A 144,179-nucleotide genomic window follows, 5' to 3' on the forward strand; every position below is an offset into this window, starting at 1 on the left:
GCAGCATTTTTTTTTTCTTTTTTCACTGCTTGGCAAACGCGATACTGCCAATTCGTCATGACCCATGCTCGCACAGTGGAATGCACAATCACGACACCCGTATGGAGAACAAGCTGTGCCTACAGCAGAAAGTTCTGGAATGAGAAGACAGGAGACCCAAACATGCTTTGGTTCAAAGAGGAGAACACCACACAGACACAGACACAGACACACACACACACAGTCATGGAATGTAATGCACGGAAATCTGTTGGTCCCATTGCAGGAAGTTGAATCATTTTGAATGACTGGAGAAGAACATCGCTCCATACACAGAAGAAGAAATAAAAATAGGAAGAATAACTATTTGCATGTGGGATTTCACTTTTATGCTGGGAGCTTTAGGCCGATTAATCCACCGATTCACCCCTCCTGACATTCAGAGAAGAAATGCAATTATCTGAACTGCTAACAGACGTCTGTGGATCAGACTTGTTCCAGTGCATCCCACAGATAATTGAACAGTTTGGGATTTTGCGAATTTGGAGGCCAGGTCAACACGTTGTCGTAAAGCGTTTTTGTGTGTTTGCCTGTGTCAGGCTGCATCCTGCCGGGGATGGCTGCTGCCATCAAGGAGCGTTTTTTCTTTATGGCAGGAAGGCTGGCAATAGAAAGGCAGGGATATATATGCACTCACACACACAAGGGCTGATGGAATAACGAGAGGCAGGTGAGAGCAACGAGGGGAGCAGCATGGAGACAAAAGATACAAGACAAGACAGCTGAGGGGGAATCAGAGAGGCAGTCACAGACAGACGGGAAGTAAAACTTAAATCCAACAAAATAAAGCAGGAAACGGCAGAAAAGCCAAACAAGGTTACACGAAACATTCAAAATTCAGGTGCAACTACACTATGAAGGTAAATGAAAGTTTGCTCTTAACCTTTGTTTTAATGGCAATCAGCTGTGGCCTCTGACAAAGGAGGGAGGTCCGTGTGGTTGTATTGTGGACAAGTATGTGTACGTGTGGAAGAACAAGCACAATTTGCCCGGTGTGACACGTTAAAAATACGCTTGCAGTCATCATGTAGATTATTCAATCAAAGTGGAATTTGGGCCAGAAAGATCAAACTAGCAAGAGATGAGTGGAGAGACAGCTCCCTATCTGTGGGCAGACTGCTCTGTCTGTAGTGACCTCTAGATGACAAGAAGCGCCAAACACGCTGACGCTGGATTTTTCTGGTAGATTTGCTTCCGTCAAATATATTTCATGTAGCGGAGGCTCACCGCTGCGGCTGCTGCATGCTGCGCTACAGAGATAAAAGCTATGCCTCTATCTGCCGTACAACCTGACTCGTCCGTAAGCTGTTATGACGTTACATCGGTGAGTTTAGAACGCCCCTGCTGTGTGCACATTCTTGACTCGAGATCCAGATTGACTTGACTTCACATTAGCTAATCTGAAGCTTCAGAGGGGTCCCAGTCTTAAAGACGTGATATAAAACTCAATATGGAGTGAAGTGAAACTCTTGTATCTGGTTATAATGGTAAGCTTTCACATAAAATGTGCCGTTTCCTGCGTTGAACTCACGCATTAAGACTTGAAATAAGCTGCGCTGCACTGTACTGCATTGAGGTGAACTGAGATGAACCGGAGTGAACTCAACAGGGGAGAACATAAAATCACAGGAGCCTGGGTTCTCCGCGGTGCATTGAGTCTTGAGCCAAAGTCGGCTGACAGTTCCATCGTTTGAAAAACAGCAGGAGGAGGGCTCCTTTAAAATGTTCCTCTGTAGGGGCTCTTTTCATTTTGCGTCCAGCACTTCTGCCTCTGAAGAATGTCTCCCGCGCTCCCCATAACCATAAATACAATAGTTGAGTTGGCTGCTCGCTTGGTTCAGCTGAGGTCATCCTCCCGGCAATGCTTTCACGGAGAGCAACTCTTGTCGACAGCAGAAGCTTCTGGACGAAGAGGAGCATTGTCTCGTTTAAAGAGGAGATCGCCACGCACACACGGACGCGTACGGTCAAGGAAAGTAATGCATGGTCGAGTGGAAAATGATTAGTAAATGCTTGTTGTGTAGCTAGCAAAGTGCTCTCTCTTTCTCAATCGATGGATCGATTCGACCTTGTCTCCACGATAAAGACTTGCTACAACTAATTATCATCCGTCTTTACAGTCTATGTTGGGTACCCTGGAAATTCACAGGCCATGAAGCATGTGTGGTCACTATAGCAACCAGCAATTATGAGCTGACATAATTAGGAAACACACAAAAACGCGCACACACACACACACACACACACAAAAAAAGAAATCATGACATTTGCCGTTTTTTGTTTTTTTGTATATGATTCAGGATTAAGGTTAGAAATCAGGGAATCTACTGTCCTGTTCTTCATGTTTTTTTTTTCTGGCTGCATCTGGGGAAGTGTCATTGCTATGGGGTGGGGGTGCCTGGTCTGGTGTAGGTGGGTGTAACATCCACATGAATGAATGCCAAGTCCAAAGGTTTCCCAGCAGAACACTGAATTCTCACAAGATGGTCAATGTTACTTACGTCTCCTGTCAGTGGTTTTAATGTTGTGGCTGATCAGGTCAGAAATCAGGGAATCCACAAATCATATGGCCTTCCCAATGTGTGGAGAAGCCATGCATGCAATTTTTATAAACCCATGACAGCATGAAAGATATTTGGAATCACATATGGTCTTACATAATAGATGTAGGTGTACATGGGCGCAGAGAAAAATGTCTTTGGGCAACTCTGTAGAGATTGTCTGCCCAAGTCTATCCAAGAGGATAAGTTCTTCTTCTTCTTTTCCTTTTGGCTTTTCCATTCAGGGATCACCACAGCGGATCATCTGCTTCCATTTCACCCTACCTTCTTTATCCTCTTCTCTCACACCAGCTACCTTCATGTCCTCCTTCACTACATCCATAAACCTTCTCTTTGGTCTTCCTCTAGACCTCCTGCCTGGCAGCTCAAACCTCAGCATCCTTCAACCAATATATTCACTATCCCTCTTCTGAACATGTCCAAACCATCTCAGCCTGGCCTCTCTGACTCTATCTTAGCCGTCCCTCTAATGTACTCAATCCTGAACCTCAACATCTTCAACTCTCCTTCCTCCAGCTCTTCCTCTTGTCTTGTCCTCAAAGCCACTATCTCTAAACCAGACAACATCACAGGTCTCGCCACTGTCCTGTAAACCTTCCCTTTCATTCTTCTTCATTCTTCAATGACAAAATACAGAACTGAACATTTGTAAGGAAGACTACACTGAAAGTGATATCCTGGGACTGAACCTTCAAGTTTTACTAATGACAAGTTGGGAAAACAAAATCTTCATGTGTTTCTCTTGGGGTATATTTGGTATGTCCTGAAAATGAAGCATTTCTCAGCATCTTTTTTTTTGTTGTTTTTATCTTATATTGACTACACACGGTTGGAAAAGTTACAGACTGAACATTAAATGACATACTGTATAATTGCCTGTACACTGCCACCATCTAACAAACCACACTGTTTTGATGTTCCCTTTAACGTGGCCAGTTTTTGCCGGTGGCACCTCGAAAGATGACCAGAAAGACAAACATTCATCTTCTTTTTTCACTCATTATTGCAACATGCCCTCAGCTCAGGGGGCACACAACAACCACAACTCAAGCCGTCTTTCTTAAAGGGGCTGCACTATATTTCTCGAAGTGCAGCACAACAATTTTTCTTCTTAAAAGCATTATCCATCTTTGTTTTCTGATTCTAACATGACTTACCAAAATAAAATTAACTGGTCATTCTGAAATTCTGAAATAATCAGAAAACATAACATAATAGTGTCAAGGCGCTACAGATATGTCGAAAACAGAAGTAAAATATAGTAAATCTGAAGGTATGAAGCAAGGGTTGTTGAGGTTCATTGTGTAAGAACAACCTGGAATAATTTAAGTATCTAAACTCAATTAGTCTGTTTCATTCCTCCGTGACTTCTTTTAACATGTGGCATAATCAGAGTGAATATTTTTTGAGGTCACAACAGCCCAATTAAATGAGTTGTCACGCTTCAGCGACTTACAGCAGAGTACTCTTTAAAGTCCCACATGCGTAACCATTTCACTTATGTTTAATTATCAAACAGTGTTAAAAGGTAACCTTAATGTCTGCGCCCTCAAAAGTTTCACAACTCTTCATGATTTTGTATGAAAGTGTTAAAGTTGCTTAGATTTAGGGAACAAGAAATTAAAACGAGAGCAAGGGAAGAACTTTGATGAAGTTTAAACACCATGAATCTCTCAAGAACAAGCCAAACTTAGTGTGTGCAGTAATATGAAATCAAAACAGAACTCAAATCTAGCCCCTGCTCCAGAACGATCACCCTAATCTTTCAAACAAAACAAAAGTAGCCCAAAAGCTCAATTCTAAATAGGCAACTAACAAGAGTTTTTACTAACTAACATCGAGGTAAGCTGTTGTTCCATTTCTACACACATCTGCTTCGAAGACAGTCTTCCGATTGGTAGAATAGATGAGATTAAGGCGGATCAGGGAGGAGTAGCAGGAGTTCACTTGTATAGCAAGCTGGATGAGGAACACTGCAGCTTACCACATTAAGGTCAAGAGGACGCCCTTTCCTGCCAATACCTAGAGTCTGTGGGGACATTGGCCTTTTCTATGTTGTGATCTGTTGGACCAAGCCCTGAGGGTGTATGACACCAAAAGACTCAGGCCAGGGGTAGGAGCCTGACAGTCTGCGTGCAGTGATGTAGAGGAGGACATCGTCAAAGCTCAAGTCATCCATAACGTCTCCCACTCGGACACAGTATTCTATTTAGCCAGAGGAGCGCAGTCAACCATAGATGAAGGTCCTACCTACCTTCCTGTGGTCATACACAGTTCCTCTATTTTCTTTAAATTGAATTTTACAACACTTTGAGTTCTGATTCAGTAAGGTTCACAGCGCCATCATTAAAGCACAAATAGGAAAATATCTTGAATTCCTGTGTGGTAATAAAGCAGCAGCTGCCATAGGTTGACTGACTACTCGGCCAATACATGGGTTTACCTCTGTGTTTCCATACTCCCACCTAATCAAAACTGCAAAGTAAGGAGTAAAAACTGTCTGACAACTGAAAGTGATGTTATTGAACCTGTTCTAAAACTGCAGCTCTGCTAAATTGGATGGAGATAAAATCAAGCACAACTTGTGCTTCATCCATTTAAATTGTGGTAGTACTGGGTAGCCCCCGCTTGAAATGTTCAGCCTGGTGCAGGGTTACAGAGACATTGCAAGGTGAAAAGCGGTTAAAGTGCATTGCCACAAAATGCAACTAGAGGCTGGCTCCCCACAAAGATTTATATTCAAAAAGCATCAGCTTCTGACTAGAAATTCCCACTCGAGCAGCAATTACAGACAATCATTTCTATGCTGAATTAATGCCTTCTCTAAGTGTTCTGGTTGTCACTTTAGAAATGACTATAGCTTATAGAAGTCCTTGGTGTCTGTCAGTGATTGGCATCTTTCTTTTTTTTTTTTTTTCATCCCATAAGTTAAAAGCACATTTTAAACACTTTTCGGTGTTCGAGATAATGGAATTACGCTAGCAAGACCCTCACAGGGTGCTTTGGTGTGAGGCAGCATGAACAGAAACTATGTCACATTTTATATACGTGCATTTATCTTAAATATTTACAAAATCCAAAGCTATACATAGCACCATTGTCATTTTTGTGCTGAAATTATTCTAAGTGATTCATAGCCTTTAGTCTACTCTGAATGCACTATTAATCAATTAGTCCATTTAGTTGAATAATCCTCCAGTGCTTTTGACACCATCCAACCTGAGGGACAAGCTGGTGCACAAAGGAGTGGACCACCACCTCACATCGTGGATATTGGACTACCTGACCAGTAGACGACAGTATGTGAGGACACAGGACTATGTGTCTGATGTGGTTGTCTGCAGCACAGGGGTCCCTCAGGGAACTGTACTGGCCCCCTTCCTCTTCTCTCTCTACACTGACTGTAGACACCTCTCAACCAGCCGTAATCTGTAGAAATGCACAGGCAAAATTAATGTTCACAACCTGCACAAACCAATCTGAAAAGCAGAAGATAATAAATAATTATAGACATATAACTTCCACTAATTACTAAATGTAATGGAAAGATCCATAACTATTAACTTGGATAAGGTGGTGTATGGAATCATCTGCAGGTTAGCATCAACGAAACAAAGGAGCTAATGGTGGACTTGAGAATTAGAGAATTAGCCATGTGGTGTCTAAGCTGCTCTTTTACTAATTGCATAAAGGATCTCCATTCAGACAAACTTGCTGAATGTAATTATCCTTTAATAACGTGATACACAGATTTTACTTGTCCAGGCTGGGTATTTTCAAAACTTGTAACATAAGGCCTGCATTACATTATTAGTGGGTAGTATTTCGTAAGATGTGGCCAATTACCAGGATGGGAGTCATATAAAGGACACTGTGTTGATGCATTATGGGAAGTTTCTGCTTGACCCTTAGTAAATCCAGCATATAATTTAGTTTTATCTGTTGTTTTGCACATCTGCAAACATTGTGAGAGTCTAAACAGCAAAAAGTAGGAGTATTTCCCTCAAAGTCAACCATTTCCCAGTCTGTATGGCAATAGTTGCATACAGTGTGCAGCTGCTTGCCTAAATTAGGAGTCAGCTCCATTTTTATCTGTCATCAATGGTTAAAAAAGCGAGGTCCCATTATTTTTTATTTCAGCCCACAGTCAACTCACTGTCTTTAACTGTGTCATTGATGCAACATGAGGCAACTGTCATGCAATATGTAGAAAACTCTCTACCAAAAACCAAATCTTTGAGCTTGTTTGGGATGTCACTGCAAGACATAGCGGTGACAAGAAGGTGACAGCGGTGTGGCGACACACACACACACACGAGAGAGCCCGGCCGCCCGCCGTGGGTTTCAGCTGACGTAAGTCAATTGTGCTGTGAAGAGAGAAGTCAACAAGAGCGAAAATGAAATGCTGGAGATTATTGTCCTCGCCCTATCTAATGTTTAAGTTCCTGCAAATTCCTGTGGCAATCTGATCCCAACGTCTGACTGTTTGTTCTTAAAGTTTCTTCACTGCACACCTGATGTGAATCCATTGCCTCTTTCCTCTCCCTGTCCCATAGAACCAGATGAATTGCTCACACTCTCACACAGACACACAGCAGAAGGCAAACCTCATCTTGCAGAAAACGGCCTGACAACATGCAGAGGTGCTTGTTTAGCTCTTCCCCGTACAAACCTGTGTAACCTCTCTCAAGGTCCGCTGTAGTCTATCAGATCTACTGTACATGCCTGTACACGGAAGAAAAAAAAAAAAACGTCTCCATGCTGCCCTCCTCTTCTTCTGTGGCGCCGCTTTCTATGTTTACTCCACATGCGGTATATATATATCTCATATTTACAGTTTACAGTGACCTTTGAACTTTCTTTCCAGTGCTTTTCAATTTCCAATTACAGAAAACGGAGGATATAAGCACTGCCACATTTAGGATTCTGGAAGCTGTTCAATAACTTAATGCAGAGATTATTAATATTGATTGGTAAACTGTTTATCACTTTACTAATTATCAAGGTGGTGATCGTTTCATTTTCTGCAGAGACAGGTTAATCACATTTTCAATGCTTGGCCTTTCAACACTGTCTAAATCACTATCTTTTTAAAAGTAAAACTCAAAGAAAAAAAAATCATCAGGGAACAAGAGAGGTGTTTTTTGAACGTTTGACATTATCTGAAATTTGAATCAGTTCACGAAGCAAAAAGGATTCCGGGTGGAAGAATCCCGTACCATGAATAATTGTAATTGTGCGCAATAAAGAACCTCCTCCTGGATACAACTGTCTATCGATGTCCACAACACACGGATTAGTGTGCCAAGCAGGGTCATCATTCAGTTTGGATTTATAAAGTCTGGAGCCTTGTGCGCGGCTCCTGTGAATTGTTCTTTAAGTTACATAAAATAATGGACCACGTCGAGGTTTATTTTTCCAAAATTGGCAGGGGGAAATCTTTTCTGTGTTTCTCTCTGTCTTCCTCCTCCACCTGGGAAGTCTGGCGGTGCCTGCTGATTGGAAGACTAGGCCCCAGATTTGCCAGTTGCGACCCAGGGCCTACATGAAAAGGGCAACTGAATCTCAAGAGGCCAATTTAAAGTACAGGAGGTCACATCTGAGTAATCATTTGGAGGTGATCTGGGACGCACCTGACGGCATTCCTTGAACGTCCTGGGTCACATTAAAGAGCGTCTACAGGGGGGGTTCAGAGGTAGGCAGAGTTTTGTCTCGTTCATTCAGACAAAAATACATGACCACTATTCAGTTCATGAATAAAATATTCTGTCTTCATAACTAATTAAATAATAAATAAATCTAAACAAGAGCATACAAATTAAATTACTGATGAATATGGCTACCTCGTGTGTGATTCTGTCATTAAAAATACAGATCGGCATTCGGTTGCATGAAGCCTAAGTTAAATGACTTATTTACCTTTATTGCTGAATATTTTTCTGCCGCTGTTTCAAACAGCACTACAGTAAAATGATGCGCCTATGGAATTTTTCTAGCTCATAATCACAGCTGTAATCTGAGCTCTGTGCAGGTGGTCAAATACTGTAGCTAATGCCAGGGTGGAGATCAGTAAATAAATAATAAGTGCTTTCAATGAGTGAGATGCTTCTGATACAGAACAGTATAACATCCTACCATTCCGCAAATTATGCTGTTGTTCCATTGCAGAGTACAAAGCCGAAATTGGATCTCTAGTGCTGGACACTCATGGTGACGCATTTTAAAAGCCGCAGGTTTTTAAGACTGGCCACTTGCATTTGGATCGCGCAAGACAGATGTTAACACAAAGGTCTGAGTGGGGCCTTAGACTGTCACAGCTCTAAAGGTGAAGAAAGAAGCACACAGAAAACCGACCAATGGAAGATCATAGATAAACTATACTGAATTGGGTGGTAGGCAAAAGCGGAAAAACGTGTCAGTGAAACTTTCACTGCAGCCGTGAACTTTAATTAGGAGTGCTGTCATCTTTGTCAGCAAGGACAGTAGGGTGTTAGAGAGGAATTGTAAGCGAACATATGAAGAAGACGATGGGGGGTCACCCATCTGTGGAAAGACATCGTGACTGATGGACACTCAGATGTATATAATGTTGTAATACTGGTGCAGACATTAAAATCATAGTGCTCTATGCAGATTTCATTTATTCATTCATATTTGAAATTCTCATTAAAGCTTCTAATTGATTGAGCTTGACTTCCACTACTGATTTTATTTCCCTCACATAGGTGGGGAGATTTTACATGTGCCAGAACTTGAAGGGGACTTTAATCCCCTCCCAGACACATTTACCCACTGATCTTAGACTTAGACAGAATTTATTCATCCACAAGGTAAACTGCTTGGTCACGGTAGCTCAGGCATTGAAAAAGAGTCTTCTTTGAGATTCATTAGTAAAAAAAAAAAAAAGGTGAAGATAATAAAAATAAAATTATTAAATATAAAATATAAGTAAAATATGTACAAAATTTTCTTATGAACATATGTACAAGAAATAGAGACAGAAGTAAATCTATATTATATGCTGAGTTCTGTTTTCCTTATTCAGCGCCATGCCTGCGTATTAAGAAGTGTGTTCTCTTTGTTGTTGTATTGCTCATCACAAAGACGAGATTCAGATCAGTGTAAATTTGACTTTTCATTAAGTTTGTTAGATGTTAATAATAGACATCAGAAAGCAACGCCAGGACAAGGCTCATCAAACGGGCTGGTTTTCTCTTTTAAGACGTGTCTATAGCTTATTAGGTGTTAATTGCCACAACTGAGGTCAACTACCAACAACTACTGAGGTTCTTTGAGCTACATGAATCATCAGTAGTTTCGTGTTTATCTTCAGCCTCTTATTTTTGAGTGTAAGGATGCTAACGTTTGCTAACTAGCACTAAACTCAGTGCAGTCGAGTTCTGATTGGAGTGTTATTCATTTTGCAAGCTTTGGTCACAAGTTAAAGAACTGAAAATGAGTGAAACTCTGACCACCTCCAAATGTGGTCAGATATAGGATCTCTCAGACGCATCTCAATGCGTCCTGGTGGCGTTCACACCTCTTTTTTACGTGATCACGTCGCCCAGATTGGATCTTAATGCAAGGTCTGAACAGGCCTGATGATAGCACAAGATGAAAGCACAGACGATCACCAACATTACAATTGATCCACTTGTTAAACTCATACTCCCCAGTATGAGTTACTGAATATCCATCCAACCAGAAAGTCTGGAAGCTGTTGATAAATTTGAGCCACAGTGGATTGAATGGTCATACCACTAGAGTAGCCCAGATAAAAAAAGCAAAAAACACAGAGGATATTACTTAATTTTATATGTGAGAAAAAGATAAGACATATCTATTGATCCTCGTAGGGGAAATGAAAAAAAAAAAAAAGATAAGGAAGGAATTTTCATAAAACTATACATCAAAAGCTGTGTATAAGATAAAATTTAAAAGGCCCGATAGAAAAACATATATGGAGTAATGCATTTCTGTTACGGCCTCCTCGCTGCCTAGTTCCAACCCTATCGCAGAGCCAGTCTTCCTCGCCTTCCTCTTCCTTGCCCAGTTTTCTTACACCACAAGGTCGAATGGCGAATGCATAGCACACCACAGAAGATGACACTGGGCACTCTGGTAAAACGGATTATGCTGCACGTATCTTCAGACATGTTCACGTGACAGTCCTGCAAGCCCTCCACAGCTGCCTCAGCGTCCCATGCCATATAAGCTCTCTTCTTCCTCTTCAGCAGGGCTTTGACATCTCTGTTTATCCTGGGCTTGTTGTTGGGGAAGTAGTGGATCTTCCTTGTGGGTGCAACACTTTCCTCACAGAGCCTAATGCAGTCTCTCCCCCACAGTAAGTGTGTCATATACTGTATGTGGGTCTCCTGAAACGGTACAAAACACCTGCTGTCACTTAAAGTAACTGTATATCCATCCAGTGTCCATGTTAGTGGCTGGTGCTGTAATGCTTGCCTAGAACAAGTTTAACCTGCATCTAAACTGTTATGATAGCAGCCTGTATTCATGTAACCCAGCACTACCGAAAGATATGTAACATACTGGAGATGTTTACGTCAATTCTGCATCCTACTTGTGGTGTTACCATAACAGGTTATTTGCGTTAGACAGCTCACTTCTTGGGTACATGTGCACCAGATGTAGGCCTATAACATTTTTTTCTCTGGGCTATGTTGTGTTGCATGCTCATTTCATTTTAAACTGTAGTAACCAGAATATAAGACAGCTCGCAGTTTATATATATATATATTTTAAATTTTTCATGTTAGTCAGAGGAGCAGATATCTCGTATTGTGTACTAAATTTGTCAAAACCCAAGAAGCCGCAATGCTTGTAGATGCGAATGCTCAATTCTGTCTGGTTTTGTTTTGTTTTTTTAGTTAACACATATACAGATTATAACTTGTTTACTTCATTAAATCATTTTGAACTTAATAAATTACTGGCATAATGAAGTCCTTACAGCGCGGAGCTTCTTTGTCTGTTACGGCCTAAACAACTTCACCAAGCATAGCAAGCCTGCCTGGTAAACCTGTGAAGTGTAAGGCGCTAATTGGTTTCACTCTGACAGTACAGTAAGCGGTATTACTGTTAAAGACACTAAATGGAATCGCCATGACGACCACTAATTGGTATCCGTGTGACAGACACTTGAGGGAAAGAAGAAATCACCTGGTCTCATTCGGCACCGAACAGTCTGAGACAGTTGCTAAGAAACAGCTCCCTGGCTTGTGTGTGTGTGTGCGTACATGAGTGTGCTTGCAAGACAGATAAAAAAAAAAAAAGGAGAGAGAGAATGGGGCTTAAGTATATACAGTTTGTGTGTGTACATATATATAAGGCAAGGACCTCAGTGTTGCTGAAACAAGACGTTCATGGAAACAAGATGAAAACAGGGAACTGATGGAATGCTACTATACAATACAAGTAACCCTAGTGCACTGGATTATATGCAGAGGATGTGGCACCTATGGAAACTTCCAACACCCCAACATCTATATTAGGGTTAGGGTTAGGGTTAACGAGATCATAAGTAAGCCGGACACCTGGAACCTCTGATGCCAATCACAGTGCCACCCTCAGAAAGTCTACTAGAAGACGTGAAGAGGCTGATACTGAGATGTACAAGCTGATATACACTAACAGTGGTCCTTTGTGACGCTCGGCTATAAGATGAAGACCAACCACAAGGACCAGTATCTTCCACGGAGAAAGAGGTTGGAGGCCAAGATCAACAAGGCAACAAGGAAAGAAGTTAACCAGCTACCGGAACTGCAGAAAAGTGTGACAAGAAAGTAGAGCAGGTCGGTTTCCGAATCACCGGGTTAATGATTCGAATCTTCGTACCAAATCAGGAATTACAAGTCTCCATTAACTCGAATCCAATGAGTTGTTTGGCAGGCTGCTGCTAAGTACGCAAGGCGAGTTAGCAGACTCATCGGAAACACTGCGGACTCTTTACTAATCCAGGTCCATAAAATGAACCAAGTTTACCACCACTACGAGAAAGGGTATACCTAAAAAGTACAACACGCTGTCCATACTCAAGGTCTTTCAGACTGCCAAGCTAAGACTCATAGCCCCATTGGACAAGCAGACACAGTTTTATATCATTGTGTGATACAGGGGATGCTAGTATGGAGGAAACATATGTTTACATCCTCCCCTTTAGTGTAATGCAAATCCTTTTCATTCATTCATTCATCTTCTGAACCCGCGTATTCCTGTTAAGGGTTGCAGGGTCTGCTGGAGCCTATATAATGCAAATCCAATCAGCAGATTTTGTGTTTAACTTTACAGATGAATAAATCAGACTCAATGTTCAGTAACAGTGTGCCATAATGAGTGTGCATGATGGAGAGACCAATAGAGACAACATGGCTATTTAACAAAAGTAAAAGTGTCTCAGACACTCATTCGGCCATTACTCTCCTGCAGGCTCTTAAGGAGCTTTCACACTTAGTCAGACTCCTGAAATCAAAATACCTGCTAAGGCTGGCTGTAATGTCACGGTGCAGCCATAAAGGGAAAGGTTTGTTTTGTGAGAGATGCCGAGCTGGAGGATTACAGAATATGCCTCACTGCACCATGGCCAGGACGGAGGTCTACCTGCAACCATGAAGGCTGAAAATAATAATAAAAAAAAGTACTGGAGAGAAAATGCTTCCAAGTCTCGAGCAGTAGTTTCTATCTATTTTTAGAGGTTCGTTTAATCCGTCCTCTTCCTTCATACTCTGAATCCCTGATAGGCTGTGGGCAGACAAGATGCCTTATCTCCCATGGTTGCATCAATAAAAACAATAATGAAGCCTTATTGCATACCAGATCAGATTAAATTGGAGTGCTTCAACAATGCAATATGCTTGTAGGAATGTATGTATTATTTAACATTTACATTCTGATCTATACAATTGAGAAGAAGCATGGAGATGGGGGCTGGGTGGGCAGGGGGGGTTGGACAGCAGTGTTTCTAATGTTTCATTACTATTTTACTTCAAACAATTAATAACAAGCCATTATTATCGTGAAATTAAGAAAGGCCATTTTGTTAACACCATATTCAGCCACACAAGCTAAGTTCCTGCAAGATGAACAGTTAAATGCACTGGTGGATCTGTTGCCACAGCAACGGTTTGATCTAGCCCTAGGCCAGGAACCAATAAGATTTAATATTTTTTGGCAATAAATAAATAAATCCAATGCAGTCTATGTGAGTTTGCTGCAAATTTGTCTTGACCAATAGCAAGCCTTCTTACTGGCATCTTACTGACATTTCAGAGGACAGAGGTGGAGGCTACAGCACAGGCTGCTAACAAGATCGCCAACACCTGTTATTCCTGATGAATTAACCACTTACAATTTCCCTGTAGATGTTTTCTTTTAGAAACTTGTCACATGATACGCGCATGACAAAGCAGGAAAGGACACAGTGATAAGATCATAGACTCAAAATAACCATGGACAACGGAACTGCTCCTCAAAAGTGAAGCCAAAGCAAGTAGAGCTCCCCCTGGTGGCTGGCTGCAGTATAGGTCATAAGCTCCACCCCCTCCATGTTAGTGGATGGGACTTTTCAAGGATGGTTTCTCTCATTTTAGGTAGTTAGGTAATATATAATGCTGATGTATGTTCAAGTGTCCATATTACTGACAAGTTTTGTTTTAGTTAGTTATTTGACGATAAAAGAAACTATCCTCAGTTTGACCAGTGGGAGGAAATGTGGACGTGTTGTGCATATTTATATACAGTCTATGGAGAAGATCCAATCAGGAAGAAAAACTATGTGTCATTGTTTCCAAAGGTCTCTCTGTGGTGAGACTGCTTGGTACAATGAAAAATGTATAGAAGTGAATGTCGCCAGAGGGCATAGTGTCCATAAATTACTCTCAAATCAGATTAATGAATGAGAAGAGATGTTGACATTGTAATAATGAGGCTGGAGCCTTGTTTTGGATGTGGTGATTCGGTGAATGAATTCTACTTTACCTAAATTGGTTGGGTCCCATACTTTTTGTCCACCTTTTGGTTCAGTAAGAAGTATGCATCTTTATTAGGAGAAATGTTTCTGTGAGAAATTAAGACTGTAGCATGTTTAACTTTGTGGAACAACTCAGTTCCAGTGTGGAGCTATAGCTAAACGATGGTAAAGTAGAAGTTAGAACATCTTGGACCATCTCCTAAGTGCTGCATAGCTTCCATGGTCGCTCTGTTTGGCCTTGCATTTGCGGAACTCATCTGACAGAAAATTTATTTTATTTTTTTCCCAGATGTAAATAAAAAAACAAAAATGGAATAAAGAGAAAAAAGAGAAGCCTGGGGTTGAAGGGGTTAACACGCAGTAGTGTGGTCTGTTAAGATGTCTCTACGGTTAATTTATAAACCACTGAAGGACATCCCGGCACACACAAAGGCAACATCACATGGTCTAAATCACTTTAGTAGCCTTAAACATCATACACATTATATTTGAAAATGGGGCCTTGATCCATTTATGGAGTTTAAATGAAGCGCTTAGTGATTTGCAGCAAACATCAGAGGTTGTTCTAACTTCCGCCGCGGTACTAACGCGTGATAGATGTCCGACATGGGACTTGCACAGGTTCAAACTCGCGCCGTAACTCACAAATCCCAAGGTGCACACACTGTTCTCCTGAGCATGTCCTCTGCATTGTAAATAACAACAGACACCAGTGTGGAGAAAAAAGGAAGGGGATTGCCAGAGGCGGATATTCATCCAAACAGCTGGTTAAAAGCATCTGGCTAATAGCAGTCATACATCAGCTGGAGTTATGTATAGACTGTGTGACTTTAGCTGTCGAACGGATCTTTATAAATAATATCTCCATCCTATGTTATATAAACTATAATGACTTTCTCTGGAAGTCACACCATTATACCTGTCTAAGTATAACCAGGTGACTTTGGTAGTAAATGAACTTAGCACAAGTAGAAGCTTTACACTGAATGCTGGTGGATATGCATGCTATTATAAGATTTTGCACTCATCCTTTATTTTGTGTGCTTCCTTTAGTCTAGCGTGAGTCCATATGAATCCAGAGATTTGAACAGAAGGCTGAGAGATCCTCTTTAATTTCTCTTGGGGTTTCAGGCCGGGTTTTTGTAAAGCGTCTCAAGACAATTTATATTGTTACTGACGCTATATAAATAAATTAAATGCTGCACATTCATGGTTTTTGCATTCATTTTAAAAGGGTGGCATCGTTTTTTTCTAATTATTATTGAAAATGTTTTACACCAATATTAGAACATTTTGCATAACAACAGACTGGAAACTAATGATGTGTCATGCGTAAAAGAGCCGGCTCTAAGAGCCGATGCTTAGTAGTGAATCAGAAGAGCCGATCCCATCGATTGAGAGAGGGCTCCTCACTATATATTTTTTTCCTTTTACTCATTCATCTCTGCTCGTGTGCGGATGGGGGAAAGAACTTCATTTTGATGGGCACGCCATGTGAGGACTTAGGGTCATACCATTATGTGAAAGCAGAGGGGGACATATGCTGTGGTTGACTGAGTAAGCAGGGCAGATACTCACGGAGAAGAAATTGCATCAGTCTGTCAAAGCTGAGGCATCTGATTTTGTGTTTAGTTTTGTGACCAGCTGTCTTAGTTGTCATTGGTATTTTGTTTTTGAATAAAGAAACATCCTTTTTACACACAGTTATCGGTCTCTGTGTCGCTTTCCTTTTACCCGGAAACAATTTTCTTTTGTTTTCCTCCCTTCATCCCCTGGCTACATACTCGGGAGGTAACACTGCACAAAATGAGATAATTATTAGGCTTCTCATAAAAAACACTGAATGCAAAGGGGCTTATCAACGCACAAACCATATGTATTTGCTGTGTTGGTCTAAAATATTGGGCTATAAACAATACTAAATAAAGAATCGTTCAGGAGCTGAAAGAGCCGGCTCTTCTTGGGGGCCCATGGCAAAAGAGTCGGCTCTCAGAAAAAAGCAGAACTTCCCATCGTTACTGGAAAAATGAAAACCAGCATAATGTATATTGAAACAGCCACAACTACACAGGCAACAGCAGAGAGAGAGAGAGAGAGAGAGAGAGAGAGAGAGAGAGAGAGAGAGAGAGAGAGAGAGAAAATGGCCCATGACCAGTGTATTATAAAACACAGAGAAGGGAGCTGGAGAGCTGTTTCGTACACGACACAAGTGGCCACGCAGAGCAAATTCAGCCCATGATGGCCCAGTTATATGAGAGATGCAAACACTTTACAGAGACATTAACACGTCATTTAGATTTCATTTCATGGATGATGTGGACGGTGTGTATCGATGTGACTAAGTAGTAGGTTTTATGACCAAAACTACACGCATCGTTAAGTGATTTTAGAAGTCAACACACAATTGTGAGGAAAGCAAAATGGTTCTCTGGAAAACTCCAAACTAAAAACAGAAATCTGGGATAGTATGCACTTGAAAAAGTACGGCTTAAAAATAGAAAAATGGGTCAAACCAATATTAAACGAGCAAGTGCAGCTAAACATTCCCATTTCACTGCTGTACATGAACGTCCTTTTAATGTTGTGAAGTATTCCTTGATATCTGTTTGCTGCTTATTCAAATCTTTTCATAAATTGTTTTGTAAATCTATTTATTTCTTTAGAAGCAAGTGTCCTGATACTATATTTGTGTCACCGATTCAAACAGCAGTGCTGCCGTTTTTCTTCCAGTGATTTCCTTTGCTTGTTAGCCATTCCATCAAGTGATACAAAGGAAAACACTATTTTCTCGACTTTGATGCAGTGAGGTTTCGTGAAAGCCGGATTCATGACTTTCAGCCTCACAGGGGAGAGGTTAAAGGTCAAGAGAGCAGCCTTTTTCTGGGAAAGCAAACAGAGAGGCAAACAAAACCAAAGGGGCAAAGGTAGGAAAACAAACAGAATAAATAAAAAATCATGGCTGGAAAGCTCAGGGCAGCACAGGAAACTTGGAAAAGGCGTAAATGCTGGCTGTGGACGATAGTGTACATACATGGGCCAATGGTACGGGTGAAAAAGACTGACACCTAATGGACAGGTGAGGAATAGCAGGATGAGGAATGGAGTGAAATGTGTCATTTCTGTGTAATTCTAATGTGCTGTTGGTAATTTCAGTGCTGTCAAAACCAGGCAATCAAAGACTGACTGGACTCTACAAGATTTTTGAGACATTAGTAAGGAGACATTACTAACGGGAGACATTAGCAGTTGATACGTTACTGTCCTGTAGAGCCTGAGGTGGTGCAAATCAGTACAACCATCCCTGTATAATAAGCTGGTGATCCTTTGTGTGCTATTAAAACTACTACAACCCACAAATAAAAGGATTCTACGAGACCTTCTGAAGGTGCTCCAGGGAAACTGGCTCCAGGAGAAGTTAGCTGTAGATCTTAGAAGTTTCCATTTGGAGCAGATGCAGATCAGACTTGTTAAAGCACATCCCCATCACCCGATAGAGCAGTCAACTAGGTTCGCTGTTTCAGAGATGCTGCAACATGTTCTGACCATCTGACCATGATGATTCGGGCCTCATCAAAGTTGCTGAAGTCTTTCCAGCTGATTGTTTCTCCTGCCATCTGTTCACCTGACATCTAATATTACCCAGAACCTTACATGCAGTGTAGTTGCAAGATATTCGAGGTCATTCATTAATATTTTTTGGTGTGATAGTACTTCATATACGTTCCCACCATCTCTCATATTCATCAAACTCATTTGCTCCTGTCAGGATTCTAGAGGAACGCAGCCCCTGAGAGGTCCTTGTTGCCCTTGAGTGATTACTTGTGCATTTTAAACGGTTTTAGGATTCCACCACTCATTTGTAGTGGCCTTGTATGGTCAAGTTTCCTCTTACGTGATCTGCAAATATCCTATAAGCCTGACAGCTGCTTCTTGTGGGGCCCTAGCAGAAGCGATGCCTCCCCCTCTGTCCACTGAGGTCTGTTGCGGTGTGTTCTCTTATTGGCCTATTAGCTGCAGAGTCACTATAAAAACAGGAAGGTGTTTGCTGAGCTCTTTCCTGACTCTAAGTGCATGCAGCCCTTATTCCAGGTTACCTGACCTCTGTAGGTGCTGCAGGCATGAGACATTTCTGATGATTCCTGTGCCGTCGGAGGAAAAATGGGCATGTTTTTGGACATGCCTGTGATAGTGATAGTTAGTGATAGTTTATCTTAAGTAGGCTGGCAAGACGAGCAAGACAGTCTGGTAGGAATGGTACGAGGACACATCAATAAAGATCGCCGTTCTTTCTCCTCGTTTGCAGGCCTTGGTTCAACATTTTGAAACCAGATGAATTATACAAAAGTGCTTCAAAGTCATTTGTTAGAATCACTCCTGAGGCCAATCTGCCGCAGTATCTCCAAACTCTTCTGCCATCTCATCCATTGTGAAACCTGTCTGGATAATCTCATCAACCCGGGACAAAATACGGATGAAGTAAAACTGAATTCCTCATTTCAGATGCCCCAGTGGTTCTCTAACTGGCAGTGCTAAAGTATTATAACATTCTCAGGGTGAGAAAGGCAGTAAATGGCTGGATAACTGAATAATTTTCTTCATTTTATGCGATTCCTGCAAAAAGAAAGCACCAACAACTATGGGTGAGAGATGTTTGTTTTGTTTTGGGGTTTGTTCTCTTCATTACCGGCAAATACCCCTTTCTAAATCCTCTTTTTGGTCCATTTGTTTGTCACAATACGAGAAGAAAAACCTTTTTCATTCTTCCAAGAGGATGGATGAGTTAGAAGGTGGAAAAGTCCGATCCTTAATGAATTCACCTGGCGCTGTGGAGAAACCTGTAATCCTTGGTTTAGTATTCCGACAATGGCAAAGTGAGGACCTTGCAGACAAAGCTATTAGAGCTAAATAGTGTGTAGTGCATTCACACTTTGACTATCACCCTGGAATCTTTTTTTCAGGGGAATCAAAGGGGACGTAAAGGTTCCATACGTCTCAGAGAGACTTGGTTGTAAGATGAGTTTCTGTTTTCTTTGGTCTCTCCTGCCTGTGCCACACTTTGTTGTTCCACAATCACTTTTTAAAAAACATGTTCTTTTAGCCTATATGTAGACTTCTCTGAACTAGTTGTACAAATCGACATAATGGTGCATTCTTCTGGACGTGGTCTACTCAAGGAAAAATCACTTGATTCCTTACACTAGACAATACCAGGAAGTAACAGAAACTGACACAATATTTAAATGTTATGTGTTATGTGTGTGATTCTGAAGTATTTTCAGCTTTCTTTTGTTTTTTGCAGTGTGTTTGTCATTTGTCTCCATTAGCAAGTTACTTTAAGAGATGTCAATAGAGTGAAACTGCAGTAAGTGGTTATTAGGAAACAAGTTGTCAATAACGGACGGCACAGTGTTGTAGTGGTTAGCAAGGTTCTGGGTTCGAACCTTCGAAGTGGGAGGGGGGAGGGGTGCATGTTCAGTCCAAAGACGAGCTTGTAAGGTTAATTTGTGAATCTCGTTTGGCTACAGGTGAGCATGTGTGAAAGATTGTTAGCCCTGTGATAGGCAAACTATCCAGGGTGTACCCTGCTGCTTGCCCAATGACCAGTGGGTTAGGATCTTGGCATGAAAAAGTAATTTGGAAAATTCACCAAAATTATACCAAACCAGTCTAACTTTTGTTCACCCACCCAACCAGCAAAATAAAATTTAAAAAACTGCCCAGTTTGGTGTGAAACCACCGGATCTGACAACACAGATCAGGGCTTTGTGCCAGAACTGCAGGGCAGTTGAAGCATTAAAACTGAATAAGCCGCAACCAGTGGGCCAGTGCCAGTATTTGGACTGGGTATTGTTGCCTACTCCATTTGGGCAAAGTCTTTTCTTTAGTTCTTGTGAATAAACTCTAGAGTGTTTTCTTTACTTTCTCACTAAGTTCATTTTAATTATTCCTACTTCATCACATGCAAGACTTTAAAAGGAAACGTAACAATGCTAATCAAAAGTCATGTGTATAAATGGATCATTTTAGATCTTTTTTTTGCTTTGAATTTATTTGTAGATGCTTTCAGTAGATTATCTTTGTTTGATTGTTAGAAGTATTTATTCAGTGGCAACCTGTTGACCAGTGTGTGTGTTCACAAGCAGCAGGACTGCTATCTCTCATTTTAATTTGAAAGAATGGCTTGCTTGATCTACTTCAGTTTCAGTTTCAGGTAGAAAAGTTTTTCCTACTTTTCCCTTTTTTCTTGTCATACATTTTTACACATATAACATAAGGGAACAAAGCATAGAGGGAGAATGTAAATAAAGAGCTAGGCAAACCCCTGATTAAATGCATAACAAGACCTATGAAAAAAATAGAACAGAGACGCTATCAGTCGCCTTGTCCTCTGTCCCCCTGTGCTGAGTATTTTAAAGTCAGCAATGTTATTTATTCTATTGACATTTGCATTTTTCCACTGAGGTATTATTGAGTTTGTACAATGACTTATTATAGTTTTATGCACGGAGCAATCACTCATACAAATGTGAAAAATGACTTCAGGACACAGTGCTGATTTCTTGCTAGCATCTGGTACAAACTGATCTGAAAATATATATTTTTTCGTAAGATGGGTTGGAGAATTCTGCAAAACAAACTAAACATTTGACCTTATGATAGATGAGAAGTCATGAAACGTTCAACTTGAGGGGAGCACGCATTATGTACCAAGCTGAATTGTACTTTCAGCGACAGTAATCCTTCAGTTCAAATCTATAAGTTAACCTTGAAGTGATATTAGAGGAAAAGAGTCTTTTCTATGTATTGGTTCTCAAAGCACTTTACAGTCACAATTATACGTCCGCCAACTCGTTTAAACAAAGCACACACATTCAGGCTGTCAGGGATCAACAAATTATCAGAGTAATTAGGACTTATCCTATGGGCACCATGAATATTTATTCAGAATCAACCAATCCAATAGTTGTGAGTCTAGACCAGAGTAGTTTTTATTCATTTTGGTGTTCATGTCTGCTGTAAATTGTTTTTTTCACTTGATTTGTCTAATTATTTAATTAACAAATTCAATTTTACTTGGATCATCACAATATGTTTTTGAGTATTATTGCGTAGAAAAGAACTGAACTCAAGTGTCGGGACAAACAAGCTACATCATTTTGCCCACGACAAGGGTTTATGTGGAGGCACAGCTTGTCAATTCTCAAAGCAGACAACTGTTGTGCAAGGGGCGCTCCAACTGACACAACTCTGCACCCTCAATCCTGTTACATGTCATGTGCATGACTCTTTAATAAGTATGATGATGTCCTCCAATTTAAAATGAAGAGACCAAAGAAGAGCGATGACTGTTACCTGATCTAAACTTTATGGAACATTTATGTGAGCACTTAAAGATCCTGATGTTGTAGAAGCTCTTGGGAACATTGGCAAATGATGCTGTGACATCATTGGGTATCAAGTTCTGCTCATGGTGTCACATTTGGACCCTGCTTTAGACCATAGACTGCAAAAAAACTAGACGCCATGACAGCTCCAGCTGCAAGTAGAGCTCCCCCTAGTGGCTGGCTGCAGTATAGGTCATAAGCTCCACCTCCTCCATGTTAGTGGATGGGACTTGGGCCAAACTACAACACTAAAGAACTGATTCTGATTCTAATTCTGCACTTTGAGTTAAATTAAAAATGATTTATGTTCAAGAGTCTTACTTATTTGACACTATAAAAACAGGATGTGACATCATGATCATTGACAGTTGCCATTGACAGCCGCTCGTCCCGTTATTTTATTATCATTTAACATTTATTTTAATTTAGTGAATACTGCACTCTGCTCCACCTATGCTAAAGAGTCTAGCTGAAATGTGGGTAGCTTATTGACAATGCAGCTTCACTCCCGAACAGTACTATGCAGACTCCATATACCTGGGACATTAGTGTCAGTGTGGCCAGCGGGAGGAAGTGGAGAAGCATTGTCCATTTTTTTTCACAAAAATCTATGGTGATTTACTGATATTGTATTTGAAGGTAAACATGACCGAGATGTCCACTAATATCCGTACAGAGAGCTTTGATTTAGACAGCGTCGATGCCATTTGATGAACTGCGCCATAAGGTACCATGTTTCTGTTGTCATTGCCGTATAATTCAAACAATTTCAGGATTAGTTTCAACCGTGCTTGTTCAAGATCACCATCACATGTGCAGTTTGCTGCTGGCACAGTTTTTTTGTCGTCTTTTACGTCCAAGCATCCTGTTATACATCATATGCTGCTCATTAGCAATATTGTTCTTTTCTTCAGGGATCTTTGCAGTATATAATCTTATCTGTTAGCTGAGCGTATGCACGTAACGGGTGAGAACAAGAACCCAATTATTATCGTTTCTGACTCACGCCTGCTCTTCGCCACCCTCTCACAGTAAATACATTTACAGTTGTACTTTCTCCTTCACCGCCTGCGTGTATTTGGCTCCAATCCACATTCCATATATGGGTGTTGACTGTCAAGCATAAAACGATAGCATTACTCTATCGCTCCCTCTATTGTAGAGCGAGCTCCCACTCGTTTCTGTTTAACACTTTCCCAGCGTATGACTTATTGTTCTCCGTCTTCTGTCATCCTCCAGCTTCCTTTCTAACTAATAAAGCCGTCCGGCGCTTTCTGCCTGTCCTCATCTCTTTATCAGGGAGGTCATGTTGAAGATGAGGTGGGTTCTGAGCAAATTTGAGCTGTGAATACACAGAGCAGAGACAACAGAGGCAGTGTTCAACAGGAGGATCAGCAATTTTCTCCCAAATTTGCGGTGTGATGGTTTTTCAGGGGAATCCTTAACAATACCGAAATACATAACAAACAGGAATGAAGTAAATGTTTTTTCTGACACCATAATTTTACTGCCACTTGTGAACCCTGGATGAAGCTAAGCTGCAGCTGAAGGAATGAGAAAAGACAGGATGAAATAGGGGTGTAACAGTACACAAAATACTTCAGAATGTAAACTGGTGACATAGTGACATCAGGAAACTTCGTCTCCACTGTCCTGCTTAAAGATGGACGACGGAACAGCTCTTCCGAAGTGAAGCCAAAGCAAGTAGAGCTCCCCCTGGTGTCTGGCTGCAGTATAGACCATAAGCTCCACCCCCTCCATGTTAGTGAATGGGACTGCGGCCACACTGAAACACTAAAATACACGTCAAATAATTTTTTTTCAAGGATGGTTTCTGTCATTTTAGGTAGTTAACATAATGCTGATGCAAAGTGTCCATTTTTCTGATTTAGTTATTTGACGCTATAGAAACAGGATGTGACATCATGACGACTACAAGTTGCCATGTCAACCGCTCCGTGAAGAGGTCCTGTAGGACCATTACAGTAGGAATAAATAAATAAATAAATAAATACAGTGTATAATCCAACATTTCTTTGCAACTGATGGAGGCAGAGCCGAGCGCAGACTTAATTAAACGAAAATGCAAGTGAGCCTGGAGGAAATGTGGGTGGGTCACTGATAACACGGCTCCATTCTCTGTCCATACTACGCTCCCTTATCCCCAGGAAAATAGCGTCAGTTTGACCAATGTGAGGGAGTGGGAACGCATTGTCCATATTTATATACAGTCTGCGGTTAACTCCATTATGCTCTTTTGTTTGTTTTAATTATGTGATCTTGATGGCAATGCACCCCCCTTCACACCATCTGAATGTGATAAACAATGTCTATTTAAATGTTCTTAATGTACTTTAAGAATATAAATGACCAGTCTGAAGACTGTTGTTTGCTAGCACAGGCATGCTAATTGCTAGGAATGCTGATCCCTAGAATGCTACTCAGATACTGTCATTAAAACAATAGTGCGTCCCTGATGCTGACCTGCACACACATACACATACACTGCCATTGTAATACAAATACAATGAATAAATTCAAACGCCCATCAAGAGAGTCATACTTAATTTAAATCAACTACTAAAGCCAGCAGTGCAGTTTTAGCTTCAGAATCGCACAAATGAACGCTGCCTTTCTCTCTTCTAAGACATGGATGCTTGGATGTATTAAGCAGACCCAAATACATATTGAATCTGAACACTCAATAATAATAATGTACTCAACTCTAGACGTTCCCGATTGCTCATTCTGAGAATGGCCTCTTGTGAACATCCCTTTACTGCAAACGCTTTGATCAATCATTCCCTTTTTTGTTCTTTTTCTTGGACGAAGCCCAACTTGAATGAATGTTGCACTGTTTCTCATCTCGACTACACCGGCTACACTGCAGAGACAGTTCATTATGACCAATCCGATTATCTTAAATCCCAATGTACAGTGTGTCTCTCTCAAAATGGGTACACCAAATGTTTTATAAACTGAGTGCCGGGATGGTTCAGTGGGCATCTACTCATATTCCTGTACAGGCGTCTTGCAGGGCTTTTACAATTCATGGATTTTTATAATAACTGAATTACCCATTTGAATAGGATAAATACGGCATGCATAATTAAGGGCATGTCCATTTTGTTTGACTGGTGGCTGTAGGTAGGTCATCTATAAAATCCATGATTTGTTCCATTTGAAGAGTCTTTCATCATGTTACAGTGTTCATAAGAAGGTTTTTTTTCTCTGCTCTTGCCATGGGTGTCGCTGATTTTACATTACACAAGCCATTAAGCTAAGAGAACAAACGAAGCACCGCATAGAAATCACTGTGATTGAGAAGTCCTAATGAGGGGACAAGGTACAGAGAGAATCCAGAAAGAGTGACAAAGGACAGAAGGCAGAACAGTGGGAGGAGGGGGTAGGGCTAATGAGAGGCTGTAGATACCCAGAATGTCACCGACACAGCAAGACTAGAGCTGTGATAAGTGTATTTGTGTGTGAGCGGGAAAATGAGAGGAGAGGAAGAAGCAGCGAGAGGATACAAAGCTAATGAGGGTTTGCCCATTGTCACACAACTGGTGGTGTGGAATCACACTACTGCCATGTGTGACAACTTGATGAGTGCACAAGTGTGTGTGTGTGTGAGTGAGAGAGTTGTTAGCCAGTCATTAGCTGCTCACCAGTTTCGCCATTAGTACAAAGGCAACAAACAGAGGAAGAGCGACAGGTCTGGAGGAAACGAAAAAAGTCAAACACGGCATGATTGACTGTCAAACAAAATGAGAATTCACTGTAGCTTGAGGTGTACATTTTTTCAGATGTCCCAAAAAATAATGGTAGTTGCTCCAGCTCAAGGGAATTGCTCAGCAACTTGTTGCTATGGTAACTGGGGACTCAGCATGGAGGCAGTATGACTCCTGATGTCTGTGTTTTACATTAAATATGTAGCCTTGGCCCGGAACAATCACTGGAAAGTTTTATTCAGCACTCACGGCCGAGATTTCACGGCAATCAGCCTGTTCCACACATTTTCACCTAGAACTTTCCTGCGTGCAGCCGCAGCCCGTAGCCGCAGGTCTTTGGGAACTACAGCTTTAAGCAAGCGTGCAAGCAGGTGATCCTGTTTAAAAATACACCCTTTCATCAAGCTGAATCCCAAAGTGGAAGTGCAGCTGAGAGGAAAATTTCCTCCCACTAACTAAGCAACAATAGATTTATACTGATATAAAGTCACCTGAGGGTTTTGTTTTTGACAAACTAAATGTCGGCTGAGGGAGTTCTAATGCATGAACCAGAAAAGAAAGAAAACCAAACAAGGGAGCCCAACCATTTTATTATTCATTATATATTGTTACATCCTTCTTAGCAGTAGTTGCAGTAGTTTACTATTGGAACCCTGGAAGACGGTAATTTTCAGTGGGCTGCAAATGTGGAGATTTAAAAGATAATGATGAGTATGTATTCTGACCATCTAGTTCAACCACTGGCTTCAAATTGTCAGTTAATACAATAAAACAAAGTGGCGATGTGTTGCAGGTTTTGAAAGCAGAGATTAATTGTAAAGAAATTCCCGGGAAAATCTGAAACTCCACATGCCAAGCCGACAATTGCAAATATTTGGCGTCGTATGGCTTCATAAAACCTATCTGTATATTAATGCAGTAAGTTGAAGTCGCGTTTCTGTCCACTCTGACGCATGCAAGTTGCAAAGGTTACTCATTATTAGCTCGGACCTAGCCTCTGCTTTCTAGGATGAAAACAGCTACTCGACCGCAAGCGTGAGCTAAATCGAAACGACGAGCTGAAGGACACTAAAATCACATCCCCAGAAACAGAACTATTTTTACTATATAATATTGTTAGTTATATTATATATTCATTATTATATATTATAGCAGAAGAAAGGCAACTGGACTTGCATAATGTTTTGGCCACTCATCATTTTGGATACCACTTATTTGATGTAAAGTTCTACATATTAAGAGTGTCCTACATTTTCCCCAACAGTTTGAAGTTTGAAATAATTCAGAATTATGTGCACCTCATCGAACACAAACAATGGTCAAAGTTTGTTTGAAAATCGGAATTAACCCTAACCCTAACCCTTCTTCAGTCCTCTTCATTTTGAAATTAATGCACTCTTGAACAGTTAGGCGGTGCGGTTTGCGCTACCAGTTGCCAGGGTCGTGTCAACGGGATTTGCGTTATAAAATATCAAAGCAAGAGCAGATGCATCCAGCTTCTGACTCTATCAGCGAGGAGGATCCGTTTGATGCGTTGCGTGTGTTGCTTTGATGCATGTGATTCATCCTATGTGCATATCCAACAACATTATCTGAGTGAGAAAGTCACCGTATCTGAGGTTGTTACCACACTGGGTTGTGCTTTCCTGTGCAAATGGAAATGCATTAAGAATTGGAAAGGATAAAAAAAATAACTTTATTTTTACTAATAACTGCGTAATAATACATTTTATTATAAAATAATGGGATCAAAATGACTTTGATGGCATGTTGACTTGTAACTGGGAGACTAGTGCCTCTTTGATTTAGACCGATCCTGACATGAGTGAGTGAAATGTCCACTTTGACGATGAAGATGTGGAACCAGACACGCAATTAACGGCTGTCTACCCCGATCTTTATCCTACTGGTTACGTCTGACTTTGAAGTGCTAAATTAATTGGGATTAACTGAGATATAGCTGGCTATGCATATGGATCCGTGATCGGGTTTTTCTGGAAGAAAACCGAGACACATCTTGCCTTATACCAAGTGAAAAGCCAAGACCTGTGTTGGAAGGATTCATAAATGAGATGTAATGTTAAGGATTAGCAGCATCAGAACAGCAGAGAGAACCTGTGATTAAGTTATTACCAAGCACAGAAACGGCACCTGTCCGATAACAGGTGGTACCAGATTTTTCCTCTTTGCATAAGGTTGTATTCCAATTACGCTACCTTGGCACTGAGGATCTATAGCGTGTGTGTCAGGAAAATGTTTTTGACTCATGGCAATCCAACAATCTGTTCAACCTGAGGAATGATTTTGTTCTAGTCTCAGTTTGTGTCTCTGGGATATTAGTCGACCCTGGATGGAAAATATTCTGACGGTTGAGCAATGCAAAAAGATTTCGTGTTTGAAGCAGTCTGCAAGGAGTTGAAATGTGATGCAATAATGCACTTAAGAATTCACTGACTGTCCTGGGTATACAGTAAAGCCAGTGAGACATTCCTTCCTTTTCTTTGTGCCATTCATTGGGTTAGTATGTAAAAGCCAATATGGCAAATTTTTTTGAATACAGGAAATAATCCAAGGTTTCAGAAAAAAGTAAGTTTCACCCTTTAGTGAAATTCGTTCATTCATTCAAGTGGCTATGTGGCACCTTTATAATCAATAGCCAAAGGCAACCATTAGATAATGGGTAGACCTTGGCCGAAAAGGGATGCATGTGGTCGGCAGCAATAATCAGGCAGGCTGTGGCATTCAAGCCATTAGAGCATGGCATTCATTGCTTCATTGATTCATTGATGAATGTGTTTAGATCAAATTCTGAGCCAACCATCTGCATTCAGCTGCAGCAAACTGAGATTCGCCATACCGGACAACATTTGTACAATCTCCTGCTGTGCAGTTTTGGTGAGCCTGTCCTAATAGGTCTAATGCTGCATTCAAGCCACCATGGACTGTACATTCAGAGAAGCTCTTCTGTAGCTCACTTTTGTAATTAATGGTTAGAGTTCCTGTTAGCTTGAACCAGTCTGAAAAACAGCCAAATGAAACCTCAAGATTACAATCGTGTACGTGTAATCTTATGTACTGCGTTTCTGCATGTGACCACTTAGCATATATGACAGTCATAAACTAGGCTTGCAGTTCCATGGCCTATACCTTCTATTTGACTTCTATGAGTACAAGTATGCTAAAAAGGTACTGGCAACCCACTTTTCTCAATCACTGAGTACCTTAAAACCATTTGAAACAATGGTTCTTTATAAACACTGCATGCAACTTGCTGGCATGTCTGATATGCACATGACTAAAAACTATAAAACACTGTGGGAGAACAAAGATACCTTCTGGAAAACGCAGGAGACAACGTTAACAAATCCCTTCAATAAGAAGTCTCTGCACGGTTCATGCTCGGCTTAGAAGACATGTTCTTTTTGGAGATGTCAAAATGTAAAAAGAAAGAGTCAAGGTGGTATTTTGAGAATTTCGCTTCATCAAATATCTACTCAGAAGTGCAAGTTGGGATTCAGGTTAGCCACGGTGTGAATGTGACATGGTTTTTAAAGAACAGAGTACACTAATATCACAATGAGTTCCACAGCTTGTGATTTTGCAAATAAAACCTAGAATAAGTCTGAAATTATACACTATGTTTGCATAATGGAGTAATTAGAAGTAAGTCAAACAGTAACTGTGTGTGTGTCCAATATTTTCTTTGTCTTTGTTCCATAGGGAGCCATTTTTGTCATGAATGGACATTTCACTGAGTGACAAACACACCATGAACATACACACTGTAGTTTCTGACTCTAGCTCTATATACAGAATCCAGCAGCCGCAAATAGTAGAGGGATATACTGTATTAAATAAGTCACATACAAATTACCTTGTTTGAGTAATGGTACAAAAAGCAAAAAAAAAAAAAAAAAAAACCTGAGAACTACATATTTGTAACTCAGGGTCAGGGCCGGTCGGCAAATGTTTGTGAGACACAGTCAGACAATGTTGGATGTTGGTCTTTTCAGGGATTTTGTTGAGAAAATATAGAACCTGTACAAAGTTTTGAGGTTTTTAGGGATCACCTAACTCGTCCTCTTCCTGATACCTCGCGCTAACCAATAAAAAGCTTTCTATGGAAGGAGGAAGGAAAAGAAAACATATTGCAAACGACAACTACAAGAAAGTTAATTGTGCACACTCCAATGGCACGGGGCACAAATTCCTTGTATTCATGCCAAACCCTGGAAACGTACTTTCTGAATATCTTCACCCTGGAACGCAGAAAGAAAGCTATGTTTTAAAAATATAAAACTGACAAAAGCACTTTATTTGTCCCTGATGAGCAATTAAAAGGCTGTTACGGAGATGCTACGGAGAGGAAAACTGTCTAGAGCATCGAGGGGTCAGAGCTGCGAGGGGTCAGAGTCCAGGAACTGGACTGCTGTGGGGACAAAATTGGGCTCTCCTCCTTTGTGTCCCGCAACCTGGACAACACTCAAACACAGAGCGTAAGGGATCTCGGAGGAGGATCCTGTGAGCAATTTGGATTGTTTGCTGATCACAAAGAGCAGACAGCGCCAAAGAGCAGATGTATACAGTATAATACTGTATATCCTTTACGTGTGGACAGTGAAACTATTACATCCCTAGAAGTAACCATATAAACACGTACGCCAAACAGTAGTCAGCAAAGGACCAAAAATCAAACGTTTGAAGCAGAGAAGGAGAAAAAAAATTCAATCAGTCAGTAATCAAACCACAATCATATTGTCGGAGTGATCACATCTTGAATTTAAATGACTTCAATCGTTCAGGAAGGCACAGTGCAGTGAGCCTCATCGTACAGCAACAAGCAGCTGGGCTGGCGATGCTTAAATCTGCAAGTCTGTCGAGATAAAATTGGATGTCATTCCGTTATTGTCGTGCAGCCAGCGAGCAGAAGCAGAGCTCCACGGCCTCACTCACTACCTCCTCAAAGCTTCCAACTCCATGAGCTGAATTAGAACAAGTTGCTATGCAAATATCTTTTTTTTTTTTTTTGTAATGAGTTCTAATAACAAAGATCCTTCTGCTTTGTGACAGAGGTAAGCAGTGGGAGAAAGGGGAAGAGAGTCCCAGGAACACAGCAGGTGAGAGAGACATGTGAGAATGTTTTTATCTTTCCATTCCTTCTGATGGAATCCAATTTTCTTGGTTTAATTAATTAAAACTCAAAGGATGAAAGCCTGGGATGCGCGTTGAATATGCAAGCACATCGTGATTATGAACTGCTTACGATTCCTGCACTCTTGCCCAATCTCTTCCTTAAACACACTACACACACACACACACACTTCCTCATTATCTTACAAAGGACTTTTAAGTGTTGAGGGTATAAAACGGCATTTGACTTCCCAAGCCCAGTATCCCTAAAATGTTTACATTTGCCAAATCTTCAGTGCACCAACGGAGCCAACGCTTTCAGTGCCAATGCCAGTGTAAAGTCTAGTACACATTATAATTTGTGAAGCAGCACTAAGCTGAGAGTCTATGTTGGACCAGTCGCAGTACAGCTGGTTACTCTGTCGCATCTGGCCGCCATTTACAGCCAAAACTCAGTGTGACTGCTTTATTTATAGTCACCTGTAGCTGTATTTTTTCAGAGAGTGAAGTTCATCAGCATCAATGGTATTGAGAAGTAGGTATGCCTCCAGTGGCACATGTGGACTCTGAATGGTATGTATATACAGTATTTACATGTTGATCCCATGTTGTGGAGCCAAAACAGAGCCAACCCACAAATGATCTACACTATCTTTGTTGTCACTGTCCAAAACAGTTGTGACTCATCAGAGAATGGACATGGGCCACATGAGGGTGTCCTGTGGTGTCTGGCAACAGGATGTTGTTAGTGGTGGGTCTTTGATGGGAGGGGCCTCTGTGGATCATCCCACAGATACTTGATCAGTTTGTGATCTAGTGAATTTGAAGATACATGGGCGGCAAACAAGAACAATAACATAAAGGCAGCACTTAAGGGTGTCATATGCATTTCTAGACAATGAGTGTGGATGAATATTCACTATTTATATGAATATCTACTTAATTAATTCCTTAAAATCTTTGTAAACCCAGGCTTTTCGACTGTGTAAATGGATACCATGTACTGCCTTGTCTTGTCATACATGGTGACACCGGAAAATGAGGCTGTTGAAGTTTAGTTCTGAAGTTAGGCTAGGACAAAAGCTGTAATCTTTTAACGACAAACGTTACTCCCATCGACTACATGTTTTTGCAGGTGCTGCCAAGATTTGTCGGACAGTTTTAATATGCGATTTAGACTTTTTTTGTTTTCAAAAGATCAGCACATCCCTAATGAGTACGACTAAAGAGGACAGAGATGGACCTTGGAATCTGACCGACTCTTAATTTGCAAAGTAGCAAACATTTACTTGGCATAACATTATGACCACTGGCAAGAAAAGTAAATAACAGAGGGACGTTGGGGCGGCACGAGGGGACGAGAACGAGGAGGAGGCCGAGAATGAGCCAAGGCAGCTGGTGTGCCGGCAGTGGGTGTGCCAGCCGCAAAGAAGAAGAGACCACGGAGCATTACAATATGAAGTACTCGCAGCGGCAGAGCATAGGGCTCTGCCTGGCGGGTAAGTTTCTCCCTATGGGCCGTAGTAACGCTCTGTTGTGTGGTTGTGCGGCGGCACAGTAACTCGCTGTTGTGTGGACACCCGTACTGGCCTTGTGTTTTTATTTTCCAGGTGACTCCCAGGAAGCCCTCTGCAAGGGGCAGAAGAGGCGCCTGCAGCACCTGGAGCGGCGGCAGGCCTCCGTCACCCCCCTCTGAGCCGCCTCGTACCCGGACTGGCTACCATAATGGACCTTTATCCTCTTTTATGGATAAAAGGACTGTTTTTAACGGGTGTAGTTTTTACCTTTGGTTTTAAAACCTTTTAAGGTTTTAACGCTCTGTGGTTTGTATTATTGTTATAAGTCCCTGGCAATAAATCAATCATTGTTTTAGTGCACCATCATCGATTGGTTTTCCGCCTCTCTTTCCTCTGGTCGCTGTCAGTGTGCTCTCCCCCGATTATTCACCAGTACCTGTGTTTCCCCCTTTAACAATAATAACTTTTCTATTCCATTCATTCCACTTCTCATCTTCCCCCTCCCCCCCCCCTTATTACAACTGCACTGTGTGAGTCGCAGAGGGAGCGGAAGTTTGTCAACAGTTGGAGAGATGAATTTGACTCGGGCAGGTGCTGCCAAAGATTTGTCATGCTGCTCCATTTAATCTTAAGGGTACTGCAGCATCTACCTCTAAGAGTGACCTCAGCTAGCAAGTCACCCTATAACAATATGCTTCACAGTACATGGTTCTTCTTTGGTCCCATTGCCTCTGGGTCCATCAGTTGTTATTGATGCTGTAACAATAAGCTAAGCCTTAATGTAGATGATTGTGACCTGTTCTCACTGTCGACTGTCGCATTGACCTGAAACTAGCTTATCAGCTAAGCTACTGTCATATCTAAGAGGGTGCTGAGCTGGCTTATTAGTTAAGTTTGACATAATCTAAGCAAACACTGTCATGTTTCTGGTGTTGAAAATAATCTGAGAAGTCTAGACCATTGGTTCTCAAACTGTACGCCCTGGGAACAGACCTGTGAATATTTTCTTTTCATCAGATTTATAAAGCACTGGTTTACAGGGGGGCATTCAAAGTCGGTCAATACAATGATGTCCCATAGCTGGCTTATCTAGCAATTCTAAATCTGTAGAGATATCTTTAGGCCATTCTACATACTGGCTGCAATGAGCAGATGCTGAAGGATGAATTACTGAAATATCAACATCAATCCATAATCATGCATTGGAGAAATACTTGGTAAATGAGTTTCTTTGAGTTGAGTTTTTTTTTTTTTCATTGCGTAGCTTAATTTAGGGGAAAAAAAGCATTACCATGTAAGTTTCTCCTCTTATTTTAGTAAGTATCTGTCCACTGCTAAGGAAACTGCATTTCTTCTCTTATTATCATCTTGTGGACCTCCACCCTCCACCTCCCCCAAGCCTTTTTATTACTACTGCAGTCCATTGAAGTGCAGAGTCTACAGTCTACGGATGAGTTAACGCCACTCTCTGTGCGTCTGTGTGTACAGTTAATGTTAAGAGACATGCACAGAAAGATGTGTTTGTTCATGCTTAATTTCAGTTTGGACCGCGTATCCGTAATCACACACACACAAATAATTGCCAAAATGTTGGCAGCAGGCCACACAGTAGCAGTCAAATGTACTTTATCGTACATTAGACTTCCATCGCGCTGAGATCTGTACACTGCAGCCCTGGGTCCAGATCATTTTCATACTCATCCAATTATCCAGTGAACATTAATGCCAAGTGGATGGAAGCGTTCTCATCTTCTTAAGTTAACACTCCCATCAGTCTAGAAATGCTTTACCAAGGGAAAGAACACTATCACGCCTGACTTATTTTGGCAATATATATACTGATCAGCCACAACATTAAACCCCCCCTCATAGCAATGACACTCCTTGATGGCAGTGGGGTCACACCAGAAACTGAAAACAAAGAGTTCAAATACTCTCGCAACTCACAGATATGTAGAAGTGGTACGTTTTATTGAATAAATTAATGCACAAGCGTATTATTTTGGTTCCATTTGTTTGACTGGGCTCTCTTTGTCTACTGTCAGGACTTAAATCATGTAAATCAGCGGTTCCCAACTTTTTTGGCCATGCACCCCCAATCCCTCACTCCTTATAGCCATATTAAAGGTGGCATGTTTAATCATGGTCAAATGACCAGATCACACATATAACAAAATAATCATGATCACAACACTGTATCCCACCTGACAGTTTCCTTGATTTCAGACATTTGATCATATTTGCAAAAATTAATGACATAAGAGGCCACAAGCCAGGCGCGCATATACAGTGCGCAGGAGAAGATAACTTCTCTGCCATTACATTTTTCATCTTGTGCATCCCATAGGGGTTCACACTTGGGGAATTCCTGATGTAAATCATGATAGGAATATACATCACACATGCTTAACGGAGCTCCCAGAATGCACGTAGCTCTGTAGGCACCTGCAGACATTTTCTTGACTGTTACAGGTCCCTGCATGTGAACTAAAATGTAATCACAGAATTTGACAGACAAAATGTCACCTGCACGGTGAAATAATTCATTCATTCATTTTCTGTAACCGCCTGTCCTCCAGAAGGTCGCGGGCGGCTGGAGTCTATCCCAGCTGTCATTGGGTGAGACAGGTTGCCAGTCTATCGCAGGGCTAACAGACAACCAAGAGAATCACCAATCACCAGTCTTTGGACGTGGGAGGAAGCCGGAGAACCCGGAAAAAACCCACGCAGACATGGGAGAACATGCAAACTCCACACAGAAAGCCCCCAGTTGGCCGAAGGATTCGAACCCAGCACCTTCTTGCTGAGAGGCATCAGTGCTAACTACCACACCACTGCACCACTGCACCACTGTCCAGGTGATTACGGCAGTCTGAAGAGTTAGATATTTTCAAGAACACATCTTACACGTTCGGAGATGGCAGCAGGTCTTGCCTTGTACTTTCATTCCACAACTTGGATAAAACACTGTCTTTTAGGCAGCTAACACTCGCACAGATACAACCACAAAACCATTTACTTGTTTTTCGTAAACCCAGCGTGAGCGCACTGCGCGGACTTGACCCTGGGTGCCAAAACCAGTGGCACCGCAAACACACACACACACACATTCATCGTCAGAATATATTTGTGGATCTGGCAACTTTTTGACTTGATTAACTTGTCATCGCCGGCGGTATATTAGGCTTACTCTAAAAAGAAAATTTGATTCCTGCCTGCTCAACCATGAGGTGTTATATTCAGCTCATTTTGAACAACACAGAGGGAAACTGGAGTGCAACTAGCTGCCATATCAGTGTGTGTGTGCGTGTGTGTGTGCATTCAAAAATGCAGGTTGGGAAGAGGGTAGGCAATGATGCATCCAGAATCCAAATCAACAGAACAGCAAATGTTTGCGGGCCATGGGAATGAAAGGCCACACAAGGGAACAGTGGTAGTGATGTGTGTCATGTGGTTGGTGCATGAGCTGTATTCTTAGGGCTGGATGGATGCCCCCTTTCAGAGGAGTGTGCTGCATGCTTACTACATAAATACACACAGTACACAAACAAGAAAGAGAGAAAAACAAAAGGGAAAATCTTATTGTACTGGCTTTGTATTTTCTGCATTCTTCCTGTGTGTCTCCTGTATTTGGCTTTGTTGTAATTATATCACATACACCGATCAGGCATATCATTATGACTTTCTTCCTAATATTGTGTAAGTCTCCCTTGTGCCTCCAAAACAGTTGTGACTCATCAGAGAATGGACATGGGCCTTCTGAGGGTGTCCTGTGGTGTCTGGCAACAGGATGTTGTTAAATGGGGGGCCTCTGTGGATCATCCCACTTGATCAGGCAATGTGATTTACTTCTCCTGTCAGTGGTTTTAATGTTGTGGCTGATCTGTGTATTTTAAAGAAAGTCCAGTGCAATTTGGCGCTTCATTGAAGGGGAACTACCTTATTTCTGGCATAAAATACAATCGTTTACTCACCCATATAACCTTGGTGTTATTTGGAGTCGTTCAGATATTTAGATCTGCGTATAGCCATATAGTGGGAGTGACTGGGGCACCGCAACGCAGCCTCTAAATAACGCATTATCTGCCACGAAACTCGTTCATTTCACCAATATTTTGTTACGGGGAATAGCACTAGCATATCATAACAAAATGTTGGTGAAAAGAACGAGTTTCGCGGCAGATAATGCGTTATTTAGAGGCTGCATTTCGGTGCCCCAGTCACTCCCACTATATGGATATACGCCAATCTAATTATCTGACGAACGACTCCAAATAACACCAAAGTTATATGCGTGAGTAAACGATCGTATTTTATGCCAGAAATAAGGTCCAAGTTGTAAAAAACAGTAGTTCCCCTTTAACGTATGGCACTATCCATGACACTTTCTCAGACATACAGATTTAAGAAAAAATCTGTTCAGATTTTATTTTACTTTTTTCTTTGGTATTGCTAAATGCTCATTTACCTCTGTAGTCCCTTGGCCACAAGGGCGATGTACGGGTCACAGACATCAGTTGTAGCTTGCACTTACATATGTTATACCCAACACTTTTTTGGTTGGCTCAGGTTTGTGGTGTTATACTGTAATAAACCAGCATTTGTCATAAATTGAAACGTTTTAAAAGTACCTGCAAAAAAAAAAAAAAAAAAAAAAATCCCCTTGCCCTGGACACCTTTTTGTCCAATTTATTTCTGAATTTATTTATTTATCCATTTAGAACGGTGGGACTACATGGATTCTGGTGTTGCCGTTTTTATTTGATGTGGCTACAAAGCTGATCATCCATCTCTTGTCCTGTGTTTGTTGACACAGACCCACTGAGCCCAGTTAAAACACTGGAACCGTTTCCTAACACAAAGCGTTACAAGCAAGTCAGCCGCGGAGCAGCGCAAACAAATAAACAGCAGCCAACAGTTTCAATTAATCACATCCACGCTGAGCAGATCAGAGGCACATCCACGCTGGCTCTACTCTCTCCATAGATGTTATACGTGCTATAAGAGACAGCCATTTTCTTTTGCTTAAGAAGAAAACGTTTTTCGGAGCCTCAGGTTGGTCCAGAGGGACATTATCATGTCCACTATATGCTCTGTACCGAGTTTCCTCAGACTTGAGCCTTTCACCAGCCGACATTAAACATAGATAGGCTGGACTGAATTTTCCTGAAAAAGCTCAACTCCTCCATCTCCATCAAGAGAATGAGCAGACTGATTGGAGCTGACAGACATGCCACATTAACTCAGATAAAACCCCCTCTTTAACACTTTGCTGATCATTAAAAAAACATCTCAGACGTGATGAACTACAAAAGCAGGAGACCCTGTTTAGTTCCTAACCAGGAGCAGAAATCAGAGCGGGTTGCACAGACAATTGTAACCCAGTCAGATGAATCTGCTGGATTTTGTGTCAGCAGCACAAAACATTTTCAGTTCAGGCTGCTGCAGCTGTGCGGGGATTTTTTATTTTTTTGTTTCTTGGCACACTCTGTACCTCTTCTGCTATAATCCTGGTGTGAATGCCACAGACTGAGTGTTGTCTGGCGGCTGACCTTGTCTGTACCTTTCTGGCCACGGTTTACTACTTCCAGCCTGATAATGCACCGTGTCACAAAGCAAAACATGGTCTCAAGCTGCTTCCACGAGCAGGACAGTGGACATCAGTGGCTGCATTCAGGAGAACCTGTGCATTGATGAACAGCGTGAACGTGCAGCAGACAAATGAGCACAAGTGCCGCAAGGTAATCATGTCAATGCGGAGGAGAAACTCAAATCAATGTTTCCAGCATCTTGTGAAATCAATCGCATAGAGAACTGAGGCTATTTCGAGAGCAAACATAGGCTCGACCCAGTAACGGAGAGCCACTCAACAATTTGCTTCACTTCAAGTTCAATTTTGATTTTATAGCACCAATAATAATCAAAAACCCAAGGCTCGAAACCCCCCCACACAGCAAGCACTCCGGTGATAGAGGCAAAGAAAAACACCCTTTAAACCCGAAGAAACTTTGACTTTGCAGAACCCAGCTCATATTGGAGGACATATCTGCTAGAAGCCGGCTGGATAGGAATAAAAAAAGGAGACGAGGCAGAAGAGATGTGAGGAGAGGAGGGGAATAGAGAGGGCAGAAGCAAAGCAGACACCTTGATGCTAGGCCTGTCAGTTGATGTAAATATTTAAACACATCACCCTATTTAAAATGTGCCACAAAGTATTTTAATTAACGTGGGAGTGAGCGAATACGCCTGCTTGGTGCGAGCTATTATTATTATTACTGCAACAATCCAACGTAATGACAAGTACTGTCCAGTATAAGCCCAAAGGCACTGTATGCTCAGAGAATATGCTGAGTCTATGTCCAGTGTGATCTGCCTTTGATGAGGGGCAGGGGGGGCTCTCTGGTTTGTGGCTGTTTACTAGCGGGTGGCATCCCGGTAATGATGCTAAATGCTTTGTTCCCGCTAGGAGAGCCATCTGGCTGGGCAATGGGGTTGAGCCTGCCGTTTGGACAGCCCTAATTCATTCATACATTTGAACAAATACATGCAGCATATATAAATTATACAAGCACGACTGTAAGACACTTAAACATGATGCAGGGTACATTAAAACGGCTGATCGTGGATAAAAAGCCTGGCCAGAGCAAGCAAGGTATCTCATCCTCGCCCGTACAATCCTTCCACTGCAGTCATTCCCTTCGCAGTTTACGTGGCAGCGATTCATCCGAGGATGTTGCAGCGCGATGCGCACACACTGTGAAAATTAGCCCTGTCTTTCGTATCCCGCTGTGTTTCATGCTTCAAGCCTCTATCAGCCCGCTAGGCCACCCACGACGACCTAAAAGCATGACAATGTACTGTATGTTGCACGCCCATCGAGTTGTAGCTGGACAATTAAAGATCATAAACTCAGTTACAGTCACAAGAAACAGGTCAAGGTGGACCAGGTCACACCAGACTGTGGGCAGGGGGGCATTCAGTGAGGCGCCAACCACACAAAGCTTTATGGAGCAAAGTTGCTCTGGAGCCGCTCCGTTGGGAACTGATTATGTCCTGGCAAAGATCTGCTGCAATCTAATTGTTTGGGTGGACTTTAAGAGGCGATGGAGAGAAGAGTAACGGAGAGAAAATCCAAATGCTGTGTTTCCAGACTCATATTGTGATAAGAATTTAGATTTCCAATGTCAGGCTGCTCGTTAGAGTTAGGTTGGGGAAGAAGAAGTGTTTAAGCTGTACTTCCACTTCTATTATAGTTTAAGTAATTTGGGGGTCATTGTCAGCATTCATTAATATTCCCTGCTGACAATGTACTCCACTAGTTTGTTCATTTACCTTATACCTTCGCAATACAGTAAAGTGTATATTTACTTCTGTTTCTATTTCTTGTAGATTTGTATATATGCAAATCTTGAGTTTAATTTTATTTATTTTTGTAACTATCTTATGCTATTTTTCTTTTTACTAGTGGTTTTCAAGTTTTTTTTTATTATTATTTTCATACAGTTGAGCTACTGTGATCAAGCAGCCTCCCTTGTGGATCAATAAAGTCAACGTCTAAGTAATATAAACTTTGCCAGTTTATTTAATTGCATTTGTATTAATTTATAATTTAAATATATTGGTGGATGGGGACTTGTGTATTGACTGTGGCCACTGAACGCACTGCAGTCTGTGTCAAAGGGAACTCAGCAATGAGAAATTTGTTTAGCCAAATGCAAACAAGCTGCATTTCAAATGCACGGACAATAGCAAACAATGTGTTTGTTTATAGGATGTATCTGACCTGGATATACCGGTTCACAACATCAGGTGCTGGATTATTGTCCATCCCTCCATGACATGACCTGAAAAAAAGTGTGTGTGTGTGTGTTTTCTGGTACAACTACCTTTATGAGGACCAATTGGAGTTTTTGAGCACTGTTGTGAGGACATTTTGAATAAAAAACAACGCATACATATAAGCCAATGGGTTGACCTGTTAGGTGGTCATACATCCCATACATCGTACTTCTAATATAGACAGAAAACACCTAAAAGCATAGATTGGCATATTGTGTAGGTTTCCAGCCTATCAATGGACCAATCACTTCTCATTCTTGAGGTATGCAAGTACAAGAACAAAATTTGTTTTGGCCAGATCATTTAAATGTCATGAGAAACTCAATTGCCGAACTCTGGGGAAGTCCTCACAGGGCCCAACATATGTCACATGTGCTAAGCATTGTGGGAGATTCGGGAGATGGACGTCGAGAGGCACTTTTCGATTTATTCTCAGATGTCGGCCCGTTGCTTTGACGGCCAAGTCCGTCGGATCACGCCCTTCATTCGGGATGTACCCACACACAGTGTGCCGATCTCTACCCAATAGAGATTAGGGGTCACACTGTGAATATTAACATCTGGGAGCTAACAGATTGACCGCTAGCCTTTCCGCTTTTACGCATTAACCACGCCCACTTCCAACTTCTGACCAATCACAGAATAATTGTCGGACACCACACGAGAAAAAAAATCTTCTCGGTTGATGTGTCAATAACAAATTTATCCCTTCCCTGGCAGTATGAAACAAAAAAGAGAGAAATGCCCAGTAAAGATCAATGGTAAAAACAAGCTCTAAAAACACAATAAAAACAAAAAGTGACCCTAATGAAGGCCACAAGCCTCAATGTGTTGGCCTAATAAAGTTGTTCCATACACTACAAGTGCTGCTGGAGTGTTAAACCTTGACATACAATTTCACTTTCTCCTTCATGTACCTTGGTACATTCACACTAGATATACACATTTCTCCTGGAAACATTTTGAAAAAATGTTTATCATACTGAAGAAAGGCATTGGGGAGGGAGACATCAGCTTAGAAACACACTGCAGTAAGAAAAACATGTTGCACAGATACTGGTTATTCTATGTATTATATTCTTGAGATGCTGCAAAAGCTTTGTGCTCATGCAGTTTTGCATCTCTGCATATATTTGCTATGCGCCATTCACACTCTGCTTGAGCAATGTAAACAGAGCTGAGGGATGAGTTAGAACACAAAAACACATGCATTATTACAAACTGCCTAGTGAAATGTGTACTTTGCAATCTGTCGTGTGTTGTTAGCAGTCACTTCTAATTTCTGTCAGCACAGCAGCCTTTCATTGTGATGACTTCGGTGTCTGTTGGCTTTGGAGGCAAACATTTGGTGCGCGATGTAAGTAAACAGCTAACAATAGCAGTCAATAATGCTAACTGTGACTTTCATGTGAGGCGGCAGCGGAGACAAAGGTCGCATGTTTCCACTCGGCACAGGCCTGCAGGTTCGTCCTGTTTGACCGCATACTATTCTGAGCGCACGTGAAATCAACGCTTGGAAACAAAATGCAAACTGTTCTAAATATCTGAGGCAGCAGTCAAGTCCTGAAGGCATTTTTTCCCCACCTGTTAGCATCCTCTACCATGTAACATCACAGACTAATCAGGTTGGTAAAGAAGGGTGTGCTTTGTGCAGACTATTAGCGTCAGAAGGGAGACTGAAGGGACTGGAGGGACATGATTGAGCACCCCCAAGGGACAAAGAGGGCCCAGTGAAAGACTTCTGGAATCTCCATTTTGCTACCCATTGAGAAAATAAAAGGGAGCGAGGCACGTCCACTTTTTGGGCACCCACAAAAAAACATCTATTAGGATACTAAGCTGTATCTTTGGTGTCTAAATCCATCTTTACACATAGAACGTACTCTAGTACACTAGAGCTCCGTCTGCAGTCTTCTACTTAAAGGTCCTAATCACCCTGACCTTTACAGCTGTCCATCTCTCCTGCATCCATACGCTGATTTTAAGAACCTCTGACATAGAGATGTGTCATACACGAACGAGACGATTCTTTGTAGTGAACGAGAGGAGCTAAGTCCCATCAAGGAGAGACGAGGCTTCAGCCACTCCTGAGAATCCATGCATGCATACGATTGTGTAAAAAAAGGATTGAGGGAGGGGCTCCAAAGACAGTAAGTGCAGTGGTAAAGGCCAGGCACACTCAAAGCAATGGATGAGCTGGATTTAAATGCAAGCACATCAGGAGAAAGTGGAGAAATGAGCATAAACTGGACATCCAAGTGGAGGCTTCTGGTATTTCTGAATGTCAACCTGCACTAAAGACTTGTATCCAAAGTGTCATAATGTTAAGACTTAGTCTATATTTGTCTGATTTGTTTGCTGTGGCTCAGTTGTTCATTCAGTAGCTGTATTTCTTTGAAACGAGAATGCATAAACACAAGGCTTTTATCAAAACAGCGAATGATGAAAAAAGCTTACCAACACACAAACCATTCATAATCGCTAAATTTGTATAAAACAGAAGGCTCGGAGTGATGCTAAATGAAGAGCCGTTTGGGAGCCATAAGAGCCGGCTCATCTAATGGAGCCGAGCAAAAGGAGCCAAATCGTTGAAAAGAGCCGGACTTCCCATCACTAATATAATCGGTTAAGGGTGTGTGAAACCCAAACATATCCCAGATACACACTGTGGTTGTGGATATTTTTCTTCATATTTGTAAGTGGCTTTAATGTTTCTGCTCTATATGGTAACTATGTTGATGTAATGTTCTTTTTTATTGTTATTTATTTTTTGAGTGTGGCCACATAATCTAGTTGCGCTGTTCTACCTCCGTGCTGAGGCTGGTGTCATTCAGCTGTGCCATATGTTTATCACAGCAGAGAGGGTTGGAGGTGACGGTTGATGATTGGACCGGAGACTGATGCTGGTGCTCACTTTAAACTGACATTACATTTATCCCTGCTATCCCTGTGGTAGCCGTAGGAGTCATATTTTTTCTCCTGTTTTTTTTTTGTATTTTGTTTGTTTCAGAGGTGGAGAAGTGGCCTGCATTTTCTTTTGTTGATTGTTACGCTCACTGCAATGCCTATTCTACCTTGATTGTTGAATGAACTATTCTGTTCAAGCAACAATTCTGATGTGGGGCTGGTCATCCTAGGGGAAAGTGCTTCCATTTTCAAACAAAATTGCAAGAACATATACTCCATGTGTGCATCAATTTCCAATTTTTGCTTGACATTTGATCAACAGGCAACAAAAACAACAACAAAAAATATACTTATTTGTGATGCGTCCGATGGAACTGCCAAGTTGTTAAGACCGTTATATCCCAGTTGTCTGGCCATTGCCTTTAACCTTGATCACTGAAAAAGATGTTAGTAACAGGCTGAGACGGTGATACTGCACCTTTCTGAGCTCAGCTTGTCCTGATCCTCTGTAACATGAGCAGATGGTGATAAGCGGCAGCTGCTTCTGTGGTTGTTCCTCTAACTTGAGAGAAAGCTGCATCATTTACCAGCAAGTTACATTAAACTACTCTTCACAGAAAACTTTCCACTGCTTTCCTACAATAGTTTGCTTTTGTCACTCCTACGTTTACTTCTCTTTTAATGACACTCAAATCCCTCGCCATCAAGAACAATTTCAATTCAATTCAATTCAATTTTATTTATATAGCGTCAATAACAATACAAATCGTCCCAAGACGCTTTACAAAAACCCGGCCTGAAACCCCCAGAGCAAGCCTGAAGGCGACGGTGGCAAGGAAAAACTCCCTTTTAACAGGAAGAAACCTTGAGACACACAGCAGTAAACATTCTATATAGTAATAGCACAGAATTGCATGACTAGTAGTAGATAGGAAATTAGAGGGCAAGAGCTCTGTGCCAGAGAAAAGAAAGTGGAGGATGCGAGAGAGGAGAGAGAAGAAAGAAGGAGGACATGTGTTTGGTGCATCGTCCCCCAGCAGCCTAGGCCTATAGCAGCATAACTAAGGGATGGTTTAGTCCAGCCCTAAATATAAGCTTGATCAAAAAGGAAAGCCTTAAGCCTGACCTTAAAAATAGAGAGTGTCTGCCTCCCGAACAACCAAATATTTTAAATAAATGTCCTTTTGTATAATTTTAGAAAAAAAAAAAAGTCTTTTAACAGTTTATTCATCCGTCAGTAGTAGTTGCCTTCTTGTTCTAATGATGCAACATTGGAAAATTACCCCAATTAGCTCATAATCAAAAGTGTAAACTGCTACCATAGATTTTAAGTCACTAGAATCCACATTTAACCAACATTGAAAGATTTACAAAGCAGTATACATCAACTTTAAACTCCTAAATAGACCATTATTTAAACTCACCTTTGATCTAAAATTGTGTGTTTCGGGCATCAGTCTCTGTATTTGTTTGCGCGTTCCTTTAATAATGTCGACAAAAGTGACAGAAATTGTCCCGAGTTAAATTTCTTTTTCGAACTGTCATCCCTTGAACCACCTTTCTCAGCTGTCAGTGGGTGATGTATTGCCGTCTTGAAGATCCTTAAATGCTTTGAAATGCAACCGTTAAGAGGGAACAAACACACATATAGTACGTTAGAGTATACACACACACACACACACACAACCACAGTCAGTCAGCCTGTCAGCATGTAATCAGTCTGACAATTTTGACAGGCTCACTGGAATACAAACTGGATAAATAATAATCTGCAGCCTGTTGTGACTCTGTGTGCGTTTGTGTGTGTGTTTGAGTGGGACCCTTCAATCAATGAAGCCTCAGGGATTTTGTGTGATGGTGGGATTCCTTTCTGCCTCTCCCGACGTCACTCTACATTAGGGTCCCCTCTTCCTCGCCGTCTTTCTCTCTCTCCCGCTCTGAATCCTGAATTGCATTGACGTAACGAGAACGTAGGAGCTCAGGGCCGGATGGGGGACGCGTGCCGTTCACCTGATGGGTTTAGATGTCCACGCAACAACATGACATCTCATAGAAATTTCTCATTATTTGTTGATTGTGGCCGATATCAGTCAGAGGACAGCCGTCTCATATTACAGAGAGCTGTTGCAGAGCCAACTGAATTGTTTTGGGCGTGTATTTAGCAACACAGCATGTTCTATTGAGTAGGATGGATTTCTTAAAATAGCATCAGTACAGATATGAAGCCCTGGCAGTCGAAATATCTCACATACTATCAGCAGTTACTGCTAGTATGTCTCATATCTCTTTCTGCTCACTGTGCAGTAGCAAATCATTAAAATTGACGTAATACAGAGGTCAATGCAGGACCTGAGATCACAGATCACTTACTGTATATAGCATTTTAATGGACTACTCTGTCATAATTAAATGATACTTCTCGTCTATTTCAATCTGGAACATTTCCCATTTTTGTGGCGACTATGAGTCGTACCAATTTGGCAAAGTCACAAAAAAATAGCAATTAGAGACTGCGGCAATTTGTCTGATAATGTTTTATTTAATCAAGATCTCCTGAACAAGATGTTACCGTGACCTCTTGCGAAGACTGATAGAAAACTGTAGGTTTTCGTCTTGCAGTTTGTTCTGTTGTTTGTCTCATTGGATTCGGAATATAGACTGTATATACATATGGACAACACGGCCCCAGAGCCAGAGTCTGTGCAGTACGGTCCGGGAGTGGAGGCTCGTGACCCGCCCACATTTCCTCCAGACTCACTCGCGTTTTTGTTTAATTAATACTGGGCTCTGCTCTACCTCCACCAGTTACAAAAAAATGTTGGATTATACATCCTGTTTCTATAGTGTCAAATAAGGCAACTAAAACATCAGAAACTTTAAGAGAAGAGAAATTATCCTTGTGGGGAAAAAAATAAATATTTGATGTGTATTTTAGTGTTTTAGTTTGGCCCAAGTCCCATCCACTAACATGGAGGAGGTGAAGCTTATGACCTATACTGTAGGCAGCCACCAGGGGGAGCACTACTTGCTTTGGCTTCACGTTTGAGGAGCAGTTTTGTCATCCATCTTTATTTACAGTCTATGGTCCAGAACAAGGGAAACTGATACATGGTTGCATCTGTGGCATGTTCAGATTCATAATCACTCTGACCTGAACAAATTAAGTCGGTACACCATCAAGTCATACGTAGTACATATGAACAGGGAACCAGTGATTGGACCTTTAGGAAATAACAACGAAAGCACATTACAAACGTGTTCCACTGGGAAGTTTACAATTTGGCCCTGTTTTAACTGCACAATGTCAGATTCCTCACACATAAGTACAGACAAATAACCCCTTCAGCCATGAGGCCATCACAAACAGTTGAAATGACAATGATTTTGACCAGCAGGGGGTTTGTGTGCACATGAAGCCTTGAGAAATTGACTTTATTTTTTTTTAACCACTGGATGGAGCGCTTCAAGGCTTCATGGGAATCCATCTGGCTATCAAAAATTTTTCAAAAAATGCAAACATTTTTTGCACTGTGTTTGTGGGTTATTAAGCGAAGATTGGAGGGGAAATTCCATTTGTGTCCATTTAAAATTAAGCCTACATTCCACAGGTGTAACATGAAGCTTGTTGTGGAGGACTCAAAAGCACAAATCAAGACAAAGTTTTTAAAAAAAAATCAAAAAGAAAAACACAAGGAACAGAAAAAGCACAGAGCAGTCCAGTAAAAGATAGAACATTCCTGACATGAAGTACAAAGACCAACTGGCAAAGTGGGAAGGAAACGCAGAGGCTAAATACAAGAGGAACAATGAGGCACAGGTGAGATACATCAGGGCGGGGCTAACAATCAGGAGACACAGGTAATCATGAACAGGTGCCGCAGAGCTGAACAACATTTGTAATTTTATAGAAACACATTTCTCAGCAAGTGTGCTCAATATACTTGGTAAAAAAAAAATAAAATAAAAAAAAAAGTCTTATAGTGACAAGACTGTGAATAGCAGCTGAGTGAATGTGGCTGATAAAGACACGAGATGTCCAAACTTTTCTCTGCGCAGCATGTCTGAGGGCTGTTTGACTTCAGCTCCATCATTGCACGGGAACTTTTTTATCAGACTTTAAGAAGATGCGTCTATAAAGAGTTTAAGTACATGCCTTCTATGGCCGATCAGAGGCTTGTGGAGAGAGTCTGTGGATGTGATAAAAACATAAAAGGTGGCAAATTCTGACTAGAGGCTCTTCTTTTCATGTTATGATTTTTTTTATAAAAGTTAAGACTCATAGACTTTATTCATCCACAAGGGATATTTCTTGGTCACCGTAACTCAGTTGTTCATAGAAAAACACTCTTGAAAACAACTAGTAAAAAGAAAAACAGGTGTATGATGAAAATAAAATAATAAAAATAGTGACCTATCCAGGGTGTACTCCGCCTCTCGCCCGATGACAGCTGGGATACAATCTAAAATATAAAAACACATTCTGTTTCTTAACACTTATTTTTCTACTACATAATTTCATATGTACACCCTGCTTGCTCTGGGGTACCGTCACCACTGGTTTGGAGTCACATGCGTTCATCCAGGTTCCTCAGATGACGGTTAACTTTTTATTTTCAGCAAATGCACCACTGAGGAGCTTTTAATGAAATGAATCATGCACCATCTTGTCAGCATTTCTTTCTTTCCTAAAAATCTGTACATTACAATGGTTGCCAACCAATTATAATGTAATCTCTGCCTCACTTTGATTGCCCTGTCACCACTTATCTACCCATCTCTTCGCCTCTGATGTATCTGATTCCACTCCTTTCTGTTCCACAAGGTGATATTTCATACCACCTTTTTCCACCATCTGCTACAGCTGGTAACTCTGTTTTTTTTTTTCAGCTCCATTTGGGCTAAAAGAACAGTGGGCACTATTCTGTTGTGTGCCATAAATAAACATGCCTCTGTACGCCTCCATCGCCTCCGTCTGCTCTGCGTGAACTCTCCCTCCGGTGCTGCTAAACGTTTGATTTATTTATATATTTATATATTTATAACACTGTTAAGGACCACGCTTGTTTTTGAGCCTGTTCCGCACATTTGAACATCAGCTGCTGGCTTTCCTAATTTGTTTTATAAGGCACAAATGCTAATTATCATGTGAAGGGTTGAAACATGTATAATATCTGAGCTTTATTTATCAGACTCAATCAGCTGGACCTCTAATTAAGAAGCTGCTTTGTCTATAAGAAATAATTAGCAAGGGTGAACTGTGGCTCATGCAATCAGTGTCACAAAATGTGAAAAACTATCATCTACACCCATAATCACAAAGAACAACAGGTAGGTCTGAAAAATGCCATGGCAGCAGCAGGCAGCTGCACAGAGTGTGTGCTTGTTGGCTTGCCTCTCTAGATTTGGTTCCATTCATTGAATATCAATGGTTTGGGTTGTTTTTTTTTAAATTATTATTATGTCAATCATGAATTTACTCTTTTTTGGTTTACCCAACCCGCAAACCTTAACAGGAATAAGCAGTTACAGAAGATGAATGAATGAATGAATGAATGAATGAATGGTTTACCCAAAAGCTGACATTGATAAAAAAAAAAAAAAAAAACTGTATTAATGATTAAAGGGTTAGCATTTCTTATGGTTGCAGTTGTTGATCGTTGACTGTGTGACTGACCAAGCTACTTGGCAACATATCAAGTAGATCACAAAGACTGTATAAAGATGAATGGAACAGCTCCTCAAAAGTGAAGCCAAAGCAAGTAGCGCTCCCCCTGGTGACTGGCTGCAGTATAGGTCATAAGCTCCACCCCCTCCATGTCAGTGGATGGGACTTGGGCCAAACTAAAACACTAGAATAAAAGTGAAAAACATTTTATTCAAGGATGTTAGTTAAATATAATACTCAATGTCCATTTTTCTGATACATTTAGTTAGTTCTTTGACGTTATAGAAAAAGGATGTGACACGTCATGATGATGAGCCAACCGCTCCATGAAGCAGTCCCATAGGACTGTGAGAGTACAAAAATAAATAAATAAATAAGTGCAGTGTATAATCCAACATTTCTTTGCTGGAGGTAGAGCAGAGCACAAAAACATGAGTGAGTCTGGAGGAAGTGTGGGCGGGTCTTCGATAATGTGGCTCCGCCCTCGTACCGTACCACACAGACTTTGGCTCCAAACTCACAAGATGACGCTGCCCGTATCCCCGGGAAACTAGTGTCAGTTTGGGAGGAAATGGGGTCGCGTTGTCCATATTTATATACAGACTATGATCTGTCATGATACTGCCGTAGTGTGATAATGCCACACACTTGAAAGAGTTTGAAGTAGCATAAAATGGAAATGTGTTACCAAACCTCACTCATAACTTCAGTTCACAATTACAGAAAGAATAAACTAACAAATTAAAATGTCCGTTTAAGATGAAGAAGCCAATAAGAGGTATGTAAGTGATCTAGTTCACATAGGACAAGGATGCATGGCTTGCTTTGATTGCTGAAGGTATACTCCTGAGTGGGAAGCTCATTAGTGCTTACTAGACAGTGTTCAATTTGAAAGTGTTGATCATTGTCCTGCTTTCATTCTGCCTTCAAATGAGCTGCTTTCTGAATTACACTAAATCTGTTCATTCTGAATGAGTAAGACACCACTTTAGGTTGTCACGTTGCATGTTTCTATAGCAACTCAGTGTGCTTCCTAGATGAAGACATCAAAAAGGTGTAACGAGGAACTGGTCAGAGGAGGACTCAAACACACAACTCAGGACACAGGTGGTGGATAGAAAGTCTTTACTTAAAGAAAGCAAGCAAAGACAAAGTCCAAAAAAAGTAAAAGTAACAAACTAGAATGTTTCTGACATGAAGTACAAAGACCAACCAGCAAAGTGGGAAGGGAACGCAGAGGCTAAATACAAGGAGAATAATGAGGCACAGGTGAGACACATCAGGGCGGGGCTAACAATCAGGGACAGCAACCCCACAGGGGAAGTGAAGGCATCTGAAATGACAGAAAGTTAGTAACTTACAAAATAAAACAGGAAATGCTTCCCACTCAGATACAGTTAATCATGACCAGGTACAGAGCAGGATGTGACAAAAGGCCTCCGTTTGGTTTTTAAATGATCTGATTCATGACTTCCTAACCCTAACCCTAGGACACACCTTCATTTCACCAACCTGGTGTCATCAGAAAGACAATGCTGTTGTGCACGAACCCAGGTGCTGCACTGTCATTTCGCATTGTGACAACAAACACATACAACAGTGCCATCATGGGGCCAAACATTATCCCCTTCCGTTGCTTGCATCCAGGAAAAAAATCCAAATCTACATAGTGTTCTTTAGGTTGCTTGGAGTCCCTATGGCCAGTTTACCCATCATTTTGAAAAATTGTTAAAGACACATTTGACACATTGAGGACAAATACTTTGAAGAATACCTTGGAGCTGAGAGAACTAAATGAATTGTAATGAATTGCGTTCCCACTATCAGTGCCAAGAGCTGCAACTCGCTCAGCGTTGCCAGCAAGTGCCAATCAAGCGCTCGGTGGCGTCATCAATAGGGTGGGGGTTTGGAACAGGCATCGACTATATATAAATATGTGTGAAGCAAATGCATATGATTTGTTGATGCGCCACAGAGGAGCGACATAAAAAAGTTGAAGCTTGCTGAAGTGTCGGACATCATCCTGTCACCTCATACCCCTGGCTTAAGTTCTCACTGCTAGCCTGGATGCAGCATAAGGTTGTGAAACCCAGCTACAGCATTAAATCCTCTGACAGGTGAATAACACTGATTATCCCTCGCCTGTCAAGAGGGTGGTAAATATTGGGCAGTCAAGCTCTTGAAGTCAATGTATCGGAAGCAGTAGGAAGAGTTAAGAATCTGAGCTGGAGTGGACTCTAGCCATTTTTGGTGCCCTAGGCAAAATTACGGATTAGCGCCCCCCCCCCCCCCAAAAGACGAGATACCTCTACACTGGGACTTCTTTTCCGCCTCTTCTTTTCTCCACTTTCTGAAGGGCCGCACCTGAGGGCTTGGACGGCCTTCCATGATGACAGTATCTTCTTCTTTTCCTTGTTGATGTCTGTCAGTTAGAAAGGCGGCGCTTCCTGAGATGCGCACCAGTAGCTCGCCTCATCCACCTCTTCCAAAGTGCAGGGTACAGGACAGGTTCAGGGCCTAGTCAAATTATTTCTATATTTTATTGGATTTCATTTATTGTTTCATATTTTTTTTTGCTGTTTTTTTCACTGACGGCTTGCAGCAGTGCCCCATAAGCAGGTTGCACACAAGGCGGCCTCCTATGCCAAGAGCCGGCTCTGATCCAAGCAACCACATTGTAATGGCTTCATGAAAAGGTCAGTGCATGGCAGATCCTTGGAGGGGTTCCCAGCATGTGGTGGTTAGCACCCATCAAAAGTTTTCCAATAAGGTGAAACTCTCGTCGGAGTCACGGGTGCCCAAGGATCATTGATGTGGTTGGGGAACCAAGGCCCAGTCTAAATACAATTAAGCAGCTGTGGCATGTGATGGAAAAACCACACCACAGGACACTTCAGGCGTCTTGAGAAGATTTCTGATTGGTTTATGTTTTTATTTTAGGCCCGAGTCTGTGTCTCCCCTCTATCCTCCTGACACAATATGTGCAATGCATTAACCATCCCTGTCCCTCCTGTTGCAATTAAGATAAATTATATCAATATTTTCCGTGTACCAGCCATGACCCATATTCAGGTAATGACTTTCTTCCCCTTATCTGTTTCTGGTTCCTGTCCCTGTGTTTGAATACTAAATGAAGACATTCAGCTCTTATTTAAATCTTAATTAGATTGTCTTAAGGCACTAAACCAGTTAATGGAGTTTAATTAGGTTTTGTCTTTACTTTGCCGAATAACAATATGTTAGACTTTGTTCAGTTATTTAAATCTCCTATACGGGAGGGGAGATTAAAGTCTCACTATATTTTGATAGGCCCAATTCTTTCAATATTACAAACACACACACAAACGACACACAGGCAATAACTGAATTAGCTGCACTAACGGACATAAAAGACTGCCACATTGGACGAGTTTCAGAGGTGCATTAGGGGACGTGGCACTGAATATTTGTTGACAATAATTTAATTTTCAGCTTCTTAATCTTCAATTTCTAGGAATATATTTGGTCTTTGTAATGTCTCAGAGTCTGATGCTGCAGGAGGAGGCGCACCGAGATATGAATATTACATTTTTGAAAGCTGGAGGAACTTCATTACCCAGAAAATGCACAAGCACATCTGTAAATGGTGAATGCTATTTGTTTTTTATTTATGTTTTTTTTTTTAATTAAAACACTTAACTGGAAACACTGTCCCTGCCGGTCACTGCAAGTCAATCAGGATGTGCACAGCATGCACATTTCAACACAACCACTACCACTGCACCATTGATCCCCGTCCATAACCAAATTTAACCTCAGTGGGGAAATTTAAAAGTTCTGTTCTAAGGATTTTATATGTGAGCAGCAAATCAAGTTTCATGGTATTCCTGTGTGAAATACTGTACTTTTTCCTCAATGCATCTACTGTAATGCAGCTACATTACGAAATTATTTCTAGAAACACAAAAATACCGTCTTAAAGAAAATATTATGCAATTACTGCGGCAGCACATGCATTCAGTGACAAAAATATACACGTGTCATTTTTAGCCGTTTGAGTTTAATTTTAATCAACAAAATTCATCACTTGCATTTTAGTTAATGTTATCATTATCATCCCTTGGCATAAGCATTAACATTACTCCAGCTACCTGGTTTCTACAATGACGAGTGACTGCTCATTCTGAAGATGATTCAGCCACTTGTTCAACGCGAGCCTGATTGACGTGACGAATATTAATACAATGATGTATCTGAAGTTAACATCTGACAGGACGATGTGCATGGAATCGTAGCCATTAATCCTTGAAGTGAGTCATCCATACAGACAGCAACTTGAAAGATATCTGACCGAAAGCAACGTTACATCCACATCACCTGATAATGTTTCATTATCTTACTTTTTACCTTTTTGTATCGGCTGCTGCCTGCATGATCGTAGTTCGTCTCAACTTCTCGTCTCTTATTTGCAAATCTGTGTCTTCGTAGCCTCGTAACATGAATGACAGACGTATGATATTACTTATAAGATGCTTCTTATTAATGACACAACAGATCTGCTGCTTCTGAATGAGAGATATCTTGACCAATGGATGAAACTGGAGCTGCAGTGTGTGATTGTATAAACCAGGTCACTGAATAAAATTTGTATTACAGCACTGTCCCAAATCCATATGCTTCACACGCCAGCCATTCTGACGAGCTCTCAGTTGACACGGTCAAAAAACTGTTTGCTTCCACACACACACATACACACACACACCTCATTTCCCCCACCTGCACTTCCACACTGGTGCTCCCCCGAGGTAAAACCCCAGAACTGCATCTAAATACATGAACACAGTGATTTAAATTAAAGATAAAATGCAAAAAATGCAAAATATATAATGGCTCCAACAGTTTGCATTAATTAATTTGTCCATTTTCCTGTTTTAAATATTAGTAAATGCATTGATAATCATTTTAATATAATTTCATCAGAGGTCTCACTTTGAAACTTTTTATTTAGCTTTATTTGTTGTTGGTAGTGATGTGTCGTTTGCGAACGAGTCGTCTCTAAGAGCCGATTCGTCGTAGCGAAGCAGAAAGCCGATTTCTGTCAGGGAGAGCCAAAGCTTCAGCCACTCCTGAGAATCCGTTCATGCTGGGGCGGGACTTTATTGTGATGGGCACCCCCATGAGACCAATCACGTGTAAGAACAGACAAGGAGGGGGGAGCCAGATTTAAATGCAAGCGAGCCGGAAAAAATGAGAAATGAGTGTAAACTGGACATCCAAGCGACTGCCGACCTGTCCAGGGTGTACCCCTGCCTCTCGCCCGATGACAGCTGGGATAGGCTCCAGCAGACCCCCGTGACCCTTAACGGGACTAAACGGGTATAGAAGATGAAGAATGGACATCCAAGCTGAGACTTATTTCTGAATGCCAGCCTGCGCTAAAGACTTTTATCCAAAGTGTCATAATGTTAAGAATCAGTCCGTATTTATTTGATTTGTTTGCTGAGGCTCAGTCCTTCATTTGAAGCTTTGATTAAAATGTTAAACAAAAGTAACTATTTTTTTTTTTGTAATGCAAATGCATAAAAATAAGATGCTGAATACAGCAAAAAATGCTGAAAACAGCAAATTAAAAAAAAATGCTTACCAACACACAAACCATTTATAATCGCTAAATTAGGATCAAATAGAAGGCGCCGAGTTAAGCTAAATGAAGAGCCATTTGGGAGCTCTTCTAAGGGTGCTGAGTTATGAGAGCCAAATCTTTGAAAAGAACCGGACTTCCCATCACTAGTTGTTGGCAAAATGAACACTGCAACAGCAACATGCACTTTAATCAATCACTATAACTACTATAATGTACTAGAACAGTGTGGACCTCACATGGGCATTTTTCCTGCTGAGCAATTTTCATGCAGCAACTACATTTTTGCTGCTGTTTTATCTTACTTCCACTCCTCTAAATATTGCAGTCACCGGTTTGTTTCATTCCTGCCGGTGTGAGAGCTGTCAATCAGACACTGGTGCGCACCGAGTAACCAGATCGTGACTGAAAACGAGCGTCTCTGAAGGTGGCTCTGCTCCTGGGCAAACTCCGGAGCCGTCCATTTGGGATGTGAAAGCAAAGCAGCCACAGAAGTATGGATTTAAGCGTCTATTTTAAATCCATCTGCGCAATCACTGATCAAAGCTGTTCCTTTGCTTCTCAGGCAGCGCGCAGCTGAGTTCAGTTGGTTTTTATTCACCACCCCGGTATCTGTGAGGATACAGGAGGCAGGGGGACGTCAATAAATTATTTTAATCTTCATTCAAATAGGATGCAGCACAGCCCACACATCCACCTCAATCTGCCTTAAGGTACTGTAGGTGTGTGTGTGTGTGTGTGTGTCTGGCCTAAATAAAGTCAAGCATCAAGCACAGATCCATGATGGATGGATGGATCGATAGATGGATAGATAGATATGGATAAAATATTGAGAAGATATACACTTTATCTATCAAGAATAAATCACATTGTCACAATCATTTTTATGAGAAGACAGAGTGTCTATGCAGGCTCTGCTGAACTGTCAGATGTGCAATCATGGAAGGAGACAGGTTTCTTCAACCTTAACAAGAACAAAACAGTATTATTTTATTGGACAACCCAGTCTTTTAGATAGCGTAAGAAATGCCTTAAACAGATCAGTCCAGTTGTTCATACTTTCAATTAAAGTATGGTTCACACCTCTGTGGAATATAGGCACGTAGCTAACGCCGGTGCAAGCACTTTATACTGAACCCTAACCCTAACCCAACACCACCCAAACACTAGTCGGCGCTGTGTCTCATTTTTGCCAGTCATGTTAACTTTTGTTTCTACTTCCTGCTTCACGTTCTACTATGGCAACTGAAACTTTTGCTGAAATTTCTCCTAAGACGAGTCTTACAAATGATTGTAGCATATTAGGCTCCTTAGTAAGGTGAAGGCCAACTTCCCCCGCATTATTTTGAGAGGGTTATTCATGCCTTCATTCCATCTCAAATTGTAATTCGTTGTATAATAGATTTGACCAATCGTCAATAGTCGCCTGCTGCCCGAACAAAATGCAGCAGCAAGCCTTTTGAAAATCGGCATAATCACATCAAACCTGTACTGGCTTCCCTACTACTTTAGGATCCAGTTTGTTTTTAAGAGTCTCAATGGCCGGGCACCACCTTACTTGTCCAAGCTCCTACATGGCCACACTCCAATAGCAATCGGTCTGTTGACCTCAGTGCTTTTGCTGGACTTTCCTAGATCCAGGCTCAAAAACAGTGGCAATAGAGCCTTTTCTGTGGTGGCCCCCTAAACTATGGAACAGCCTACCCTTTCATGTTAAAGCTGCCCAGACCTAGGACCATTTTAAATCATTGCTGAAGACCCATTCCTTCTCGTCAGCCTTAAGTCCAGATTGAGCAGGATATCTTGGATTTTATTGTGCAAACAGTTTATTGTACGCTTGTTTTATTTCATGATGTTTAAATGATTATTCCAGCACATATTTGTTGGTTTTATGTTAATGGCAGTCGCTAATTTATTTGTATTTGTGTCGCTTGTACAGCACTTTAGTCAACTGAGGTTGTTTTTAAATGTGCTGCAGAAATAAACTTCGACTCGACTCGACTTGACGGATGTATGCTTATCTCGTTTCTCCTGCTGCTCTCTTCTCCTCCTCTCCTCTCTCCCCTCTTTTTTCAGTTTCTTTCCAGCCACTAATCAGGATGATGGCCAAGGACATCAAGGCTGGAAGGAAACACCACATCCCCCACCTCCTTCACACAATGAACACTTAGCACCAGTCTGCAAACGATCACATCACACTCGTTCTCCATTTGGATGCCCATATCTCAACACAGTCAAAGGATGTCCAGTTAAAACCTGGGCCGAGATTAATTGAGGAGAGCAACACCGCAGCCTCAATAACACTGAGCAATGCAGAGCTGATTGTAGAAATGTCGGTCCGACTTGTGCTTTCTCTACGAGGGGGAGTGGCTTGTGTAGTTAGTTGATTACGGAGAACATTCAAGGAGGAGCTAAATTAGTCTGTGTCCTCTCCTGGACGCAGTATCCTACAGGAGTTGACAAATCTACTGAAAGAGCAGTGCTACTTCCAGCCTAAGCAGGTTAAAGTTGGCAAGAGCATTCTGCTGCAGGATGCTATTCATCTCGGACGTGTCCAATACAGATACTGCAGCGATCCAATACACATGACTATCTGCTGGCTTTAATTTTGTGCTGGAGCTACGAGAGCTGCTTTGCTAATGTCCCAACATCGAAACAGCAGAAACAGCAGCGACTGACTGTAATTACTGTTGTATTGTACAAGAATCATTTATAGATCTCAATGCAGACATACAACGATCTGGCATAACATTATGACCACTGAAAAGAGAAGTAAATAACATTGATCATCTTGTGACAATTCAGTGTTCTGCTGGGAAACTTTTGGACCTGGCCTGGCCTCCAAATTCACTAGATCCCAAACTGATCAAGTATTTGTGGGATGATCCACTGAAGCCCCTCCCCTCCACCCATAGGACCCAAAGGCCCCCACTAACAAAATCCTGTTGCCAGAAACCACAGGACACCCTCAGAAGGCCCATGTCCATTCTCTGAGTCACAACTGTTTTGGAGGCACAAGGGAGACCTGCACAATATTAGGAAGGTGGTGATAATGTTATGTCTGACTGGTGTATTTCATGCTTACTTAGCACACTAATCATTAAACACGATTTTTTGCATTTATTTAACACTGCACAGCCTGTATCACTGTTTCCCCTTTGCACATATTTCCAGATAAAGCTTTTCAGTTGAAGCCAGAATGTTTCCAAGAAAAGGCTGGTGTTTTCAGAAAAGTGAACCATTTGTAAAAATCTCTGGCATCTTAAGTAGGAAATTAAGCCGTGACGGTTGTGGATATATGAGATTCTTGTCTCTTGGGCTCCTGTGCTCACATTAAAAAAAACAGCTAGTTTAGCTAGTTTCAGATTTTAATAAGTTTTATATGCAATTTAAGCCTAATGTGGGATGTGTGCAATGCCCCTTACCCCCAGATCATTATGCTGTATTTGCTCCAGTCATGTTTCAAGTGTCATTCCCCTGCTCCACCACACTTCCTATATTTGATTTGTCCTGGCTCCAACCACAAAACCATCCTTGAGGGTCTATGTAACCGCAATGTAGACCTGTCACAGGTCAGCTAGTTTCCTAGAAACCACATACGCTGGAGATGTTTAATTGGACTGGATTATCTTGGCAGGTCTCCTCTGGGTGCAGATTGTCTGAGCTAGCTTTGTCATTTACACACTACTTTAAAATTGCCTGATCTGCGAATATCACCAAAACTAGTTCCTTATCATCAGTAGCCCTGTCTTCCACTGGAGCAACGTTCTCATCAAAACTCTCCAAGACGACATTCTTCACTAAAGCTGCGATCCAATGAATCCTTGAGTAACATGTTATGAGCTCGGAACGCAGATCTGGAGGAAAATATAACACCGTGGACTGGAAAGCCATGGAAGCCATGCCAGCATAAAAACATGCACTGTGTCAGTGCTATGTTCCGCACTACTTGTTAAAGTAAAAAAAAAAAAAAAAACTAAACAGCACAAGGGTTTGGCCTTGCCTCCAAACTCCCCAGAACCTAATCTAACCGACCGTCAGCTCCATTAAAGGCCCAAATAATCAGCTGCCAACATCCCCTTGGTCCCCTGTACCCATGCTTCAATGGGTCAGAACTAGTTTTGAAGGAACAAAGGGGGCCTGCAAAATACAAGGCAGGTGGTTTTAATATTGCACACACAACTGGTGTACATTACACAGGGGAAGGGGTACAGAGCTGCGCAACACACCATGGAGATATTGTATTTTAAAGGCTGATTCCAACACAAGTAAAGTTTTCAGCATTTTATTTGACTAGCAGCTTTTGGAAATACCATTTGGATTGGTTGGATTTGTGCTGACTCCTGAAAATGCAAGTTCTCAAAACCCCGGTGGTACTCAGTCTTTCGCATACTGATCCACCTCATATTGATTTTTTTTTCCCTCCATAATGTGCGTTTCTCAACAAGCAAGACGTGCATGCTGCCAGATATTTTTCCACACACAAAAAAAAATAAAGGATTCTCATGCAGGAAAGAGATTAACACTGCAGAAAGAAATGTCAGATTTCTTTTGATTCCTCTACACGATACTTCACTTGATCGTTACACTTCTATCTATCACCATCTCGGCTTACAAGCGGGGCCATCTTGTTTTGAGACTTAAGGCAGAGGTCACGGCAGGGAGCTGACAGGGGACAAGAGGAAAGTTGTGGTGGGGGCAGAAAAGACATAGAGTGCAGAGAGGAATTAAATGGTACAGGAGAGATGGGCAGCAGAAAGGAGGATTAAATTGGGTGCTAACTCAGGTTAATTCTATAGGCTTCTAACACTAAATCAAGCAAGAGGAGAGATGTGGAGGAAGAAAGAAGAGGGAGGAGAGGAAAGAATAAAACAGAGAGGACAGGTGGAGGACAGCAAAGAGGAGAAGTGTGGTAAAAAAAGTGCTGATTTTATACGGGACCTTTGTGAATTAATGCCATATGGGTTTAATATATTATCTGTTTATTTGACTGTGGTCTCAGTTTTCTATATAGCTATACGGCTATATAAGTGCCACTACTGTTGTCCTGGTTCGACCGGCTCCAGAAGGCGGCAATAAAAAGAAAAGAAAGCAAAAAAAAAAAAAAAAAAAAGAACAGTGTTAACTGGGTTTGTCAGACCATTATTACACCTGACCACATATCACCACATCAACACCCTGACCTTTCTGGCTTCCTTTGTAATGTTCAGCACCAGCAGCCGCTCTCTGTCAGCCTGCTTAAACACTGTTTACACTGCATTACGGGGGAGAGGCGAGGAGAGGAAGGAGTATAGGAGCGGAAAGGTTGTGATTTTTTCCAGCACTGTCAAGACAAAAGGAAGCAAACAACAAAAGTAGTTGAGTGATCACAGTGAATAGTGGGTTTCCCAACTAATCGGATCTTGGAAGCTTCAAGCAGGTCATGCTAGGTCAACCTATCTATCTATCCATGTCCTTTAAGTTGAGGAAGTGAGACCTGGACAAGAGCTTCCTTCATTCTCTCCTGCAGGAAGGAGCTCACCTCCAACCTCCTCTACTGCAGCAGATGGCTGGCAGCGGGATCCAGGTTTTCTACGAAACCCCTCCTTTGATGTTGCTTGACCTCAGCTGTGGAATTAGAGGTGTGCTGCCGGCAAAAACAGTGATTTGTGCCTTTTCATGTTCATGATCTTTCATGTTCTAAACGCTTTGTTGACTGCTTCTCACCTGAAAAAAAATGTTAATGTCTGTACTGATAAGCTGCAGGGTAGTAAAGTGAACTGGACAGCCATTGACTGATAACTACTTATCTTGTAATTCAACTCCTCCGAACAGATTACATAAATCCAAGTCAAGTCAAAGCAGACAAGGAAAAGAGGAGGCCTTTGCGCCCTCTGTGCTTCTTTCTTTGCCACCACTAACTGAGCTTCCTGTCTATCTTCCTGCTCTTCCTCCATTTCACCAAAATCAGTATTCCTCCCACAATGCTCTCTGTTGCTCACTTTATTTATTCACTCACCACACTGCTCAATTAGTAGAGTAGAAAGATGGTGAAACTGAGCAAGAAATGCTGGGTTGGGAAGATTTCACTTAATTAAAATTAAAAAGGGAAAAAGAAAAGGATTATAAGCATAGACTGTATATAAATATGGACAACGCATCCCCACTCCCTTGCATTAGCCAAACCGACTCTAGTTTCCCAGGGGATACGGGCAGCGCCATCTTGCAAATTTGTACAGTCCATGAGTGGACCTGCCCACACTTCCTCCAGACTCACTTGTGCGTTTGTTTAATTAATACTGCGCTCTGCTCCACCTCCACCAGTTACAAAGCAATGCTGGATTATACATCGTATTTCCATATTTACTTATTCCAACTCTCACGGTCCTACCACCACCGTTTCATGGAGCAGTTGGCATGGCTACTTGTAGTCATCACGATGTCACATCCTGTTTCTATAGCATCAAATAACTAACTAAATCAGAAAACTATCAGAGAAATGGCCACTTGAGTATGCATCAGTATTATGTTAACTACCTAACACGAATGAAATCATCCCTGAAATAAAATAAAATTAACATTAACTTTAGTGTTTTAGTTTGGTCCAGGTCCCATTAACTAACATGGAGGGGGTGGAGCTAATGACCTATACTGCAGCCAGCCACCAGGGGGAGCTCTACTTACTTTGGCTTCACTTTAGAGGAGCTGTTCCATCTTCATACAGGTTTTGATTAAAAGTGATGACACATTAAAGAGAATGTTCCGGGGGGGGGGGGGGGGGAGGGTTATTTTTATTTTTTTTTTACGGTTGATGTTCAGTGACAGCCCATGTTAAGTTGGAACATTTAAGAGAAGAAATAAGTCAAATGCAAATTAACTCTGTAGCTGTGATTCTCACCAAAGGATCTGAACGGGAACGACAGGTTTGCGTGTGCATCCAGCACAGCGTGTGAGCACACATTCAGCTTGTCCACTTTAGTTTGTTTACACACACATCCCTGCAGGGGTGGAAGTAAAAGAGGAAGTAAAAGAGCCAATACAACAACATATTACTCATGTCCAGCGTTTATATATAATAATATGCAATAACCTGAAATATCAACTCACTCTACAATGACCTGCGACTGATAAAAAAGGTCATAGTTCCAGTGATTCTACCCGCTATAACCGGGGATCATCAGGCCCTAGCAGAGGGTGACAGGATAAATCTAAAGGGGGTTGTGAGATGATTAATGAAAGAGTGGAATTCACACTTCGAAGGAACTGCTGACAATTCATGCACATCAAAATCTCATCTAAAGTGCGGTTTTGTACTGTATTGCATTTTGTGAGATCATCACTTTTTCCGTTATAAATTCTTAACTTGAGATTGCAGATAGTGAGTGACACTGCAAGTCAAATCTAGTGGAGGAAAAACTGCCTCAAAAATGAGCAGTATCAGAGGCAGCTGGACTTGTTAGAGTTTCCTCAAGAACTATAGGTCAAGTAAACTTATAATGTCTCGCAGTAATTATGTAAAGTACAAGTATAACATGCCGTAAAGCACTGCTCATGAATAAATCTTACTTGCTCTGCTGATGAAATGCAGTTTCAACAATACTCTAAGACGCACCTGAGCCAAAGTGTGCGTCAGAACAATTCCAAATGAAACAGTTGACCAGTGGTGAACAGTGCCAGCATCAGTGCCTTACGATAACTTTCAAAACAGCCACATGTCCAGAACATTGTGGAAAATATTAAATTTGGACATGGTCAAATTTCTAGGGACACATATTCACCTGTAAGCGCGTGTGCCAGCTCACCGGTCACAACACAAACTGCGGGAAAATGTCAGCTTTTATGGCGCTATCGGAATGCTTTCTCACATCTTAACATTTCATTTATAGTCAGCAGAACCTCTGTCGGGGCAAATCAGGCACTAACAGAAAAGTTAATGGGAGGAGCTGTCAACCTGGGGTGAGAAATACTAGCATTAGCAGCTGAACCTTAGGCCACTTTTAAAGCAGCCAAGCACAACAAAAAAAAAAAAAGAAAGAAAGAAAGAAAGTCAGAAGCTGTTAGGAAATGTGGCCGCGTTGCAAATAGATTACACATTGTATGAGTGCCCTTTTTAAACATTGCTGGTACAGTTTTCTTAAGGTTGCATTCTACATACGACTTAAAACACATAACTGTTTAATGTAAAGGGTGTTTGTGGATAGAGAGAACTGTGACGCAACTTTGCCTTACCAACCATTCTTTCTCACCAGAGGTGCTTGACAACAGTCTAGGCTGGCAGCTACTTGGGGCCCCATGCCAGTGGCGCCCCCCTTCAAGGGCTGACAAACTTTAAACTACAGCAGTTAAGGCTATAAGAGCAAAGTTTTCAATGACAGAACTCTCTTAGGGGCCTCCACCTAACACAACTCTGCACTCTCAGTCCTGTCACATGTCATGTGCATGACTTGGTTAAGCGTTACAACAACGCTCAATTAGAAAATCATAACCCAAATTTCCTCCATGGACCACATCACCCTAGTTCTTCAGCAGCTCCACTGGCTTCCAATAAAATGCTGTATTGAATGCGAGATCCTGCTACGTACCTTCAAGTCCCTTCACAACCAAGCTCCATCATATCTGTCTGAACTTCTCCAATTATACACACCGTCACGCACTCGGCCACCCAACTCAATGCACCACCTGCCTGACTGTCTACCATGGGTCTCTGAGCTTTCAGTTGCTCAGCTCCACGCCTGACATTTGAAACATAGACTCTCTGACATGTTTCAAAACCAGACTCAGAACTCATCTTTTTAAAATACCTTACTCCATTTAACCTGTTTTCCTTTTTATTCATATTATTATTATTGTTATAAGTGAAGCAGATAATGGCTAATAACACTAAATAGCTAACTTAAGACTGCCTTAACTACGGGGGAGGGACATTTAAATAAAATACCTTCCACCAGAACTGTATTTTTTTATTTATTTTTTGTCTGTACTTTCTTTCGCAAGCAGAGCAGTGTGTCCGGGTATGTTGTTTAGTGTACGTGCCGGCAGCAGGAGTAAAAACGCTGCAGCCAGTGGACTTGTTAGCTTAGCTACGATGCTAAAAAGGACGTGAATAAGATAAGTGTGCCCACAGGGCCCCAATTGACCTGTATAAAGTAATATGCATACCTTATCTATTGCTGAAGTTAACATTCAATATTAACTGCCATTTGACAATAAGGGAAATGTCGCAAATACAGTTTGTCACTTGCTTTAAAATGTGTGCTGTCCTTACAAGTCTAGCGGTACAACCAGCTACTACAACTACATGACAATGCTTTAACGCAATATTTATCACTTAAACTGCAATTTACAATTAAACAATAATTAATTTTACAGATTCAAGACAGGTAAGTTAGTCGTAAATGATAAGGCCAACTGGCTAAACAAGGTTAAAACCTGACTCGTCCGAAACCTTTTAACACCCTGTGGAGAAAAGAGCAGACTGAGATAAAAACTGTTACAAGAATACAAGAAAACCTACGGTGATGACCTATTAGAGAAAGTGTGAAAAAACAAAAAGGAGAGAAATTAGGAATAAGAGGCGAGAGGGGAAAAAAACTATTTGCTCTGTAATGGTCGGCCCCAGGGTTCGAGTTTGGGGAGAGAAACTCGTTCAGTGACACTATGGAATTCAATTTACCAGCTTGGTGATTTAAAAAACCTCTCAAGTGTGTGTGTGTGTGTGTGTGTGTGTGTGTGTGTGATGCGGGAGGAATCATGGACAAAATGCATATGCAGTGATTGTTTGACCTACACTGCAGCTCTGAGGGCCCTTAAGGTTCGTCTTCATATTACAGCACGTTTCATGCCTGTCTGCTGTTAGCTCCAATGAGCTTTTAGTGCAGTCGGCACACTCAAACTATAAAATCTATGCTCTAACGTAATTGTCTCACGACACAATTGTGGTTAGCAGTTAAATTTTATAGTTAAGGGAATTTCTTTCTTTTCTTATCAGCATCCAGCTGTGACGGGGCACAACACAACAAAATACTCCAAACAAAACAAACAGCAAGAATTTAACTCCTACCAGGCTTACTTGGTAATTATTAATTTTCTTTCTTTTCTTTATTTTAGACTCTTGTTCAAATAAGGAACAAAAACTAAATGTGTTCCTTCTTAAAACAATATCAGTGCAGTTAATTATTTATAATTTTACTGACACCTGACACTTGAATGGCAAGTACCACATTTTGCATGATGAGCTCATTGTAAGTCAGTGTGCGGCCGATGTGGTGGTAACACTGGGAAGACTACGACCAGACTTTCCTCTGGTAAAGGGCAGCGTGATGGATTAAGACAGTGATTATCATGCATTCATTGGCCTATTCATTATCATAAGTGCCCACTGTCACACACACACACACACTCACACACACATTAACAAATTACAGATCTATAATCACAATGCTTATGATTCTTCTAACATTACTTATCAGCGGGCTCATCAATGTTCATAGGACACGATTGCCAAATTACAAAGCAGCCGTCTTAACCCAAAGCAACCCTGACTGATGGAGCTCGACTGAAACAAAGAAAATTATTATTATTAAGAAATGCTTCTAAAAAAGAAAAATGAACGGCTTGTGCCATTAGACCAAACACTGTTGTAATGATGAGGGAAAATCCTAAGGGGATAAAAAGTGTTGGATTAAAGGGGAACTGCTGTTTTTTACAACCTGGACCTTATTTATAGCATAAAATACGGTCGTTTACTCACTCAAATAACTTCTGTGTCATTTGCACTCGTTTAGGAAATAAGTAGATCAACGTAAAGCCATATAGCGGGAGTGACAGGGCACCGAGATGCAGCCTCTATATAACGCCAGCGCACGCAGCCGCGACGGTCGGCTTGTTTACCTGTAATTTGCTACTGCTATGGTTCGTCCACAACCTTCGTGGGCGGCTGTGGCTCAGTAGGTAGAACGGGTTGTCCACGAACCAGAGGATTAGCGGTTCGATCCCCGGAATGTGCCACATGCCGAAGTGTCCTTGAGTAAGACACTGAACCCCCAGTTGCTCCCAGTGCGTGGCACTGGTGTGTGAATGTGTGAGTGCTTGTGTGAGCGAATGGGTAGATGTGTCTATGACTGTAAAGCGCTTTGAGTACCAACAGGTAGAAAAGCGCTATATAAAAGCAAGGCCATTTACCATTTACAACCTCAGAATCGGAAAAATATTCAGCCATGTTGCAAAAAACTAGCAGTAGTAAATCACAGGTAAACAAGCCGACCGTCGCTGGTGCCGCTCAGAGATGACATCGTCCAGGTCAGAAGACATCATCCGGAGGTCTGTAGATTGACCTACAGACCCCAGATGATGAGAATGGGTAACTCCAGACTCAATGGGGAATAGCACCAGCGTATCATAGCAAAATATTGGTGAAATGAACGAGTTTTGAGGCAGATAATGCGTTATATAGAGGCTGCGTCTCGGTGCCCCATTCACTCCCACTATATGGATATACATTGATCTAATTATCTCCTGAACAAGTGCAAATGACACAAAAGTTATCTGAGTGAGTAAACGACCATATTTTATGCTAGAAATAAGGTCCAGGTTGTAAAAAAACAGTAGTTTTCCTTTAATGTTGTTGTAATGGGCCACTAGAAAACTAGTTTGGCATGATTTAAAAGGAGTCCTTGTGAAGGAATTTTTTTATTATAGGATTGGTGTTTCCATTCCAATACGACTCAAATGATCAACTCCTTTTCTTCCCTGTAGAGACTTTCACACAGAATTGACCACAAAATGCTGCAGGACTTCCTTCTGTGGTACTAATAGGCAACACATGCCCCCAAGGCTCTCTATGTCTTTCTTGATCTCTTCTGTTTCAGTGGGCCTCTGCAAAGGTAGTCTGACTAAGCCGTGGCTTTTGTGTGCACGTGGATGCTGAAGACAAGGAGCATAGATCTGGAGGACTGGCTTATTGGTCCTCTGCTTGGTGTTGTTGTAATGCTGAGATTAATTGGTGGCGTTCTATTGAGCGGTTCAAACCGAGGGCGAGTCGTTTGGGTTTCACATTCACATGCTGCTAAAAATTCATCACGATCCTCCTCCTACCTCCCCAACGCCACCGCCACCACCTCCACCTCTCTGCCTCTGAACAGCTTTGTGTTACGGCTTATGATATCTGACGTGGAGCATTACAAGTCTTTTGTGTCCTCAGTCATACACGTCCAAACCAAACAAGACAGGAGCGCAGGGTGGCGGCATCTGCTCTCTGAGAACACGTCCACATTCGCAGCCACTGCATGCACAACAGGGACACAAAAACGAACACCAGCCCACAGTGAAGTGGAGGAAAACTCGTAGTCACTGAAATACTGGTTTAGAGACTGAGGGTCATTTTTCAAAGTTTATCAACCCGTCGGACTTCGTTCACTGTTTTTGGTGACATTTATTAGACTAACACTGGGAGAAAGAAGTGTGGTACACACTGAAAACAAAAGAAACCTTTTTCTGCCCCAAAGCATAGATGAGGATTTTCAAAAACCAGTGTCATGTTTTTCTTGTAGCTGTCACGGCGACTGATTGATTTCAAATTCCGACGCATATTCTGCTGTAGACCTTGACGACACCAGCGGTGCTGCTCGGTCTGCAGCTGTTGAGCCCAGAAAAGCAATCAAAACATTTGACTCGCTTAACACCTGCTGTAATGGGACAGTGTTACATTCAGGTTCCACTTATTCATGGCTTTAAACCTGCATGACCTTGTCAGTGCTAGTTATTTTAACTGCTAGCCTGCTGCCAAGTAGACAGTCATGTACCAATCAATACGCTGCACCCAGTCTTTAATAGGGATGCCTTGATTGGCAATCAAACATTCAGATGTTACATGCAACAATACCATTGGATTTTCTGTCAGTAAAATCCAGTGACTGAATTAAATGGACCAGCCTTTAAAAGGGTTCGTGTGCCGACACAGTTTGAAGACTATTGCTAATGTTTGTGAAGATGTGTGTTTGACATGCAATTAAAGTCTCAGTGCGGTATCAGTATGGACGGACGACATAGAAAGGAATATGTATTGTGTATGCTAATAATTTTATAGAGAATGAGTGTGTGTATGGCTGATCAATAAGATTAAATCCCACACTGATCAAAGCTATGCCTGTTTAGACTGAAATCTTCTCTTAAATTAGTTTTTACATTCAAGTAGAAAATCAGGGAGGTCCATTATATTTTGAAAAACAAGCGGGATTTTCATGCATACATGCTAGTGTTGCAAACATAATAGATGCTGCATCAGTGTAATTGGAAACTGATCAATGGGAGACCTCAGTATGTCAGCATGTTGGGGAGATGCTTGCCCGAAACTATTGTCAGCAGCACTGGAGTTCCACAGGGAACTGTCCTTTCCCCTGCCCTATTCACCCTGTCCACCTCGGACTTCAAGTGCAGCACACATTCATGTCACATGCATAAGTTCTCAGGTGACACTGTAATTGTGGAGTGTTATCAGGGATGGACAAGAGCAGGAGTACAAGAATCTGGTGAACAACTTCGTCTCATGGTGCAAAGCGAACCACCTTCTGATCAATACAGCTGAAACCAAAGAGACGGAAGAGGTTTTCTGGAGGTCCAGGCCCCACCTGGAGCCCATAACCATCAACAGGGAGTGTGTAGAGGTGGTTCAGACCTATAAGTACCTGGGCCTACAGCTGGATCACAAACAGGACTGGTCCAGTACACTCAGTAGACAAAAAAGGTCAGAGCCGTCTCCATTTCTCAGGAGGCTAAGGTCGTTTAATATCTGCCAGAAGCTGCTGGACATGTTCTACCCGACTATCGTTGCCAGTGTCCTCTTCTACGCTGTGGTGTGTTGGGGAGGCAACACTAAGAAGAAGGGAAAATTGCAGCTAGACAAACTGATATAGAAGGTGTCTGCGGTAGGGGCAGAGCTGGAGTCCCTGCCATTGATGGCAGATGCAAGGACCTTGAATAAAATCCAGACCATTATGAACAATGTCCACCACCCTCAACACAACACCATAGTCAGGCATCTATCTATTCAAGTCTGCATTAATATTGCTACAGGCAGAGGTGGGACCAAGTCAGTGATAATAAGTCATAATATTTTCCACCAAATATGCTGTTAAATGGTCAGTGTTTTAGGTGTTTTAGCCTCAATCTACCACAACACAGTAATGATAATTAGCTGTACAATCCAGTCAAAGGGAACATTTAAATGTATTTACTTTTAATTTTAATGATTTAAGAACATTTTTCTTATCATTTACAATCTCAGACTTTTCCATTGAAATGAACATCTGTCAAGTCACTATCATTTCCTATCCATGAACAGATATGTGGATTTTACTGCAGAGCACTAAATCATCAACGGCCGATAGTTTAACTGGTAAGTAATTAGTTATAATTAAGTAATCACAGGAAATGCAACATATTTGTCTGTGAGCTTGGCACTTAACAGCCATATCAATGTGAATTATTCTGTGTGAATAAGCAGTCACTGTGAGTCGTTAGATGAAGAGCTGCATGTGACCGGCTACTCGTCTCCAGGTTCTCAGAGAGGCGACCACCTCCTTTCACTGTGCCCTGCTGATCACAGACTCATGCCGTTTGCAGCACAAACTCAGATCACGTTTTCTCACAGAAAGATGGAAAAAGACCAATTACTGTGTGACGTCTATGTGAAAAGGACATTAGCTTGTTTTGCTGTTTCTAGAATTACAGCTGCAGGTCTTGTACTTGTAAGGTGATTAGTCTTTTCACTTAAATAAAGGATCAGGATAATTTATCCACTACTGACACTTTTTTAAGTGCAACCGTTTGAGTTTTGTTTTGGCGATTTGTAATTAGTTTCAACTAATTAACTTTTATTAGTTGGGCTTGATGAAGTATATGGAGCATTTTTACCTCAATCAGAGTTAAAATCCTTTTGTCAAGTTGAGTCTAAAGTCATTAGTCTTAATTTGGCTTTGACTTGGAGTCTGCATCCCTGAGGGATTAAGCTTAACGTATTGCCATATTTGTGATGTCATATGTGTGTTTATCTTGTTTTTCTGGATCTTTGCATTCAATTAAAGGGGAATTACCGTTTTTGACAACCTGGACCATATTTCTGGCATAAAATACGATTGTTTACTCACCCATATAAGTTTTGTGAAATTTGTAGTCCATCGGGAGATATTTAGATCTGCGTTTATCCATACAGTGGGAGTGACTGGGGCACCAAAACGCAGCCTCTAAATAACGCATTATCTGCCGCTAAACTCGTTCATTTCTCCAATATTTTGTTATGATACGCTAGTGTTATTCCCCGTTGAGTCCGGAGTTACCTGTTATCATCATCCGGGGTCTGTAGATTGACCTACGGAACCCGGATGATGTCTTCTGACCTGGATGATGTCATCTCTGAGCGACGGTCAGCTTGTTTACTTCTAATTTGGTACTGCTATGGTTCGTCCACAACCTCAGAATCGTAAAAATATTCAGACATGTTGCAAAAAAATAGCAGTACCAAACTACAGGTAAACAAGCCGACCGTCGCAGGGGTGCGCGCAGCTCGCAGCTCGACCTGTGGTGCTAACATTATCATTGCTGCTACTATGTGCTATTTCTCAAAGAAAAACGTGTCATGTTAGCTGTTACCCAGAACTGACAGATATGCAGTATATCAAATCTGGTATTCTGTCTACCTAAAAAAAAAGGTGTTTAATGCGTTACAAATCCACCTTAAAACAATTCTTTGACAGTTGTTAGAACATTGTGGAGATTGTTTTGTACACACATTTGGCACACATTTGGTAAATGTCTAATTACTAATATAAAAAAAATAACAAATATATTTTATATAACATACTTTTTCCATAAAATGTCCCCAAACATTAAAGCAGGCTTTTGAAAGTGATTACATTCCAGTCTTTGCCTCTCCATACACAGTAGAATTCTAATTCTTGCTGCAATCCAGGAGAAGCTGACCCCTGACCTTTCCTCTGAACCGTGTTTTTTCATAAGAAACCTGGATTTAAAGGAAATGGTTAATAGGGGCATAGCTAAGGTTAATAATGTTAGTGCACTCTGCTTGAAGTAATATTCAAAGACTAAACTTGGTTAGGCTGAATGTGATTAGATTTGAAGGGGAGAGGAGCAGAGGAAGGTAGATAGAGCAGATTCACGGACCCAGCAGGGAAACGGCATTAATATCATAGCGACCTGGAAAATATCTCAACGCATTCTTCTTCTTTTGAAATTAGACAGGGAGAAAATCCACAAAAGGGATCTTACTGTCTTAATACTTATGTGAACAGTGTGTTTTTTCTTCATATAAAATTTTTATGAATAAATCAGCCATTTGAAAGAAATGCTTTCAGCTAATTTGTAGCCACTGCACACTAACATTTGAATGTGGTGCCAGTATGTCGCTTGTATAAGCATGTGTCAGATATGATCAGATCAGATATGTCACATCAGATATGAAAGTTTTTCTACCATAGACTGTATATAAATATGAACAATACGTCCCCACTTCCTTCCAGTGGCCAAACTAGCGATATGGGCGGCGCCATCTTGCAAGTTTGGAGCCAGAATCTGCACAGTACGGTCCGAGGGTAGAGCCAACTTGAAAAAATTGTATTTGACATGCACTTTGGTGTTTTAGTTTGGTCCAAGTCCCATCCACTAACATGGAGGAGGTGGAACTATACTGCAGCCAGCCACCAGGGGGAGCTCTACTTGCTTTGGCTTCATTTTGAGGAGCAGTTCTTCCATCTTTATTTACAGTCTATGATTTCCACCTGGTAGTAAGTAAACATATGTTAATGCTAGTCCTAAATTTGGTGTTTAAAGGTGTATGGATACAAAAGTTACAGTTTCTCTGCCTTAAATAACATGACGCATTAAATATGCGGGTAGGGATTAGTTACTAATACAATTTAAATCAACATCTTTTAACACATTTAAATTTGAAGAGGTTCTATGGAGGTGCAAAGGTCAAGACCACCAGACACCACACCTTGATTTGATGACCAGGAGGGTAATGGCTAAAGAATAAATCAGAAAAAATATATATATATTTATTTTTGGGGGGTTTTACCAGATGAAATTAAACTACCTAGCTAAATTTAAGAACTGGATACCTGCTCAAAGATGGCACCACATGGAGGTTTTCTGGCCTTCTGGTTTCTGGTCTGGTGCTAGTTGTGATGTTTGTGAACAAAAATATTGTTCTTTAAAACCAGCTCTTTAAAAACGAACGTTTGGTGTTGGTGTTGAGAGAAGCATCTGCCTATCTAGAATCTATATTATAGATACACTCATATATCACACCAAGAGAATATGTATTGGTGGGATGTTTAAGTTTGAATCATTCTGATCCAAATCCCACTTTTTTCGAGGATAAAATAAGTCACCCCCAGGCTGGCATCTTAAAAATGACAAAAAAATCCCATCTCTAGTGGGTACCATTGTTTACAAGAAGTAGAAGTGAAAGAGATTTTCTAGTCATGGGAAAAAACAACCAACACAACAAAAACAAAAAAGTGAAACTTGCATTGCATCTTCCATGTTAGGTGTCAGTAAATAAAAGTAAAAACTTGTTCTTTGAATGGAACTTTAACCAAAACAGGATGAACAAAGGTGAAACCAAAGTGTGAGAGTTTTAATTTCAGCCCACCTTTTTCAATTATTCATAGCTGCTTAGCACATTAACGTTCTCCTGGCAACCTCTGAAACCTCACACCGCGATGAGCCATTAAGGGAACATCAAATATTGAGATGAAGAAAAGTATGTGATAAATATTGCAGGCGGTGGAGGAATCTGTGAAAAGGCGTCAGGTCAGGGTTTGGGAGGTAAGGAGAGAGAGAGAGAGAGAGAGAGAGAGAGAGAGAGAGACGGATGGATTTCATTTAACAATTTAATATAAGAGCCCAAGTAACATTTAATAAATGCTTTATTACACACCATAAAGTTTAAAAGATGTTTTAAGCCCTCAGTAATGAGGATTTATCAACAAATATATCTTATCATAAAGATATTTGAACTGGCATTTCAGTAGAATCTTAATACAAAGTCTGAACAGGACCTAAAATGCATTAAGATCCCAATCTGGGTGATCTGATCACGTAAAAGACAGGTGTGAACAAACCAAGGGCGCATTGAGATCGCATTTGAGAGATCTGATCTCTGACCACATTTGGAGGAGGTCTGTCCGTATTCATTTGGTAGTGTGAATGCAATGAGTCCTCAAAGCCTATACTCAACACACGACCACTATTATAAATGATCACCTGTAAAGGAAAAAGCAGTGTAAGTGATATTTGTTCACTGGTAATGAGAGTCTTTTAAAATACTCTGCCCTCGTAGCTGTTAACTAACTAAAAAATAAATAAATCTAAACAAGAAGTTACAAATGAAAGTATTGAATATGAGTGCAAGAGTGTGATTCTGTGTTAATTATTGAAGCGGTCACGCTGATGTGTGTGGTTAAGTCACATATTTCCTCAGTTACTGATGCCTTTTGTTTACCTTACGGAGATTACTGTGTGTACTTCCAGGGTTGGAGTTATAATCTGAGTTTTGTGCAGATCTAACTAACGTCAGGGCGGAGATCAGTAAACAGTAACTTAACTCAGATCGGATATTAATGCAAGGTCTGAACAGGCCCTTAGTTGTGTTAGAGAAAAAAAGGAGTGATATCCATGTCCTTAAGCCACACTTGTGTTGGCTCATCAGGCTGCAAGTAGCTGAAGCACAGCGGGAGTGTTTCTTGACTAAAATCTCGTTCGGCGTGAAACAAGCCTCACCTGGAAAACAGACGAGGGCAGGAGGTAGAAGCAGAAAAAAAAAAAAAAAAAGACAAAATGCTGCAGTTTACAGCAGCCTTCAGTCTACTTAGGAAGCTAAAGAAACACTCGCCTTCAGGAGAGTGATGACTTCACAAGTTTACGTATTAAAAAAAATGAATTGATGGCTTCACAAATATACATACTGAAATGCATTTGAATGTCTCACCGACTATGAATAGAACACATCTGGAAAGAGTAATCTCAGTGTCTGTGCTGAGAAAAAAAAAAAAATGTTATTAAAAAATGGAAATGAACTGAAGGCAGTACATGCTAGAAATATTAAGGCGTTTCTTTTTTTCCTACATCAAATTCAAATTCATAATAGCAGCTGAATCTCTTCAGCCCCAGCATGACTGTCACAAGCCTTTTGACAAGATCTGACAGAGGTCACGGCTCCAGCGCATTACAAATTATGAGCAGAAAATAGAGTTGTAGCCCGAGAAGATGCTTCAAGCTGCCACTTGTGTGCTGATAAAATGTGTAGTGTATCTACGTTATTTAACCAACAACTACAAATAAAGAGGAATGATCATATCTGAGATAGGAGCCCTGACACTTTCCGTTGAAAGTCTGTCTTCCCCCAGAGGTGGCAGACATATTCACATTCTGTACTTAAGTAAAAGTACTTGTGTAAAATACTCTGGTAAAAGTAAAAGTACTGATTCAACTCCTTTACTCAAGTAAAAGTAAGAAAGTACAGACTGTGAATTAAAAAAAAAAAGGTCTGAACAGGACCTAAATCTTTCCAGGTTAACCCTCAAAAAATGTGATAGCAGGTAAAATGTCCTCACAATGTAAGTGTTGCGCTAGAGTTTGGTCCCCACAACGTAACGAAAACATGAACACACACACACCACTTCTCACAGCAGTGAGTCATACAGACCCATAAGAAAAAAAAAAATAGAGTGATATCATGTGGGCCTCTCTGCTGGATAAGCGCTGACACTTCATTTCAGATGGCTGTTTTAGATGAACGCTGCACACACATCTGTTGTAATCCGTTGTCCTGCCGCAACAGCAGCACAGTGACTCTTCTAGCAACGAATACTGGGACCCCTCAAACCAAAAGATGATGAAACTGCCTAAAAATTAACATTAAATCTTAAAACAAGTGTGAGGACGACAGCTCAGGTAAATCTTTATTTTTTTTTTATCGTTATGCTAACATTTCAGATACTGGCTGAACATGATGCCAGGGAGGTGCAGCACAAGTAGATTTTCAAGGGCGGAGGTAATGAGCCTCCAGAAAGCTCAAGGCCAAGTTTCAGCTGCTACGGCTATGCTGCTAAGTATCATAGTTACACCTTATCCGCTTCCATCTGCATTTTTATTCTGTGCCAACTAGGTTCCATGGGGGTCGCAGAGAAAAATTAGCTCATACTGAATTTTAGTAAAACGTGGTGAAACACAAGCGCTTAATAATTCATGTACAATTTTAAGATACTTGCACTTACTTGAATATTTCCATTTTAGGCTGGGAGATATATCAAATTTATCCCATTAGAGTTGAGAGCAGCGCTTCCTCGGCTGCACTTGAAGTGAGTAATAGTTCACAGAAGACCGGTAACATAAGCTGGCACTGTTTCCTTGGAGATGCCTGCAGGTGTGTGCTTTTCCAGGCAAACACTAGCATGGATAATAAGAGCAGCAGCTGGCGATGGTGGAATAAGACACAGATATGTAAATGCTTTATATGTCTGTGAAGTTTGCATCATGCATCCGGGTCAGAGCATATCCGAAAGACAAAGCTGAAATGAAAGGGAACTAGACTTTGAGGATGTCTCGGCATTCATCAAAGTAGCATCTATTGCTCTACAGAATTGGTGTTGGAGTTTTATCTGGACTATCCGTTTGTGGTGCACACATGAAACTCACATGAGTAGGGTCTGTATAACCAGATGCACATCGGCAAATGGAAAAATGTGTTTTGTTCCTGCTGCCTTTCACCAGTGAATGCTACTCTAGCAACCCATTAATGGCCAGAGACTAGAGGCTGACTCCATTCATAACTTAAGTCTGGCATCTCTGGCTATTAATGTGAATTTCAACTGGGAGCACCACCAACTTGATGTAAATGGCTTGGGTTTTTCAAAGTCCAATGAGCTGTGAAAACATAAAATATCAGATCAGCACATGAAACTAAAGCAGCGGTGGAATTGGAGCAGCATGTCTTCAGATTTAGATGCTCATGTAGTAGGGTGATGTTTTTGAATAGGAAATACATCGCTGTAAAATCAAAATGCTTTTTGCTAAATATATCTGAAGTCAATATTTATTCCTATGCATAAACTTGCTAGTTTGAGGGAGTTTGTCAAGGTTCATAGCGGTGTCAGCCGTGTAGTTTGCCATGCGTATACTCTACATAACTCAAGCGTAATTTATAGTCCTGCACCACTTTGATGGCGTATGCGCGGTGTAGCTCCATAACCTGATGTGCACCTCCTCAGAAATGTAACAGTGCTGCAGCGATGCAGACAATAATGGCTGTGATTGGTCTAAAATGCATTTCCTTGTTCACTTGACTCGCATTCAAAGTCCTACTTTGTTCAGCCCACTCAGACACCTTCTCTATTTTCTGTTGATCCACATTTATTATCTTCACCTCCAACAGGAGCTCAGTTCCAGTTGTGAAGTAAACTCACACACAGCTGACCAGTGGCAGCCTAGTGTTTTAGTGGTGTAATTATAGAACAATACATATACACCAGTGCACAGGTATAAAGGCTTTTGAAGGCTTAACCAAGTCCCGGTGTAGGTTGCGCATAGACTGGTCACAGGAGTATAAACCAACCATAGTCCCTTCCACATGCGTCTACTGACATGACCCCCGGGTCTCCAAAGCAAAACAGATTCTTACAAGGTCACAAAACCTGTAAAGGAGGCCAAACATTGCTACAAGAATGTGGTGAAGCATGCCACAAGAGACCAGCCTACCATTGTAGGCAGCGGTGCATTCATTCAGAGCTAACCCTAACGTACAGTTTCTGATAAGAGAAGACCCTGACAGTAACTGTAGGGACGATATCCTCAATCAGCTTGGCCATGAGGAACGTCACCACTTCCATAAATCTGATGTTGTCGCCCAAGAGCTCATAAAACATGTCCCAGTGTGCATCATTCAGTGCTGTCTGTAATGCGGCCTCTGATTGGGCTGTCCGGTGTCTGGCCTCTTATGCTGGACTCCTTGTAGTGATCTTTGGTTCCAGGATTAGGAGGATGTAATCAGATTTTTTCAAAGGCCTGTAGTGAGACAGCTTCTCATTCATTCATAATAGATGACTAGAATAGGAAGGGATGACAGATAAGAGGCTGGATCAGAGGGAGGAAGGCATGAAAGAAGGAACCTGGCTCAGTTAGATCTAAAAGCAAGTGAACTTGCTTCAGTTTCTTGAATAGACCCATAAGACAGTTTCACCTCTAATCCAACTGTCCTCTTCAGAACTTCTGATTACATTTCTTACACCAGACTCTGACATAAATAGGTGGTCCAGATGTTAAATTCATCCGTCTTTATTTTTTAAATCTGTCAGTCTGAATATTCCTCTTGCTATTGCTAATAATCAGGGGATTTGCTGCAGCTGACCACTGTGTGTGTGTTTCCGTAAAGTTAAAGGACACAGAGGGTTGGGTTGCAGCGGTGGGGATTATGAAAGCTTATTACTGTTTATTATGAGGTGAAAATGAAAATTGGAATTGATTTAAGCAAACTCACATGGACACATTGCCAGAAGCCTGTGACGCAGAATAATATTGTGCTACTACAGCACAACTGCAAAAGTCACCTTTGTTAGTTGGTTTAATAAGATGCCAACAATGAGTTTGATTTATCTTTTACACGCACACATGCACACACATATACACACACACACTGCAAAAACACAGAACAAAACCCTGCAAAGTCACCTTTCACAGATGATTATGTGATATGTTTGGTAAGATGTACTTTCATAAAGACCAGAACAACCTTCAGTGCTTATCATTAAGGCTTAAATCTCAAGGTTTCCGTCTTATGAATGTAATGACAGAGTCGAAGTCGACGCCATGACTAAATTAGCTGTAGCCTACATTATTGGGCCAACCATATTTCTCTCAACCAGCCTTTCCCATGGGTAACAGCTCACACACATACACCCTGCGGTGCAACCCATTCAGGGGTCGTGCCCTGTCGTTAAGCCTTCTCTGCCCTTTCCCTCCAGCAGATGACTGATTAGCTAATTAGTTATAAGATGGATGTCTTTATTTTCATGTTTAACCCAGACCCCATGTAAAGTTTTTATGCATTCTGTGCCCATTATACAATGGTGTGAAAAGTTATTTTAAAGACATGGAAAATAATCCCAGAAGTTGAGTAAAGTTTACTGGAACAAAATCATTGCACCTATATTTAACTTGTGCTATCCAACGAAGTGTATCCATTTATTTATTTTTTTTCATCTGCTTTATTCAGAATTAGGGCTACGTAACACACATTGCATTGTTCAAATCCAATCAACAAGAACACTACAGTCTTCTGTCTGGTGACTTGCAAGTCATGTGTGGCTCTATCCCCACTCTTTTAGACAGGGACCTGATCTTGATATTCAAACAAAACTGGTTATGTATGATGTCTGGTGAGTGGCATTGTTTGCTTATAAGGACTTTGGCACGCTGAAGCCACTGCTGATTTACCTTGTACAGGCATCGTTGACATTATCCTGTCACTGATTTGGGACGTGTTGCCTTTCTAGAGTTGTGATGTTTGCAGACGAACCGAATAGTTCTGAGTAGTTCCCAGGAAGGGGGAGGACACACTTCTTTTGAAATGAGCAGCAGGTGACTCAAAAAGACATAATGAGTCAAAGAAAACGCAGCAGAATCTGGATGACAAAAAGTGTTGGCGGTAAAGTGGTGAGCAAAGCTGCCTTCTAAGCAGATGACTCTGGTTTGATTCTTGGTCAGCGTAAAGGTCTTTCACTGGATAAATAAAGTATTCCCAGCTAAGTATTCCCAGATAAAATGACTTACCCCATGCTGGCATCTTAAAAATACCAAAATGAGCCCTAACCCTTTTGAACGTCTCTTTGAAAGGAACTCTACAATTTCTTGGACGCATAAATATGACTCTTGTCAAAGTTGTTCAGGTCCTAGAAATTCCCAAGCAAACTCTTATGAAAACTGTAGTGGTTTATATCATCTGGTCTGCTGAGTGAGCAAGTCATTTCCTGCACTTTGACCAAGACTGTCAAGACTGGTCAATTTAAGAGCTAAAATGGTGTCACCTACAGGTATATTCTTCAATGCTACTGCTAAAACGCATCTTGTAACAGGGAGCACAATGGAATCCGATAGGAGACACAAACTTGGCTGGCAGGAACAGTTCTACATACAGCAAGGAAGAGTGCAGAAAGGCAAAAGTTGTATGTCCAAGAATAACGCCAAAATGAGAACTTGTTCCCGGGAAATCAGAACCATCCTCCTCCAGGAGGCTAAGAACCAATACATATCCTCCCCTATTGTGACCAGGATGATGACACAACATCAACACAACCAGATGAAAAAAAATAAGTAAATAATTAAAATCATGATATCTGTGACTTAAAAGCATAGACTGTATATAAATATGGACAATGCGTCCCCACTTCCTTGCAACTGCAGTATGCACCTGCATTGTATTAACTATATAAAATGACAGAAACCATCCCTGAAAAAAATTGTTTGATGTGTACTTTAGTGTTTTAGTTTGGCCCAAGTCCCATCCACTAACATGGAGGGGGTGGAGCTTATGACCCATACTGCAGCCAGACACCAGGGGGAGCTCTACTTGTTTTGCCTTCATTTTTGAGGAACTGTTCAGTCATCCATCTTTATACAGTTTATTGAGTTAAACAGCTGCAGCATGTATGTGGTATTTTGCTGGCCCTGTATTTCAGGAGTGTAGACACCCTGTTGGACAAAGACTTGTGTGTCCTACATTTGTGTTTATGATGATGTGCATGACTGACTATTGAGTGGTGACATTAAGGTTGAAAACAGAAAAACAAGGTAAGGAAGACCTAGTACAGAAAGTCAGCAATTGCCGGCCGTCTTAGCTGATGTCTAACTATGAATGATGAAAGATGTCTGAAATCTACCCTCTAGCCTGGATAGTGTCCTCAATCATTGATCACCCTCTCTTACTCTCAATTTTGTCTGAAGATAAAAATCCAGCTTGTCCGCAGTTCAGAGACGCTGCAGATGATTGATTGGAGAAAACACTCATTGTAATGGTCTGGGGGGTTTTCAGCAGCATACGCTCCATCAAATTTGGCAAACGTGTACAGCACTGAAGCAAAGTCACCAATGCTTTCAATTTTAATCTCTCCTCCCTTGTTCGCATTTCATTCTCTCAGCGACTCACAGTCTTCCTGTGTCTCTCTCGCCACCTCACAGTTATGATTGAGTGGTTATCTTTTTGTAACAACAACGTTGGTACAATATTGATGTCAGGCCTACTTTGAGTTACTACTTTATTATACCATCACGTCTTTCTTTGTCTGAAAGAAATCTCTTCCCATTTGTTTGACAGAAGAGCCTTTTGACAGCAATGTGGAAGGCTATGTTTTTTTAAAGACTAACCGTAAATTAATGTTTTTTTTTCCGATCTGATTCATAGAGTCTAGTAAAAATACAGAACTTGTTGCACAACCCAGACGGCAGCACACCATCACTGCTGTATTCTTTGCTGTAGACTAAGGGTTAGAAAAGCAGCTTTTCCGCAGTCAGGTCACAGACACACATTGCCTTAAGTCACTGTAAATTCTAACATGGTATTTAATCAAATAAATTTAGTGGCCCTAACTTATTTTTTTAGGAAATGTAAATAAGAAGTTGACAAAAACTAAGTTTGCAGAGGTTTTGGGAATGAACAGTAAGATCACCCTTTTAGAAAAAGTACATTTTTGGATAAAGAACTCTTTTTCAGCATTTGCTTGAATCTGTTTCACTAATAGTGATTGTATATGGTCTTTATGTAGCATGACGTGGCTTAAATACACATAATTTAGTTTATGAAACTTAATTGAAACGGGTTCTGTTTTCCTTTTATGTTGGCCTATTGAAACTTTTGTTTGCAATACGTATAGCGTATGCACCAAATACAAATAAACCACCATCTCAAATAGTTTTATATATATATATATATATATATATATATTAAAAAAAAAAAAAAAACACACACACATTACCAAGGTTTTAAACACACTCTGTAAAACCATTTTTTGACAAAGATTGTTTGAGAACAAAATAAAAAAGATCACAGAAAACTGTTCAGACAAGGTGCTGGAGTCAAGGATCAGAGACTATCAAAACATTTCCTTACTGAGTCTTACATTAAATAATAATAATAATAATAAGAAGAAGAAAATCAACCCATTCTGTGGGCACATTGATTTCACAGCCATCTGAGAAGTTCCAGACACGTTAGCCCTCGAATGCCACCAAGCCTGATGCAGTTTTGTGGCCCTGGGGAAAGGAACAGTTCTTCCTGTAAATTCAGTCCATAAAAATGGTGACTGAAAGGTTGTGCCAAATAAATAAATGCAATATAATAAAACAAGCGCTGACAAATGAACTAATTTAAAAACAACAAGCAAAAGGCCTAACTGCCATTAACTAAGAAAATACATAATCAAAAATACATGAGCGGCACCAACCGATAATCCTAGTGTATATAAACCTACAAGTGACCTACTTATGGAAGGTGTAGAGGGTAGCCGACCCCCAAACTCACCTATAGTCTGCAACATCCTACCACATATCTACTAACACACAGACAAAAGTCCACACATCTTCAAGGTCTACACAGACAGGAAAACAGACTGAGACAGAGTCCTCTGGCTGGGCTCCTTTTAATGAGGGCCCTGGGCAATGGTTACCCAGTCTGGGGTTTAATCAACCAGTTAGCAGGCACTACCAGACTTCACAGATGGAAAACAAATAGGGGAGGAGGAGAGAAGAAGAGGAACACAATTACATCGATCAGGCACAACATTATGACCACCTTCCTAGTATTGTGTAGGTCTCCCTTGTGCCACAACATTAAAACCAGTGACAAGAGAAGTGAATAACGTTGACCATCTTGTGACAGTTCATTGTTCTGCTGGGAAACTACTGGACCTGGCATTCATGCAGATGTTACTTAAACATGTTGCACCCACCTTGACCAGACCAGGCACTCCCAGTCCATAGCAATGACACTCCTTGATGGCAGCAGCCATCCCCAGCAGGACACAGGCACACACATAAAAATGGTTTAGGAACAGCACAGGACACCCTCAGAAGGCCCATGTCCATTCTCTGATGAGTCATACAGGAAGGGAGACCTACATAATATCAGTAAAATGGTCATAATGTTATGCCTGATCGGTGTATGCATACCACTGAAAAGAAGACATGACCAAAACTAATATCGGCAACAATGAAATATATGCAAATACACTCATATTCCTCCAATGTCTAGATATCTGACTAAATAAATTATCTATGACTTATAGATAGATGGACAGAAAACCCTAATGATGTCTCCAGGAAAGACATTCCATTCCCATTCCGGTATAACGAGGATCCAATCTCTGCATGTTAAGGCCGTATCAAGGCCACTGCTCCTGCACGCCCTCCATTGAGTGTGCATCTCGCCTCAGTAATAAGCAAAGCTCCACGTTGCTGCATCAGGTCACTGCACCAAGGTGACACGTGTGGCTGTAGATACGAGCGCTGCCTGACAATCAGGCAGGTTCATGCAGTTACTGCATAAATACAGATCGTGATACATATATATATATATATATTTTATTTTTTTTTTATTCACAAATGGAGAATTAAACGAGATTACTTATCATTGCCTCATGTGCTGCTAAAGTGGAAACATATCTGATTATCAAAAACATTACTAAAAAGAAACATACAGGACATATCAATAAATACTGGCAATAGTGAGTCAGGCTCACTTTCTCAAACATACAGTATATCATATCAAATAAGAAGCCTCAAAGCTCCTCTATATAAAAAAAAGTAAAAAAATAAAGGTTCTCCTTTATCGCATTTCAGCACATTTGTCCATAAACATTACAGAGAGCACATCCGTCTTGCCTTTAATTGGCTTGTTTCAGAAGGACAGATAATGAATGGGGGTGAGGAACTGTTTTGAAATTCAGCACAGCAGACCTCTCCAAATCCACAAAACATCCATTCAGAACCTTGGAAATTAATTCTGATCTGCAATTTAAAATATCTCACACGTACAACTTTACTGCAAAAATGTTACCAGCAGCTGAAGTTTAGTTTGCTGCTTCCACCTGTTTGCAGGAGTCTTTCCTATGAGTTTATTAAAAATCTGCAGCATCACTCAACAGCAGGATCTGCACGAGTGTCTCCAAAGTGAGAGGGTTGCATGCAGTAACCTGATACATTAGCATACTTCTTACCTGATGGCAAATGACACAGAGTATATCTCTTTAACTGTTTTGTATACAAAGATGGCAGCTACTTTAGTCCCGTGTCATACAGCACATTCCTTTGTAATGGCACACTCCCTTGTGAAGTTAAAAGTGATCATCAGGCGTTAGCCCCACAACTTCAGGACATTACAGTAGATGTTTGTCTGACAATGCTGTAACTAGATATAAAGAATTAATTCCTTCTTTATTTACCTCAGTGCCATGTACCAATGTTGTGGACGACAGCAACCACAATTTAACCCCTGCACTAATAGATTATTTTGTCGATGGCACTGCAGCATCGCTTAGTTCAACTTTTAACTTAGTTGCTCCTCTGAAAAAGAAGGTCATAAATAGGAGGAGGCTAGCTCCATGGTATAATTCACAGTTGCGCTGTTTAAAACAGGCAGTCCGAAAGCTAGAAAGAATTTGGCATTCCACTAATTCTGAAGAAGCTCGCATAGCCTGGAAAGATAGTTTAACAACTTATAAAAAAGCTCTCAGTAGTATTAGAACAGCATATTATTCATCATTAATAGAAGAAAACAAGAACAACCCCAGATTTCTTTTCAGCACTGTAGCCAGGCTGACAAAGAGCCACAGCTCTGTTGAGCCATCTATTCCTTTAGCCCTCAGTAGTAATGACTTCATGAGCTTCTTTACTAATAAAATTGTCGGCATTAGAGAAAATATTCAAGGCATCCTTCCAACAGCTGTTAAAGATGCAAGTACAGCGACATTAGAAACTTTTGTACGACCTTATCAATATCTGGAATCCTTCTCCCCAGTAGATCTTCTTGAGCTCTCTTCAACAATTACAGCATCTAAACCATCAACCTGTCTTCTAGATCCAATCCCAACTAAATTGCTCAAAGAAGTTTTTCCATTAATTAACATCTCCATATTGAACCAGATAAATTTATCTTTATTAACAGGATATGTGCCTCAGTCTTTTAAGATTGCTGTAATTAAGCCCTTACTTAAGAAAGCCACTTTAGATCCAGATGTTTTAGCCAACTATAGACCAATCTCCAACCTTCCCTTTATTTCCAAAATTCTAGAAAAAGTTGTTGCTAATCAGTTGTGTGACCACTTAAACAAGAATGGTCTGTTTGAAGAGTTTCAGTCAGGTTTTAGAGTTCATCATAGTACAGAAACAGCTCTGGTTAAAGTTACCAATGATCTCCTCATGGCTTCAGACAGTGGACTTGTCTCTATACTTGTTCTGCTAGATCTTAGTGCTGCATTTGACACTATTGATCATAATATTTTACTACAGAGACTTGAAAGTGAGGTCAAGATTAAAGGAACTGCATTAGACTGGTTTGAATCCTATCTATCTGACAGATTCCAGTTTGTTCATGTCAATAATGATTCCTCTACTTATACAAAAGTAAGTTATGGAGTTCCTCAGGGTTCTGTGCTAGGACCAATACTCTTCACGTTATACATGTTGCCATTAGGCAAGATTATTAGAAAACATGGCATAAACTTTCATTGCTATGCAGACGACACCCAGCTATATTTATCTATGAAACCAGATGAAACTAATCAGTTGGTTAAACTCCAAGCATGCCTTAAAGACATAAAGGCTTGGATGACCTGTAATTTCCTACTCTTAAACTCAGACAAAACAGAAGTTATTGTATTCGGTCCTAAGCATCTCAGAGATTCATTATCTAATCACATGGTGTCTTTGGATGGCATTACCTTGGCCTCCAGTACTACTGTGAAAAACCTTGGTGTTATATTTGATGAGGATATGTCCTTTAAATGTCACATAAAGCAAGTGACCAGGACTGCCTTCTTTCACCTGCGTAATATCGTCAAAATTAGGAACATCCTGTCTCAGAGTGATGCTGAAAAACTAGTTCATGCATTTGTGTCGTCCAGACTGGATTATTGTAATTCATTACTGTCTGGCTGTCCAAATAGCTCTTTAAAAAGCCTCCAGTTGATTCAAAATGCCGCAGCAAGAGCATTGACAGGAATTAGCAAGAGAGATCATATTACTCCAGTTTTAGCTTCTCTTCACTGGCTCCCTTTAAAGTCTAGAATAGAATTTAAAATCCTCCTCCTTACATACAAGGCCCTTAAAGGCCTAGCTCCATCGTATCTTAAAGACCTTATTGTACCATATCATCCCAACAGATCACTTCGGTCTGAAAGTGCAGGCCTACTTGTGGTTCCTAGAATTTCAAAAAGTAGAATGGGAGGTAGAGCTTTCAGCTATCAGGCTCCTCTCCTATGGAACCAGCTCCCAGTTTGGGTTCAGGAGGCAGACACTCTCTCTATTTTTAAGGTCAGGCTTAAGACTTTCCTTTTTGATCAGGCTTATAGTTAGGGCTGGACTAAACCATCCCTTAGTTATGCTGCTATAGGCCTAGGCTGCTGGGGGACGATGCACCAAACACATGTCCTCCTTCTTTCTTCTCTCTCCTCTCTCGCATCCTCCACTTTCTTTTCTCTGGCACAGAGCTCTTGCCCTCTAATTTCCTATATACTACTAGTCATACAATTCTGTGCTATTACTATGTAGAATGTTTACTGCTGTGTGTGTCCCACCCCCCTTCCCCCCCTTCCCCCCTCTTCTTGTGAGTATCTCTGGCCTGGAGTGGTGTGTTTCCTGTGGAGCTCCATACTACATCTGTTGTCGTGGTCTCATCAGCCTGCCCAGTCTTCATGGAATCCTGCAGTTATCCACTCCTACCTGAATGAACAATTCTCCAACCTGCCTATGATTCCTCTTACATTTTCAAACTGTCATGTAACATCATCAGTTTGTATCATAAGATTCCACATGTACACTTTAGTCAGATATGTGTATCTATGACAGATGTATGTTTATCTTGCTGTTCTCTTCTCTTCTCTCTTTGCTGTTCTCTTCTCTCTTTCTTCTGTCTGTACCCGGCTGGCCTTAGGCAGATGGGTCCCTCCATATGAGCTGGGTTCTGCTTGAGGTTTCTTCCTGTTAAAAGGGAGTTTTTCCTTGCCACCGTTGCCTTCAGGCTTGCTCTGGGGGTTTCAGGCCGGGTTTTTGTAAAGCGTCTTGAGACGATTTGTATTGTTATTGACGCTATATAAATAAAATTGAATTGAATTGAACTTCCACTACTACTGCTGTCCTCCCCCTTGACAAAATGCTACTGTGAGTAAAAGTTTCCAGTGTAACCTGTTTGCGAGGAGGAAGTCACTGCCTAATGGTTGACTTAATCGATGCATGTACAGGGAGCAATATGGATGCAGAGATGTGAAAAACAATTTTTTTCACCAAGGAGTCAAACTTTTTCTCTTCCTGTTAGCGAAGCCAGTCTTTCGTTCAACACTTAGGACATTGTCCTTTTATTTTATGTGCATGCCTGTAATGCGTTAAATGTAACATGTGCCAGTTATTCTACCAGACTATCATTGTGGTGTGCTGGGGAGGCAGCACTACAAAGAAGGGCACTCCACGACAAGCTGATACAAAGGGCTGTCTCTGTGGTAGACGAAGAGCTGGAGTCAGTGACAGAGGCAGGACCTTGAACAAACTCCGGTCTATTATGAACAATGTCCACCACCCGCAACACGACACCATAGTCAGAGAGAGAAGCTCTTTCAATGTCAGGCTGCTGTCTCTGTCCTGCTCATTTGTCCCTCAGGCCATATGCCTCTACAAAATCTCCCTGTGAAGAAACAGCTGGACCGTGGTTGCCCTAATACTACTTGCTGCAGCTATATATATTTTTATACAGCATTATATATTTATATTCTTATTAGGGGTGGGACTTTAACGCGTTAATTAGGATTAATTAATCACAAAAAATTGACGAGTTACAAAAAATGAACGCATTAAATCGCAGTTTGCATTCCTAACAACGCGGAACTTTTGTCAGTGCACGATTTCCTGGTACACCGATTACACTGATGCACACGTCACAGCTCGGATGAAAGCACGTTGCTAGGACTGAGGGTAGGCTTTTTGTTCTTTTTTCTTTTTTTTCCAGGGATATTTTCTTTCTTTTTCTACTGTTATGAATTGAAAGGCAATTAAATGCATTTTTCCAGACTTTAAAAGAGCTTGAGTTTACAATATTCATGTCTGTGTCTATTATTTGATTCTGTCATCCACAAAAATCCATTTAAATTAAAAAATGTTGCTTTTTGGGGCAAATATTGTTATGCGATTAAAATGTGATTAATCGAGATTAATTAATCACAAAGCCTCTAATTAATTAGATTCATTTTTTTTAATCAGTCCCACCCCTAATTCTTATATATGTTACAACTACATATCTTATATATATCACTACATACTGTACATGATATCTATGTATCTATAATATGCAGGAGTTACGTAAAGTTTACTGCACTGAACTACTTTGTTGTGCTAACAACTATTGCCACTCTTTTGTCATTTAAAAACAAAGAGTCTTGTGTAGAACTGTACACTGTATTGTTTAATTAGTTAGTCGTCATCACAGGGATAAAGAATCCTTGAATACATATTCCCTTGAATACATATTTTCAGCGTCCATTCAAATGTGTTAAAGCTGTGCTGTGTTTGTCAGACTAATTCAAATGATGGCACGAACGACGGAGTATTAGGGCCACACATGAAGAAAAAAATATTTTTGCCATGACGAGATTAAACTCGACATGTCGACTTTAAAGTCGCCATGTCGACATTAAACTCGACATTTCGAGAATAAAGTTGAAATGTCATGTCGACTTTAATCTTGACGTGTCGACTTTAATCTCGACGTGTCGACATTAAACTCAACATTTCGAGAATAAAGTTGAAATATCATGTCGACTTTAAAGTCGACATGTCGATATTAAAGTCGACATGATATTTCAACTTTATTATCGAAATGTCGAGCAACTTGATCAATTGTCTTATTGTATTTTGCGATACAACATAACCTCTCTGTATTGCACGCAGATGTAACCATCGATATCCTTGCATCTGCCCATTTCCAGCAGTTTCAGTATGCAAGAATGCGGCCACTTCTTCCAAATTTGTATGATTTCTCCTTCTGAACAGACGAAGTTTTCGGCACAACCTTTTCAGCGTCCTTACACTAATCACCACACTGTGGTTCTGCGCTAAAAGAGCGAGGATTTCCTTATTGCTAAACCCGATTCTGAAGTACAATTTGACCAAATCATCTACACAAGGCATTGTGTTGAATCGTCGGGCAATTGTCTGATTCTGGATACAGTGTGGGTATCCTGTGGAGCGGTTGCTCTCTCTCCAAACTATTTTGAACAAATTTCAACTTTATTCTCGAAATGTCAAGTTTAATGTCGACATGGCGACTTTAAAGTCGCCATGTCGAGTTTAATCTCGTCATGGCAAAAATATTTATTTTCTTCATGTGTGGCCCTAATACTCCGTCGTAGGACTTTTCCTTCAGCAAAATCATTTCTAATTAATATCAGTTGACCTGTGAGACAAGGATATTCTGAAGGTCTACATTCAGTATTATAAAATACTCAAGTTCAAACTCAGCACTCTACAACAAACAGCAAGTTATGTTAGCACAGTAGCTTCAGTCATACAAACAAACCGTAGTGCTACGTATTGACAGTCCCACAAACCACAGTAATTACGTATTGAACCAGTGGACTTGTAGATATTAATATGGAGTATTTGTACACAGTGCTGTACACTGTGTGCACCTCACCTCAGGCACAGCTCTCACAAACTGGCTACCTAAGAAGACTCGAGTTTATTACCAGAGAGGGCGCCACTGAGCCAATCTGCACCATAAATGTACAGCCACATGCAAGTGGTATTGTATACACTGTAAACACATGGTCTCTGGGGGGGAATAGTTTTGTGTATTTGGACACACTGTACACATGCACCCTAGAAAACATGACTGAATCCTACCAACAGACAAAACAGTTTTTCCATTGTCTTTTAAAAAAGTCTAAAAGATGTGCGGGGGAACAAAACGCTATGTGCAACCACTCAGCAATAACTGGATCAAGCAAATGGAATTCATTCCAAATCTGGTGAAATTTATACATAGGACAAGATGACTGTTCACTTTACTTTTCTTGCACATGAACAGTGGACACACTTACTGTGTGGGTAGAAAGTTTTGGCTAACCATGAACCCAGTGATCTTGTCACAGTTCAGAAAGTTTGTAATTACAGTACCTTGACTACAAACGCTAGCAGGGTTTGTTCCAAGAATGCGAACTGCAACACCTTTCACTCCTTATTTGGAAGATCCTGGTTCTATCTAGTCGGAAAATACGGCGCAAATCTTAAACCACAACCCCAGAACCTGTGTCACAGAAGTGATTCGCTTATTACCACATGGCTAACAACATCTCATTTCTCAGTTCTGCAGTCCTCCCCATTCTCAGTCGCGTTTCATGGATTAAAATCCCTAAAATCAAAATTAATGTTATAAATTTCATAAAACAAGGCCCTGGGTTTCAGACTGGCTCCAGTGCATCCATCTCCAAATACAGGCTATGGAACAAAGTCATGCTGGTGTTCTCATAAAACAGGAAGTTAATTATTGGAGTTTGGCCTGCATATCAGCACAGTCAGCAGTTGGAGCAGCATCAGCGGCAGTGACCCACGGGTCAGTGGGGATGATGAATCGACTTTAAATCCCACGGTGCCTGATTACCGCAGTTTGTGTCAAACCTTGTAGCGCTTTGGAGTCGTAATTCCATCCTGAATAAACACCCATGAATATGCTTTGAAATCAGGGGCGGATGGTGTATAGGGGCGATTTGGGCGACGCCCTACCAGCTGGGAGAAAGAGGATTTTTTTTTTTTACAAATTCTATCACAGCAAAAGTAGTTTTCAGTGGTCTAGACATATTATCTGTCATTGTCCAATCAGAATCGTCAGGTACAAGTCGCGTTTCAAATGGTCCCGCCTCTCTGGGCGAATTCATCAACGTGGAAAATCGCCCCAGCTTCTCCCATTGACTCTCATGTTAAAACTTTTTTTTTCGGAAAATGAGCCTTCAATGCATTTTCAATGAGGATTTGGGGCTCGTCCTAACGCGCTTGCGTCATACGTAACTGAGCAAAGAGATGGCTGCTTGATTGGACAATTCATCAATCAATCACGTCCATCAGGAAGCATTCGCGCAATTTTCGTCGGTCGGCTGCATTGACTGTATATACTATGTGGAGAAGAAAAGGGTGAAGGAGTTGGGACCCGACTGTCCGGACTTAAACATTTCGCAGCAGGCTAGCCTACTGATTGTGGGAGGACATACACAAGGAGCTTCACCTCAAACGTGTATGCTAAACGGCTTTTTTTGTTTCCCCTGCGTGCTGTTTCAAAGTCCCGGGACAGAGATGTTATGGACTACAACGGGGATGAAGGACTTAAAACTAGGGCCGGGACTTTAACATGTTAATTAAGATTAATTACACAAAAATAACGGGTTAATCATTTTTTACGCATTTTAATCACACTTATTTTTGCACCGCGGAACGTTTCTCACTGGATGAGTTCGGCGGACCGATTATACTGTAGCACCAACTAGCGTTCATTACTTCAGACTATAAACAACAGTGAACATGAACGAAGAAGCTGATGAAACCGCTTTGGTTGGCCCCTTGGCTGGGAAATTTCAGTCATTATTCAATGGTATACTAAAAATCCATATGAAAAAATAACTTCTCACTGTTCTCAGGTCAAATATTTATATGTGATTAAAATGTTTGATGTATTCGCACTTTTAAACTTGCTGGATTTTACAAGGCAAATAAATTAAGTTAAAACTTAGTTCCATGGCCCCATTTGTCTTTGTAAGGAGATGTTCTATTTTGTCTTTATTATTTTGTCAGAATGCACCAGAATGCTTAGTTTGTACGTGAAAATCACAAAAATCTACTGGGGGAGGATGCCCCCAGAGCCCCCTACAGGGGTTTGATTTACAAACTTTGCGCCCCCCCAATACAAAATCACCAGCCGCCACTGTTTGAAATCAGAGAGAAAATAAGCTTCTTATGATGACGATTGTAGAATACTCATAAAGACCCATAATTGTAATTATATTTATAGCAACAAAAAAAAAAAAAAAAAAAGAAAAGTGGATTCTTACGAACAGGAACAACTAATAACTAACCCGATATTAAATAGAGGACGCCTTTAAAATTATATGTTTGCAGTGGAGGGGGGGGGGGGGGGGGAGCCATGTTGTCAGACTATGAAAGCCCCTAATCCTAATCCTAATCTATCATAATTGTAAGGTTTACCCTAAAACTGAGTCTTAACCCTCAATCACCCTCATGAAGAAGGGAGAACCAGCCAAAATGTCCTCACTTTGTGCAAATGTCCTCACTCCGATGGTAATAAAACTGGTCCCCAGATACATAGCTGTGCAAAAGCTCTCTCTCTCTCTCTCACACACACACACACACACACACACACACACACACACAAAGATACAGACTAGGCTTAAGCCCAAAGCTACAGGGCCAGAAATGCTGTCTTAGAATACTTTTAGTCACAATTTGAAGTTGAAAGTTGTCAGTATGCAACATTTCATTATGAATTACATCAGAATCTGTAGATGTATTTAGACATACGGGTCTAAGTCACATATGGGAACAGTTTGCACAATTTTGCAGTTGATAGTTCAAAGTGTGATTCTGGTGTCAGTAACACTGACTTCAATACATCTGACTGTGACAGAGCAGTGTTTGTGTGCTGCTATACCAATCTTAAACTCATATTTCATGATATATAATACAGTACATCATGCTAGACTCAAAGAAAGACTTTGAGCAAACATAATACGCCCTTGTCTCACACATCTTTCGCCTATCAAATGTCCATTAAGATAGCCATTACTGGGCGAAAAGGGGCAAGATAATTGGCTCACATTATAACGCTCATTAGCTCATCAACTATCCATTAAAGGATCCATTAGTGCACTCCCTTTAAACTGCAGGTGTAGCACCAGAAAGAAAGGCAGTCATCACAGAGGAAAGTTGTTTTTTTTCCATCTCACTGCACTCACTTTTGTACGATGGAGATTACAAACTGTGCCATCTCTGTACTGTGACATATTTCACTACAAAACGAGACAAACAATTGAAAAGGTGTTTTCAAACGTTCCGTCCCAAGTGTTCAAACCATTATCTGTGGATTCTGGTCTGATACCAAGTTACGAGGAATGTTCCAAATTGGTGCACTGACTGGCAGGTACGAATTATCAAATGTCATGTAAATTATATGGACTGGTGGACCAGTTAATGTCCAGCCATTATGAATGCAGAGGACTTACATGTGATTTGTGCAACTATAATAACATGTTGAGAAAGATGGAGATGAAGGTTTTAAACCAAGAACCAGGAAAACATTAAATTAATTCAGCTCAGTATAATTACACAAAAATCTGTTATTGCCATTTGTTCGTGAAGAATTGTATACGATGATTAGGACTAAGCAGTTCTTTTGTGTCTGTCATCTGTCTGGCAAACCTCAATGTCCTTTTCCTTTTAATCACATCTACCTTTTGAATTACTACAGCAACTACACTTTAACCAAATATTTCTCAATCCTCTCACTGTTGTGAAAGCGGTTAGGATATCTGCTTAAAGCCCACTTTCAGATTGGTCGACATTAACAACAACAGTGGCATCCAGTCATTTTGGGACATTAAGATAATTTAAACCCATAAACTGTCAGGAAATTTTACTATTTCTTTAAATTACCACTTTTCCAGGGCTGGAAATCATGTCTCAAACTTTTTTCAAGATGTGTCAAGGATTGCATAATGTGCAGTCCCAGTGTTGAGACAGATCCAGCAGCAGAGTGACATTTAACTGGGTGGTATCATATTCATATTGTGGTATTTGAGCGATTATAGGTTTCTGTTATTTATTAATTTCATTCTAACTCAAGCAGTACCAAGACGGCATGAAAACGCCATTATATTTGCTGGTCTATTGATGCAACAATAGCTACTGTTGCCAGTACATTAAGGAATTTACTCACATTGCCATATTGAGGTCTACCACAGTTCTACTTGAGACCTAACACAGTCTTTCGCCATGAACACGCTCAATCTGTGCAGGAGGATCGACTCATCTGAGTACTTTCAAAGTCCATCATTGAACTTGTGAAATTTCCGTTGTCAGTTTGACAGTTTGGAATTGTGACAGACAGTAGAAATAAATAAGATAACATAATATGGAATAATGGAGCGGCGTAGAGTTATTTTCTTTGAAGTTAGCAGAAAAAAATATCTTTGATGTATGATGAACGAAACTGTTGAGTGACAGTATTCCTTTCAAATGTGTTGTTTGATATGCCTATATACGGGGCAGAATTGCTAATGTATTTAGGTATATGTACAAACGTACTCATGTGTTTCACTCTCCATTTCACTCGGCTTTGACAAAAGAGTACTGGTAACCATGGTAGGAGCCCTCTGGTTGGTGGGTCAGCAACCAATCATATGGCCAACAAAGGGACAATTGGGAATTTAAAGTTTAAACAGACTTAATGCTTGTGCTATTGACTCCATTACGTGAAATTAGATTAGATTCAACTTTACTGTTACTACACATGTTTGAGTACAAGGCAACAAAATGCAGTTAGTATCCAACCAGACGTGCAGAAGACATTCCCATCCAGTACACACAAACATATGTGCTGTAATTAATACAATTAATTCCGACAATGTATGACTGAAGATTTCAACTGGTGAATATTTATCAGAACAGACTCCACGCAATCATTAACGGTTTCTCATTCCAAATTAAAATTCATCAGCAAGATCAAGTGTGGTCACACCAACATGGCTGTTTGAGCATCAGTCAGCTTTGGGAAGTTGTTGCACTTTCTCTTTTCCTTTTCTCCGGCTGTGGCCACAGTAGCTCAAAGCGAACAATCCTCAGCAGTGTGCGAAGTCTGTGAGACCTTCTAGCTTCCCCAAGTTTGAAATTTGGCCTGAGAAATCACTTGAGTATTTATACTAGCAGGGCGGGGGCAGTTAAGGGTAACACTCGGAGAACACTTTTGGGAACCCTAATTAGACATAATTTGATCAGTGCGCCATTCAAAGTCCATATCACTTTCTTAATTTACTTTGACTATCAGAGGTACCTAGCTTCTTCATATTCATTTGACGATGAATGTAAATATGTCAGAGTTGTCACTGAGAACCCATCAGTAAAATTGCTCTTCAACTCTAAACCTGCAACCAGTAGGATTTGTGCCATTATGTTTGTTTCTTCATCATTACCTCTCTTTGTTTTTCCTAGTTAATACAGCTAGGGTTTATACGGTCCATAGAGCCACGATAGCCACATTAATTACATTATGTGTCCATGAAGTATAAATTTGGCCAACAAAATCTGAGCATTCCCATTTTCTCTGACTTTACATCTCAGAGACAGCTGCAGCAGTTTTTACTCCATTCTATTAATTTCTCATGATCTAGTCAGAATCACTTTTAATCCAAAACATAATGAATAAATTACAATACATTATCACAGGTTGAGATAACAGTTTGACCCCTGGGGGTTAAGTTGACAGTTCATTATTATTATTATTGTTATTTAAAATGAGCAACCAACCGTCATTTTCTTTGAGGGTTTCTATGTGTGGCACATTTCATGTACATTCTGCCTTGTACTAGTGTGACTAAAATGCATGCAGCATGGGCGTAGGAGTTTAAGGGATTATTTATATTTGACGCTAATACTTTTGAACTTTTATTTAGGTAAATTTGTGATGTCTACTCAAGTAGAAGATCTGAGCGCTTTCTACGCTTCACTTTGCCAAGTGAATTTAAAGGTGCATTGATTTGCGTATTTCCCTTTTAGGACGTAGCTCATGCTGCATTGCACTAGATGAAGCTTTGTAACATAACCTGAAATCCTAATTAAGTTTACTTCAACCAACGACAGGAACGCTACAGTAATGCATTTCTAATAATAACCCATTTGCATAGTGAGCACTGAGTATTTGCAGGATTCAGTGACACTGTTATAATGCTCTCACAGGTGTCTGTGATTGCACTGCCCTCATTACACCATGGACTCATTCAGTCAAGAACTATTAGTTGACACTCGTACTACGCGGGGAACGGTCTCACGCAGTAGGTGCACCAATTTTCTCTTTTATGGCCTCGTTTGTTAACCTCACTTAGCCCATACTTGGCCAACCAGGTCTGGAAAGGAGGTTGTTCTGTACAGCGGGGGTTTACTCCATGTATGCAGCCGCTGGCTCAAGTAAAAGTGTCTGGAGTAGAAGGCTTTAAATACGCTCATGTCACTTAAAGCCAGGGCTCCTCTAGAGGATCAACTGCTCTGCTCTGTAGAGGTCAACGGAGAATTTATAGTTTTCTTCTGCTCAGTGTTTTTATTCTTTTGTGCTGTTAAACACTGACTCGTTCACATATAAGAAGGTCTATTTATGCAGCAGGATTTTGTTTGGGCCTTGTGTGCGGTATAAGTTTTCATTATAATTCAGTAATTATCAATAAATAAAATTTTTAAAGGTCAGTTCATTGGCATTTTCTGTTCATACAATGCAATACTATCGTTGTAGTATTCATTAATTGGAATTGTATCCAAATTAAATAAATTATTTAAAGACAAATGTAGTCAGTGATAAAAAAAAAAAATCAACCAGCTCGCCTCCATTCCTGGAAAGTTTTTGCTCTGCGGACTTTTCTCACAGTGAAATGGTACAAAATTCCTTTTCAGCCTCAGTTACTTCCACTAGACAACACAGAAGAAAAATCAGTCCACATCAATAAGCAAACAACATAGATGGCAACCAAGTGGGGTGTGAAAGTAGAAAACCCTGTTAGTTTCTGCCCTCGGCCTGGCAAGGCATTGGGTGCATTGCCTGCTTCTACCACGAAACCTTAAAACCCATCAGGAAGTCCCAGCTGGAACTATCTTCTTCAGCCTGCCCCTGCTGTAAGTCACACTGGGTGGGGATGTCAGGTAACTTGCAAGCAGAGTCATATCTCGCTATGAGCATCTATCTGCATTACTGATGCACTGCAAAAGTACACTTTATGATTAGAGCAGGAGTACAGTAAGTCAGTTTTTCAGTGATTTATAGGCAGATCAGGCATAACATTATGACCACTTTCCTAATATTGTGTAGGCTCTCTCTTGTGCCTCCAAAACAGTTGTGACACATCAGAGAATGGACATGGGTCTTCTGAGGGTGTCCTGTGGTGTCTGGCACAGAATGTTGTTAGTGCGGGGCCTTTGATCATCCCACAGATACATGATCAGTTTGGGAATTTGGAGGCCAGGTCGACACCTTGTGTACATTTTTGTGTTTTTTGTGTTGTTCCTAAACTGTTTTTATGTGTTTGGCTGTGTCAGGCTGCATCCTGCTGGGGATGGCCATCAAGGAGTGTCATTGCAATAGGGTGGGGGTGTCTGGTCTGGTCTAGGTGGGTGCTACATGTCTAAGTAACCGCCACACGAATAAATGCCAGGTCCAAAAGTTTCCCAGCAGAACATTGAACTGTCACAGTGTCCTGCTAATCTCAGTGCTCGTATGTATATGTTAGAGGCCATATCATGGGAACAGAAATGATGGCATTGAAGCCAGTGCTGGCAGATTTTTTTATTGCTCAGTCAAAATAAAGTTAACCTCCCAGGAGGTGAAACAGGCCAAAGAGGAGGGAGAGGAAAAGAAAACAAGCCAGGCAACTCTCTGTTCAGTATGACGTCAGCTTTGGCTGCCAATAAAATAAGTAATGGTATCATTGTTGAAGCTAATAGCTTCATTGTTGTGTTTAAAAACCTAAAAACGGAAATCATAAAAGGCCCCCAGCCATCCAAGTGCCACATCCAGCTTAAAAATAGATAGCACAGGGAAATTCTGCCCTGAAGGATACAGCTGCCATGAAGGCAATTACCAGCCTGAAGATGGCCCAGTTGGAGATAATAACTGCAACACCCACACATTCATGCATTTCCTGATTTCACATGTCATCGTGTTACTTCCAGTGAATTTCGCTATTCGCTTCCAAATGATTTCTCCTTACGGACATATCCATCCAAACATTGCCCATATTGATCCCCGTTGATGTCAGATCTGACTACATGCCACATTCTGTGCGCACTGATATCATCTCCCCCAGCCTGGGAGTTGATCACAGTGGCCACTGGAGAGTTAATGTTTACTCTGAAATAGGGCAGAAGCTCTGGGAATCAAACTGTTTCTCGTCAGGATTTAAGCCCACTCTTCTGAGGCGGTGTAATCTCGGCATCTCCTATATGTTGAGAAACCACCGGAGAGATTCTTGTTTACATTTAGATGAAGTCACACCTCAGGGGGATGCTACACAAGCCTTCCAGCCATCTCATCCTTCCATGCTATCATATGAGCATATCTATGAACAAAATTTCTGCAGAGACTGCCGTGGGGCCACAGCTGGTTCCAGATGAAAAAATAAATAGCAATAACATGTCCTACATAAAAGAAGCATGCATCCGAGGCTGTGCATGCACGTGGGAATCCAGAAAGGGTCACAAGTCAACGGTTGTTTGCGGGGTAAATCGAAACCCGCTTGAAACCTGTGCATGATCCTGGATACTAAACATACATTTTGTATGACTGGCTCTCATACGTAGAGGTGTGTCAAGAGGTAAAAGCAGTCTTTGAATTTATGGAATAGATCAATAAACAACATTTACTCTTCAAATACACCCCTGCTAGAGATTTATGTTGGGTGTCAAGGTACTACGTTGTTATTAAACAATGTAGAAATGCACATAAATTCAGCTGGAGGTTATTTAGCGCTGACTACGCACATGGAATGGCCAACGGAGGTGTTCGCCCTACAATAAAGAAAAGGATCTTTTTATTGAATACTTGTCATGTTTGGGTGGCACATGTTTTCCACCTGCCCACCCGACCACCCACCCCCCAACCGGAATTCTGATTAATTTCCGCACAGAAATGGAAAAGTGAATAATAAATGAATCAATGCATAACCTGTTTACGCCATGAATAAGTTGCTTGTGCAGCAGGAAATTACTTTCTGTATATTAGCCGAAGAAGCCGCAGTATAGGGTTCATGGATCATACGTGTTCTTGTATGTGTGATTATTCATGCTAAGACAAGTGTGCGTGCGGATTCTGAGAAACAAGATGGAGCGTTCACATGCGTCAATGCTGCAAGATGAGTTGGAGCAAACAGGATATTGTATGAGGATAATATATGGCTAGTTCAGAAGAGCAGGATGATTGTCTATGTGTTAAAACATGAAAAATAATACTGTACATCTGACATGTTTTCGGGTCTATATGTCGGCTGTTTACTATGTTTCAGGGTCTGGCAGAAATATCAACAGTTTGCTTCTCTTGCTTCTTCTAAATAGATGTTCCATTTTAGTTCTTCATTCATTCATTCATTCATCAATCGCTTGTCCTGTGAAGGGTCACGGGGGGGTTGGAACCTATCCCAGCTGTCATCGGGCGAGAGGCGTGGTACACCCTGGACAGGTCACCAGTCTATCGCAGGGCTAACACAGAGAGACAGACAACCATTCACACTCACATTCACACCTACGGCCAATTTAGAATCACCAGTGAATCTAACCAGCATGTCTTTGGACAGTGGGAGGAAGCTGGAGTACCCGGAGAGAACCCACGCAGACACAGGGAGAACATCCACACAGAAAAGCTGCAGTTGGCCTGGATTAGAACCCAGAACCTTCTTGCTGTGCATCACTGCTAAACACCATGTTGCTGTACCGCCCCCTTTTTTAGTGCTTCTAGATGATAAAGCACTTCTCTAAATGCCTCAGACATTCAGCCAATACTGTTGATTTCCTCTTCATTTAAATCAAGGTGTGGTTAAAGCAGTGCTTCTCAAATAGTGGGGGGTGCTGTGAGGTGTCTTTGTTCATGCTTGAATGATAAACAAGCCTCCAGTCACTAGGTGGCAGCAGAGCTCAAAGGTTACCTATTGTTGTGCACTACGTTCTGGAGCATTAGCATCATGTAACTAGTAGTCACTGTAAGATGATAAACTGTGGTAATTCATCAGTCCACGCTAGGTTTTCCCAGTTTTCAACTATCCAGTTTGGCGAGTCTGTGCCATAGACTGTATATAAATACGGACAATACGCCCCCACAACGTTGCATTGGCCGAGCTAGTTTACCGGGGATACTGGCGGCGGCATCATCTTGCGAGTTTGGGACCCATACAGACACAGGGAGAACATGCAAACTCCACATGGATTTTCACTTAATTAATTCTGCGCTCTGCTCAGCCTTCAGCATTTACAAAGAAATTGTCACGTCTTTTGTCATGTCTTGTTCTTCGTCATGTCTTTTGTCATGTCTTAGTTTCTGTCATGTCCTCCATTCTTCGTTTTCTGTCATGGTTTTGTCATGTCTTTCGTTCTTGGTGTTCTGTCATGTCTTTTCACAGTCACGGTTTAGTTTGTCATGGTTTCTGTTTATTGTATTTTGTTAAGTTCCTGGTTTTTCAAAGTTAGTCTTGTCATGGTTTAGTTTCTTGGGTTTTCTGTTTATTGTGTTTTGTTCATGGTTTAGTTTTTCAATTTTCTGTTTCCTGTTTTATTTTGTTATGTTCTTGACTTCCTGTTTGTCTCTACCATGTTTTCTTTTGATTAGCTCATTGGTTTCACCTTGTCCCTTGATTTGCTTCACCTGTGTCTCGTCACCCCTGTTCCTCATGTGTGTGTATATATAGCCCTGCCTTCCCCTTTGTCCCTGTCGCGTCATACAGCTTGTTTCCATGTCATAGAGTTTCACGTTATCCATGTGTCTTGCCATTGTTTTTGTTCGTGCCATAGATCCATGCCAAGTCATAGTTTTGTTAGTGTTTTTGAGTTGTGTTTTTTTGGGATTTCCTGCCATACCGGCAGCGACCTTGGTTTTTGTACGTTTGTTCTTTATTAATTAAAACCCCTTTTTGCCTACTCCTGCCTCTCAAGTCCTGCATCTGGGTCCAAACTCCCAACCTCCGCTACCCCCCTTTGTGACAGAATGACGCGACCAAGGAAGGACTCAGCAGACTTTATTTTTGATGAGGAGGAGGACAAAAGGCGAGTTATATCCTATTATCAGGATCAAATGCTGGAGTGCAAGCCGTGGCTCATGCCAGAGTTTTTGTTTCCTTTTGTGGACGCTCGTTTGGCCATGGAGGCTCCGAAGAGGAAGCATGGTCCACGTGGACGCCAAGGAGGGAGGTCTGCTGGCCGGCAGCCTCTGGAATCCCGTCCTGTCAGCCATGTGGTGGCGTCTCCCCGGCCTGCTGGCCACCGGCCAGCTAGCTTGCAGAGAGCCGCTCCTGCCTCCATTCCTGCTCCAGCTCCCATACCGGCCTCGAGGGTCGGCCCATGCCCTGCTCCTGCACCTGTACCGGCCCCGAGGGTCGGCCCATGCCCCGCTTCTGCTCCTGTACCGGCCCCGAGGGTCGGCCCATGCCCCGCTCCTGCTCCTGTACCGGCCCCGAGGGTCGGCCCATGCCCCGCTCCTGCTCCTGTACCGGCCCCGAGGGTCGGCCCATGCCCCGCTCCTGCTCCTGTACCGGCCCCGAGGGTCGGCCCATGCCCCGCTCCTGCTCCTGTACCGGCCTCGAGGGTCGGCCCATGCCCCGCTCCTGCTCCTGTACCGGCCTCGAGGGTCGGCCCATGCCCCGCTCCTGCTCCTGTACCGGCCTCGAGGGTCGGCCCATGCCCCGCTCCTGCTCCTGTACCGGCCTCGAGGGTCGGCCCATGCCCCGCTCCTGCTCCTGTACCGGCCTCGAGGGTCGGTTCAGCTCCGGCTCCGAGGGTCGGTTCAGCTCCGGCTCCTCTCCCGGCTCCGAGGGTCGCATCAGCTCCGGCTCCTCTCCCGGCTCCGAGGGTCGCATCAGCTCCGGCTCCTCTCCCGGCTCGGAGGGTCGCATCAGCTCCGGCTCCTCTCCCGGCTCCGAGGGTCGCATCAGCTCCGGCTCCTCTCCCGGCTCTGAGGGTCGCTTCATGTCCTGCTCCAGCGCTGCTTCCTGTCCCTGTACCGGCCCCGAGGGTCGGCTCATGTCCTGCTCCAGCGCTGCTTCCTGTCCCTGTACCGGCTCCGAGGATCCGCTCATGTCCTGCTCCAGCGCTGCTCCCTGTCCCTGTACCGGCTCCGAGGATCCGCTCAAGTCCTGCTCCAGCGCTGCTTCCTGTCCCTGTACCGGCTCCGAGGGTCGGCTCATGTCCTGCTCCAGCGCTGCTTCCTGTCCCTGTACCGGCTCCGAGGATCCGCTCATGTCCTGCTCCAGCGCTGCTCCCTGTCCCTGTACCGGCTCCGAGGATCCGCTCAAGTCCTGCTCCAGCGCTGCTTCCTGTCCCTGTACCGGCTCCGAGGGTCGGCTCATGTCCTGCTCCAGCGCTGCTTCCTGTCCCTGTACCGGCTCCGAGGATCCGCTCACGGCCTGCTCCAGCGCTGCTTCCTGTCCCTGTACCGGCTCCGAGGATCCGCTCACGGCCTGCTCCAGCGCTGCTTCCTGTCCCTGTTCCGGCTCCGAGGATCCGCTCAAGTCCTGCTCCAGCGCTGCTTCCTGTCCCTGTACCGGCTCCGAGGATCCGCTCACGTCCTGCTCCAGCGCTGCTTCCTGTCCCCGTCCCGGCTCCGAGGGTCGCCTCTTCCCTGGTTCCCGTCCCGGCTCCGAGGGTCGCCTCTTCCCTGGTTCCCGTCCCGGCTCCGAGGGTCGCCTCTTCCCTGGTTCCCGTCCCGGCTCCGAGGGTCGCCTCTTCCCTGGTTCCCGTTCCGGCTCCGAGGGTCGCCTCTTCCTTTGCTCCGGCTCCGGCTCCGAGGGTCGCCTCTTCCCTGGTTCCCGCTCCGGCTCCGAGGGTCGCCTCTTCCCTGGTTCCCGTTCCGGCTCCGAGGGTCGCCTCTTCCCTGGTTCCCGTTCCGGCTCCGAGGGTCGCCTCTTCCCTGGTTCCCGTTCCGGCTCCGAGGGTCGCCTCTTGCCTTGTTCCCGCTCCGGCTCCGAGGGTCGCCTCTTCTCTGGTTCTCGAGGTGGCTCAGACCCCGGCTCCCGCTCCTGTTCTCGAGGTGGATCCTGAACCGGCTTCTGCCCCTGTTCCCGCGGTGGCTCGGAACCCGGCTTCTGCCCCTGTTCCCGCGGTGGCTCGGAACCCGGCTTCTGCTCCTGCCCCTGTTCCCGAGGTGGCTCGGACCCCGGCTTCTGCTCCTGCCCCTGTTCCCGAGGTGGCTCGGACCCCGGCTTCTGCTCCTGCTCCCGTCCCCGAGGTGGCTCGGACCCCGGCTTCTGCTCCCGTCCCCGAGGTGGCTCGGACCCCGGCTTCTGCTCACGTCCCCGAGGTGGCTCGGACCCCGGCTTCTGCTCCCGTCCCCGAGGTGGATCCTGCTTCTGTTCCTGTGCTGGATCCTGATCTTGTTCCTGCTCTCGTTCCTGTGCTGGATCCTGCTCCCGTTCCCGTGCTGGATCCTGCTTCCACTCCCGTTCCTGTGCTGGCTCCAGTTCCTGCTCCTGTTGTCGAGGTGGGTCCGGTCTCTGCCGTGTCTGCCCGGCCTCCCGGTCGGCCCCCTGAACTCTCGGACACGTCTGCCCGGCCTCCCGGTCGGCCCCCTGAACTCTCGGACACGTCTGCCCGGCCTCCCGGCCGACCCCCAGAACTCTCTGCCACGTTCGCTCGGCCTCCCGGCCAACCCCCAGAACTTTCGGTCCTGTCTGCTCAACCTCTCAGTTGCCCTGGATCCCTCCTGCCATGCCCCCTCCACCCACCCTGTCCAGTACTGACTTTTGTTTAAGTTTTTTGTTTTGTTAGGGACGTCTGGGATCCGTCCCTTAAGGAGGGGGTTCTGTCACGTCTTTTGTCATGTCTTGTTCTTCGTCATGTCTTTTGTCATGTCTTAGTTTCTGTCATGTCCTCCATTCTTCGTTTTCTGTCATGGTTTTGTCATGTCTTTCGTTCTTGGTGTTCTGTCATGTCTTTTCACAGTCACGGTTTAGTTTGTCATGGTTTCTGTTTATTGTATTTTGTTAAGTTCCTGGTTTTTCAAAGTTAGTCTTGTCATGGTTTAGTTTCTTGGGTTTTCTGTTTATTGTGTTTTGTTCATGGTTTAGTTTTTCAATTTTCTGTTTCCTGTTTTATTTTGTTATGTTCTTGACTTCCTGTTTGTCTCTACCATGTTTTCTTTTGATTAGCTCATTGGTTTCACCTTGTCCCTTGATTTGCTTCACCTGTGTCTCGTCACCCCTGTTCCTCATGTGTGTGTATATATAGCCCTGCCTTCCCCTTTGTCCCTGTCGCGTCATACAGCTTGTTTCCATGTCATAGAGTTTCACGTTATCCATGTGTCTTGCCATTGTTTTTGTTCGTGCCATAGATCCATGCCAAGTCATAGTTTTGTTAGTGTTTTTGAGTTGTGTTTTTTTTGGGATTTCCTGCCATACCGGCAGCGACCTTGGTTTTTGTACGTTTGTTCTTTATTAATTAAAACCCCTTTTTGCCTACTCCTGCCTCTCAAGTCCTGCATCTGGGTCCAAACTCCCAACCTCCGCTACCCCCCTTTGTGACAGAAATCTTGGAAAAAATAAATAAGTGCAGTGTATAATTCAACACTTATGGCCCTATGGGACCACTTTACGGAGCAGTTGGCATGGCAACTTGTGATCATCATGAGGTCACATCCTGTATCTATAGCGCCAAATAACTAACTAAAACAAAACTTTCCAGATAAATTGACACTTGAGTATGCATCAGTATTATATTAACTACCTAAAATGACAGAAACCATCCTTGGGGGAAAAAAAGTATTTGACGTTTACTTTGGTGTTTTAGTTTGGCCCAAGTCCCATCCACTAACATGGAAGAGGTGGAGCTTGTGACCTATACTGCAGTCAGCCACCAGGGGGGGCTCTACTTGCTTTTGCTTCACTTCTGAGGAGCTGTCATGGCGTCCACTTTTACTACAGTCTATGGGATTGAACCAATGTGGTATTCTGCTGTTGTTTCCCATCAGCCTTGAGGCTGTGTTGTTTGTTCTGAGATTCTCTTTTTCTAAGCGCAGCTTTGAAGAGTGGTTATCAGGGTTACTGTGGCTGAAAATTACTCACCCATCCAGGTGGCTTCACTCGTCACATACTTCAGAATTTATGTATCTAGAAACAATTGAAAGGACTAGAAAAAAACATCTCCTTTACTAAAGTTTGACCAGAACCTTTAGAACTTAAACATGCTTTCATTATTAATTTACCAAAACTCAGCATCTTGGCTCCATGAGGACGGCTTAGATTATTAGAAATTAATGAAAATCCTCTGAAAACATACAGTAAGTATAAGTCATCACAGAGAACTGTAGTCTTCCATACATCCTGATAGCAATCTGTTATGTTTAATAGTATTTGAAAATGGAGCAGTTATTTCTAATCTGCCACGTGTTATCTTGTCATTAATCAGCACACCGATAATGGTGATGGGCCGGTTTCAGCAGAGACGTGGTAATCACTAGAAGTCATTTAGCTTTGGGATTTGATCTCTGCTTTGCCAGTCCAGTCTTATCAGCCAACACCTAGAGGGGAAATCTTCCATGCATATTTATAGTCTGAGATTTTTTATCCTGACATGAAATGATTAGATGATTATAAATGGGGGAAGATTATGAATGAAGTGATGATTGATAGCTTGGGAGCACCTTGAAGTTTCAGAACACTGATAGTGCACTAATTATTCACTGTAGCCTTAACCCTCACATAAACTAAATGCCACGACAGTGCTAATATTATCTTAACAATCCCAAAGCAGATAAGCATTTAGTACAAAAAGCTCAAATTAGCTCACACTTTTTCCATAACTTCATAATGTAAAATTAACATCTGATTCTGAAACACTCATGTGAAGGCATCGAGATGCAGTTAATTGGTAAAAATCCATCTGCATTAATCCCTGGCTTCCTGATTTTCATCTTTATTTTATCCCTCCATGCACATTTATCAGCTTCAGTCTTGTTTTAGGAACCAGTGTCCCTGTAGTAGACTGAGAAGGGGCTGGAGCCTATCCCAGCTGTCATTGGGCTTTATCGCATGGGCTGACACAGAGAGACAGACAACCATTCACACTCACACCTATGGCCAATTTAGAATCACCAGTGAACCTAATGAGCATGTCTCTGGACGGTGAGGAGGAAGCCGGAGTACCCGGAGAGAACCCACGCAGACACAGGGAGAACATGCAAACTCCACACAGAAAGGCCCCAGTCGGTCGATGGATTCGAACCCGGAACCTTCTTGCTGTGAGGCATCAGTGCTAACCACCACTGTGGCGCCCTCTCTGCATTTAACCCATCCGTTTGTTCACAGAGCAGTGTGTACTCTTGAAGCAGTGGGCTGCCGTCTGTGCGGTGCCCTGGTTGGGGGTTAGGAGCTTGCTCAAAGCGACCCATCCATGGACATGGAGGGATGCAAACCCGTGACCTAATGGTCCCGAATCTGCTTCTCTAAGCACTACTCCCGTCCTGGCCTCCCTACACTGGCTCCTTGTACATTTTAGGATTGATTATACGATTTTAGTGTTTTCCTATAAACCACTGAATGATCTGGCTCGTATCTCTGTGATCTCCTACAACCACACGTCCCATTAAGGTCACTCAGGTCTGCTGCTGACCCCTGTCTTCTGGCTGTCCCCATAACAAGGCTAAAGTACAGGATAGATCGTTCTTTCTGTTTACCTCTGCATATTAGGCAGGCAAAGATACTGCTTGTTTTTAAATCCCTTCTCAAAGCCCATCTTTACTTTGGCATTTGAATCAGTGTGAGAGCTGCTCTTTATACTGTGACTTTTTATTGTGTTTTAATCAAGTGCTTTTATTTTTTTTTACCTCTTCCTCTTTATTATTGTGTTTGGATGTTTCATATATTGTCACACACCTAGAATAATGTCTTGGGTGAATAATTGTTGTTTTTAAATGTGCTTTAGAAATAAACTGACACTGACAATTGACATTCAACAATAATTTTGATATTTATTTATCGTTTTCATGGGAACAGGGACATTTCTGCATGTTATATTTCCATTTTAATTTAGCATGAAAATATATCATTGCATTTATAACATCGTAGTTATTTCATTCATTTTCAGTTTAAGGCTCGTATTAGTGTATCTTTATTCCCGTTTTCTATGAAGTCACCTTCATTAAAATGGAAGTTTGATTCTTTTTTCTGTCTTTTCTGTTACCATATTGTCTCCTTTCCCTGTCTTTTTTTGTAATTCGCTCAATGGTCACCACGGCGGTGGAGCCACAGTTGATCTTTCAAGTATAAATAAAAATCAAATGAAAACACACAGACCTGCAAGGTGAAATGCCTTGGGGACCCCAAAGTTATTAGGATTCAACCGCAGGTGTCCATGAATGTGCGGGCAAAATCTGTGGCAATCACTCCAGTATTTGCTGAAACATGAGACTGCGGAAGAAAACGTCAACTCTGTCGACATTTTTGTTTAGTATGACTCAGTATGAGCAAAACCCGAACACTGCATGCACACAAAACTGTGTTCAAAAGTTCTGCAGCTGGGTTTGCTTTCCTTTGAGTTTGTGTGAACTCAGGTAAACTTGCTCTCCGGTCCATACAGCTACAGGTCTGTGTTTTATTTAGAAAGTCAAGTTCATCTCTGTTTTGGACATACAGTACAATCTCATCCACGTCCTTTTAAAATCAGATTAAATTCTTTATACCTTTAAACCTCTTGTGTAAACCAATTTGTAGACAAAATAAACTCCTGGAATAGTTCAGCCACGGCTCGTGCGAGTTCACACTACTGCTCCACAATATCTATTACACAAAGTAAGAAAATGTGACACTGCTGCATGAAGGAAACTCATGTTCTGCCATTTAAGAAATAACGCTGCTGTTCTGAAAAGTACTTAGAAGAAAAAAAAAAAAAGGACCACTTTTAGTAGCTCTCATAAGTTTGAACTGTTTTGTATGAGAAGTTAAAACTTAAAAGATTCACACTTTCTATACATGTGAGAACTGGGGCTGACAAAATCTGCTTCTTTTATTCTTAATCTGGTCAAGATTTACTTAAGAAAGACAATGAATGATGAAAACTCCAGCAATATGAGGATTTGAAGTGAAAGTGGAAAATGGCTACGGCCATTAATCTCAGGGATTTCATTAACCTGTTTGCCCCCAAACAGAGAAAAACAGATGAGAACAGTTCAAGCATTAATATGCATCGTTTAATGAGTAGAAACATATACAAAGAGTGTTTAAATACGACAGTCTTTAATTTATAACACTATGTACAAATTGTTCAAAGTCCATCTTCAATGACATATTCACTAAATATTGGAGTTTATACCAACCATAGACTGTATATAAATATGGACAACCCGTCCCCCACTTCCCTGCAATGTGTAAACTGACCGGAGATACGAGCGGCGCCATCTTGCAAGTTTGGAGCCAGAGTACGGTCTGAGAGTGGAGTCAGGCCGAGCTGTGTTATCGATGCCCCGCCCACACTTCCGTGCAGGATTAATTAAAATTTTGTTTAATTAATTTTCATTTAGTTTCATTTTCCTACTCTTGCAGTCCTACGGGGCCACTTTAGGAGCAGTTGGCATGACAACTTGTAGTCATCGTGATGTCACATCCTATTTCCATAGCATTAAATAACTAAACCTGACAGAAAAATGGACACTTGAACATGCATCAACATTATATTAACTACCTAAAATGACTCCAACAATCCTTGTTTTGTTTTCTTAATTTGAGTGTATTTTAGTGTTTTAGTTTGGCCCAAGTCCCGCCCACTATCAAGGAGGAGGTGGAGCTTATGATCTATACTGCAGCCAGCCACCAGGGGGAGCTCTATTTGTTTTGGCTTCACTGTTGAGGAGCTGTTCCATCATCCATCTTTGTACAGTCTATGATACCAACCAATAAATCCTGTTTCCTCTCAAATCTCCAAATGAAAAATTTGTAAGAAAGAATGTTATATATTTAAGCTTCGGTGCTGGGAATCATTTAAAAATAACCCCCTTTAGACAACTGAATGCTGAAGAGAAAGCATCTGGCTCTAACCCACCTCATCTTATTACTTAGGCTGCGACAGAAGACGCCAAGAGGTCAGTGACGTCCTTAGGACAGATCTGAAAATGTCATAAACCACACAGATTTGATGAACGCCAGGAAAGTTCTTAAATAAGTCTGTCATTACCTGTAGATTTTTGTGTAATCCAGTGTGTGTGTGTGTGTGTTGCATACGATGAATTAACACAGTAAATCAGACTTGAATCGCACGGACGGACCATATTCAAGGCTTTATCTTTGAATGAAAGGGAACAGCTTGATGAGACTTCTCAAACGGGTCCGTGAATGATATCAAAGCATTCATTAACATTTTCCACTTCGGTCTCCATAATACTACACCCTGGAGAGGAGAGAATGATCTCATGGTGTATTAGGGAATTCATTCCACAATTTTTGGGTGTTACAGATAGCAGAACTGGAGGATTCACAATGGAATGAAATCCCAGATAACCTCAGCCAATAGTGGAGGCATATGGGTAGTAAAAAGAAAGTTCCATACCGTTTCAAAGTAGACATTTCTGCATCCCTTGGGTCTTCAGACCAGATCTAAGAGGAGGCATATTAAGCAATATATTATAATCATGTCACTTCTAACCTTTTCAAAACTTACACCAATCAGCCACAACATTAAAACCACTGACAGGAGAAGTGAATAACATTGACCATCTTGTGACAATTCAGTGTTCTACTGGGAAACTTTTGGACCTGGCATCCATTCATGTGAATGTTACCTAGACATGTAGTACCCACCTAGACCAGACCAGGCACCCCCACCCCATAGCAATGACACTCCTTGACGCCAGCAGCCATCCCCAGCAGGATGCAGCCTGACACACACACAAAAACGCTTTAGGAACAACTAAAAAAAAAAACATGAAGAACAGCACAAGGTGTTGACCTGGCCTCCAAATTCACTAGATCCTAAACTGATCAAGTATCTGTGGGATGATCAACAGAGGCTCCTCCCCTCAACCCATGGGACCCAAAGCCCCGCCGCTAACAACCATGGTTCACTAAAGACCTGAGGTGTACATAAAAGAATAATACATATGTGCCTAGCAGCATGTATTTGCTTATTAGAGATATAATAAGTTGTATACTTGTATAAAATCTAATAATATGACAAATTGTATTAGATGGAGGAAGGTGCTTTATCAAGCTTCGATGAGTGCCATGTTTTCTTCAAGACAGCCTTACGGAGGATAACCACATGCCTTTCTCCTGTATGTGTGTGTGTGTGTTGTCCTTGCAGAGAAGAAGCAGATTGCATTATCATGTATGGCTTGTCTCTGGCTGACCACCAGAGTCCCCGATGCCGTCCTGACACTCTGCAGACAAATCAGTCAGCCATGTGAAGTCATGCAGCGTTTCAGTCAGGAAAAAAAAACATGCCGTCTCTGAGCAGCCATAAAAATACTCAATTTGTCATAAAAACATGGTCTGCTGGGGTAAAATATTAGCTAGCCTCCCCAATAATAAACAGGAGCTGGGTGATTACAAGTTACTTTTATCTTCCCAGTAAGTTATACAAAGATGCACCACCTGCCGCTGCATTCACTTAAATGGAAAAATGGTAAGTGGGTACTGATTAATGGGTAAGCATTATGAAATGGCTGTCAGGTGTATTAAATTTGATTCATAGGATACAAATACAAGAAAAAGTGGGATGGTCCGCCAGTAGAAGTGCCAATAGAATGTAGCAGGTGCCGCCGAAGCTCAAGAAATGAATAGAATAGTGTTTAACTGAAAAAGAGTCCATGAAAACACAGAGAAATAAAGCGTCTACTGGCACTTTGAGGCTGAGGCTCCTGTACAGGGAAATCTGGAAGGAGTCGACCACTGAAAACCTTGGTCACTAGTGGAGCTATTTTGCTGCAGCAACCCTTTGCAGTTGTGTCCCCAACATCACCACTTAAATCACTTGAATTGAGGAATAAATCTTATTTGCCCGCATTCTCAACAAAGCCCAAAACACGGATAACTGGGATCAGATGGAAGGGAAAAAAAGCAACAAGGGGATGCTCCAGAAATATGGGCATGACAGAAACAGTTGCCTAGCATTTCGCCATGTCAATTAAAGTTAACTTGCAAGAATTGGGCCAGGGCTGTGGTTCGCCCATTTATTAGTGCCAGCTGCACTTATCCGGTTATAACAAGCCAAATGGTCTCTTGGATATGGGAAGAATTTGCAAGAACACATTAACAGATACAACCACATTCACATATCTCAGTACACTTTTGCAGATTTATAAGCATCCACAGTTCACACAGAAGCTGCAGCAGATCCTTTAAGTCCTCTCATATCCTCAACATCCCATCAATGGTTCAGTTCACAGTTTGTTTCTGTAGGTACTCGACCCTGGGAGAACCTGGTTGTTTTCAAAGATGCCAATTCAATTATTTGGCCACAAAGACCTTGAACTACTAGGTAGCTACTATTATGAGAAAGTCTGTTTCATTCCAGTTCAGTCTACTTCATGTCTTTGGTGCAGAATACACAAGAAGTACACAAGAGGCAGTTTATTTGTTCTACTGGATATACAGAACGTCATGCCTCCAATGTACCCCAATAGACACGCTGCAGCTATTAGGCTAACCAGTGCTACAACTGCAGTAGAGAGTGGAAGCTGCCCAATTGCTCCGCCTGTCATTTCTCAGTTGGTACCATCTTTAATAGTCGTCTTCTGGTGACAATCATTAGGGATTTGTACCATGTATATAATCAGCTTGCTTACAAACTGTTTTCAGGACAAAAGGAGCACAAACTAAAAGACAATGTCAACATATAAAGGGAAGTCCAAAGATCTTGTGTATGATTGACTTAAGACGTGTTGTCCTGATTCTGATCAGCTACTTCATGGGCGCTAATATGCGTTTGCTTTGTCCGAACACAGTCCGGTCTTCTAGAACACGACAGGGGGACAGTAGAATGACGGAAAGGAAGGAGAATTGAGTCTGACACGGGATAAATGTCTTCTCAGTCGGGGTGCTGCGATGAGATGATTATTGACAGAGATGGAGAGAGGTCAGAGACGAAGGAGGGCTGATGGGAGGATTAAATGTCATAACAAGGACAGCGGGAGGGAGTAAAGGTTGGAGAGAGAAAGAAAGAAAAAAAGACGGATAAGGATGGCTGGAGGAATGAGGACAGACAGGGACTGAGGCGGAAAGGCAAGGAGAAAACTAAGTCAATGATAATCATGAGCAAGCTTATAAACTTTATAAACAGACTTATTTTACTCAGTACAATGCCTACTCTGGCTTCAAGAGAGTATTGTATTCTGAGAATGAAATGAACATAAACTAGATGAAGTTGAAGCAAGTTAAAATGCAGGAGCACTAAAATATGAATGCATCTACAGTGAGACACATCATTATGATGATAGATGCAAAAATATGATCTGTATATGTATATAGATAGATATACTGCATAAAATACATATTTATGTATAAGTGTGGTCAGATCAGACATATATGTCATTAACACGTATGTCTAATGTGAAAATGTGTATGTTGACAAGTGCCTGAAAATACATGTTTAAATGTTCTTACCATTTAAGTGCAAGGAACTTCATTGATGTTGATTTTCTACATGAAAATACAAAATTTTGAAAGATGTCACAAAAGTAAAAAAAAGTCTTCCTAAGTCCTACAGTAACACTCTAGGGTTGAAATAATTTCCAAGTATTTCAATGAGTGCCCTATAAAGGCTTAAAAGGGAGTTTTTCCTTGCCACCATCGCCTACGTGCTTGCTCTGGAGGTTTCAGACTGGGTTTTGTAAAGTGCCTCGAGACAGCTTGTATTGTTATAAACGTCATAATAAATCAAACTTATGCACCGCACAGCTTTGCAAACTCTTCATTCTTTAAACCAGCTTCATTGGATCCCTCTCTATAAGCTAACAGTTTTGAAGGAACTGCTGGCTGCTTTACTCTGCGGCCTAACGCATCCCAAACCGGGATTTTTTCCAGTTCAATATTGTTACCATGTTGCATTAAACCTCTTTCAGTTTGTGTTCACAGGGCAATCGAGACAAAGCAATCAACACTCAACCGTTTCGTGATTGGTCATAATCTTGTGGAAAAATTGGATTTCAGGAAATCAGGAAATAATCAAATCAGAAAGTGGAGAGTAGGCAGTGTGAGGGCCTGAGTGTGGTTCTGGCATTTGTTGCTGTCATGTTCATATCTAGGCTATCTATGTGTAGAAAGGAGCATTTATGTTTTATATATGATAAAAAGGCACAATGATGCTGCAACACAGTGCCACAGGAGTGCAGCGCTCTTCCAAAGACACATCAGGTTAAACTACTTGGTCATATAATTATATGGTAGTTGTATTGATCGGTGGATAATATGTGTTCTTACTGCAGACAAACCATTTAGAGGGAGTGTTGCAATCAGCCACTCTAACCGGACTCAGCTCACTTAATTTTTTCCAGAACAGAGTGAGATTGCTGTGTTCACACCGGCCTAAACCAACGGACCTGAGGGATAATTGCAGCAGATAAATGGCGCGATCTTAACAAAATGACTCCATATTTGTTATTTCATTGTCTATAGTATTGTTCTACGCTGTAAAGTTTTGTTCTACATTGGTAAGGTGATATACAAGTTATACAGTCTGCAGATAATGTGGAATATGTAACGAGTGTTCAAACCATAGGCAGTATAAAGCTGGACGACGGAAGTGCTTCTCAAAAGTGAAACCAAAGCAAGTAGAGCTCCCCCTGGTGGCTGGCTGCAAGTATAGGTCATAAGCTCCACCCCCTCCATGTTACTTGATGGGACTTTCACCAAACTAAAACACTAAAGTACAGTAAAGAAAGGATGGTTTCTGTATTTTATTTAGTAAATATAATACTGATGCATGTTCAAGTGACAATTGTTTAGATAAGTTTAGTTTTAGTTAGTTATTTGACACTATGGAAACAGGCTGTGACATAATGGCGACTTCAAGTTGCCATGCCAACTGTTCCGTAAAGCGGTCCTGTGGGTCCGTGAGAGGTGTAGAAAAAAAAAAATTAAAAACAAGTACAGGTGTATAATCCAACATTTCTTTGTAACTGGTGGAGGTAGAGCAGAGCGCAGTATTAATTAAACGAAAACACGAGTGAGTGTGGAGGAAGTGTGGTCCGGTCACTGATGTCGTGGATCCACTCTTGGACCATACTGCGCAGACTATGGCGCCCCAAGTCACAAGATGACGCCGCCTGTATCCCCGGGAAAATAGCGTCAGTTTGGCCAATGCAAGGATGCGGGGACATGTTGTCCATATTTATATGCAGTCTATGTTTCAAACACTTGACAATTTGACAGAGTACCTTCATGAGCACCATTATAACACAATAGACCAAAAAAAAAACAACTGACAAAGTACTAAATTCATAGAAAATAACTCAAATAACCATACAAAAATAAAAACATCACAGTCAAGGAGGCAGTAATAGGAACTCCAAATAACTTTCATGAAAACTCAAAATCCACACATGGGTGAATTCACAACACATGGAAAACAGCACAGAAGAAAACCCAACAACAACTTGACAGGGGTAGCATTGCAGACAACTTGAGAACAAAGTGAAATGCAGGGCTATATATAGCCTACATATGGGCAGAGGGGTTAATGAGACACAGGTGAAACTAATAAGGGCGGAGAAACCAATCCAACAATCAAGGGTGGGGGTGGGGGTGCCGCAGTAAAGCACAACCAGGAAACACAAAGAAAACCAAACAGGCCGACAGAAAACATCCAAAACTCAGAACCATGACAAATGTATGGAGCATTTAATGCTTGATAATGTGTTTTCTTGCACCCAGCTTACATGGTGTTAAATTTAAAATACATAATTTTGACAATTCCTCACCCAAGAGAATATTAGGTATTTAACAAATCCAAAAAGTTGATAGTAATGCCATATAAAGGGCCATAGAAATTAGGATGAAAAAGTTTAAATTCTCATAATTATCAGGGATATAGTTTACAATGTTCACTGTCTTTATTTGGAAAGTTAGCACTCTACAGTTTGACTGTTATACTGAACACAATTTTAAAATCAAGTATTTTCACATGATGGTGGCCCCTGAGACGGAAAGTCCAGGGATTTTATTTCTATTACGTATAGTTGTAAATATACTTCACTCAAAAACACAATTGCGCACTCCTCTGTGGAAAAATTAATTTCTGCAGTCGCTAAAATCCTTTGCTAACTTTGGGTATCTGACATCCATTGAATTTACAAATGTAACTGTATAGGTAATTTTAACCTGGACTCAATAGGTGCACCAATGATGGACAAACATTGCCTTCCCATAGATCCATGCTACCACCATAGCTTCAAAAACTAATTGGGAGAAATAGGACAAACGGAACTAGAAGCGAGAGTAAGAAAAGGCAACAGCCTCGTCAGCGCAGAGAGGAAAAAGAAATAAGGCATGAGGGGAAAAGGCAGAATACCAAAATCAAGCTAATTGCGTGTATGAGAGATGATTAGTGTCAGAGTAAGGATATAGTAAAAGGATGGAGCATTCATGGGAGGATCAAATGGAAGTGATTCACCCACAATACACGAGACGCCTAAAAACATCTTATCGTCTAAAACACACAGAGCGGAGCTGCACCGTGCCGAATCAAGATGCTGTAGATTTGCTGCGTTTATCTAAATCAATGTGATTGTTGCACGGCTGCCAGAGATGATCGCTGGCAGAATGTGTTCTGCACCCACATGGAGCGTGGCATCCGTGTGTCGCATTTAGGTCTTTGAAGAAACCTTTTGAAGCCTACAGTGTAAGATAATGTTCACCAATGTCATCTTGGCAGTTACGACAGCCACAAGAGCCTAGTGGGCGCTGCGTTGAGAATATCAAACAACAATGTAATTGTCTGTTACAGCCTGAGACATACGCCGAAGCTTTATGTTGAGTATCTCATTTGCTTAACATCCAGAATGACATCTCCACAACGGCGAGTGCCACGGACTGCATTTATTTGCTGTGCCTTTGATTAAAGTGCTTTGTAATTTGACTCTCAGACACATTCTTACACACATTCATGCAGAGGTTGCGCTAGACTTTTTCGTTGTCTGTCATTTTAAATGACAGGGTCATAAAAATCCCAACATAATCTATTTTTACCTGTCACTTAAATTTTTTAAAGTGATAATAATGACATATTCAATAGCATTTAAGTTTCATTCACTTTTAATTAATATTCAGTCCAAACAATCTGAACACACATGAAGCAAATGAATATATGTAGGCTAACTTTTTCTCCACAGTGACAAAAACAACTGACTGTGGCCCCAGTAGCTACATATGAACAATGAAATGAAACGATTTAACTAAAAATTAGGGGAAGGACTGTTTGGGCTGCGACATGTCTTGTCCGTACTCGGACCGGGACTGCTAGCGCTAACAGCTCTTAGATGGCATCATAGGGTTGAAGTGCTTCGGTGGTATGCAAACTCTTTTATTTGCACAATTTGCACAAAACTCCGCTTTTATCAAGGCTTCCATCAGGTATTTTTTGTTTAAATAAAATTTTGCCTCCATCAGTCGTAGCATATCTAACGTGCTTTCATCCGATTCCTCCATTTTGGTAGCCGTTAGCCGACCTCTGACTCTGAATTTTTATGCAAGTTGCTGGCAAGTGGCATTTAGTACTAGTGATGGGAAGTCCTGCTCCTTCCAAAGATTCGACTCTTTTGACTCAGTTCACTTAAATTATGAATGGTTTGTGTGTTGGGAAGATTTTTTTTTTTTTTTTATTCACTGTTTTCATAAAAGCCATATAACAAAAAAAATAATACGTTCGAGAGTTTGAGAGTTTGAGAGTATCACATTTGCTAATAAGCCCACGCTACCGTCACCTCACAGAAGATCTTTTCATCACACTGATGTGCTTTCTTCATAGCATGGTCACAGATGATACAATTCACAGAAAGAAGACTCCAGCGAGACGTTTCTCAGAAGGACTTCAAATTGCGTAAATCATGAAGATGCCTCCCTTATCAACATAGGGTTTTGCTGCAGACGAATGACTGTCAAGAGCTGAGGGTGATCAAGAAGGTTTCTGAACAAGAAGTCCTGATAGTTAGAGAAGCCAGCTGTGGCTACAGCAGTGACAAAACTGCTGGATAATTGCCCCCTGAGGTGTATACGCTGGTAAGAAACTTGACATGACTGGATCCACAGAAGATGAAAGAGAAGCCAGACCTTAGTGAGAAACAACTGAGGCTGTGGCCTTGCAGATCATCTCCGGTGACGGATAGATCAGAGATAACAAGTGTGACACAGTCCTCAGCCAAGTCTGGGACTTAGCTGTGATCTGAAAAAAAAAAAAACTGGTGAAAAAGTAGGGACTAGACTACCTTCATCCATTCACAGCTGGCAGAAGAGCACCCACTCCAGTTGTTTTTAAGTGCTTGACTTTTCATATTCAAGGGGTTCAGTTGGGAACCATGGATTTTGGTAAATAATGTAAAGGAAATCCATCCATTTGTTGTTGATTTAAAAAAAAATAAGACACATTTTCCTCCACTGCCAGCAAGACTGAGAGAAATTACTTGTTCTCTTTGGGAGAATGGACATAATCCACTTCTGTTCACCTCTGACTCACCATAGTCATCCAATCAATAGCTGGTTGGATATCTCCCCGGTGTCTGTTGCTGCAGGATAAACCAACTGTGGTGGAAACACTAGCAAACTTGTAAAGGAGCAGGTATGACATAAGTCAGAAAACAACGTTATTTAGCAGTGGTACTGGGGCAGAGTTGTACCCCTCTTTGCATTTAGCTTCATTAGGCGGTGTCAGTGGCGATCGGGTGCGCCGAAGGACTGGCTGCTTTCTCAGGAGGTCCTTTGCCAACAGACGCTGCAACAGTAGGATATAGAATTCACACAGGGACTAACGCCATGTCACGTGTGAAAGGTTAGTCAAACCTGTACATTGAATTTACCTGAGAAAAAAAACACCTTCAATTCAAGTGGAGAACTGGCTGAAACACCGACACCACTATCAGCATCCTGTAATTCTTAGCAACCGCACAGCAATGCCAAAACTGGAGCAAAACATTAAAGTACAATTTATTATAAGACGTATTTGTTTCAGTAGCATTAGCTAGATGCACGTAAGACAACTAAGAACACAGACAGATGGTAAATGGTAAATGGCTTAGTTTTTATATAGCGCTTTTCTACCTATTGGTACTCAAAGTGCTGTACAGTCACAGACGCATCTACCCATTCACTCACACAAGAACTCACACATTCACACACCAGTGCCACGCACTGGGAGCAACTGGGGGGGTTCAGTGTCTTGCTCAAGGACATTTCGACATGTGGCACATAAATATGTCAACCTTTGGCTCATATTCATTAAAGGACCTCGAAATGATGATAGTTCCTTACGTGGCCTTTGGCAATACTTTTATTTCATCCCGGTGTAAGCTCCAAGAACCCTTACCAATAAGTAGGGATGTCTGGGAATGCTACTCTGCCGAGGCATTCAGGTGGCATCTTGGTCAGACGTCCAAACTGCCTCACTGAGAGTCAAGGGTGCGCAATTTAAAACGTGTGCAGAAGTTACCAAATATGGTTCCTCGCCCAATAAAGGCTTAAATATATCAATAAATGAAACATAAACTCATGTATTAGCCGTTTTTATTTTATTCTTGGGATGCGTCTGGCTCCAGTCTGTCATTGTGCAGAGCACGTCTTGACTATAAAAATTATCCATGTCCTGAAGCAAGATTCTTCAATATATTTCATTCGCTTTTTCACAAATTAATGAGTCTCAAAAAAAAAATGTGAGTGACTTGCATATTTTATTATCGTAATCAATTAAAACTACACAAAATACACAAAGAAATGTATTGTAGAATATTCATCTTCTGAGTCCTAATAAAGTAAATTTGCTCTTTCAGCATCAATATTAAAATTTTACAGCACAAAGCGCAAGTTGGTTTTCGTGCGTACTGGCTCACAGGGTGGCCCAGGACGTAAGTATAAGAGTAAATACTGTACGCATGGAATAGAGAATGTCAGTCAGACAATTAAATGAGGATTTACACACTTGTCAAGATATAATAGCCACTGGAAAAAGACAAACAATATGACTGAAGCCTTCTCCTCTACGTGTCCCGCCATACACCAATAAAATACACTCTATTCTCCTCCACTCCCTCACCCCCCGCTTACTCAGTGTTCTCTCCACAGTATGTGTCATCCTTGACCTCTTCATTCCTTTCTCTTCCCATTTCTTCCCACTCAAATCCTCCTCGTAGACTAACACTTGCTCTCTTCTAGTTAACTCCAGCTCCCTTTCCCCTTCACCTGAACACCATCGGGTGGTTTTGCTCATATATCCCCAATTTCTGTCCAATCGCTTGCGCTGTCACTCTCACCTCTGTTACCAAAAGGATAATAATTCTTCCTCTGCTTCTAACGGCCGCTCTGATTTGCATTTTCACATCGAAATTGTGATTCATAGCTGTGCTGTTATTTAAATCAACACAGGCACATGTTTCTTCTGTCCGCAGAGGCATTCATTTTGCTTCAGGAACACATAGGTGCACGTCTACGGCTCCACGGATCATCAATATGAAGCAAAATCAACGTCTCAGGTGGCTAAGCTGGGGGTTCCCCTCTACTGCATCCTCGCACTAATGTGTGCATGCATAGCTGTGGGTGTGCACGCCCTTGTTTATGAAAAACTAATGTTTCCTCGTAGATCAATAGGTCTCCGCCGCATTTATTTTTTTTCCCGCTTGTGCAATTAGATAAGCCACCCAGCGCAGGCATTAATCAACATATAGATTCGGATCTATTGGTTACAGTGCCTGCATGCATGACATTAGTGTTTACTGTTTACCAGGCTTACCAGGATTTCTCAATTTAACTGATAGTGAATGCTTACCCTTTCACACAGCCCATGTGTCACTACGCCTGGGGCCAAGCCGTGTTATTAAAAAAAAGCACAAAGCGTGTCTAACCACTTTTCCTGTCTGCCACATTGTGATCTAAGCGGCGAGTCCTTCAAATTGAATGACATATATTGTCATTAATCCCTACATGCTGAATATAAAACCGGTACGTGAGTAAGATGTGAACAATATGTTCAGGGAAACATCGACGTTTAGGCTGAAATAATGAACCTTTGTCATGGTAACAATAATAAAAAGACGGTTTTCTGTTGATTCAACATTGAAGGAGTTTATTGTGGTATACACAGCAAAGGTTACATGTCCCTTCCCTTCACACAGCTAAAATGAACAACTAAAATGAAGGAAATAAACTTTACTCTAAGCATAGAAACAATAAAATAAGCGAGTAAGAATATAAGGTGCAATTAGTTGTGCAATTACTGTCACAGTGGTAGGACATTCAGAATGTGCAAATATTGTTTAGGTTGTTCAAACCTTACCCGTTGTAACCTTAGCAAACAAAGCTCTTTAATGTTAGTCCAGTGTCCATCCATCCACCCTGACCTCTTCCTAACAGAGCAATGTAACTATCTAGCTGACTTTATTACACTTTGTGCATTCTGTACTAATTGCTAGTGTAATTTATATGGACGGTGACTGATTTGATATAGAGATGACTGTCTTAGGTCTGATATGAAAGAAGCCAGAGAGTATATAGCCACTGTTGCTGCTCTATGGAGCTGTAACGTTCAACCTGAAGCTGGAGGGAACACCAGTCTATTAGAAAGTACAGTGCAGGTCTGAGATTCACCAAATAAGATGAGTACATGTTCTTAATAGAATTTGTTCATGTTTTTCCTAAAATGAGACTTAGTTAGGTTCAGTCTGTTAGTACAGCACAGTTCGAGACCTGAGTGCCTGAGAGAGTGGCAGCAGGTCACAGGTACAGCTGTGATTTTTTTTTTCCAACTTAACCTTACTTAATTAACCTAACAAACCAATCGCCATAGTAATGTTTTTGTCTTTTTTTTTTTGTTTGTTTGTTTGTTTTAAGGCCTTTTTGTGCTTCAAGCAATTTCCCTTGTGGACCAATAAAGGCTTGTAAGTCTAAAGGCTGTTACTTTCTCAGCAAGAAGCAAGAAGTTTGTTCTCGCAGCCCTCATTTGGGAGTTCTCGCAGCTTGTTCTCGACACATCAACAGGACAGAATTTTGTTTCGTGTGGTGTCTGGCAACCTTTCTGCGATTGGTCAGAAGTTGGAAGTGGGCGTGGCTAATGCAGAAAAGCGGAAATGCTAGCGGCCACTTACAGATGCTAATGTTAGCGGTGTGACTGCAAATCTCTCCTGGGTAGAGATCGGCATACTGTGTGTGGGTGCATGCTGAAGGACCGGCGTGATCCGACCAACGCAGACATCCGAAAATATTAAGAAAAGAAAATAAGAAGAAAAGTGCCTCTTGTCGTCTCCCACATCTCCCACAATGCTTAGTGTGTGTGACGTGTGCTGCAGTGGGAGGGCCCTATGAGGATTTCCCGGGAGTTCGTTCCTCGTGAAGTGTAAAACTACCTTCCCAGAACAAACTTTGTTCTTGTTCTTGGAGCCCTAGGAACAAGAAGAAATTTCTCGCTTCTTGCAGAGTATGTAACACGCTGTAACACACAAGTGTAGCTCGGGCATCTTATTATTTTGGAAAGAACAATTCAATTCAGAGGATTTTTTAAACACGCTTTAAGACAATAACTAACTAACTAACACAAATGCTGTCCAGTGCTGTCAACTGGAAAAAGTAAATCTCTGTGACATATTTAAACCCTCTCAACATCACCACCAAGACCAAAACTTTAACTGAAGTTCAATAGACAACCAATTTAATCTGCTACATTTTTACTGTATTGTACGTCTGCTGCCCTATTAAAGCAAAGGCCTCATGAGCAACTAATATTTTAACTCAAAGTTTATGGCAATAAGTACGACTGTGTATGTAACAGTGATGTAGCTTTTCACTTGTATATGAGTGAGGCTTTCAGTCTGTTAATGCACCTTGGTTTCATATGTGTATGTGAGAAGGCAATTCTGCATAATGTCCCTAACTGTCCCCCACGCGTCTGAGCTGTTGCTTGATGGCTTTGATGCTGCTGGCTTGTGCTCTCTCCAGGGACCGCAAGGTTGGCGCCAGTCATATAGTCATAGTCATAGTCCTCCCATTTGATGTTCACCGGTGATCAAAGCCCCTTCTTAAGTTCCTTTCCGTCGAGTCAGGCTGAAATTATGACAGCTTGATAGGCAACATTTGGCTTGTTAGTTTTTGAAGTTTCAAAGACGCAGCGGGATAGTCATCAAAAAAGCAGCATGGGCGTCACAAGTCAAGTTTTCCACTTCCTTCTAGTAGTTACACTGCGTCAAAAGGATACCTCCAGTGAAGAGGAAATTATCTACCTGTTACAGATGGGTGGACAGGACGGCGATGTCGACATCAGCAAGGGTTGTCCATGGACTTTATGTATGTGCCACTCCTGTTTCTCTCATATTTCGAGGCCATCTCCTGACACCTTCCTGTTTTATTGTATTTCCCAGGGCATCTCACCCACTGTGGCAACCCACGACCTACTGACACAGGCACACACACAAAAACGCTTTAGGAACAACTAAGAAAACACATGAAGAACAGCACAAGGTGTTGACCTGGCCTCCAAAACTGATCAAATATCTGTGGGATGCACTGGAACAAGCCTGATCCACAGAGGCTCCTCCCCTCAACCCATAGGATCCAAAGGCCCCCACTATCAACATAGTGTTGCCAGACACCACAGGACACCCTCAGAAGGCCCATGTCCATTCTCTGATTAGTCACATCTGTTCTGGAGGCATAAGGGAGACCTACACAATATTAGGAAGGCGGTCATAATGTAATGCCTCATCGGTGTAGTTAAAGAAGCTAGCCGTTGCATCTCCTCGAGCACATTAAGCTGGAAAAACACTGTTGCATACCGTTCAGTCTGGTCAGGTTGAAAGGTCCTCCTCCAAAGTGTTGCCTGGTTTCTGCCTGATATTTTGTGGATTTGGCGAATCTGAGCCAGTCTCATGTTCTGTTTTGATGAGATATCATCCAGCCTGCAGATCTGCACGATGCCGAAGGCCCCTTTCACGTCGTAGAACACTATGAAGGTTTTGTGGCTGTAAAGTTCGGCTATTTTCCTGCACCCGTCTTGCGCAGAATGTCATGTCGGCTGCTCCTCTGGAGGCTTAAGATCCACACTGGGTCGAATCCGCTCAGAGATGGTGCACATGAAGTAAATATATGCCTCCAGGCTCCAACCACACCCAGGCTAAAAGCTTGCTTATTCTATTGCTGTCAGCTCTCATTTCTGCAGTCATCTGTCCCCGTGTGGCCTGCAGCGATTTGTGTGTGGCCTTGCACATGCATACATGCATTCAGAAGGACGTATTTTGTGCGCTTTAAGTGTATCTGCGCGAGCATGTTAGACTGTGTCCTTGTGGATTTTTAGCCCGCGTTTCTGCACGTGCACATTTTTCATTTATCAGTATTAGCGTGTGTGTGAGTGCCTTGCCCAGTCATCTGTGCTCTCATCATATTACCAAGGGTTGTTGCAGAGCAGCAAATAATTCATGGGCCGGCTAAACCAAGCCAAGAGACAAGCAGGGTTGGCGTGTATTGAAAATCTAACAGAAAGTGATCCCAAGTGTGTGTGCGTGGGAGGGCAATAACAAAATAGTGTGTGCGTGTGCGCGCATGTTTTAATGCATATGTTTGCTCTCAAGTGCTTGTTTGAGTAGGGTAAAAACAAAAGTGTGAAGCAAAATGCACGTTGTGTAATTGTTTGAAATGTGTCAGATCTGCTTTAAATCGACAGTGGAGGCAGTGAGTGGATTATTGTTTCAGAGTACAGCGAGTAGCCGTATTCATAGCAGCCACTTGTCAGCATTGTTAAGTATGGTCTCCAAAGAGGAGTACTGCCGCTGTATAGTAGGCACGTGCAGCCATTAATTACAGTCCTACATTTTTGTTCTCGTAAGGCCTGTTGCGGTTATTTATTCTAGCTGCACAGCAACATTCAGCTATCAACACTGCACGGTGCATAATTTATCTCACAAGGGCTGAGATGGCTTTGTACATGCCGTGTGAACTGGCTTTTCTGGATCACGTTTAATAGAGTCCTTTATTTGTATGATGATCATGGTTCTTCCTGTATATCTCTCTTCTCTTCTTGCCCCTTTTTCTGTGTGCTTAGGGTTAGGGTTAGGGTTTTATTTTATTACATTTTTTATTGTCATGATGTCTAGTATATTCTGACAGCCAGAAATAAGTTGTACTTCCTTAAATGCAACTTCATTCATTCAAGCACATTGCTTTTTGAAGTTTAATATCTGCACTATTTCAAAACCTTTTCTTTATGTCGCTGGTTTCCCGTTTTGCAGTGGTGTCTTTAAAGCAGTTCGACCACAAACGCATGCACATTGAATGGCGCCATCCTTCTACCTATCCTCATGTCGATGGAGTTGAGTGACTGACATTAGGAATCTTGGCCCGCTGTGCACAAAATCACTGAGGCGAACTTGCCTCTTCCTCTTCCGCTTGGAGGTCTCGCTCATTTCTCGAGTTGTGACGTTAGCGAACGAATCAAATCTATCAATCGGATCTTTAAAAGGAACGATGGGAACCAAGTCGCAGTTGCAAGCTGTTCTTTTTTATTTGTTGTTGTTTTGTTTTATTTTATTGGCTGTGTTTCACACAGTTGCACACAGAAGCTCATGTTTTGCTCTGAGATGTTGTTGGTTCAATTTCTAGTCAGTGCAAAGGTGTTTGAGAATATAGATAGACAAATGCTTGAGAAATTCTGTAGAGAATATGTATCGTGGGATGTCTAAATTTGAATGATTCTAATCCAGATTTTAACTGATCACAGTGCATATTTCGAGGATAAATTGAGCTACCCCCATGCTGGCGTCTCTAAATAAATATTAAAATGAACCAGTCTTTTGAACGGCTCTTTGAAAGGAATGGATCCCCAAGATCCATCTCCCTTCAAAGAGCCATGAATTCCATCTCAAGTCCTTTCACAGTGACAAGGGATGATGACAGTCATTGTTAGGTGTCATAGAGCTGCAGAAGAAGAAGTCTGTCTCCTCTGAGGGTTGATGTCTTTTGACATTTCCTTTGTATATCTGCAACTAGGATTTTCTTCCACTTCTTTCTTCCATGCTCTCTTACTTCTTCTCCATCTGGTCTTGATTTTGTTTGTCTACTTGCAAAAGTTTGTTTTATGAGAGGACACTGGTGGTCTCATGAACCTTCTTGAAAGGGTTGCTCACTAGGTCGGGTGTTGTGAAGGGGATCTGGAAATCAGACCATTTGCCTTCAGTCAGTCAGGCCTTTTCTGTGTTGCTGAGTGCACCAGTGCACAGCTAAACTGTCGTGCAACTGTTTCCAAATGCAAATACCAAACCTTTTACCTGCTTAACTGATGAACATATAATGAAAGCATAACTGTCCATGAGACACTTTAAGCACACATTCATTATATAAATCTAACATGATTATGTTTTGATGAACAGCTCAAATATAGGACATGATCGTATATTTGGGATTTATTTGTGGTAAAAGTTGAAGTTGGACTTGAGTCCGTCTCCCAATAATCAAAAAGTGAATTCACTCCCGGCTCAATTAGCTATTGTTAAACATAGCGTGCTGCATCGCAAAGCCCCATTAAACCAAACCTCCTGAAATGGCAAGGACGGAGAATAAAATCAATGCTGCTACTCTGCGGAGGAAACTACACCATAACAAGCAATCAGCTCGACAATGACACTGGAAAGAGCTCATGCAGACATCACGCAGACGAATTACTAATGGAAAATCCAAATCTGCCTGTTAATCATTTTATTCTTGAGTGGATATTAAGTCTGATTTGTTATTGGCGTCGGGAAAGTGAGTTAAAATCCTGAGGCAAGTAATAGAAAATAAACTTTACATTGACTGACAGGTTGTATTTAGGCCCGCTTCACTCAGCGTGGCAGGGTGGAGGGGTGTCTGCTGCCTGTCATCATGGATTTTCTTTGTTGGGTGAGTAGTTTAACCATTTCACTTGGGCTTTCTTTTATTACACCTTATACTGAGCTGGACTTATTATGCGTATAAAGTACGTAACACTTGAAATGGTAATGTTTCTGTGTCTAAATAAGAAATCAGATGATATTACAGATGTTTCACGCAGCCATAACTCATGCTTTCCACTCCATATAAAAAGGTCCCATGTAAAGGAACTCCCTGTTTTCAACCCATTAGTATGTCGATTGGTCTTTCAAGTCTTATAATATTTCTGAGAGCGGTGCTTACGTGTAATCCAGCTTTACAGCCTATAGCTGGGATTTCCAGATGACTCATGGGATATATGTTACGCTATAGTATGTTTAAATCCTCCAGAGATTATTAGGCTTATGAGGGATAACGCTTGTGCTTGCATCGCAGCGTGCTTCAGGCAATTATGAAGGAGGTCCGGACTATGAGTACAGCATGATGCGTACACCTGCCTGCCTGCCTGAAACCCCGCTGGACTACTTGTCAAGGCGATATCTCCAGGACTGGCTTGTGTTGACAGGTCTGGTTCGGATTGAAATATTAAGGTGCAGTTGGGTGAGAAATATCCTCTTTGTAGCATCAGCTGTCAAGAGCAAACATCTTATTTTATACCAAGAGAAATTATTATTATTTTTTTGTGTTTGAAGCCACTTCTCCTTGGTTTTCTTGTCCCTGATACACTGACAAGCCAAAATGTAATAACCAGCCCCTGGTCTTTTGCGCACTGCCAAAACAGCTCTGATACACAAAGGCATGAACTGTAAAAGGCTGAATAAGTCCAGCTCATTTCAAAGATTTGGCTCTCGTGGCTCGGCTCCCGTAGAAGAGGCAGCTCTTATGTGTCCCAAACAGCTTCTAAATTTGCTTGACTTAGCGAATTATGAATGGTTGGTGTGTTGGTAAGCAATTTTTCATTCGCTGTTTTCATGAAAGCTTTGTCTCTCCCCAACGGGAATCTTCTCTTCTCATTCACTACAAAGAATCGACTCTTAGAGCCGGCTCGTTCATGAACAACACATCACTACTGTGATGGCAAGATGTTTGCCGCATATCCTTTAGGTCTTGTAAGCTAAGAAGTTGAGTCGACATGAAACAGACTGATTCTAGTAGCTAGTTCGTGGTTTGTTCTTTGTCAGACCACTATAGTTAGCTCCCACCCCATCCAGCAAGTGTTACCATTTCAAAGATGTTCCAAAGCAGTTATATATAATAAATAATATAATAAACATAAACAGGGAGAAGTGAGAAGATTTTAGCCTAGTAAACATCTTTTACACCTGAACTAATCCTTTAAATCTCTCCAGCACCACTCGTAGTATATAAAAACAAATTTATTGATGCGTTTGGGCTCATCGCCTTCAGCAAGGTCTTTTTGGTGGCTGCGATTTTGATTAAAGATCTACACGGGTCAAGGCACACTGAAAAGTTATTAACTCATTACCAAGCAAAGTTCTTAATATTCACTTACAGTTCAAAAACACATCACCCACTTTAACATGCTGTCAAAACACCAACAGCTACAGGCAACAGTCTGGTTTATTAACCATCAATAAGCAAACCATCATTCATGTCAAGAAGTATAAAAATGTAGCAATCGGGAACTGAAGAGCTCCACCAAGTGTAGATAATTTAATCTGCCTTAGAGAAAAATATATACTGTTGATTGACAGGTCTTGACTGCTCCAGGTCCAAAAGTTGCATTCTGCGATTATTAAGGCACAGATGGGTAAATGGGCTACAGCAGCTCTGCCAGCAGAGAGAGAGAGAGAGAGAGAGAGAGAGAGAGAGAAAACTCCATCTATTTCATAAACCACATCTTTAACATCTGTCAGTCTTCTTTTCCTCAAGTTGGCTTTCCTGGGCTTTGGTACATTTTCTGCAAATTAAATTATATAATTCGATCTGGCATAATTCTGCAGAGAGGAACGTGAGAACAAACATGAGAAGAAATGGACTATACCTAGATCACATTGTCCGAACTAAACGTATTACTTAACATAAGTATTTTACACATGATTAGATGAATTACTCAGAGGTACTGCAGATTATTTGCCATTGGGGCTCTGTTGACTCAGGTCATTTTCCCTCTTTGCCTTGTTGGTAATCTAGAAGCTACATCCTGGTTCAACATCGGCCTACTATGCTTACAGGAGTTTCATAAGGGCAGCCTAAACCTCCATTGAATAGAGGTGCAGCCTCTAGGATATGGCAGTAATATATTTGACAAAAACCTTTGCTTTGTCAATGTAGCCGGTTAATAGTTTGGGTTCGTTCGAAAATGTTTTAAAGAGTCTGACTGCTGAGGGTGCGTAGAAGGTTGCCGATGCAACCACAGTGTCATAAGACCTCTGGAAGTTTTCTTTCTTGCACTGTGGGTGCATCAGCCTCTGGCTGAAGGAGCTTCCTAAAGTCCCCACTGTCTCATACAGGGGTGAGAGGGGTTGTTCCTGATGTTTGACAGTTTAGCCAACATCCTCCTCTCCCCCACCTGCTCCACTGAGTCCAGAGGACAGCCCAGGATGGAGCTGGCTCTCTTGATCAGTTTGCCCCGTCTCTTTTTGTCCCTCTCCGTGACTCCGCCACAGCAGCGGACCACGGAGTAGAAGGTTGCAGATGCAACCACAGTGTCATAAAAGGTCCTGAGAAGCGTCCTACACACCCCAAAGGACCTCAATCTCCTCAGCAGGTGGAGACGACTTTGTCCCTTTCCTGTTTAGGACATTCGTGTTGTCCAACCAGTCCAGTTTATTGTTCAGGTGAACGCCCAGGCATTTATATCCATCCACTATGTCGATGTACTCATTCATCTGCGTGTGTAACTTAATAACCACCGTGGTGGCACAAATGCCAGGTTCTCCATATCCAAAATTAACTTAATTAATTAAGAAAATAAATTTACCACTCCACCAGCAACACGCCTATGTATACATTACAAGCACAAACTGCTATGAGCCAGTTCAGCATCCTTTTAATGGCAGAAATGCAACATGATGTCAACAAATACGCAAAACCTGAGCTCAAAGGAGAACGGTTTGACAGATAATGAATTGATGGGGTGGTCCTCCTCGTTCCTATTTCCATTATCGTACTGGTTCCCCCTCCACCTGCCCTTGTTTCCTGGCTGCCGCACCACCTGAATTTATTTCCCAGCACATCATTCCTCATTTGCCAGGTTGTCGGGTTGTTCCCATTGCTGCTGTTGCATTCCAGTGTTCTACGTACGTGTGCCTGTTGGTGTTGTGATGATCTGTGGCAGTAATCGGTTATCCAGAGTCTGGATTCTCTGCCTCCGTTGCCTTTCTTGGTTTTCGTAACCTTCACCTCATTTGTTACCTCCTTGCCATTTAGTGTTGTGCCGTTGCGTCCGCTGAATCTGAATCCCGATACGATCTCATCAGATTGCCTCTCTGCAATTTCACACACAACCGCCACGTTTTAGCCGAAGAAATGAGGAAAGTGCAGGTGCACCGGTGTGTTCAAGGTTGCTTCATCTGTAATTACAACTCGGGAGAGAGTGAAAAATTACTCACGTGTTTCTCAGGCTGGATGAAAATCACTGACAAGGGCGAGTGATTAAAATCACCACACCACCCCTTAGAGAAATAAGCCCCTTTCAGATGCGGTTTAAAGTAAAAATCTGCAGTGATATGTTGCCAGACTTAGATTAGATCCAATTGAGAAACTATCTGTGGCGTTTTCAGTGCTACAAGCCTGTTGTAGTTCAGACAGAGGAGGCGAAAGTGGAGGTGAAATGACAGCAGACGCACTGAGAAATGGACCGTTTTGATGTTTGGTGGCATCTAGATTGTTAGATTACAGAGGCATGGCAGAATTTTACTGTTTGAAGTGAAACACATGGACACCACCAGTCAACTGGCTGCAAAAATATTAAATTGAACAAATTACAATATTGAATATACTGTATTATAATATGAATATGTACTTGTGCACATGTTTCTCTGGAAATAGTGTGCTTCCATAACACTGGCAAATCTAGGTCTACCAACTTACCAGCTACTGACAGGCTAAAACATAAACTGTCTCAGGATGTTATTAATAGTTACTATTGGACCATGTTTATCATCTGACATATCCATAGAGCTCCAGACGTCACGTGACTTTTTTTCAGGCCGTCAGAGTTTACGCAGTCAGGCTTAGTGATGCACATCCAGCTTTGGAGTTTGTTGGCTAAAAACCGTGTCATCATCACTGGAAGGGTAAGTGTCTCTTCATCACAGATAGACTTAGACTTAGACTTTGATAATATTTATTCATCCACAAGGGAAATTGCTTGGTCACAGTAGCAGTAACACTCTTAAGAACCACAGATTAAAAATAAATAAATAAATAAAAGTAAATAAATCTAGTAGAATAAAATAAAATAGTATAAGCAAAATGTACAAATTAGCATATTAGCATATGGACAAATGTACAAGAAATAGAGACGGAAGAATATATCATATACACAGGGATGATAGTAAGGTGCAATGGTGTCCATTAACATGACTAACATGGAGTTACGTATCTGTTACAGACAGGTGAGTTGTTGTACAGCTGAACTGAGAATGGTATGAAAGTAGTCCTGTAGCGTTCATACGCTGTCATAACGGCAGCATAATGTAACTAGCTAATCACCGAAAAGAATCTGTTGGACATCGCGTTAAAAACATGTTAAATAACAAGACATTACACTTCTGTACCCGATATAAAGTGATCGCTACCCAATGAAATCCGTTTCATAAAGGATTCCACTGCTCCGTTTTTTTGTGCATGCTTCTTCTTGAGCGTTTTATTGTAGTTATCCACATCTGCTGTCTTGCGGGATCTTTGGGAATCCTATAAAACGATTTCCCCTTTGCTTGTCCAACTATTCTGGCATCCTGGGGTGCAACGGCTGTCGACTATTTTTGGATATAACTGGTACTAGGACAAGTTAGTTAGTTGCTCGCAGTTGTCAACCGAATAGTCATTACCAAAGTGCGCTTTCCTGCTGTTGTGATTGCTGGTGCATGGTGACGTCAGCTACCGGAGCTCTATATTTGCAGATTTGCCATATCCGATAACAGGCAGCTTAGATTGACTTGAATTTCCCTCGGGATTAATAAAGTATCTATCTATCTATCTATCTATCTATCTATCTAAATGACAGCACACTAAAAACATGCATGTGCCATTATCTGTTTTATGACCTTTTCTTTTTGATAATATAATCCGTTACCATGGACACTGTACAATGACACTGTCCACATCGAAAAAGAAACTGAACAGTGAACATAAATATAGATGCACATATATAGAGATCATGTTCTCAAGAAAACTCATCCAAGGCCAGTGATATCATGAGACAATGAATTCGCTCCTTTCTCCTTCCTCAGGAAAACCCGTTTGCTTCCTCTGTGCAGGGAATATTTATCACAGTATGAACAATAATTTAGTTCACTCTCTAGTGAACAAGATGTTCATCTTAGTCAGGTAATAATAGATACAGATATATCTAACACGTTAAGTAGAATGAGCAGATTTACTGCTTCAGACAGACACATTTTATCTTCCACACATGCCTCCTTCAGGGAACGAGATTCGTTTTTTGTGTCACGACAGAAAGAAATGTCTCATATATATATATATTTATAGATCAGAAATAAACATGAACAGATTGACAGCTCTAAATGAGAGTGACTCCCGGTTCAGTGAGTACCTGAGGCAGACTGTGAAGGGTTAGATGGATACAGGTTACAAAACAGCCCGTAACTACAAGTCATTGTTACTTTGATGGGATTTCTGCATTATTTAACAGCAGATAACAGCAGAGAACCTGGGAGGAGGACCGGAGAGACAAGGACGATTGGTGGCAAATGTTGACAAGCAGGTTTGAACGGATGTCTTTGAGGGTGCTATGTAGTGCACTCACACTTCTAATTACCCTTGAGAAAATGAGTCACAGCAACTGACAGCCTTCACTCACCACCCTGACTTCACTGGAGGTCTGCAGATCTGTAGAGGCATGCGGATGTTGGGCAACAAAACATGAGCGTTGGCAGCTCCATGCGATGATGTATTGATTTGTATCATCTTACTCATGTGGACCAGATTAGTTTCTCCTCCTGGCAGTGTGCAGATAACCTTCTCTGGAGCCCCCAGAGGTTTTGGACCTTTCGGTGTTTCCGCAGTTGATGTCAGCAGTTTATTGAAGGCATAGCCAGAATAAATCGAACGTATAATCTAGATTGACATGTTATATTAGTCATTTATTCATTCATTCATTCATTCATTCATTCATCTTCTGCAACCGCTTGTCCTGTGAAAGGTCGCGGGGGGTGCTGGAGCCTATCACAGCTGTCACCAAGCGAATGGCGGGGTACACCCTGGACGCAGGGTTGTGTTAATCATTTAAGGTAACATAAATGTTTGATTGATCTCTTTTAATGATAAAAAAAAACAAAAAAAAAACATATTAAAAACTGCCACAATGTCAGGAATTTCATTTATTGCACTTTGATTAAAGGGGAACTATCATTTTTTACAACCTGGACCTTATTTCTGGTATATACAATCGTTTACTCACCCATATAACTTTGGTGTCATTTGGAGTCCTTCGGAAGATATTTAGCTCCAGTGGAGCGCTGCATGTATCCATATAGTGTGAGTGACTGGGGCACCGAAACGCAGCCTCTAAATAACGCATTATCTGCCGCGAACTCGTTCGTTTCACCAATATTTTGTTATGATACGCTAGTGCTATTCCCTGTTGAGTCCGGAGTTACTCTGGCTCAAAACGGTAAGGACGTCCATCATAAACAAAGTCGTTGTCCACAACCTCAGAATCGGAAAAATATTCAGCCATGTTGCAAAAAACTAGCAGTAGCAAATTACAGGTAAACAAGCCAACCGTCCAGGTCAGAGGTTAGTAGGGATGATGATAACAGGTAACTCCGGACTCAACAGGGAATAGCACTAGCGTATCATAACAAAATATTGGTGAAATGAACGAGTTTCGCGGCAGATAATTCGTTATTTAGAAGCTGCGTTTCGGTGCCCCAGTCACTCACACTATATGGATATACACAGCACTCCGCTGGAGCTAAATATCTTCCGAAGGACTCCAAATAACACCAAAGTTATATGGGTGAGTAAACAATCCAGAAAATCCAGAAATAAAGTCCAGGTTGTAAAAAACAGTAGTTTCCCATTAGTTCGGTAGTTCTTAGTCTCAAGCCACATGTTAGGAGTACTTGGCTGTCTCAGCATTGCCCTTTAATGGGTTTTCAAAAAGGGTAAACCCTAGATATTGTCCTTGGCTGCATCACCAACGATACACCGCCTGTGTGGAAAGATCATTTCAATTAAATTTTAATAATGTGGCACCAATAATGAGGATGCAAACCCTAATCCCTCAGTGCAAGCACTAAGGCAGAGTGTGGGCAGCCCTACTTTTTTTTGGCTTGCGGGCTACTTTTACAATGATAAGTCAAAGTGATCTACCTATACCCGAAGCCATATTAATTGTTGCTACAGTGTTAAAAGCTCTATCCATTTTTATTATTCTAAGAAGAAAAAATGTTGCACAGCACTTTTGGAAAAATAGCGTTGCCCTTTTAAGAAAGACGGTAGTCTTGAATTGTTTGTTGTTGATGTTGTGCGGCTGCACTGAGGGCATGTTGCAATAAAAAGTAGAGAGGAGGTGCAACAGATAAATGATAGACTAACAGATAAAACACTTTTTCAACAGCGGACGATCTACCTGCACTACCTTCGTGATCTACCAGTTGATTGCAATCGACGTACTGGGCGACCCTGCACTAAGGCAACACTGCTCATGTCAAGGACATCCACTTCCTGACCCTAATGAGATCTTTGGTTGTATCGGCTGTGTGGTTACGAATGTTGTCCTGCTCATTGATTCAGCTCAATCTAAATGGCTGCTCTTAGTCACCTGTGATTCCTCATGGGAGCTCCTTTGAAACACCCAAGTGTCCAATTACTTTTGAACACTTGCAATTTGTGCAATTTATGTTTTTTTCACATGACTATATCTCCCGTGGAACAATGCGAAACTTAATGTACAAATAATTACAATCCAGACGGTCGCAGCAGTGTTTAGCCTTTTGTATTGTGTGTAAACTGTAATCTGACCTAGTTTCTCTTCTCTCTGCTGCACAGTTACAATTCAGTGCATTCTCATAGCTGCTCTGTTGTATTTATAAACCTGAAGCTCTGTTCAGGCAGTCCAATTGGATAAATAAGTGTTTCAAACTGTGCTTCATGAATACTTTTCCCTATAAGACTGTAAGGCATCATGTCATGGTTTATGACTTGGCTGTTAAGCCTATTAGCGATAATGTGGGTGTGTGCTGAATATTCAGTCTGGCTCTTACATTCATTAATTATTTTTCCTCTCATAGTTGGGTATATTATAAATACCTGTTGGAATCGTTGTAGACAGCAAAAGTCCCTCGAAAATAATGTATTGTTGCCTCCAGTCAGTTTATGGTTTCTGAAATAGTTTATCAAAGATGGACTCTACTCGTGATTCCCTATATATTCTCCACCCTCCGTGCTTTAACACCCCTGTATATTTGACCAAGACCCATGCTCTGGTTAACATCCAATGATATAAACCCAGTGTAGTGTTTCATTATATAACATTATACTGACCTTCATCCTAGACTTGACAGTAACTTTTCTATGAATATTTGATGAAGGGAAATCATAAATCACATGTGTACTCGTGCCTCACAATGGACACTATATCCAATGTGTGTGTATGTGTGTGTGTGTGTTTGTGTGTACTCTGTCTAAACATTATGGGATCTCTCTCCACTGTCAAGGCCATTGCATCTGACCTCCCCAGCCCTCGTGGCAGCTGTAACTGATGGCACTAACAGACTTAATGGCCATTGAAGTCCACTGAACCAACAGTACATAAATCAAACTTTTCAGTGTCGAGTGTCCCAGGCCAGTACGGCCGCCGCTTCAATCCACTGTGTGAAACACGTGTAAATAACATAGAAAGCACACGGTCTGTGGTGACCATAAGAAGTCAAGGTTTGAGAATGTGAGAGGATGATGGCAAATGTGTTGCTGTATTTCAAATTTACTTCATGGCAGCTTTTGTAAGTTTTGGTACATCTACCGTACTGGTCTTGGCTCAGCTGCTGTGATTAGGCTATACGCCGATCAGGCATAACATTATGACCACCTTCCTAATATTGTGTAGGTCTCCCTTTTGCCTCCAGAACAGTTGTGACTCATCAGAAAATGGATCCTGTGGGTTGAGGTGAGGGGCCTCTGTGGATCATCCCACAGATACTTGATCAGTTTGGGATCTAGTGAATTTGGAGGCCAGGTCAACACCTTGTGCATCCTGCTGGAGATGGCTGCTGCCATCAAGGACTGTCATTGCTATGGGGTGGGGGTGCCTGGTCTGGTCTAGGTGGGTGCTACATGTTCAAGTAAGTAAGTAACATCCACATGAATGCCAGGTCCAAAAGTTTCACAGCAGAACACTGAATTGTCACAAGATGGTCAATGCTATAAGCTAAATGTATGTGAACACATTTTACCTTTCTCTCAAATTCCACGGTGACAGTTCTTTTTGCCCGTGGTGTCACAGACTTCACACTAAATTGTTTTTTGGACTTTTGTTTTTGCATAATGTGAAAGTCATGATTTCATCGCTTCCTGTCGCTCAAGGAACTGATGTTGTTCTCCTGGAAATGCCTGAAAATGTGAGCCTTAACTAAAATAATAAATAAAGGTAGTTACTGTATATCACTGATGTTGTATGGAAACGATTTGATTTTGCATCGTCAGAGATGTCAAACTGATGCTGCACTACAACAACGGCATTAAAACTGTACATGAATGTGACCTGAATGTAAAACATGCTACATAATTCATAATGCCTGCAGGTTAAACTGGACCAACCAAAAACTTTAGCTCTGAAAGATTAACTACAAACAGCCTCAAAGACACTTGCTATTCTAGCAATATTAAAGCTACAAACAAACCATGATGCAAGACGTGGTACTCTCATTGTGAATGTTTACGGCTGGGATTTGTTTTAGCGAAGAAATATGTTTTAAATCCAGCTTTGCCTTGAGTTCCTTTCTTTTCTTCTACAAATGCAAGGATCACTCATGTCCCCATGACAACAAGCTGTAGCTGAAGCCACTATCAACCACCCCGACACTTGTGCTATGTGGGGCATGAAGCAAGCGCACCTTTGTGCCGAATCTGGCAGTCAGACTATGAAGACTGCAGGGGCCATTTTCATGCATCAGAGAGTGGTCAGAGATCTGTGGAAAGGCATGTGACATCTTAATGGAACATAGTGACCTGTCAAATGAAAAAGACCAAAGTAAGTTTTTTTTTTTTACCGTTCGATTCAAAAGCAAAATTTTTGTTGCCGCTTCACAGTTTAAGACAGCTTGAAACGTCCATCGCTCATTCTGATCCATATTCCCATGACACGCACAGGCACTGTAATTAACGCCATGAAAGGCTGATTACCTCTCAGAATCATATTGAGGCTTTTTATTCTTTCAATGGGCGAACAAAGGCGTGAGGAGACAGGAGAGAGGGAGAAACAAAGGACACATCAGTGGAAAAAGAAACACGGAGACAGTGAAGGATGATTCAAGTAGAGCTGGATGGTTCCTGGATCGCCCAGTTAATGATTCGAATATTCGTACTGAATTGGGAATCACGAGTCACAGGTCTCCATTCACCCGGATCATATGAGTCCTAGGTGACTAGGACATTTTTATCCAAAGAAATCACTCCCCGGATCACTTTAGTGAGTGACTCAGACTAACCTGGGTCCATGAACGGAGTTTACCACCACTAGATTCAACATTTGAGAAAGGATGAAGCAGGAATAGGGGTGGAAACCAGTCCTGCAGCAGCCCGGGAGTCTGCTGATAGGTACACTTATACGATAAAATGTTCTGCCATAATCAAAATCCAACTATGTTTAAAACACAAGACTCACAATACAATTAGACATATACTGTACGTGAGTAAGGTTTGGAGATGCTGTGGTAAAACAATAAGTCTCAGTTCTTTTTAGTGAGAAGAACAAAATGCAGATTTTTCATTTGCATTTAAATCTGGTCACATATTGGTGAAGCTTAACAGAGCACAGGTGTTAAACATACAGCCAGCGGGTCAAAAGTGGCCCCCCCAGAGGGTCTAATCTGGCCCACGGGATGAATTTGCATAGTGCAAAGATTTAATTGAAGACATTAGCTGCAATTTTTCCAATAAAAGTAACTGCTATTTCTAGGTTTCACACAGTTTTAGAAAGAGTTATGGAATTAAACACAACACCGAGACCTAGAACTATACAGAAATTACACAAATGTCCGGTGGTCCATTAAATATTTTGTAACAGTGCATTAAATGTAAATGCTAGATGTACCACTTTTGGAGTTGTCGTTATTTATAGGTTACTGGTCCAGCCACTTGAGATCAAATTGGGCCGTATGTGTCCCCTGAACTAATATGAGTTCGACACCCCTGATTTAGAGGTTCTGGGATTTGTAGCCCCATATTTCCATCAACTCAGCTCTTGTGGGTCTGTGATAGATAAACTGATTCAAGGTAGGGGCTAACCATTTTACAGCTACAGTATTTTAAGGGATTACATTCCTAGGGCTTGCATGCTGTTGAGATACTTCATGAAACATTCTTAAACAACATCTTAACGTTCAAGCCAGTCCTCGCTCCCAAGGTCTAAAACTCCAGGTTCATCACAATGACAATGAGCCACGCAAGACACAAACTAAATGTATGAACTACTCTGCAGCAGTCTTCATTAACTCACACACAGACGTTCTTAACAAACACCCTCACTTATAAGCTAATGAGACACCCTATGCATAGCTATATGTATATTCAGCTTACTACAGTAGACATATACGCCCTCACATCCGTCGATACACTACGAACTCCTTGCAGACTGATAACTGAAACTCTGCCTGTTAAATAGTAACTGACTGCATTTATGTTCAGTGTATAACACCTCGGCACTCAGTACAAGCTTGGAAACCATTTGCATCTCCATTAACTCTGTTTACAGTTGTAAATGTAGAAATGTATTCATACGTCTTTCAATATGTTAAGAGGAATGACTGAATAGAACTATAATCTATATATTGAATTATGTAATAAAATTAGGATTGACAGATGCATGTTGTATATTTTTCAGGACGCAAATAACTGATTACTGTAGGGATTAAGGTTTGGCAATCTAACCGACATATGTGTGCGTGGCCGTCAATAGAGAGACTGGACGAGCTTCACCATCGCTAATGTCATTTAGCTCCTTTTTTATCTAGATTCCTTTTGGACTCTAGAGTGAATTCTGATCGTATGATAACAATCAATTTGGAGAACTTTCACTTAATGTTTTGTTTTTTTGTTGTTGGTTGGTTGTGGATGATTACGCAAATATCTCAATCTCCAAGCCCTTAAACTGGGGCTCAGCTGTTGCCCTTTTTACCTCCAGTCTAATAGGTGGTTTATACTTTTACGTCAATTTGATGCCGTGCCCTAATGCCGCAGTGTGACGTGCACCTCTCCGTCCCCACAGGTTTTTAATTAATTGTTTTGGATCAATTAAAATAGAACACACCGGATAAAGTCTGACTGAGGGGGACACACCATTTTGGACTAAATTCATAACAAATGTTAGCTACTGCTAGTGGTCTCAGATTTCAGAGCCCACGCTGTGATCCATGATTGTAAAAGATGACACACAGGCGGCAAAGAAGGTTTCCTTTTGCAAAGGAACTCTATAGTATGCATTAGTCATTTACGTTAGTACTTCAGCATACTTCTCAGCATATTTAGCCACAAATTGGTTAGTTCCCGTTGGTCCCGTTTGTCTGCACATTAAGGAGACATTAGTGAGTCTAGGCTTCTGCAGAACAGTGGTGGTAATATGTGCTTCTTCAGCATTTTCTACCTTTGTTTTTCCTCCTGTCAGATGTAAAGTTTGTCTATTGACACATACCCGTTGCAGTCTTAATGCCTAAAAGCGTGATGGAAATACTCTTATTGTTTCGTTTGCCTCTTATTTTCCCCTTTTCCACTTTCCTTTTCCTGCACTGTCTTGAGCCACTTCATCTCTTACCCTTTCTTCCATCTTCATCCCAGCACCCCCTCTTTCTATCACTTTTATTACTTCTATTCTCCTCACTTGGATGTCCACCGGCTGGTTTCATCAGCTTGCCGGCCTCTGATTTTACAAGCTTTGTGTGGGGGCAGAGAGATTCATTTCTGCCCAGCGGTGCCTGCTGGACATACGCCAAGGCGCGGTAGTCTTTCCACCACCGCTTTCCCTAAACCATTATTCTCTCTGTCCTTTTTAGTCCTGCTCCACTGATCAAGACTTTGTGTCTAACATCTCTCTCATTTCACTGATCTGTTTCTTTCTTGCTTCGTTTCCTATAGCTCAGTTGTCTTCTTCAGAACACAACAAATACAGAGACAAACATTATGCAACATTAACTCAGATGGATAACAAAAACACAACAAAGGCCCCATTGTAGTACATTTTGATAATTCACCAAATGTCTTGTTTGCTATGGATAATGAAGTCCAAAAAATTTGGAGGGCTTCATGGTCCATAGCAAACTTTAAATCATATATGCATAATTTGTTTGTTTGTTCACTGATGCCTGACGAACAAGGCTCATTTGACTGGTTTACATTAGAAATGTAAACGATTTTCTCTTTTAGTTCCTCAGATGTTAGTTATTTCCATTTTTTGAAAACAAAATTATATTTGTGGTCACTTGGAGACAGCAGATAGACCGCTTCGGTCTGTCGTCTCTGGCCACAAGACGGGACGCAAAAGGGGTTTGGGAGCTTTTGCTGAAAAGGCTGGTGTGGTCTCACGTGACAGTTTTTAAACATCAACCACCCATTTAATGGACAGTCAAAAGTTTGGACACACCTTCTCACTTAATGCATTTCAAGAATATGAATCATAAAACATATAATAATCAAAATAGTAGATACCTTTTGCTTTGACGGCAGCATTGTGCACTTGGCGCCTTCTCAATCAGCTTTATGAGGTAGTCACCTGGAATGGTTTGTAGTTAACAGGCGTGCCTCGTCAAGACTGTTTGAGTCGAACACATTAAGAAGGCAAGAAATGCCACAAATTCAGAGGTAGGGCTGTTCTCTACAGTGAATTCCCTGATTCACCTCCAGGTCTAATTGCTATTATGGTAAGAACCACTCAACTAACTAAAGAGAACACCAAGACTTCATTAGTTCATAAGTCCATTAGAGTTTCCAGCCTCAGGAATTGCATATTATCAGCACCTAGATTAGATTGCTTCATTTCATTCCAAATTTTAGTTTTTTGGGGGGATTCCACCCTCCGTGACTTTTTGAGACATGGAAAAGGTGAGCTGTAATTTGGTGGTTACCGCCAGGGAGCATGGAGGAGGAGGTGTGAGGGTGTCAGGGCACTTTGCTGGTGACACTCTGGGGTCACTGTCCAGCAGAAAAACGAAAGATGAAAAACAAGTTTGAAAAAATCTCCAAAACACACCTCCCAGCTATGTAAGGGTTGCGTCAAATGACCTGGCCCCACAACCATCCGACCTCGCGAAGGCAAAGCAGCCAACAAGTGCTCAATGTACTCTTCGAACTCCTTTAACAATTTTGTGAAAACCATTCCAGGTGACCACCTCATAAAACTAAAATAGTCCTCAAAGCAAACAAAAGTTGGCTACTATAGATAGTATAGTATAGTTTACTATATACAGTGATTCCATATGTGTTCCTTCATAGTTTTGATATATGAGAAGGTATATCCAAACCTTTGACAGTTACTGTAAGTAGACAGAAAATCACACAAAATCTCCACCACCACTTCCACCTCCATCTATGATTTCGATTATTAAAAGTTCCAGACAGCAACCATTGGAAAGATTTGTTTCAGGCTGACATACTCCTAACCTGATTTTATATATTTATGGCCTTGGGCAAAAGGCCTCTATCAACTTTGGTAGTTACTGTACGCTAGCTAATTTAAATAGATCCAACATTTTGTGATGATGTACCTTGAGGCATCAGTCCCATTGCCAGGGTTGCTGAGGTATCTAAGTGGCTAGAACGGTGCAGATTTTCCGGGTCGGGGTGCCCAGAGGAAAGGTTTGAGTGAAAACCAACACTCTGCTCAAGGGTAAAGGGGAAAAAACTGGAAGGCTGCAGTATGTAGCAAATATAATAACTGGCGCAGGCTTTAAAAAAAAATGTAGAGAAAGTTGATAGACTATTAAGCTGTCTTTCTGTGACGGCTGCCGAAATTTTACAGGAAATGTGTTGCCTTCATCCAATATATTTAGCTTTTTTCATACAGCTAAGGACCCTTCCTCTAACAACTATACTTTCACTGATCCTGCCTTACACATGTAAGGCGAAGGGGCACAAATAACAAGTGTATCCAAAGCAATTATGATGGAGCAGCAGAGTGCGCCTGCAGCCAAATGCACTGATTACCTATGCACTTCAGTTGGCTGCATGCCCTGAAAACATAAATGGATTCCAGACTGTCCCAAAGCTTTTACGACTTCAACTTGCAAGAGCACATTGGGAAGACAAAAAGGTTTAAACAGGCTATTTTTTAGTTGTATAATAAAGCAACAAACAAACTCTATCTTTTTAAACCTCAAGAGACTAACCAGTCAAAGTAAAATAACAAAAACAGTGGAAATATGTTTTTTTTATTCCATTAAATACTGCAAAGCCATGCTGATGATTTAAAGTCTTGAAAATACTTAAGGAAATTAGTGTAGCATGACTGCTTGAGAAGCAGTTTGGAGAATATACAGTATGTTTCAAGGCTGGAGCCTATCCCAGCTGTCATTGGGCAAGAGACGTGGTACGCCCTGGACAGGTCGCCAGTCCATCACAGGGCTAACACAGAGGGACATACAATCGCCAATGAACCTAAAGAGCCTGTCTTTGGACAGTGGTAGTACCCGGAGAGAACCCATGCAGACACAGGGAGAACATGCAAACTCCACACAGAAAGGCTCCAGTCGGCCGATGGATTCAAACCCAGAACCTTCTTGCTGTGAGGCATCAGTGCAGCTTGAGTGGGCCAATTTTGCCTCTAAGATTAAAACTTTACTTGGGATGCCTTGTCTCCTGTCTCTGTCTCTGGGGCGTGTTGTGACTACTTGACTATTTAGCCTTTTTACTCAAGCATGACTTGTTTTGGGGTAGTTTCAACTCTGACTAGACCCAGTCTCTGGGGAATGCTGCAACTTGAACTCTTTACTGGGAAAATTTTGGAATCTAAACTTTGTCTCAGAAAACCCATGCAGACACAGGGAGAACATGCCCATGTCCATTCTCTGATAAGTCACAACTGTTTTGGAGGCACAAGGGAGACCTACACAATATTGGGACATAATGATAAGCCTGATCGGTGTCCATGTGTGAAGCTAATTTCAAATCATAACACCCAAAACAATACATAAGTTTGCATGCAAACATGCAGACGGTCATGTGGTTCAATCTGTCTACAGATGGCATCGTTTTCAATTTGATCATCTTGTTTGCTGCATGATATATCTCTCTATGGGAGTGATTTATATGGCAGAGAACTAAGTTTGCATTCACAGGAATAACTTGATCTGCGACCTTAACATTTATCACTATGCCCTCAGACTTGGGGTTGAGGTTTTGGAGGTTTTACATTGGGCTGAATGTACCTGGACCATAGTTCAGGTCTTGTATCTCCAAGATTTAAGTAATAAAACATCATTCAAGTGACAGTATGACAAACTCTATGACTCCACATTGGTTTGTTTTGAGTTGAATGCTGTTTCTTTTCAATTGTCACCATATACAAATTGCAAGGATACACTCCATACACCAAGGATTTAATAATTCTCATGATTAAATGAGAAAGGTAGTTTAGGGCATGTGCACTGTGTACATAAACCCATGCTTTTATTTTTCACGCTTCTGTGTTTTTGTACAAGAGAGCAAAAGTTACTGGAGTCAAATTCCTTGTATGTGCACACATACTTGGCCAATAAAGCTGTTTCTGATTCTGACTCTGATTCTTCAACTGCTCCAAGATTACATACATGTAACATTTAACAGTTAAGCAACCCTGTATCTGTTAAGTGGTGACGACTCTTATCATGCAGGGAAGAATAACTGAGTGAAAAAACCTGATATAAATCCATGAGATGCACTCTTACTTACCCCCTCAGGCCACAATGTCAGTTCTTCACTCGATTTGTCATTACAACATTCTGTCACGGCAATCTGTTTCATCTAATTGGCTGATTTGTTTTGATCTGTTTGCACCTCAGTTCCAAATAATGTTTAATGAAAGGGAACACATGCAAATCAACTGTGATCAGCAAGTCACAAAAAAACCCCAAGTAAAACGTGCTTCTTGCGTCTCCGAGCTGATCCTTCTGACGTGGATGCATTCTAACAATTCCACTGGGTCAGTCTTTGTGTGTCTGTACTGTACGTGTGCTTGCCAAGACCCAATTAAAAATGATTAACACACATACAGTAAGCACATGAATGCACACACATGAAACGATGCAAAAAAACAGTGACACGTATTTGGTGCAAAAACATGAGTGCACACGTACATTTCAGCAAGATTCGGTAGCAGATTCCCCAGAAACATACTGTCTCTCTCTAAGGTGGTGACTTACTTGCTTTTAGTTTCCAACAGGGACAAATGTGCCTCCGTAAACACATTTAAATCCCCACGACATGAGACGAGGGCACAGGAAACGCGGCTCAGAACACTAACGAATCCTATCAACCATGTACATCCACGCTAATGAATACACACATGCTGAGTAAATCCCGGCACAGTCCCGCTACTCACCCACACACAGTACATCTTGGAATTGTGCGTCTTCATGCATGTTGCAGCGACAGATAATACTGCATAAATAATGAGATTAAATACATGCCCACACTGTATTTTAACTTAAATATCTGGTTGAACTGTGTAGAAATGTTAATATTTATTGATTTACATACAGCCCCACCTCAGAAGTGATAATCATTTATTATACATATATCAAAACTTGATTATCATCACTTGAACATCATGCAATAAATAATATATCTACAGCAACACAGCAACAATAACAACAAGCGGGTTATTCAGAGAGACAATGACAGCAGAGTAGGGAAATCTTAAATCTTATCGGATGCAGTAAAAGGGGAACTTTCTGAACTGGAACTTCCTGTCTAACCTGTTGCTGGCAATATTGTCTGTTCGAAAGGTCAATGCTTCCCTTGTTCAGGAACTTCTCAACTCTAGTCCTTAAGGAGACACTGCTGTAAGTTCTGCTGCTGCTCCAGACTTCCAGGTAGTGGTTTACGTTTGTCTGCAGAAGGACTGAATCCTAAAGAGTTATCTTAAGGTTACCTCACTCCCTTTTTTATCATCTTGGACTTCTAAGTATCCTGGGTGTTTTAAACGGGGGGGCTGTTCAGACTTGGTTACTTGGAGACATCTTGAGTTATCCAATCACAAGTAACCTGCTGGTCACACCTGATCCAATCCCAGTTTCACGTTTGGTATGCAAATAAACTTCATCTCGGGTGTAGTAAAATAGAAGATTGTAACAGCTTCTTTCTCAAATGGATTGCTACCGCAGTTTCAGAAAAGTGTACAGTGCTGTTTGCCGCGTGTGCATCGTGACATGACATCTTACAGAGGTGACACATATTTTGGAACAAGCTGTAAAGTTTCTCTCACACACAGAAAGCTAGCACATACCTTATGTTCTTATTTACTGATTGATCTCTACCCTAGTAGAGAGCTGTATAAAGTCATCCCTGGAGTCATCCCACATCCCTGGAAGAATTAATAAGGCACCAGTTATTCATTCATTCATTTTCTGTAACCTCTTGTCTGGAGGGTCGTGGGGGCGCTGGAGCCTATCCCAGCTGTCATTGGGCGAGAGGCAGGGTACACCACGGACAGGTCACTGGTCTATCACAGGGCTAACACAGAGAGACAGACAACCATTCACACCAGTTAACCTAACGAGCATGTCTTTGGACGGTGGGAGGAAGCCAGAGTACGTGGAGAGAACCAACGCAGACACGGAGAACATGCAAACCCCACACAGAAAGGCCCAGTCGGCCTGGATTAGAACCCAGAACTTTCTTGCTGTGAGGCATCAGAGCAGCTTGAGTGGGCCAATTTTGCCTCTAAGATTAAAACTTTACTTGGGATGCCTTGTCCTGTCTCCCGTTTCGGTCTCTGGGGCGTGTTGTGACTACTTGACCGAAGTAGGTCAAGGCCTTATTAGTCAAGCATGATTTGTTATGGGGTAGTTTCAACTCTGACTAGGCCCAGTCTCTGGAGAATGCTACAACTTGAACTTGACTCTTTATTGGGAGAGTTTTGGGTCTAAACTTTGCCTCAGTTGAGAATGAAAGAAGGCCAGTAAAACGTCAC

This window comes from Chelon labrosus (genome assembly GCF_963514085.1).
Source record: "Chelon labrosus genome assembly, chromosome: 8".
NCBI classification, from domain to species: Eukaryota; Metazoa; Chordata; class Actinopteri; order Mugiliformes; family Mugilidae; genus Chelon; species Chelon labrosus.